The sequence below is a fragment of the Arvicola amphibius genome, chromosome 4 (assembly GCF_903992535.2).
Source record: "Arvicola amphibius chromosome 4, mArvAmp1.2, whole genome shotgun sequence".
Classification (NCBI taxonomy): domain Eukaryota; kingdom Metazoa; phylum Chordata; class Mammalia; order Rodentia; family Cricetidae; genus Arvicola; species Arvicola amphibius.
The window spans coordinates 19,711,441-19,855,096 of NC_052050.1; the positions used below are offsets into that span (position 1 = coordinate 19,711,441).

At 47.7% G+C, this 143,656-nt stretch overlaps 2 protein-coding genes across 2 annotated transcripts; one reads left to right on the top strand and one right to left on the bottom strand.

Moving 5' to 3' along the window:
• Nucleotides 1–55,852: 55,852 nt before the first annotated feature.
• Nucleotides 55,853–70,814, top strand: Etv4 (ETS variant transcription factor 4). The gene is made up of 13 exons (XM_042054982.1): nucleotides 55,853–55,988; nucleotides 56,479–56,589; nucleotides 56,771–56,867; nucleotides 57,093–57,140; nucleotides 63,469–63,522; nucleotides 65,101–65,227; nucleotides 66,397–66,561; nucleotides 66,778–67,046; nucleotides 68,906–68,980; nucleotides 69,143–69,211; nucleotides 69,374–69,546; nucleotides 69,803–69,904; nucleotides 70,251–70,814. Exons 2-13 carry the CDS (start codon nucleotides 56,530–56,532, stop codon nucleotides 70,473–70,475), a joined length of 1,464 nt encoding a protein of 487 aa, XP_041910916.1. The 5' UTR covers nucleotides 55,853–55,988; nucleotides 56,479–56,529; the 3' UTR covers nucleotides 70,476–70,814.
• Nucleotides 70,815–73,907: 3,093 nt separating this feature from the next.
• On the bottom strand, nucleotides 73,908–106,247 carry Dhx8 (DEAH-box helicase 8). The gene is made up of 23 exons (XM_038327304.2): nucleotides 106,076–106,247; nucleotides 103,666–103,751; nucleotides 102,867–102,939; nucleotides 102,410–102,495; nucleotides 100,708–100,817; nucleotides 99,943–100,344; nucleotides 98,629–98,773; nucleotides 98,334–98,537; nucleotides 97,601–97,688; nucleotides 96,593–96,690; nucleotides 94,313–94,460; nucleotides 91,664–91,845; nucleotides 90,403–90,597; nucleotides 89,931–90,116; nucleotides 89,623–89,833; nucleotides 88,666–88,847; nucleotides 86,585–86,725; nucleotides 82,716–82,871; nucleotides 77,938–78,075; nucleotides 76,278–76,406; nucleotides 75,925–76,121; nucleotides 75,138–75,317; nucleotides 73,908–74,623 (listed from the first exon to the last, which is right to left on the bottom strand). Exons 1-23 carry the CDS (start codon nucleotides 106,221–106,223, stop codon nucleotides 74,404–74,406), a joined length of 3,705 nt encoding a protein of 1,234 aa, XP_038183232.1. The 5' UTR covers nucleotides 106,224–106,247; the 3' UTR covers nucleotides 73,908–74,403.
• Nucleotides 106,248–143,656: the final 37,409 nt, after the last annotated feature.

The following is a 143,656-nucleotide window of genomic DNA, read 5'->3' on the forward strand; positions in this document are numbered from 1 at the left end:
TGTCCTGTGCTGGAAAGGAACTGGTGACCTGGCGGGGACCACAGGCAAGCCCAGAGGCCAGTAGAGTCCAGGGTGCAATGTCACCAGGGCAGGCAGATCACACACCTAGAGTGGCCTAGTGGAGGACCCTTCTGCAGACCAGCAAGCCAGCTTGATGCTCGAAGTGATATTCAGAGCCACAGGGCTGACTGAACCTATTCATTCAGTGTTTTACAGGCCAAGCTGGCCACCCCTCAACTAGGGCCTGCTGCCTGCCCAGCAGGGGCCCAGAGATCCTGCCTTGGTCCAAACACGCTCACTTATACCTAATTAACCGGCTAACGTGCCACCTCACCCACTAACCACTTCGAGTCCTGTGCAAATCCCTCCACCTCTTCCCACCTGGATCTCTCCCACACCAGTCAGAAATGAGTGTTGGTAGGAATAAATGACATAGTACCTGACCTATCACAGAGCTACCCAGAGCCCCACCCTCTGCCTGCCACTTTGTAAACTGAGTTCTATTTTTTTTTTCTTTTTTTTTTTTTTTTTTTTTTTGGTTTTTCGAGACAGGGTTTCTCTGCAGCTTTTTTAGAGCCTGTCCTGGAACTAGCTCTTGTAGACCAGGCTGGCCTCGAACTCACAGAGATCCGCCTGCCTCTGCCTCCCGAGTGCTGGGATTAAAGGCGTGCGCCACCACCGCCCGGCTACTGAGTTCTATTTTTAAGCAGCCGGAGAGCTGTCTGTTTAAATCGTTTCTTTGATCGGGTAATGATTTCATCCGTAAGCATTCCTGAGCTTCAAATGCCTGAAAGTCCAAATGGCAGAAAGTCAGAGGCTCTGGGTTGGAAGAACTCTGTCCAGCCTCCATCCAGAACCTTCTCCACCACTTCCCTATAAAGCACCAGCTTCTGCTCAGATACAGCCAGGAACAGAGAGCTCCCCACTCCCCAGCAGTTCCAACAGCCCAGCTGAACAGCCTCCCTGCTGTTTTCTGTATGTTCTCATATGCACAGGTGCATGTATGTATGTGAGTATACATTGTGTGCAAACATGTGGAGGCCATAGGTCAGAGTCATACAGTGAAGCTGTTTCCTCCCACGTGATAAACACTGTCCATTATCATGTGACATACTTTGGGCATTTTTACAGGCATATCTATCTCAATGATGATTTGTTCTGACCTTTGATTGTCTTAAATTCCTCTGTGCCCCACAGGCTGCAAAGAAAACCTAATCATCCACCATTGTGAACTTGTGCTGAGTGATTTGTGTGTGTGTGTGTCCGCGTGCGTGCGCGCATGCGTGTGTGTGCGTTGTCATCTGTGTACAGGTGCAGATGTGCATGTGTGTGGAGGTCAGAGAACAACCTCGAGCTGCATTCCTCAGACACTGTCCACATTGGTTTGTTGTGGTTTTGAGGCAGGACTTCTCTCTTGCCTGAATCTTGTGACCCAGGCTAGGCTGGCTAGCCAAGAGTCCCCAGGAATCTGCCTGTCTCCTCCTCCCCAGGGCTGGGGTTACCACTGCTCCCCACTGTGTCTGGCTTTTTCACACGGTTCCTGGGGGACTGAATTCAGCAAAGACAAACACTGAGCTGTCTTCCCCAGCTTGCCCCTGTAGCTTTAAAATGCAAATACAGGACAGCAGTGGTACTCTAGGAAATAGTTCCCTGCCCGCCCTTGCCAGGAGGGCAGCCTACAGACTCAGTTCTATATGTATGTACCACTCCCCCTCCATCAAACACACACACACACACACACACACAAAACTCCGAACTGTTTTGTATGTGAGCTCAAGCATCTACATAGCTCTGAACCATTCTGTTGCCTAAAATGATGAGTCAAGGGGCCGGCGTGTGGCTCATGGCAAGAGCGCGTGCCTAGAATGTGTAAAGTTCTGGTTGAGGGACAGATGTGAGAAAAAGAAGCCAAGAAGGGGCAGAATATACCTGTAAACCCAGCAGTCAGCTGAAACAGCATGAGTGTGAGTTTGAGGCTAGCCTGTGCTACGCTGTAGGACCCTTTCTCAGAAATTCAAGGGCTGTGCATATACCTCTGTAGTAGCAAGCACAATGCCCTATGTTTGAGCTTAGAGAGCTTTAAAAGCGGGGGAAGCTGGTGTGTGTGTGTGTGTGTGTGTGTGTGTGTGTGTGTGTGTGTGTGTGTACATTCCAAGAAAATAATTTTTAAGAGGAAAGAACCTAGAATCATGATGCAACTCACTGCTCTGGCGATTGTAATCAGCTAACAACAAAGCACATCTGTGACTCTGGACAAATAACTCACTCACTTGGAACCTCGGTGTCCTTATCTTTAAAACAACACCCAGAAGCCAGGCAGTGGTGTGCATACCTCTAATCCCAGTAGTAGGGAGGCAATGGACCAGTGACTGTCTGTGAGTTCAAGGTCAGCCTGGCCCAGGGGCTGGACCCATCACTCTGTGGTTAAAAGCACACGCTCCTCTTGTAGAAGACCAGAGTTTGGTTCCCAGGGCTCACACTGGGTGGTCCCCAGTTGCCTTTATCTCCAGTTCTGGGGGACTCTGATGCCCTCTTCTGGCCTCTATGGGCAACTGCACTCACATGCACATACACAAAGATACACAGTTACAAACTTAATTTAAAAACTAAGATAAATCTTTTTTAAAACATTCATCTCACAGAGCTTGGGGGAGGAACTGATCAGCATACATAGATAGCATGTATGATACAGTAGCTTATGGTAAACATACGCTTAACACATGAGAATCTGGGTCTGATTCCCTAGAACTGTCACAAAGTAGGTGGGGGAGGAATTCATTGGAAGTTTAATGTGTACAAAGCAAGTTATAAAATCAGGTGGCAGAGACCAGAGGCCTTTAATCCCAGCATGACTTCAAGCTAGCCTGGGCTATAGTGAGACTTCAAAAAAAAAAAAAATCAGGTAGCAGACTTCAGCCAGGGATCTACTTAGCTCATGCTAACTGCGAAGGGTGGGAGGGGCAGGGGAGTGTGCAGTGTGAGGCAAATGTTGGCTATTGTCATTGCTAGAGTTCTAGGCTGCTCTGATTGGTATGACTGCCATGCTCTTAGACACCTTCTTTCCCAGAGTGCTTTCCTTCTTTTGAGTTATTTCCTTGGGACAAGTTCAAACTCCTTTCTCCAGCTTGCTGCAGTTGTCAGCTCCAAGAAAAGCAGGTAGCCATAAATCCTGCAGCAGCTGAGGTCCAGGATGGAGCTGTGGCAGCTCCCCTGCTAGGAGCTGCCTGCAATGGGTGACCCACGGCTGCTCCTCGCCGAGGCCCATGTGCCAGAGATTACATCATCTGGAGGGTGGAATCCTCGGCAGTGGGGTGGGAGGGCTAGGGCTGGCAGGAGATGTTTACTCCCTTGGCACTGCTGTCTCCCTCTGAGAGAGAGAACTGGTCTGCATGCCATACGCCAGGTTTCCTTCATGATCCTTTGGGACTGTTCCACAAAGTTCACACGGAAATGCACAAATCACATCTCGGAGTGTCCCTGAGGGGCCTGAAGTTATGGGTGAGACTCTAAGTCCTCAAATCTGCTGTGTGAGAAGAAATGCATGAATGAGACACGAGGACAAGGCTGACCATCTCGTGTTCTTCTCCTCGGCCCGGGATCCAGAAGATCCTAAATCCAGAAGATCCTAGATCCAGTGGATCCAGAAGATCTAGAACTATATGCACTATTTCATGTATATAAGCCAGATGTCAGTTAAAACATCCCCATCTTCTGGGCTGAAATAAAATCGGTGCAGACCACCTTCAACGTGCAGCCCTCCTGCGTGTCCCTGGAATTCTGAGGCCTAACAACTAACCTGGTTATCATGGCTTTGCAGTCGCCCAAGTTGATTCACTGTGGGGATCGCCCTGTTTCCTGCTACCCACAGGAACAACCCCACGCTGCTGCTCCAAGTGGACCTGGATAGAAGTCAGCTCCTCTCAATGATTTAATAAAGTAAAATTAAAACATTTAAAAGTCACTCATCGCCGGGCGGTGGTGGCGCACGCCTTTAATCCCAGCACTCGGGAGGCAGAGGCAGGCGGATCTCTGAGTTCGAGGCCAGCCTGGTCTACAAGAGCTAGTTCCAGGACAGGCTCTAGAAACTACAGGGAAACCCTGTCTCGAAAAACCAAAAAAAAAAAAAAATTAATAAAAGTCACTCATCTACAAGTACATTGCAAACATACACTACAAGAGGAGTAGATAGCCAGTGTGTGCATGTGTGCGCATGTGTGCGTCTGCATGTGTGTGTGTGTTATCTGCATGTACATGTGTGTGCAGGTACACACATACTTGCATGTACATGGTGGAAGCCAGAGTCAGAGGTCAACATTGGGAGCCTCTATTGCTTTCCTTTTTCTCTCTTTCTCTCTCTCTTTATCTCTTTCTTTCTGTTTTGTTTGTTTGTTTGTTTGTTTGTTTGTTTTGATAGGTCTGTCTCTCACCCTGGAGCTCAGCTAGTCTGACTGACCAATTAGTGCCGTGGAACAATCTTTTTATACACTGTGAATATTTGTCATTCTTGTTGGTCTAATAAAGGGCTGAATGGCCAATAGCTGGACAGGTAGATGAGAGTGCAGGAAGGAGGAGGGCAGAGACACCAGGTGCTGCTGAGAGAAGATAAAGGTGCTCTGCTGAGAAAGGTCCCACCACATGGAAGAGCACCGATAAGAAATATGGGTTAATTTAAATTCAAAGAGCCAGTTAGTAACAAGCCTAAGCTATCGGCCAAGCATTTATAATTAATAACACATCTCTGTGTGGTTATTTGGGAGCCAGAGATCCCAACAAAAAACTCCACCTACAAGTAAGCTCCTAGGATCCTCTGGTCTCTTTCCCCCAACACTGTGTTTATAGATGAACAGCTGAAGAGTAAATCTAATTAATCTTTAACAATAAAAAAAAAAAACAGGAGCCAAATATTGTGGTAAGAAGCTGAAATGTCAGAGAAGCAGGGAGTACCTGCTCCCTCTGCCGTTTCAAAAAACGACAGAGACCCTCTCAGCCCCGCCTTAGCACTCCCTGTCTCCTCTCTCTCTAGTCCTCCAAACCTCTATGGTCAGCTAGTGGATAGCTCCGCCCTCTGACTTCAAGCAAGCTTTATTTGTCAGAATACCATCAAAAAATCCCACAACAAACAGCCTCTTGCCCAGCTTTTCCATGGGTGTCAGGGACCCAAACGCAGGTCCTCACCTTTGTGCTGCCAAGCACTTTACCCAGGGAGCCACGTCCTTAGACCTTCCTCATGTGGTGGTGGTGGTAGTGGTGGTATATGTGTTTGTGTTGTGTGTGTGTTGGAAAGGATACCTTTCTATTCCTTTCAACATCTGATGTTTAAAAAGTAGAGACCAGGCTGAGTGTAGTGCCGCACACCTTTAATCCTAGCACTTTGAAGGCAGAGGCAGGTGAATCTCTGTGAGCTGGAAACCAGCCTGGTCTACAGAGTGAGTTCTAGGACAGTAAGAGCTACATAGTGAGACCATGCGGGGGTGGGGGGAAAGGAAGGGAGAGTTATCTAAGAGGAGGAAACCTCAGTTGAGAAAATGAGCAGGCTATAAGACATATTATTAGTGATGTGGAAGGGCCCAGCCAGTTGCGGGTGGGGCCATCCCTGGGCTGCTGGTCCTGGATTCTATAAGAAAGCGGACTGAGCAAGCCGTGACGAGCAAGTCAGTAAGTACCATTCCTCCATGGCCTCTGCATCAGCTCCCACCTCCAGGTTCCTGCCCTGTGTGAGTTCCTCTCCTGACTTCCTTTGACGACAAATGGTGATATGGAAGTTTGAGCCAACTAACCCTTTCCTCCCCAAGTTGCCTTGATTATAGTGTTTCAACACAGCAATAGTGACCCTGACTAAGACAGCAGACTTTCTCCAGTTCCATGGGCTATTAGTTTTTTTTTTGTTTGTTTGTTTTTTGTTTTTTGTTTTTTCGAGACAGGGTTTCTCTGCAGCTTTAGAGCCTGTCCTGGAGCTGGCTCTTGTAGACCAGGCTGGTCTCGAACTCACAGAGATCCGCCTGCCTCTGCCTCCCGAGTGCTGGGATTAAAGGCGTGCGCCACCACCGCCCGGCTACGGGCTATTAGTTTTTGTGTTTACTTATTTACTAGTGTGGTAGGGGGCAGTGCATGTACCACGGCACACAGGCAGATGTTGGAGGACAATTTGCAGGAGTCAGTTTTCATGTGGGTTTCAGGGATCGAACTCAGGCTATCCGATTGGGCAGCAAGAGCCTTTCCCCACTGAACTACCTTGTAGTCCTGTTCCATGTTTTCCGAAGTGTTATCCCATAAAAATTCCCAGTCCACCCAGCCTGAGGGCTAAGCCCTTGACCACAACTTGGCTTGGTTCAATTGCTGCCTCTCATTCTCTTATACTAAGCAGGGAGTCAGGCCTGAATCTTCTAGGGTCGTCTTTCCAACTATGGGAAGGATACCTTTCCACCAGGGAAAAGGAAGAAGCCAAGACCAAAAGAAACTGAGTCAAAAGAGCCACTTGAGTCAAATGTGAGAGCTGTTATTCTGTGAATGACATTCCCTGAAGCTTAGCTTTCCTGATTTTCTTCAAAAATTGGGGTTGGGGCCGGGCGGTGGTGGCGCACGCCTTTAATCCCAGCACTCGGGAGGCAGAGGCAGGCGGATCTCTGTGAGTTCGAGACCAGCCTGGTCTACAAGAGCTAGTTCCAGGACAGGCTCCAAAGCTACAGAGAAACCCTGTCTCGAAAAACCAAAAAAAAAAAAAAATTGGGGTTGGGAGCTGGAGAGATGGTTCAGTTGGTAAAATACTCACCATGTAAACACAAAGACCTGAGTTCAGTCCCCAGAACCGTGTAAGATAGCTGGGCACGGTGGTTCATGCCTGTGATCTAGCACCAATGGTGGCTCCTGCCTATGATCCAGCACCAATGGCGTCTCTTGCTTGGGATCCAGCACCAGTGGCGGCTCCTGCCTGTAATCCAGCTCCAGAGGCAAAGACTAATGGATCCCTTAGGCTTGTCAGCCAGGACAGCCTACTATGTGAGCCCCAGGTCCTTATCTCAGCACACAGGTTGACAGCTCCTGATCTCTGGCTTCCACAGGCATGAACACACGTGAATGTGCACACACGTGGAACAACACAAAGACACAAACATATACACACACAAATAATAATAACAATAGATAAGAAAAAATAGAAATTGGGGTTGAGACTAAATCACTGACTCCCAAAAGACTGTACAGAAGTAGGGGCACTCCTATCTGTTCCCCAAGGCTACAGTGTCCTTTGGGTATTGAAGCCATAAAGGGGACCTCACTTCCACGTTTGGCTCAACCCAGAGCAAAACAAGAGCAGTACCCGCAGGACAACAAGGTGGTCCAGAGTTAGCCAGTCTCTCCTGCACAGACTCTGGGCCTCCTTGGCTCTCTCTGCCCTGCAGCCTCTGGCCCCATTAGATCATTTCCCAGAGACAACTGCTTTCTCAAAAGGAACCCAAATGCTCAAATTATTACTACTTTTACAATGCGTACATGCTGGGCACACAGAAACCCAAAATTCTAAACATTTGAGTCCCAACATTGCCTCAAAATGGAAATCCCATACCATAAAGTTTGATTTTAAGGTCAGACACCCTTTAATCCTAGCACTCAAGAGGCAGAGACAGACAGATAACTGAGTTTGAGGCCAGTTTGGTCTATACATCAAGTTCTAGGCCAGCCAGGGCTGCACAGAGAGACCCTGTCTCAAAACAAAAACAAAACTTGGTTTCAGACCAGCAAAATGGTAGGTTAAGGTTTTTGCCACTGGGTCTGACAACTGAGCTTGATCCTCAGGACCCATATGGTCGAAAAAACTCCCACCAATTGCCCTCTGACCTCCACATACACACTGTGGTACATGAGAATGTCCCATATGCACACAATAACAATAATAAGTTGATCATTTTTTTAAATCTTGATTTGGGAGCCAGGAAGACAGCTCAGTGGGTTAAGAACTTGCTAACAAGCCTGATTACCAGAATTCTATCTCTAGGAAGAGTTAGTCTCTAACTTTCACATGCTCACTATGACACACATATGCATGCACACAAGTACATACATACATGCACATACCACACATATATGCACAGGTACATGCCTACACACACACAACACACACACACATATAACAATTAATCAGTTTTAAAAATTTAAAATCAGCTTCTTGTACAGAATTCTTCAAAATGTATAAAATGAACCAATGCTGTGGAACAATCTTTTGGTACGCTGCAAGTATTACTCTCATTGACTAATACAGGGCTAAATGGCCAACAGCTAGACAGGCAGAGATTAGGTGAGATTTTCAGACAGAAAGAGATCACAGGGAGAAGAGCAGAGTCACAGGAATTGCCAGGAAACTGTAGAGAAGCAAGATGAACATGTCATGTTGAAAAAAGGTAACATCACATGGTAGAGCATAGATAAGAAATATGGGTTAGTTTAAGTTGTAAGAGCTAGCTAGTAACAAGCCTAAGCTATTGGCCAAACATTTAAAATTAATATTAAGTCACTGTGTGGTTTTTTGGGGAGCCAGCTGGTGGGACAGAACAGCAATCCTGACAAAAACTCCATCTATAAGCCAACCTCAGCCTATGCATATAAAATACTTAAGAAACATAAATGACTATCCCCAAGATGCCTCACCGTATAGTCACAAATATTCCAAAATCGGGGGGGGGCGGGAGGATCCAAAATAGTTCTTGTCCTAAGCATTAAGGGAACCAACCAACCCACAATCTGTGTACACTTTTTCCTATGTGCATTTTTCCAGGGAGAGGGTTGGTAGCTTTCCTCTGCTTCTCACCAGTTTCTGGGGCTTGGAAAACAGATAGAAGGGAAGAAAGAGATGGGAGGAGGGAGGAGCCACGTTTTCTGAAGGAAGCAAGGAGCACTGCCAGAGAGAAGCCAGGGACAGACGCTAAGGGTAGATGACAGGCTGCTCTGCCAGAAAGGTCCTCGCGCTCTGTGAACATACTCAGCCCAGCACCCTTTGTTCAAACAAAATCTAAGAGGAAAACCCAGTCTGGGAAGCGGACAAAAGGGAGTAGGTGTGGGACAGGAAGAGGGGGAGTTGACCCTCAGAGACTCCTGGGAATAGCAGAGAAGAGCTTAGGGGCAATCCCTACTCCTCCCTGTGCCTTTTATGAAAGCCCTTATCTAGCTGAACAGTGGTGGCGCACACCTTTAATCCCAGCACTCAGGAGGCAGAGACAGTTTGGTTTCTGTGAGTTCAAGACCAGTCTGGTCTACAAGAGTTAGTTTCAGGGCTGGAGAGATGGCTCAGAGGTTAAGAGCACTGACAGCTTTTCCGGAGGTCCTGAGTTCAATTCCTAGCAACCACATGGTGGCTCACAACCATCTGTAATGAGATCTAGTGCCCTCTTCTGGCCTGCAGGCATACATGGAGGCTGAACACTGTGTACATAATAAATAAATAAATCTTAAAAAAAAAAAAAAAGAGGACAGGCTCCAAAGCTACAGAGAAACCTTGTCTCTAAAAGCCAAAACAAAACAAAAACAAAAAAAAAAAAAAAGGAAGAAAGAAGAAAGCAAGCAATCCCTTACCTAGATAACTCAACTCATTTTATAGGTGGGGACACTGAAGCCCATAAAGAAATGAGTTAACCATGTTGTAAACTAGTTCGTGACATCATAGGGACAAGATTGCAAGAACCCTGGCTCCAAGTATCCTGTGGAAATTGCGTTTTCTGTCCCCCCAAACCCCGGACACTCAGTCTCTCATACCCCACAGGCTTCAGGCCCTTGAAATGATCCCTGCTCCAGCTCTGTGACAACCCCTTGGATTTCCTAGTCAGGCCACAGGAATCTCCCTCGCCCCAGATAGTTCAGAGCTGCTGGAGGCTGAAGCCAGGGTCACCTATCAGACCAGTGTCCTCCATCAGTGGAGCCAGTGTAAACCCCAGCTCCCGGGAGGGAGAGCTGCTACAGGCTGAGTCCCAAGGCGTCTCACTTTACAAGGATGAAATTTCATGACTAGTGGGTTTTAATTAAATTTTTTTATTTTTGTGGAATCTCGGAAAAAAGTTTCCCCTACTCTTGCAGCTCACTCCTTCTTATTAAAAACTATGACAAGACGAGGGGGGAAATGCTTGTCCAAGGGTCCAGAATGAGTCCATATTTTAGCAAAGATCCGGCCACACTGCACCCTTGAAACCTCCTCCCTGCCTCCAAACACTGGGGCCACCGCCATGACTCCACAGATCAGATTTTAAAGTCCGGGGCTTATTGCTTTCTGAGCCTCCTGGGATATAGAGGATTATTCTGAACTTAATCCTTTAATAATTTTTCCTCCCTCCTGTCTGAGGTCTGGTTTTCCGGCTGAACTCAGACTGGGTAAAAGAGCTCGTGTCCAGCTCCGTGAGCCCCCTTGCATGCTGTTGTCCTCGGTTATTGTCAGGGAGTTCGAAGGGGCTATGCAGGAAGCTGGCCACATCTGGGACGTGTAAAGACAAAGACCGAAGGCCAGATTCAGCCTTGAAGTCTGGTCCAAGAGAGAAGCGACTCATGACATACCCTGCGTCTGGAACCTGGTGTCTTGTCTCCTCTTAAGTCCTCACCGCGGCATGGCCGTAGCACTCCCATTTTCTTGAAGAAGCAATGGGGGCTTGGTGACAACCTATAACTCGATCGAGTACACACAGGTGGCAAGTGGCAGAACCAGGCTTCGAACCCTCTCCCGAGATAGGCTCTCTGAGCTTGGTAGAACACTGAAGGTGTTGTAGGAGAAGCAAGGATAAGCTACAGAGATGATTAAAAAATTGGAGATAGCCGGGCAGTGGTGGCGCACGCCTTTAATCCCAGCACTCGGGAGGCAGAGGCAGGCGGATCTCTGTGAGTTCGAGGCCAGCCTGGTCTACAAGTGCTAGGTCCAGGACAGGCTCCAAAGCTACAGAGAAACCCTGTCTCGAAAAACCAAAAAAAAAAAAAAAGAAAAAGAAAAAATTGGAGATAGCAGGCATGATGAGTCCTGCCTGGAAGCCCAGTGTTGAGGAGGCTGATGCAGAAAAATCCTGCAAGTTCAAGGCTAGCCTGGGCTAGAGCGAGACCTCGTTACACAAAAATAAAGGATAAAAATGAAGAGAAAAGAATAGAGGCAGGGTGGCACCCACCTAAGACCAAACTCGGGAGGATGAGGCTGGCGAATCTGGAGTTCAAGGTCATCCTTGACAACATAGCAAGTTTGAGACTGGTTGTGAGCTACCTGAAACCGGCCACCTTTAATCCCAGCACTTGGGAGGCAGAGAGGCAGGTGGCTCTCCAAGTCTGAGGCCAGCCTGGTCTACAAAGCAAGTTCCAGGACAGCCAAGTCTGCTCAGAGAAACCCTGTCTCAAAAATCCAAATTAAAAAAAGGGGGGGGGGATGTAAAAGACCTAATAACAGTAATGTTGCTATATATCAGATAGATTTTTTTTCAGGGCTGGGGTCCAAACCCAGGTCCTTGCCCATATGAGAGAAGCGCTGTACCACTGAGACCCAGCCCTTGAACTGGCTTTACTGTTGGTTTGTGAGGAAAGAGAACTTGTATTACACAGGGTCACTGGATAATGACACAACAATGGGCTTTGGAAGGCGGGAACAAGCAAGCAGAGTCTAAAAAAAGCCCCACTGAGTTAACTTGCAGTCACTCTTTTTGTGTTTTTGTTTTTCAAGACAGGGTTTCTCTGCGTAGTCCTGGTTGTCCTGGAACTCGCTCTGTAAACCAGGCTGGCCTCGAACTCAGAGATCTGCCTGCCACTGCTTCCCAAGTGCTGGGATAAAAGGTGTGCGCCACCACTGCCAGGCACCACACTTATATAACAGCTAAACTAAAGGTGATTTCCTTACGATGTTAAAAAGATAGGATATAGGGCTGGAGAGATGGCTCAGAGGTTAAGAGCATTGCCTGCTCTTCCAAAGGTCCTGAGTTCAATTCCCAGCAACCACATGGTGGCTCACAACCATCTGTAGTGGGGTCTGGTGCCCTCTTCTGGCCTGAAGGCATATGCACAGACAGAATATTGTATACATAATAAATAAATAAGATATTTTTTTTAAAAAGATCGGATATAAACCCGTTTTTTGGAGCAAGCCCATCTGTTTTGGAATCTATCTGCCTCCTTAAAGCTATGGTTTGGCTATACAGAATTTAGTATAAGTGACTCCATTTTGTATGGTCTGCTCCGTTGGAGCCAATTCGGCAGCTGAGATCAAACAATTGCTTGCTGTGGTTTCTGATAGACAGACGTGTCCTCAAGGAGTTTATAGTTTGGGTGGAAATTGAGATCTGACCCAACTATGAGTCCAGAGCGTTCAGCAGCAAGAGACTGAGCATGGACTAATTCAAGGCAAGGACGTATGTATGTGGGAGGGCTCCACAAAACCCTATCTGCAATCCTAGCGCAGGGGAGGCAGAGACAAGGGGACCCCTCAGGTTTGCTGGCCAGCAAGTAAGGCTGGATCTGTGTGCTTCAGGTTAAATGAGAGACCTTGCCTCAAAAAAATAAGATGGAGAATGATTCAAACACAAACGTTGCCGGGGAGCACACACCTTTAATCCCAGCACTTGGGGAGTATAGGCAGGCGGATCTCTGTGAGTTCAAGGTCAGCCTGATCTACAGAGTGAGTTTCAAGACAGCCAGGGCTGTTATAAAGATAAATCCTATCTTGAAAAACCAAATTAAAGCAAAACAAAAAACACAAAACATTGACTTCTGCCCCCCCCCATACACACACTCACACACAATATGAAATCAAAAGAAGAGTCATCCATCTACCATGTATTCTTTCATTATGTGGCCTTCCCTGGTCTCAGAGGGACAAATCAGGTTGAATTTTCCTGCTGGCACCTGAACCACTCACTGGTCTGAACCATGAGTCCTGAAGACGAGCTTTCTTGCCCAACAGCCTCCTCCAGGAGATAGGTGCCTTCTCCGGCCTAGGAGGCCAGCCAGCCTCCTCTGAATCCACAGCTCACTTAATCTGCAAGCCTCCAGTGAGCTGCTTCACTGTTCATGAAGCTGGCTAACTCATAGGTATAGAGAGGAGACGGACAGTCCCAGATGTCCTTAAGGGAGGGCACAACACACAAGAGAGGAGCTACAAACTGGCAGGATGAGCGCTATCAAGCGCTATCCACAGGGGTTTGTGGGAGCATCTGCGTCCCGAAAGCTCGTTAGAATTCACATCCGCAGGCTTTCATCCCAGCCAGATCACTCAGAACATGGAAGCAGGCCCACCATCAGCACCTTTCATAAACGTTCATGTGATTCTGCCAGGAACCGGGGTCTGAGACCCAGTGGGTTCTGTAGGACCACAGAGCATCACTAACCCTGAATGAAGTGATGGGGGCAGGCTGCCCAGAGGAAGAAGCCCCTGCAGTAAATAAGGAGCCAGGTTAGAAGGTCACACAACGCCCCACGTGTATATTCTGGAGCATGGAGCAGGGAGGAATTCAAGGAACTACAGGGTGCATGCCTGTATCCCAGCACCCAAAGGTAGAAACAGAGGGTCTTGAGTTCGAGACACAGTGAAACCCTATCTTAAAAAGGTGGATGGGGGAGAAAAAGAAAAAAGTGGGAGGGGTATGGTAGGGAGGAGCATGGTAGGGGTAGGGTGCTTGCATAGATGAACAAGGCCCTGGGTTTGATCCCCAGGAGAACCAACTAGAAGTCGTGGTGCGTGCCTGTAATCCCAGCACTCAAGAGATGGAGGCAGGAGGATCAAGAGTTCAAGACCATCCTCAGCTACACAGCAAGTCTGAAGCCATTCCCATTCTTGGATACATGAGACCTTGTCCCTACCTAAAATTAAGAGGGGAAGAGAGCTAGCTAGCATGTCGCTCAGTCAGTGGAGTGCTTGCTTGACGTGCTTGAAGCCATAGGTTCAATCCCCCACCTCAGAAAACCAGGTATAATGGCATACACCTGCAATCCCAGTACTTAGGTGATGGAAGCAGGGAGATGAGAAGTTCAAGGCCTTCCTTGGCTACCTAAGGAGTCCAAGGCTAGCCTGAGAGACTCAAGACCCTGTCACAAAACAAACAAACAAAAATACAAAGTGGCGCTCTGGAAGATGAATGGCTCCAGATGAGGAGAGAGGGGCGAGGGTGGGCAAAAAGCCATGGAGCCATGGAAGAGAGAGGAGCGTGATGATGAACCCTCCCCGCAGTAAAGAGCCCTGCTGGAGTCAGGCAGGACAGATACCCCAACCTCCCGAGAGCTTGGAAGCCCCCCACCTCCATCCGGTACCTCCTCTGGGTTGGTTAACCAAAACTGCATGACCTCATGTGTTATGGCTGCAGAGACGCAGAGGAGGCCAGATCCGGTGTTTGTATTGAAATTAATTGGGGACTCATGGATGATGGAGGCCTTAAGGAATGCACAGGCCCCCATGTGATCCCTCAAACAATGGTGTTGCTTACGACCACCAGAGTCCCCCAAAGGCCCATATCTGTACATCCACAACCCTTCTCTTGAAATAATAATCATAGACAGATTCAAAACTTTAAAATATAAAGTTAGACCTGAAGGTCCTGGAGGTGGGGGAAGAACGGGTAGGGGGACCATTTAGCCAAGCCCCCCCCCCACTATTTTATTAGCCTAGGACACAGAGACCCCATTTTACCAAGGCAACAGCTTGTCAATCAGGAAAAGCCCATTGCTCACCCCCAGACCTGATTTATGGTGATTCAAACGAGAGATGCCGCCAGGAACAGGCCAGGGCCAGGAAAGTTTCATCTGTCTGGAATCCGACAGGAAAAATGAGGCTGGAAATTTCAGAGGAAGCTGGGATCTGTGCCGGTCACAGCGCCTCTGTTTGTGCTCGCTCAGCTGGCTCCTGTTAGCAGCTCAGGGGCTGCGGAGGAAAAGCGCCGGCCAGGTTTTTCCATCTCTCCAGAACCTTGAGCCTGGTCCCCAGGCAGCAGCTGCTCCTGTGACCCCCGACCCCAAACTACAAGAACCTTCGCCAGGTTTTCCCCAAAGCCTCCAGCCCTGGGCTGTATCTTAAATCAACATCTTTGTTTCTTCTCTTACTATGAAAAATGATAGCGTAGCAAGTCTATCTTTTGGAGTTGTTTGTTTAATCGGACACTTAGCACACTCAAGAAGCAGGGTTCAATGTAAAGAATAATTAATTCAATTTTGTTTTAATTTCCTCCTTTGGAATGGCCAAGCTCTCCAGAGGTGGCCTTTATTGTTCTCCTTGGGCCAGGGGCACCAGGATCCCTGACCTCCAAACCTAATGTTCCGAGCTCTGCATGGAGGTCAGAGGTCAGAGCTCTGCCCAGAGCTGGCTGAGAAGCAACTAGGAAAAGACTTTTCTTTCTCCTGCAGTGTTTGTTCCATTCATTCCCTTACTCACTTAGGCCTGTGTCGTGCCAGGCCCTGTAGCGCAGGTGCAGGAATAGAGTAGAGGATATAATAAGAGTATGACCTGCCCTTAAGGAGCTCACAGAGCCCAGAAAGGAAATGACAAAAATGTAGAGACACAGTGGGATACTGAGGGGGCGGGGGGCAGGAACAGAGATTGAAGCTGCTTCAAAAGGCAGGTGAGGGTCAGTGAGATAGTTCAGTTGCTCGTGAGAGAGCTGGCAGCCAAGGCTGATGACCCGAGTTCTGCCCTCAGACCTCCACTCTCAGGCACGGTCAAATACAGACAAACACCAAATTAAAAAAAAAAAAAATAATGTTTAAAATAAGAAAGACAAGTGGTGTTTGTGGGGAGGTCACATCGAAAGAAGGGACCAAGAGTGAAGCAGGAAAGAGAAGGGGTATACACACACCCACACCACGGGGAGTCTGGTGAGACTGAAAGGGATTGCAGGGCTAGGCCTTCTCAGGCAGGCTAATTGTTCTTTTTAAAAAGAATAAAAGAATTACTGAGCTGGAGACATGCTTCCATGGCTAAGGGCATGGGCAGCAAGCTCTTCCAGAGGACCCAGGTTTGGTTCCCAACACCCACAAGGCAGCTCACAGATATCTTTAAGTGCGGCTCCAGATGATCTGATGCCCTCTTCAGGCCTCTGCAGGCACTGCATGCACACGGTCCACAGACATATACGCAGACAAAAATTCATCCACACAAAATAAAAATAAATGGATTTTTTTTTAAAGGAAGAAAGAGGATCTGGAGAGATGGCTCAGTGGTTAAGAGCACTGACTGCTTTTCCGGAGAACCTGGGTTCAATTCCCAGAACCCACATGGCAGCTCACAACTATCTGTAACTCCAAGATCTGATACTCTCAACCGATACACATACAGATAAAACACCAATAATAAATAAATACTTTAAAAAAGGAAACGACAGGATGGTAAGGGAGATAGGGCTGCTACAGAGTGCTTTGGCCACAGGGAAGAGAGAGCAGACTCCGCTATGAACACGACAAGGATCGCCAGACTGATAACCAAAGAATAGGGCAGAATCAGTGGGCAGAAAATTAATAAGTGGACACATCGAGGCCATGGGATTCCTGTTGACGGCAAGCAGGACGATGAGCTGCCTGATGCCGGGGGATGGGGGATCTGACCAATCACAATCAGGAGTGGGGGATTTTTGCTAAATTCACCCAGCAGAACTCTCTCTCTCTCTCTCTCTCTCTCTCTCTCTCTCTCTCTCACACACACACACACACACACACACACACACACACATATACACACACCTCTCTCTCACACACACATTCTTCATATATATATACATACACACATATTTCTTTTTTAAATATTTATTTATTTATTAGGTATACAATATTCTGTCTGTGTGTATACCTTCAGGCCAGAAGAAGGCACCAGACCCCATTACAGATGGTTGTGAGCCACCATGTGGTTGCTGGGAATTGAACTCAGGACCTTTGGAAGAGCAGGCAATGCTCTTAACCTCTGAGCCATCTCTCCAGCCCCATAAACACATATTTCTATATGTAGATAAATAGATATATATAGATATATGACTATATAGTTGAAAGAGAAGGCCAAGGGCAAGATTTGGTCAAAAGGAGGTCCCAGAGAACCCTGACTCAAGTTTGGTCAAAAAGAATTGATGTAAATTCTGGCAACAGGGAGTTTGTGCACTGCAAAGCTTAGTTGAGAAACAGGAAGATGAGATGTACAGGTGCCCTGGGTGCCATTGTGGAAGCTGGGGTGCAAAGAACAGGACCGGCGGTGAGGAATCAGTCAGGAGAGATAGCGGGAGCTGCTGCACTAGACAGGGGAACAGGAGGGGAAGGCCGAGAAGACATCCAGTGTCCAGTCCTAGACATGAGCATAGTAGTGTGTACCATAAAACCAGCACTCAGGATGCAGAGGCAGGAGGATCACAATTTTAAGGCAGCCCTGGGCTACATAGCAAACAGACAAAAATCCCCCATCGAAATTTCTAAGAAAAAGAAAATCTAGCCCTGCCCCATATACACTGCCCAGTCCATCTCTCCAATCAAGCTTAGCATTTGGTCTCAATAAAACTTTATTTTAACAAACAGGCAATTGCCTCATAAACAATAGCCCTTTTCTCTCTCTCTTTCTCCTTCCCCCTTCCTTGTCCTCCCCATCTCCTCCTCATAGATCTTCTTTTCTTCCTCCTCCATCTCTTCTTCCTCTTCCTTCTCTTATTCCTCCAGATCTCCTTTTACTCCCCTCTTGCATCTATTTTTCTTCATCATCTCCTTCATCCCCCTCATCTATTTCTCCTCTTCCTCCTCCTCCTCTCTCTCCTCCTTCCCTCTCTCCTCCTCCCCCTTTTTATGGTGCTAGTGCTTGAACTCAAGGCTTCAATTACTCTAGGCAGGTTTGACCACTCGACTGAAACTCTACCCCTTAATTTAATATATTGTTATTAGTGAAAGAATTTTGGTGTGGCTGACGTTTTTAGACCCATGAAAGCCCCTTTACACCTTCTCCCAAAACCAAAGCTGTCCTAAAAGCCTTTTCCAAACCCCAGTGAAAACCCATTATTCCACAGAAATAGCTCACATTCTAATTCAGCTGGAAATTGCCAACACTCTGTGGTCAACAGCCCCTCAAGGAGAGCCCCACAGAAGCTGGACCCTTGAGTTATCTCCTGTTCCTGTGCACCCGGGAAGTGTTTTTCCTAAACTCAGCTGCTTTCCCTGTAAATGAAAAGAGTCATGTTTGATACTTTTCATTCGGTAAAAAGCAAAATTGCCCAAACCTGCCAGACTCTCCTAGGGCAAACATAAGACATGATACTTGTATTCCCAAGACTGTAGCCTCACCCCATGGCTTAAAAAAAAAATCTAGGGAGCTGGAGAGATGGCTCAGCGGTTAAGATCACTGCCTGCTCTTCCAAAGGTCCTGAGTTCAATTCCCAGCAACCACATGGTGGCTCACAACCGTCTGTAAAGAGATCTGGTGCCCTCTTCTGACCTGCAGGCACACATGCAGACAGAATACTGAGAATACTGTATACATAATAAATAAATAAATCTTAAAAAAAATCTAGGCCCAGGGACAGAAATTATTCTGGAATGGTTGGTTTTATCAACCTGACACAACATAGAATCACCTGGAAGGAGGGACACAATGAGGGTCTCAATGAGGGACCGTCACATTGGCGTGGTCTGTTGGCATGTCTGTGGATGACTGTCTTAATTCAGTTAACTGATGTGTGAAGACCCATCCCACAGTGGGTAGCACCATTCCCAAGGTAGGTGGGGATCCTGAACCATATAAGAGTGCAGAAACCACCGGGCAGTGGTGGCGCAAGCCTTTAATCCCAGCACTCGGGAAATAGAGGCAGGCGGATCTCTGCGAGTTCGAGGACATCCTGATCTACAGAGTGAGTTCCAGGACAGTCAGGGCTTGCAAAGACAAACCCTGTCTTAGAAAAACAAACAAACAAGAGTCATAACTCTCCTTCTATCCAGAAGGACAGAAATAGAACTTTTGGTAGTAAATGCCTTTACCCACTGTCTTGGGGTTTCTACTGCAGTAACAGAACACCGTGATCAAAAGCAACTTGAAAAGGAAAGAACTTATTTCACCTTGCAGTTCTACAACACAGTCCGTCATCAGAGGAAGTCGGGGCAGGAAATCAAGGCAGGAACCTGAAGGCAGGAAGCAAAGCTGAGGCCATGGAGGAATGTTCCATAGTGACTTTTCTCACAGCCTGCTTAGCCTACATTAAAAAAAAAAAAAAAAAAAAAACCCTCAAGGCTACCTTCCCCAGGGGTAACACTGCCCAGAGTAAGCTAAGCCATCCCACATCAATAGTCAATCAAGAGGATGTCCCACAGGCCAATCTGGTAGGAATATTTTTTCAGTTGAGGTTCTCACTCCCCAGATGACTCCCACTTGCATCAAGTTGACACAAAGCTAACTGGGACCCCCACTGAGCCATCTCACCAGCCGCTTGGACCCGGTTCAAAAAGAAAACACTGAGGCTGGAGAGATGGCTCAGAGGTTAAGAGCATTGCCTTCTCTTCCAAAGGTCCTGAGTTCAATTCCCAGCAACCACATGGTGGCTCACAACCATCTGTAATGAGATCTGGTGCCCTCTTCCGGCCTACAGGCAGACACACAGACAGAATATTGTACGTAATAAATAAATAAATAAATAAATAAATAAATAAATAATTTTTTTAAAAAAAGAAAACACTGGCAGCCACAGAGCAGAGGAACAGATGAGGGGAGGGTCTGTGGATAGAAAATTCCATTGGAATATTTCACTAATGCAAGGAGAAATTATAAAGTCCTGAATCAAAGCAGTAGTGGCAGAGGCAGGAGGCAGGGATGGCAGTCAAAGACATCATGCCAAGAAGCCACACAAGCTGGTGCATATAGAGCCAGAAGGCAAGAAAATGGAGGAGTTTAGATCAAGGTGTAGTTTTGAGATTTGGGCGATTGTGCACTGGGGTAAGGGTGCGCTTTTGTGTGAATGTCTGCCATGTGTTTAAGCGAGGGTGAGGAGGGGAAGCTGAAGAGCAGACAGTGGGCTCAACCGTGGACCTGCGGCTCTAGGATGCGTGAAAGATCGATCAGGCAGAATGGCCGGTTGGGAAATGATGGGCTCAGGACTCGGGGTTTGGGGCATGATCAGATTGCTACTGGGCTGTGTGGGCAGAGGGCCCATGGGTCCATGAGCCGCCTAAATAGAGAGCGTGAGCAGAGCTCAGGGTGAGAGGTCACAGAGGATAAGCACAGGGCTGGAGAGAGGGCTCTGTGGGTAAGAGCATGGACTGCTCCTGCAGAGGTCCTGAGTTCAAGTCTAGGCATCCAACTTTGGGTGCCTCACAACTGCCTGTAACGCCAACTCCAGGGGATTTGATGACCCTCTTCTGGCCTCTGTGGGCACCCATACACACATGGCATATGTTCACACAAAAGCACACCCATCACCCATTCACATAAATTTAAAAATAAACAAACAAAAAGAATGCATTAAGTAACTAAGTAGAACCGAGCATCACAGAGGGCTAGCCAGGACAGTCAGGAGAAGAAAGCCTAGGAAAGGGTGGCTAGGAGTCCAGGAGAGCCGACCCACTGGAGGAGGAGAGTCCACGTGGCAGATGGGAAGGCATGAAGACAGGAGCCAACTGTAGCTTAGAGCTGCTGGCTGTAGGCGAGTTTAGCTAAAGGAATTTCAACATCAGCCAAAATCTGCATTTCCATTAAACCGTGTTGGGACTCACTCCCAATTTGAGGTATTAAGAAATGAGACAGGAGACATGTGTGGGGGAGGAATCTAAGGGATGGTGGGGTCCTGGGGGCCAAGGTCTTCAGGAGCAATGTGTTCATTCATGATTAATAGGCTTATCTTGAGAGTGGTTATTACAACAGCCTGTAACTCCAACTCCAGGGGAGCTGGCAACCTCTTCTGGCCTCTGTAGGTATCTGAGCTCACATAGACACGCATACACAAATTAGAAAATAAATATGGGGGCTGGAGGGATGGATCAGTGGTTAAGAGTACTGGCTGCTCTTCCAGAGGATCTGGGTTCGGTTCAAGGATCTACACAGGGGTTCACAACAGTCGATAATTCCAGTTCCTCTTCTAGCCTCCAGCACACACATGGTACACATACAGACATGCAAGCAAAGCACTCATACATGTAAGAAAATAAATAAATCTTTCAAACTTAATAAAGTTTTTAATGGCTGATGAGATGGCTCAGCCGTTAAGAGCACTGGCTGCTCTTCCAGAGGTCCTGAGTTCAATTCCCAGCAACCACATGGAAGCAACAACAGTCTATAGGGGGATATAGTGCCCTCTTCTGGAATAAAGGTGTACATGCAGCTAGAGCACTCATATACATAAAATAAATAAATGTTTAAAATAATACAGAAATAAATGTTTTCCTATTTTTTAAAGGATTTATTAAAAATTTTACATTAAAACCCTGTTTAGCTCTGTCTCCTGAATTGTCCTTCTTTTTTTTCCCCCTTGGTTTTACTTTATCTTATTTTTTATATTTATTTATTTATTTATTATGTATACAATATTCTGTCTGTGTGTATGCCTGAAGACCAGAAGAGGGCGCCAGACCTCTTTACAGATGGTTGTGAGCCACCATGTGGTTGTTGGGAATTGAACTCGGGACCTTTGGAAGAGCAGGCAATGCTCTTAACCGCTGAGCCATCTTCTCCAGCCCCTGAATTGTCCTTCTTGTTGTTCCCGCTGCAAGGACCTGAATAAGCCTTTGTTCTTTTTCAACCTCTATCACATGTACATATGCATGTCTACATGTTTGTACATACATGTGGAGGCTAGAGATCAGCTTGGGTGCAGTCTCTAGGAAGACAACATTCACCTTGTTTTTCAGACAGTGTCTCTCACTGTTCTGCAGCTCATGGACTAGGCTGGACTGGCAGCGACCCGCCTACCTGGGACTCCCAGTGATAGCATTACAGGTGCGTGCCACTTCTTGGTTCTGGGACATCCAATTCAAGTCCTCCTGCTTGGGCAACGGTCGCGTCACTAACCAAACCATCTCTCCAGGCCAAGTCTTTATTCTTTATAAATGACCCCGTCTGTTGATATTCCGAGGTAGCAGCGGAAAAACAGCATGAACTACCACATCCTTTGCCAAGGAATACTGGGGAAGGGTTGAAGAATCCATGAGAAGGAAGTGGGGGGCAATGAGTGTAGACAGCTCCCTTAAGACATTTCGAGAAGGAGGGAGAGGTAGCATTGTATGGATCGGAGAGAGCAGGTGTGTGTCTGTGTGTTCTGTGTAGTCATGTGTATGTGTGTCTCTGCGTGCCTATGTCTGTGTGCGATTCTGCATTTGTGATTGGAAGCTTCACTAGAACAGTGGTTCTCAACCTGTGGGTCACGACCCTTTCGGGGACTCAAAGGGGTCTTTCATAAGGGTCACCTAAAACCATCAGAAAACACAGATATTTCCATTGTGATTCATAACAGTAGGAAAATTACAGTTATGAAGTAGCAATGAAAATAATTTTACGGTTGGGGGTCAGCACAGCATGAGGAACTGCATTAAAGGGTCATTAAAGGGTCGCAGCACCAGGAAGGTCCAGACCACTGGACTTGAAGGTGGGACTGAAACTGGGAGGCGCCTGGGCATCTCGTGGGTGGGTTAATGGGACAGACTGGCCCACCCTGGTTCATGTGTCACCTCAGTTTCTCTCATAAGCCCTATAAAAAGCACCGGGGACTTGGGTGGTAAGACAGCTCAGGGAGTACAGGCTCTAGACTGCGGAGCCCAGCCACCCGCGGTGATCGCTGGGACCCACGTGGTCGAAGGGAAGAACCAACTCCCTCAAGCTGTCCCTGGCTTCTACGTGTGTGCCACAAGAAGTAAATAAACAGATGTAGCTTGATGGTGCCCCACTTCTCGGAGTCGCTTCTGTCATACAGGCGCTCTGCCTGCCTTTCTTCATCTTCATCTTAAACGTCCACACAGAATCCTCAAAAAACAAACAAACAAACAAACAAAAAAAAACTCCCATCTGAACCCACTCTCCCGTTGTTCGTGAAATTTATCCTCTCTGTTCGAAAGACAGGAACCTGGAGCCAGGGACTCATGAGGCACTTGATGTGACCATGAGCTTCTGGCACCCCGAGTCTTGAATAAAAGTCTGCCTGTGGCTAAGAAGCCTCCACTGCACTTAAAGGTTCCCTTCCCCCCATTTCCCTACCAGACATCTTCCTGAAGCAAGTGTGAACCTGGAGAGGCTCAGACTAGGAAGTCTAAGCGTGGGCACCAACCTCTGCTCTCAGGCCACCGTAGCAGGGTGCCCTGTCCTCAGTGGCCGGGAGAGGGTACGACTCAGGCACCTTTCCCCTCTCAGCTGCCTTCTCCCTACCTTCTCAATCGGTCTGCCCTGCCCCTCCCCAGATGGACCGCGTGCAGAGGACCGTCCCAGGGGCCACTGCCTCGCCTTCCAAAAGTCATTCCAGAACCAAATTCCAAATGCCTCACCTCCCACATCCTCTTGCCGGCTCACCAGTCCCCAGACGACCCACCTCTTGAAGCAAAGAGAATTAGAAACCAGCAAGGGCGGAAGATGACGTCAGTGGACATTGTCTGAGACCTGTAAAACAGAAGAGAAGCCGTCTATGGAGAGGCCACAGGGTGGGGACCTTAACTGACCCCTTGGCCCACCTGCATGACTGCTTCTTCTTCCTCCAGCCCTTCAGGCCTCCAAAGACTCAGCTCCATAGGAAGATCCTGTCTGGCTTACAGCAGGGTGGACCACTCACCTCTCTTTATTAGCACAGCATCTGGTGGCATTATAATTGAAATTTTCATTCTAATTATTTCAGTCAGCCAGAAAAGCAAGCAAGACCAAGAGCAACCGTGACACTGTGATGCCACAGACAGATGCACACGTGGAAGATGTGTGACCAAGGAGAGACGGGGACAGGAAACTGGCTGTGATCAGTGAACCAGAGTCCAGGGTGTAATCCCACTTCCAGCTCAAATGCACAGTTCTGCCTTTTAGAGAGGCAGGGCTGACAGGGTCCATGTATACCTGGAGTGCCTTCTCCTCCACAGATCTGCCCCAACCCTACTGCCTTCCCAGCCCTCGCTCTATTTTCTTGATTCTCCACTGGCCCAACAATCACTTTTCATTGCTCAAACCAGCAGTCAACAGATGGTGATCTTATGGAGGAAGAAGATGATCACAGAGCGAGGGTATTGTGGTCCATGTCTGTAATTTCAGCACTGGGGAGGCACTGACAGGAGAATCTCTGCAAGCTCCGGGTCAGTTTGGACTACAACGTGAGCTGCAGATCATCAGGGCTATATAGTGAAACCTCATCTCAAAACTCAGAAACATACCCCCCCCCAAAAAAAAAGAAAAGAAAAAGTGGGGATTGTCCAGGTATGAGCTCGAGTGCTTGCCATACAAATGCCCTGGGTTCAGGTCCTACCCAGTACAGCAAAATATAACTTGAGAGTGTCCTTTCCAAAAGATGTTTCAAGGGCAGGAGATATGACTCTGCAGTTAAGGGAACTTGCTGCTCTTACAAGGTTCCCCTCCCAGCACCCATGCAAGGTTTCAGGAGGATCAGGCGCCCTCTTCTGGCCTCTATCTGTACTGCATCCACATTCACATACCTATGCACAGACACACAGACATTATACACAAATCTTTAAAAGAAAAACAACGTTTCACTCCCCACATGGAGCCTGTGGTAGTGTGCAAGAGAGTGGGAGAAGCAAAAAGAAATAAACACAGTGACAATATTTAACCAGAATATTTGCCTGTGTTAACTTTTTATCCTTAACAATGAAATAACTCAAATTAGTTACTTGGAATAAACAATACTACCATAATTGCTTCTTTTTTTAAATTTTATGGCATTGGTAATCAAACCCGTGGATGCTAAGCAAGGGCTCTACCACTGAGCCACACCCTCAGCCCTGTATGTGAATTGTTAAATAAAGCACCATTTTAAAATCATGTTGATTAAGCCCTGGTGTAGTTCCATTCACTGAAAGCCAAGCATTCAGGAGGCTAGCTGAAGCAGGAGGCTGGTAAGTTTAAAGAACAGAAATTTGGTAGACACTACATAGCAAGATTCAGCCTCAAAAAAAAAAAAAATGGTGTGGTAGGCAGGCCAAGCCTTTAATTCCGGTACTTAGGAGGCTGAGGCAGGATGATCTCTAAGAGTTCAAGAGCAGCCTAGGCTACAGAATAAAACTTTGTCTCAAATAAACAAATAAAGCAACAAAATCATATGGACTAAAGGCCGTCCATGGTAACACTGGTGAAATCTGACGGAAGCCTCCTGTTGTGGTTTCCTTTCTGTTGCTGTGATAAAATACCTGGCAAAGGACAATTCAGAGGATGGAGGGTTGTTTTTCCTCACAATTCCGGGTTTTTGTCCCTTAAGGAAGGGAAGTCAAGGCAGCAGGAACCGGAAGCAGCTAACAGGTCAAAGCGACAGGAACTGGAGGCAGCTAACCCCTTCACATCACTCACACACCTGCAATCGAGAGCAGAGAGAATGAATTAATGCATGCTTGCTTCTTGTGCTCAACCCACACCCCATACATTCTGTCCAGAACCCAGCCCATGTTGGGAATGGTACAGCCCACATTCAGGCTAGATCTTCTGACATCAGTTAACCCAGTTAAAATAAAAGGGGGGAGGGTGGCGGGGGTGTGTGGGCATGTTCACAGCCAACCTGATCTAGACAGTTCCTCACTGAGACTCTCTTCCCAGGCAACTCTAGGCTATGTCGTGTTGACTTAAAAACTAACCATCTTGATATATTAGCGGTGTAGAGGTCTCAGTTTTTTCCAAAGTGCTTGGTTGTGTGGGTTATCATGAGAGGAGATTCTGGGTAAAATGTCTAAGTGCAGTTTTCCTGTAAAGCAAACGAGTTATTTTTGGTTTCTGTTGTTGTTGTTTAAATTTTTTTTTTTTTTTTTTTTTTTTTTTTTGGTTTTTCGAGACAGGGTTTCTCTGTAGCTTTGGAGCCTGTCCTGGAACTAGCTCTTGTAGACCAGGCTGGTCTCGAACTCACAAAGATCCGCCTGCCTCTGCCTCCCGAGTGCTGGGATTAAAGGCATGCGCCACCACCACCCGGCTTGTTTAAATATTTTTATACTTGTTTTTATGTGCATTGGTGGTTTGACTGTATGAGGGCGTCAGATCTTGGAGGTAAAGACAGTTGTAAGCTGCCATTTGGGTGCTGGGAAATGAACCCAGGTCCTCTGGAAGAGCAGCCAGCACTCTTAACTGCTGAGCCATCTCTCCAGGGCAGCTTTCCTGTAAAGCTAATGAGTTTATTTTAAAATATCGCCATGGTAGCTTATGCCTGCAATTCCAGCCCTTGAAAAACTGAGGCAGGAAGATCAACATGAGTTCAAGGCCAGCCTGGACTACACAGTCAGTGCCAAACCAATCTGGATAAGATAAAATAAAATAAATATCATGTAATGACCTCTGGCTTCCTGCTCCCAACCTACCCTCAACTCAATGGCTTGGCCCATGGTCATCTCCATCAGATGCTTTCTGTGGAAGATGAGGAACACCACGAAGACGACCTGAGAGAAGGGGCAAGGCGTGTGGTCCTGGGCATATCTGAGCCACAACAGACATCATGGGCCAGAGCCCTGGCACCAGACATCATTCCAGGTCTACTGGGCACGTGTTCATCCATAACAGCAAGCTAAGCAGGGAGCCAGGCCGCCCTAAGACTGGGATGCGGAAAACATCACTGTTTAAGAAAGGCTCCAAAGAGCTCAGCAATAGACCACATGCCTAAGGTAAACAAGTTCCTGTGTTTAGTCCCTGGCACCTGCACAATACTTTAAAAAAAGAAAACAGTGAATGATTTAAAAAGACACACAGCCTCCTCTGTCAAGGGGGCGGGGCCTCCGAGAAGAGTGGGTGTGTATACGAAGCCCACCAGGACCATTTGGGGAAGACTTCACAGAGAAAGTGGCATTGGCTACCAGGTGTTCCTTGTCAACCCAAGATAACCCTGTCACATTCTGTGGTTCGTGCAGCTGAGGAGTAGAGAAGTAGGGGGGGGGGGGATTTCCCTCCCCTCTCAGAACTCCCAGAAAATATCAAGTGTTGTGGTCATCATAAAACCATAATCATCATTGTCACCATTGTCACCGTGGGCCTCTCCTGGTCCAGGGGAGACCAGGTCTCTGAGGGAGCCCAGGGTGAAGGGAGAACAGGCCTAGGGAACTGGGGCTGCTGGCCCATCCCAGCAGCCTGAAAGGCCACAGGGGCTTGTTGACACAGCTGGGGAAGAAAGGTTTTATCCCCGCCTCATTAATCACTTCTGCACAGGAGCTCCAAGGCAGGGGCACCCCAGGGACAATGGACTAGCTCTCACAGGGTGAGGCAAGTTGGGGGGGGGGGGTGTCCTGGCCTCCATGACACCTGGCTCAGGATGCAAGGAAGCTCTAAAGAGACCAGGGACCATGGCAGGAGATTGGCCAGGCCCCAGGGACCTGCAAACAGGGGATTGCCCAGTCAGGATGTTTGTTCTGAGAGGAGCAGCCTTCCTGCCTGGAGGTGAAAGCTTCCAGCCTGGGCTGCTAACCCCTAACACATGGGTCCCGAGAGGAGCGTATATTTTCCTCTTTCCCATTTAGCCACCCGTGGCAGCTGCTTGCCATGCGGCTCCTGACCCTGCCTTAACTCTACCAGGAGGTGGGCTGTGGTGGGCTGGATGTGGGGGTTCTCAGTAGGATAAGCTGAAGACACCCTAGGTCACCAAGCTTTGCTAAAGGCAACTCAAACCATATGACTTAGCTCTTGAGTACAGGAAGAGACAAGAGGAGTCAGAAGGACCACTTCTCCGTCTTCCTCACTTGTGGCACAAACGTGCTGAACACCTACGAGGTGACAAGGGCCATGGCACAATGCAGAGGGAAGGGCCAAGCGCCCCTGAAGCTCACCCAGAAGCTCCAACAGGAAGGCAAATGGTGTTTCAAGAGTGTCAGGAAGGCCAGGGCCCTGAGCCCAGGCCTGGTTTGCAGAACTGCCTTTCCTAGTTAACTCTTTCTTTGTCGCTGGCCATACGAAAGGCCCCTTCTAGACTCCGAGGGTGGGCAGCAGCTGGAGGGCACTTGGACTCCCCTGTTGCCCCTCCTTAACTGTGAGAGAACAGAATCCAGGCAACTTTCCTCCAGTTTAATTTTGAACCTTAAAGAGGAGCCGGTGGCCACGTGGCCCAGGGGCTCCCCGTCATCTCTTCACCACTAGGGGGCCCGCTCTACCTCTGCCTCACGCCTTTCAGGCTCCCGCTTGCATTCTCTAACTCTTCGCCCCTCTCCTCTCCTCCCTCCTGCCCGCTCAGCATCCCGTTTTCTCTCTCCCGCTCCCTGCCCCCCTTCTTCCTGTCTCGCATTTTCCTACCCAGGAATCAGACCCCAGACAGTACCTAGGAAGTCTGCGGCCTTGCCTAATAGAACCGTAATAGTCCTCGGGGAGGCGTGATAATGACATCCTCCTTAAATAAAAGGACTTAATGGAGATTTCCCAAATTTGAAAACCACATTTCCACTAGCAACCTACTCAGTGAGTGCTCTGAAAAGGAACTGGTGGGGAGCTGCAGCGGGGGAGAGGCCGAGGAGGCTCCGAGTCTGCGCAGAGCCTGCTAGTCCCGCTACCATGGAAGGCAGGACAAAGGACCCTTGAGAGGTTACAGGCCACTGCGATGGGCCGCCTCACTCTTCTCCCTTCCAACCCGACCAGCCCCTGAAGAGCAAAAAGCCCAGACTCAGCAAATCCTGTGTGACCCAAGGTGAGCTGCTTCCCTCTCTGGATCCCAGTGGTCCCAGCTAAACTGGATATAATCGCTTCCCATTGCGACCCAGTAAGGGTAAAGGTTAGCACACGAAGCTGCACACAGAGCCTTATTTTTCAAAATTTCATTTTAACTGATTCTGTGTCTGGAGGACGCATGCCCCAATGAAGTTGTGGAGGTCACAGAACACCTAGTGGGAGCCGATTCTCTCCTTCCATAAGGTGGGTCCCTCCGGCTTGGCAGCAAGTACCTTAACCAGCTGAGGCATCTCACAGGCCCAAGAACCTTCTAAACAAGAACTGCATGACAGGGGTCCCGTCTCCATCCTACGGAAGAACCACAGACCCTAGTCTTAGAACACCAGCCAGATGGAGTGGCCCACGGGCCACACAAGCACTATGAAGCCTGAGGCAGGAGGATTGCTGTGGACCTGAGGCCTCCCGGTCTACATAGTGAACTCCGGGCCAGGCTAAGTTATATAGTGAAGCCCTGTCACAAAAAGATTATGAAAAGAAAGCTTAGTTGGTAGGGTGTTCAGTAGACTGGAGGAAGCCCTGGGTTTATTCTCCAGTACTGCCTAAGTCAAGCATAGTGGTACCTGCTTGTGAGTTGGAGAGGAGGTGGGAGGAAGGGGAGCCTGTTCCTTGAGTCCTTGAGATTCAGGGAGCATAATGGGTTCTCGTAGCCTCTGACGCCAGATGCCGAATAACTCATAATCGAGACACAGGACTTACAGTCCAGGTTTTTGGGACTGTGGGGCAGATTTCTCCGGGTTGTCAGATGAGCTTTGGGGGATCCCACATTCTTCTCTGAAAACCGAGATGCTGCTATAGAACCTGGGGTTCTCAAGCTCCTGGCATTCCCTGCCCTGCCCCGCCCCCAACCAGAGGATGAAGGCGCAACCGTGGCGATGCCGGCAGAGAGCTGGGATCTTGGGCGGGGTATATCCCCTCTTTGTCCCTCCATCTCCTGAGGTAAAGACTCATTGGATTAGGTGGTCTGTGAAGGTATCTACATTCTAAATAAACGTTTAAACCAGAGTAAAATTCTTCCTATTAGGGCCTGGCGGCAGCGAGAGCTGCGGTATGCTTGCCAACACTGCCACCTGGTGGCAGCAACACTAAACTCCAGTGGCGACTTCTGGGCTGGTGCTCAGGGCCTCTCCCTTCTCCACCGCCTAGCGACAACAAAATGGCTCGAGGTGTTTATTGTCCTTCTTCTTGTTGTTAATAATGTTATCAAAATTTTTATTTTATATTTTAATTATGTGTGTGTTCTTGTGGGTATGTGCACATGCGTGCAGGTGCCTGGAGGGGCCTCTGGGCCTCAGATCCCTTGGAGCTGGAAATGGGTCGTTAGGAGTTTCCCAAAGGGAGGGAGGCCGAGGTCCTAGGAAGTGTATTCAGGTCCTCTGCGAGCGCAGTATACACCAACCACTGAGCAATCTCTTCAACCACAAGTTTTTTGTTTTATTTTGTTTTGTTTTATTTCACTCTCTCTGGCTGAGGTTGTGGCTCAGTGGAAAAGGGGTGACCTTAGTTTATCTGAGGCCCTGGATCATGAATTCATTGTTCTCCCAGCACCACCACCACCCCCCAAAGAAATCACCGGCAAGTTACAGCATAGGGTGTCCATTTTCACAAAGACAATCCTATCTTTGGGGCTGGTGAGGTGACTGGGTGTGTGAAGGCACTTAGAGCCAAATATGACAACAGAGTCCTAGCTGAGGAAGCTACAGGGAGAAGGAGAGAGCTGACTCTCACAACCTGTCCTCTGACCTCCATATGACTGCAATGGCACACGGACTCCTCACTTTCCCTCCCCCTCCACAGAGATAGATAGATGATAGATAGATAGATAGATAGATAGATAGATAGATAGATAGATAGATACAAAAATGTAATTCTAAAAGGCCTATCCTTTTTTATGTGTGGGTGTGCGCATGCATGTATGCGCAGGCGTGTAGAGGCCAGAGGCCAGCTTCCAGCTGTCCACCTTGGTTTTTCTGAGACAGAGCCCCTCACTGACTTGGAGCTCACTGGTTGGGCTAGGCTGACTGGCCAGTGAACTCCAAGGGTCCTCCTTTCTCCACTTCCCTGGTGCTGGGGTTCCAGGTGTAAACAGGCATTGTATCTGGCTTCCACACACACACAGGGTTTCTCTGCATCCCCCTGGCTGTCCCTGAACTCCCTCTGTAGACCAGGCTGACCTCAAACTCATGGGATCCACCTGCCTCTGCCTCCGAGTGCTGGGATTAAAGGTGTGTGCCACCAACGCTGGGCTGCATCCGGGTTTTTTTACATGGGCACTGGGAATCAAAATTGGGTCTTCTTGCTTGTGTGGCAGGCACTCTACCAACAAAGCCATCTTCCCAGCCCCGAGATTTTACCTACTTCTAGGTCCTTACTGTGTGCCAGCTATGGTACTAAACATGCTCTACTGTGCATACCTTGTCAGACGTGGTCCTAAAGCAATCCTGTGGAAAAGACATTACTGGCTCTCATTTTACAAACGAAACTAATGCTCATGAAAGTGAAGTGACTTGCTGAGAGTCACACAGCTAAGGTGATGAGAGCACCCTGAAACTCTGAAAAATCTTTTGCTGTGGAAGCATCTTTTGGTGGACTATGCATATGTATTGCTCTCATTGGCTAATAAAGAGCTGACTGGCCGCCAGCAGACCCGAGGAAGAACCCTGCCTACAATCTTTCCTGACACTGCTGCCCTAGAAGTGAGTAGCTCATTTTTCTCAGTGGCGCAGGACTCCGTCTTCACAAGTCTTTTGAGTTGGAAGAGGTCACTGAACTGAAAACGACAAGATAAAGAGGGAATGGGCAGAACTTTACTGGGGATTCTGGGGTTGCCAGGCAGACTTGGGGCACATTGGATACTTTCTGGGTGTTCTCAGAAGTGCCAGAGAAACCACTAGATCCTTTAAAAGGCATTAACCCTTGATTCGTAAGAACCGAAAACTCAACTCATAGGTCTGTGTGTCCACCCACTCCTCTAATGGGAATGGGAAGCCCTCCCTCTCCAGTCTAGAAGCTGCCTCCACTGAAGACAGCTGCCATCTGATTCTCATGTTCTCAGGAAATCATTTTCCTTCTTGACAAAGAAACAAGGCGAACTCAGCGCTAAAAGTCATATTTTGAAGTTGCCTATGGTCCACCTCCATGAACATCTTCCGTAATTCCCTTTCCGCTCAGTGCAACCACTTCCCTGGAGTGGTAGTAGCAGCCAGTACCCCACAAATGATGCCAGCGTCCACCTGAGAAAGGGAAGGAGAGTTGCCATGGTGACCCTCCCCTCGCTTGTAGATATTGCCTGTGATTTGCAGTGTGGTGGGGTGGTAGGTGGGTGCAGGAAGAGCAGGAGTGTAAGACCACTTGACTATACAGTGAGTTCTAGGCCAGCCTGGGCTACATCAGTCCTCAATTGGAGACTGGGAGGGGTGAGAATATCATTGTATTCTTATGCACTCTTTGGCCACCTACAGAGTAGACACCCACGCATGGGAGGTGGTAACGTCCCACCTGGACCAGGAAGCTGCCGACAGCTATCCCGTGGTTCACTGACATGTGGGAGGCATAAGTACGATAGCCCTAGAAAGCTACCCCTTCCAAAAGAGGATTTAAAGCAATAGTAACAATATGCATAAGAACATAAAAACAAAACTCAGCCCCAAAGACTCTATGCAGTGGCAAAGAACACAGTCACAGAACAGCCAAGGTCTTGTCCCCTGCAATTCCTTGGCCTAAAGCCTGTCCCTCTCTGAGTCACCCCAACTGTACATCAACATGCTGCCTTTAACATACCTTAACTTGTCCACATTGACCTGTGACACATCAGCATGACCAGGTGTCCTTAATTGAAGGTGAGATTCAGCATGATACAGGGGACATTCTGCAGCAGCATCCACAGCTCTGGGGACACATGCAGCCCATATGACTTGGCATCAGCGGTGACAGCAAAAGAAGTGGCATGAAGGGCAAGGGTGGGCCCTGTGGCTTTACCAGGACCAGATGAGGAGAACTGTTTTCTTGTCCAAATTCTTCTAAGCTCAATACAGCTTTCCCAAGAAACCTGCCGACCCATCATAGTGTCCCTGGTACCCACCTTGCTGGGTGACAGAGAACTGAATGCATACACTGAGGGAAAAGTCCAGTTCCTTGGGAGTCACTTTCCATCTTTGTAGGGTCCGCTGCCTGGCATGGGGTGAGGCACGCCCCCTGCCTCCCAATACTCCAGTAGGGATAGCTGCTATAAATGAGAGAACAGAGACTTCTATATACATTTTATTTTTGAGACGGGGTCTTATGGAACCCAGACTGGCCTCAAACTCACCGTATAGCCAAGAACTTGAACCTCTCATTCCCATGCCTCCACCTCCTGAGTTTGGGGATTACCAGATTGTACTATCAGCCCAAGTTGTCTGTGGTGCTGGCATTGAACCCAGGGCCTCCTTCATGCTGGTCAAGTGCTCCATCAACTAAGCTACATCTGAAGCTCAAGAGACCCCAGATGCTTTCCCAGGTCATCTCTCTGTAGCACCTCAGGCAGGTATCACATACACCTTCTGGCCAGCTAACAGGAACACTCCCCCCACCAAAGTGTTCATTTGACCAGGTAAACAACACACACACACACACACACACACACACACATCCCACACACATACAAGTCCCACATAGCACGTTCCTCCAATGCCATCTGCAGGGACCAGAAGCTGCATAAGCACCGGCATCTGTATTGCAACAGAGGTGACTCTGGGCCTTGAATGGAGAGGGTTAACGAAGGCTCTTGGCTCCATGGCTTCGTTCCAAAGGGTCTCAGTTAACACCAGAGGTCTCCTGCTATCTCACTCCCTTTAATAGATTTTTCCCATTGACGGCTCGGTTTATTGACTATCATTTCCTTTGCTGCAGGGGAGCTATTTTCTGGGTCACTGATCCAACCAACTTAAAAAGGGCTGCATTGATTGGGTTTTATTGGTGGTGACTTGCACAGATAGGGGCTGGCTTGCTCTAACCTGCTAACAGCTCCTTTGTTTCCCCCTCCCAGCCCCCACCCACCCACTCTGTTGACTTATGGGGGGGCAGGGTGAGGACAAAGTTGAAGCACTTAGGTGGTGGCCTTTCTGGAATAATGGGGAACTGCTGGCTGCCTGGAGCTCTCTGCAGCACTGGGGTAAAGTCCATTAAGAGGAAAACTGAGAAGCCTGCCGAGCTGCAGGAAGGATGGACACAAAGCCAGGAGTCACTCATTTGGTGAGGGAGCATTTACGCAGCACCTAATGTGGGGGCTTGTCATATATAATTCCTTAGTGGCATTTACAGGTGGCAAAACTCTTGAAGTCACGTTCATTTCATGTTACAACTCTGAGCGATAAATAAGACAATAATTGTTGCCATCTTATGCATCAGAGACAGGAGGTTAAAAAAAAGGTCTGCCCAAAATCACACACACACACACACACACACACACCACACACACACACACACCAGGGGAAAGTTTAGATTAAAAAACTAAACCTAAGACCTTTCAATCTCATTCAAAATATTGGTTGTTCTATGCCAAGAGCTTGGTATGAGGCCATCGTCACGCTTACTATCTATCTATCTATCTATCTATCTATCTATCTATCTATCTATCTATCTATGTACAGGGCCCAGGTCACTAAGAAGACAAAGGGGCAAGGGGCCTAGAAGAACCAGAGAGACCTTAGAGATAACTAGGTCAGTCCCCTCCTCCTTAAAAGTGGGAGGAAAGGAACTGGAGAGATAGCCCAGTGGTTAAGAGCACTTGCTACTCTCCCAGAAGACCTGGGCTCAGTTCCCAGCGTCCACATGATGGCTCATACCCACTTGTAATTCCAGTTCCACAGAACTGACACCTTCTTCTGGCTCCCCCAGACACCAGGCACACACAGTGCATATTCATATATGCAAGCAAAACGTCCACACACATAAAATAAAAATAAATAATTTTTTTAAAAAAATATGTGGGGTAAAAAAGTAAGCCTCAAAAAATGCAAAATAACAGGCTGGGATATTAGCTTAGTGATTTGGTTCTTACCTAACACGCATGAGGCCGTGGGTTCAAGGCCCAGCACGGAAAGAAAAGGAGCGATTGAGATTGCAAGAGGATGGGAACAGGCTGGGGGGTGTCATTCACTTATAGAAGGTTTGGCCAGTAGTCACCAAGTCCTGGTTTCCACCCTCAGCTTGGCATAAAGACAACGTGGTGGCAGTATCTGTAGCTCCAGGATGTGGGGGAGTGGAGGCAGGATGGTCAGAAGTTCAAATTCATCTTTGACTACACAGATAATTTTAGGTTCTCCTGGGAAGAAGGGAGAGAGGGAGAGAAGGAAGGAGAAAAGAAGGTGGGAAGGAAGGAAGGAACAGAGGGAGGGAGGGAGGGGAGGAGGGAGGAAGGAAGCAGGGAGGGAGAAAAAGAAGGTAGGAAGGAAGAAAGAAGGGAGGGAGGGAGGGAGGGAGGGAGGGAGGGAGAGAGGGAAGGAAAAAAAGGGAGAAATTCTGTGCCCAGTCAAATCGCATTCATATGCGTGTTCATTCACATATTAACAGGTTGGGCACTTGGAAGCCTTCCCTCAAGCTTAAGTGAGGAGTGGAGGAGCCAGTTACCTGCAGGAGCACTCATCTGTCCCCACAGCTTTGATCTTTATCTGGGTCACTTATGGGACTTATGCCTCTTAGCACATGCAGGGCAGTCCATTGGGTCCCTCCACCAGAGTTTTGCCTTGGTGGCTACCCTGGACTGCCCCTGCAGTCCCACCCTTCCCCCTCAGGACAGCCTTGGCTACCCAGAGTCCTTCTGAAAGCACGGGACCACTGAGTGCAGAACGTAAATAAACCGCTAGAATGCAGATCAGCAGCATGAGTTAGGGGTGGCCCTTTGTCTTTTGTGGGGGTGGATACCGGTGTGATGACCTCAGTCTAGCAGGAGTGAGATGGGGAGATGGTGCATGTCTGTGCATCCGACTTGAGGCCTGTGGAGTTCATCTTGGTCATTCCATTTCTAGGTTCCTGTATTCATTCGGCAGGCTTCTGTTGGCCCGTGCGCCCCCTCTGTGGTGAACATCGCCCTGGGACCTGGTGATTCACAGATGAACAAGACAGTTTCTGCCCAGAAGAAACTTGTGGCTGTGTGTGTGTGTGTGGGGGGGAGTCACGTGTACTAAGATTTCAGCTTGGTGTGACGAGCACCATAGACAAGACACGGGAGGGAAAGAGGCTGGAGAGAGACGGGAGGAGAAAGCAACTAGAAACGCAAAGACTAAACTGAGCACGCAGGACTCCCAGGGCGGGCCAACTGTGAGAACATGCAGAGACACGGCCAAGCTCTGAACCAGAGCTCTGAAGTTCAAGGGAGGAAAGGGAGGAGGAGCAAAGGTGGAGGGGATGGCCGAGGACAGGGACTTAGGAAGTATAATCAACAGAGTCTAAGCCTGGAGTGGAAGCACAGAAACACTGTGTCAAATCTGTCGGACAAGACTGATTCTTTCCTAAGGAAAAGCCCCCTACAGTCAGTTACTCTTTGGGCTTCCAAAATGTCAAGCTCAAGAGTGGGATGCCCGTGGTCTGTGGGAGAGACATTTTGCCGCAGGATAGTGACATCACTGCCTTTTAACCTCTATTCCTCTCTCTCTCTCTCTCTCTCTCTCTCTCTCTCTCTCTCTCTCTCTCTCTCTCCATCAGCCCCCTCTAATGCAAAATTTGTGTTTCACTCCATCTGAATGAGAGAATTAAATCATCCAGGTTGAATAAATTAAGCGAATGTCTTCTCCTGAGCAGGAAGCTTGGCACATTTCAGAGAGAATTCCAGCAAACCATCCAGAAACCCATAGACGGCCTGGGAGCCACCCAAATGAACAACAGCTAAAAGGGTCTGCCGGAATGACCAGAACCCACTTCCGTGCATTCACCTGCAGCCGAGAGTGGGTGTGCATTGTGGAAATAGGGTGGCTGCTCACCAGAGCAGCCAAGAAACCGGGGTGCTTGTGACAGAGGCAAATCCCACCCCTCTGCATGTTACACTCCACCTGTGAGCCTACACAAATCCCTGAGACGTTCCAAACTCAAATTCCAAAAGGAGAGAGGGAAGTCTGTGGGCCCCTTTTCAAAGTGGCTTTCACGTATACACTGTCGACTTTTACATACACACACATTTCACTCCTCAGATACACAGCACACTGGATGCATACCTGTAGCTAATCTCTCTCTCTCTCTCTCTCTCTCTCTCTCTCTCTCTCTCTCTCTCTCTCTCTCTCACACACACACACACACACACACACACACAGAGCGCAATTTGCTCAAAATGCTGAATCCAGACTCAAGAGATCTAGGATACAGTGTGTGATCTCCTGGATGCCCCTGAATGAGCCACCTCACCCTCCACCCCTGGCCTCTTTGTCTCCACAGCGGAGTAAGATTGAAAATAGCACAGCTCTGGGGCTGGAGAGATGATGGCTCAGCAGTTAAGAGCCCTCGGTGCTGTTGCAGAGGTCCCAGGTTCAGTGCCCAGCACTCGCCTGGTGACTCACAACCTTCTGTAACTCCAGAGGTTCAGAAGGCTTCTGTCCTTTGGGGACTCACATACATGGCAGATACACATGCATATGCATAAATTAAATATAAAAAATAATTTAAAAAAAGAAAGAAAACAGTGTAGCTCCCTTGAGTATTTGCCACACATCAAATACCACTCCTCTGAGACCAGAGTTCCACAAATTCTGAGCCCTACCAGCATACACACAGCCTGAAAGCTAAGACCCGGTCTTCCATTTTCAAGTTGTTTGAAAAACAGTCGAGAGAGAGAGAGAGAGAGAGAGAGAGAGAGAGAGAGAGAGAGAAAGAGAGAGAAGAAAGGAAGGAAGAAGGAAAAAAAGAAAGAAAAGAGAAAACAATAAAGAGAATAATTCTTCTCGACACATGAAATTTATATGAAGTTTGAATGCCCGGATCCATAAATACAGTTTTGCTGGAACACAGCCATGCTCATTCATCTACGTCTGTGGCCACTTCCGTAGGAGCTGTGATGGAGACCTCAGGACCCAAAGCCTGGGATATTTACCCTCTGGCCTTCTAAAGAGAAAGTTTGCCAAGTCTTTAATGGTGCTCCCATCTCTCTCACCCAAGGCCCAGCCTTGGTCCTCGATCATCCTCCCCCACCCTTCCCAGCTGGGATAACACAGAGTAACCTAACCCGCTAGGACGCGGTATTGGCAGGCTGGCTCCACACTGCGTACTCCTGGGACCTGTTTCCCTACATGAGACTCTAAGGCAGTGGACAGGGCAACGTGGACACGCCAGAGAATGGTGCCCCCACCCAGCGGGCATCAGCAACTGAATCCCTACCCATCCTCAGACCAGAATACTCAGCTCTCCTCTCCACGCCACACCCAGTCCCCTGGTATAATTAATAAGTGGTTTTTGTCTTTCTGTTCTTTTGTTTTTACAAGGGCTCATGCAACCCAGACTGGCTTCTCTTTATATCACTACAGATGGCGCTGACTTTCTGGTCTTCTTGTCTCCGTCTCCCCAGGACTGGAATTACATGTATGTGCCACCATGCCAGGTATATGCCATGCTGCAGCTCAAACCCAGGGTTTCGGATACCCTACAAGAGTGCTCTGCCAACAGAGCTACATGCCCAGCCTTAGGAAGTCATTTTCTAAAACATTCTACCTTGGGAGAAAGGGGACTGGCTTACCCTCTGTTACCTCAACTGCTCCGTACAAAAACCCCATCTTGGTTCCATTCATTCACACACGCTCACACTGATCCCCTTTATCTTCCAATTCTGTTTCTGTCTGATGGATCGTGTCTGTTTGCTGCGCTCCCGCAAGGTGAGTAGTCATTTCATTCACAAGTAGATTCTTATTTACATCAATAGTATCATGTTGCAATATTTTTTGTTGGAACTTCCAGCTTATAAATAACTACATGGAGACTTGTTATTGAGTATAAAAGCTTAGGCTTGTTTTTAACTAGCTTTTATGATTTAAGTTAATTAATTCATATTTTTATATTGTTCGTTTTGCTTTTTTTTTTTTTTTTAGTTTGGCTAGAGACTTTTTCTATTTATTTATTTATTTATTTTGGTTTTTTGAGACAGGGTTTCTCCGTAACTTTTGGAGCCTGTCCTGGAACCAGCTCTTGTAAACCAGGCTGGCCTGGAACTCACAGAGGTCCGCCTGCCTCTGCCTCCCGAGTGCTGGGATTAAAGGCGTGCGCCACCGCCGCCCGGCTCCTTTTTATTTTTTATTTAATTTTATGTATTTATTTATTGATTTTGAGTTCTCACTCTGCCCGAAAGTTCTGCCTATGCCTCCTGCCTAACTATTGGCCTTTCAGCTTTTTGTTCCACCAATCACAGCAATGCATCTTCCCACAGTGCACAGATACCCCACAGCAGAATCGTGTTATTCATCTCCTGATTCCTACTGTTTTTTCCTTCACATGTTTGCTTTTTACTCTCCCTCTGGAGCACAATGTGCATACAGATAGATGTGTAGTGTACAATTTTCCATTTATTTATTTCTAATTTTTAATTTAGAGCGAGAGGGATGGCTCAGCAGTTCAGAGCACTTGTTGCTCTTGCAAAGGACCTGGGCTCAGTTCCGAGGACCCTCAGGGTTGTTCACAACCATCCATAACTACAATTCCAGATGCTCCAACACCATATTCTGACCTCCATGGGCACCGAACAAAATAAACATGGTACACGGATAACAAACAGGCTTAACACTCGTGCACATAAAATATAATCTTTAAATATTTTTAATTTTTATTATTTATTTATTTATTTATTTATTTATTGGTTTTTTCAAGATAGGGTTTCTCTGTGTAGCCCTGGCTATCCTGGAACTTGCTCTGTAGACCAGGCTGGCCTTGAACTCACAGAGATCCACCTGCCTCTACCTCCCGAGTGCTGGGATTAAAGACATGTTCCACCACCACTGAGCTATATTTTTTAATTTCTAAATATGTGTGTGTGCGTACACGTTAGGGTGCCCACAAATGCCAGAAGAGGGTGTCAAATCCCCTGCAGCTGGCATTGCAAGCAGTTGTGAGCCCCTGCTGTGGATTCTGGGCATCAAATTCAGGTTCTCCAAAAGAGCAGCAAGTATTACTAACTACTGGGCCATCTCCCAACCCCTGACCTTTCCTTTAAAGCTCGGTGACTTCTCCTTGTGTCCAGCTGGCCCTCTGTAACCATGGGTTCCACATCCACAAATCCAACCAACCACAGGATGGAGATATTACACTTTTTAAAAATGTGTGTGCACCAATTATGTAGACTTCGTTTGTTTTCTCCTAAACAACAGTTTACATTGTATTAGGCACTGGGCTCAAACTAGAGATGCGCCTGAGTCCTGTCCCAATTCTGCACGGCTCCAACACTACATGCTACATAGTGGATTGTGGGTATCCTCAGGAGACCCTGAAAGAAATCCCAGGGCACAGCTATAAATATCTGTGTGCTCCACCTGCACAAAAAAGGGGGGACCCTATCACCACCCATTGGTTAAATTGGCCTTTTGTTGTGGGGTTTTTTGTTTGTTTTTTGCTTTTTTGCCACCATGCCCAATTTGAATTTGTTCTAACTTTATCTACACCACATCCTAACCAGCTCCTACTTCTCATCTTGCCTCTTTTTATAAATCTTTACTAGGAGAGTCTTCTACATTGCTGTAGGCAGCTGTAGTTTGTTCTTTTCAGATACTGGGGCATCAAATTTGAGGACTTCTGGATGAAGCTCTGCGTGCATCCAATCTGCCAGCTTCCTGGGCTGCAGGCTGTATCTCTGAGCATCCACCTGGCTCACCGGTCCACCATCCTAGGGAAGGTTCCTTGCCTCCTTATGGAGTCGGGTAGCTATTTCACAGGGATGAATAGCTAGCAGCAGAAGATGCTGGGGCACAGGAAGTGGGCAGGATGAGAGGAACAAACTCCGTGAGTCTGTCTATGGAAGCAGAAGAGTCAAGGAGCAAAGGAGTACAGGAGGTGCTGTTCTGCTGCTCCCCGGCTAACCTCACTCCCCCTCCCCTCCAGGATTGCCCCTCCAGGAAAATCTCTCAGCTCCTCCTCCACGCCCTCTCGCAGGACCCAGCTAAGCGCTTAGCTTCCTGAACATCGCTGCCACCACGGCAGCCCGCACCATCCTGCTGCATTATAACAAGACGATAATCAATGAACTGCTAACTCTATTGCCATAAAGGAGTGAGCCCAACCTTATATAATTCTTTTTAATTGTTTTCTCACATTACAAGGTTTTTTTCTTTTTGCTAAACTTATTCCACCATAAGTTATGTCGTTTAATTTCTCAAAGTGCTAATAATTTAATTGCTTCCTTCCTGCAGACAAAGTGCCTGCACCGTCCTCCCTCCCCAGCACGGAGATTATAAAACGGAGTTGGCAGGAATACCTAAGAGGGGCGTCTTTTTGGCGGCAGGATTTGATAGGAAGCAGCTTTCTCAGAAGTCAGTATGTGGGACTGGGAATTTGGCTTGGGACTTCAAAGAGGCAGGAGGCCCAGCTGAGCCTGCCCACTAGCTCCAGGGGGTTTAGCATAATCACAGGGGAGGGGAGAGGAAGGCGCTGAGATCAGAGCGGCTGGTGAGGTGAGGTCGGGTGCTTGCAACACCCAGCTTCCCATCTTGAGAGGCTATCAGGGAAGCTGGGGTCCAACATAGCAGCAGGGAGTTAGATCAGATTGTGGGAAGACCAACCCCATGGCAACATCTGATAACAGCAAGTAGAGTCTATGCAGCAATTGGTGGTGGGGCAAGACTTTAATCCCAGCACTAGGGAGGCAGAGGCAGGGGGATCTCTGAGTTCAAGGCCAGCCTGGTCTACAGAGCAAGTTCCAGGACAGTTAGCGCTACATAGAGAAAGCTCCTCTCAAAAAATTAAAAATAAATAATCATAATAAAGAATCTATGGCCCCCTTGCTGACAGCGTCTACCAGTCTAAATCATTGTTTTATCTTCTCACCCACACTGTTAATGCCATTTTACAGTGAGCAAACTGAGACAAAGAAAGGGTTAAGTCAAGCCAGTGAGATAGCTCAATGGGTAGAGGAATTGAACACACTCCCTGATCCCACAGTGGGAGAGCCATTTCCCAAGAGCTGTGAGTTCGAGGCCAGCCTGGTCTATAAAGTGAGTCTCCAGAAAAGACAGAGAAACCCTGTCTTGACATACAGGGGAAAAAATAAATAAATAAATAAATAAATAAATAAATAAATAAATAAATAAAAAATAGGCAAAAAAAAAAAAAAAAGGAGCCTGGGACTCAGTCAATAAAGTGTTTGCTACAAAAGGATGGAACTCTGGGTCCTGTAGTTAGGACACACCTTAAAGAGCGCGGCATGGCGGCACACATTTGTCATCCCAGTGCTGGAGAGATGGAGACGGGCAACAGAGGCTGGGGCTCTCAGGCTGGCCCAGCCTACTTGGCCACATCCAGGCCAGTGAGAAACTATATCTCAAAACTGCAGACGGGCAGTGCCTGAAGAATAAGATCTGAGGATGTCCTCTACTCTCCATTCCTGTGTACACACGTGTGAACCCGAACCTGCACACACTCATGAATCCATGCACACTTATGCATGCATACATGCACATACACACAAAGCTAAAAAAGGAAGAAGGAGAGGAGGAAGGAGGGAGGGGAAGGAGGGAGGCTAACTTAGGCTATCATAGCTTCTTGGTGACATAGCCAAAATCTAGCCTCCAGAGCTTGTGTTTTCATCAGCAACACAATCATGCCTTGGCCATCTGTCTGGGTTGAATGATTACATCAAATCTCTGTGGCAAGAGGGGAAAGATACAGGATCTTGGACGAGCTATTCTTGAAGTTTCCAGGGCCCTCCTACTGCTCCCGCCCGACCGCCTGCCCAAGGAGGGGTCTGACCCCACCAGAACTTCCCCACCCACCCAGTGACTCCCAGAGTCTGTAGGCCCCTGCCCTCAGCCCCCGCCCGCCCCCCCCCACCCCGAGAGTCACCACCTTGGACTTCCTTTCTGCCTCCCGCACCTTCGCAACTGCGGCTGCTGCTTTTCCAGTCTGGAATCTTCATTTCTCTCAACCTACACAGCCTGATTAAAAAAACCTGTCCCTGAGTCCCAAAGTAGAGTCACCTGTCACACCTCTCCCAGCTCTGGTCAGCGGGCTGCTGGATGAGCTTTCTCAGCTGTCCCCTCGTGGGACTCACCAGCTCGAGAACATGTCATAGCCTCGCTGAGCATGTGATGTGTGACTAAATGAGTAACATGTGCAAAGTGTTTAGTCTGGGACAGACACCATGAGGGCTGAAAGAAAATTTCGCTGTTGTGACTGGCTGTCGTTCCCGCTTCCTAAAAGTCCCTGCCATCTAGCAGTTGCTCGGTTATGAAGTAAGTAAAGGGGCTGTTGAGGGGGCTCAGAGGTCAGGAGCATTGGATGCTCTTTCAGAGGACCCAGGTTCGAGTCCCAACACCCACATGGTGGCTCACAACCATCTGGAATTCCAGATCCAGGGGACCTAATGTTTTCTTCTGGCCTCTGCCTGCACCAGACATGTACGTGGAACATATACATACATGCAGCAGCCAAAACACTCATACACATAAAAATAATAAAATTTTACCAGGCACTTGTTTTTAATCACAGCACTGGGAAGGGAGAGGTGGGCGGATCTCTGTGAGTTTGAGACCAGCATGGTCTACAGAGTGAGTTCCAGGACAGCCATGGCTACACCTGTCTCAAAAACCAACCAAACAAATAATAACATTATTTTATTATTATTATTATTATTATTATTATTTATTATTATCATTATTATTATCAAATAAATAAAGTTGATAGGAGATGTAAACTCAACTGACCAGTGGTTGCCTAGCATACATGAAGCCCTGGGTTTGATCCCCAGCACCACAGAAGCTAGGCGTGATGAGCTACATGAGATTCTGTCCCCAAAAAAAAAGAAGAAAAAAGAGAAAGTGCAGCCCATTTTTGCAGCCATTCACTCTCACACTCTTCTGTCTAAGCTGAGAAAATAAATTGCGCAACTCCTGGAGGGAGCCCCACAGGACAGCAAGTTGCCAAGTTCCCCACCCTCACCCCCATTCCCAAGGAGACTACTGGTGCCAGCAGAACACACTCCTATCAATGACACATCTGCATCGGGTCACGGCCCAAAGTGTCCGTCCTTGGCAGAGAGTGGCAGAGACCAAGCAAGATGCTGTCACAGGAGCTGTGAGACCTCCAGGAAATCCACCTTAGGAGCTCAGGGAGCTCAGAAGCCCCTCCGGCCTGAAGGAGCCACTCTTCTTCTCGTGAGTGGGCGTGGCTTCCACCACCCTAGAATCGGCACGCCCATCCCCCCAGGTGGCCATCTGGAACCTCAAACTTGAGTTAGGAAAAATGTTATTAGTAAACATAATTGTGCCAGGCCCACCCACCTCCCTGACTAAACAGGAAGCACTCGGCAGGTAGAGGCCTGCTTGACATCCCTGTGGACGATCTTCTCCCTGGCTCCCACTCACTCAGACCTCCACCCACAAGTTTATTATGCACGCACTGATGTAGGTGCCAAGGACCCAGGCTAGAGACCTGAGGCTCATCCTGTGTGTGTGTGTGTGTGTGTGTGTGTGTGCACATGAATGTGTGTGTGTGTAGTTCAGAGGTCTACGATCTGCCTCTATTGCTTCTCACTTTATTTTTTGAGACAGAGTTTCTCACTAAGCCTGAAAGTCACCAACTGGCGAGACTGTTGAGCTGGCGAGACTGTTGTTGAGCTGGTGAGACTGTTGAGCTGGCGAGACTGTTGTTGAGCTGGTGAGACTGTTGAGCTGGCGAGACTGTTGTTGAGCTGGCGAGACTGTTGTTGAGCTGGCGAGACTGTTGAGCCGGCAAGCATCAGTGATCCTTCTCCCAATGATGGGCTTCTGAGTGCTCCCTACCAAGTCTGGGTTTTTACCTGGGTGCTGGGGATCAGAACTCGGGTCTTCGTGTTTATTCAGTATTTTACCCACTTGGCCTATATCCCTAACTCTGAGACTCGTCCTTTTGGGGCATGAGCTGCTAAACCTCCAAATGGAGCGCCTGACAGAAGCTTGCTTCACTGAATCCTAGAGGACCACAGAGGTCCAGTCAAGGCTAGTGAGGAGAACTCACAGCCATCTGTGAAGAGTGCTGGCTCCTCCTCCTTCTCTCCCTTAGCTCCTGCTGTGGAACAATCTGTGCACACTGTAAATATGTATTGCCCTCATTGGTTAATAAAGAGCTGACTGGTCTTTAGCTGGGCAGAAGAGATTGGACGGGAGAGCCAGACTAGGAGAATTCTGGGAAGAAGAAGGGCAGAGTCAGAGAAGTTGACAGGAGACACAGGGAGTAAGACATGCTGAAGGACAAATAAAACCACGAGCCACTTGACAATACATAGATTAATAGAAATGGGTTAGTGTAAGTTGTAAGAGTTAGTTAGTAATAAGAATGAGCTATTGGCAGACCATTTATAATTAATATTAAGCCTCCATGTTGGTTCTTTGGAAACTGATGAATGGGAAGAAAAAGTGCCAGTGTTTGAGGATCCATGGGACAATCTCAAGCCAGACCTGGAATCTCCAGGGAGGATCTAGCTCAGGCCGCACTCAAGGAAATCCTGCTGCCTGAATTCTGGGACAAAGTGGAAAGCCACTGGTGTGTGCAGAGTTGGATAAGCCAGCCTGGAATCTCTCTCTAATGACATCCAGTGTATCGACTTGAGAGGCCACAAACACAAGATACCACAAGAGGTCACAAAGAAAAGATACCTCAGAGAAATTTCTCAGGCAGGAATCCCAAAGGTTTTCAAAGTCCTGTATCCCCTGCTTCCTTCACTCCTTCCACACCACCCTGGAGTCTTTCCTTTTCCAAATGGAACCTTCTATATCCCAGCCTTCTGTCTTTGGCCCTGCTACTGTATCCTCAGGCAGGGATAACCTGCCCCCCAGGCCTCCTCACTCCAATCTGTTCTAGCTCAATGCTCACCCCATTACCACCTCCTCCAGAGGAACTTTCTCCATCTCCCACTTAGCATTCTCTCTCTCTCTCTCTCTCTCTCTCTCTCTCTCTCTCTCTCTCTCTCTCCCTATATAGATCAGGATGTAGTTCTCAGCTACGTCTCCAGCACCTTCCTACATTCTGTCATGCTTTCACCAGGATGATAATGGACAAAACCTCTGAAACTGTAAGCACGTCCCCAATTAAATGCTTTCTGTTATAAGAGTTGCCTTTATTGTGGGGTCTCTTCACGGTAAGAGAAGACTAAGTGACTAAGACAGCCAGCCTAGGCTCCATGAGACCTTGTCTCTAAAAACCTAAAAGAAAGAAGGAGAAAAGGTCAGGGAAGGAAGGAAGGAGGAAAGGGAGGAAGCCAGAAGGTTGAGGAAATAGCTCAGTCAGCGAAGAGTTTGATCCCCAGAAGCCATGTAAAAAACCATGTGTGGGGATGCATGGCAGGGGGATCTCAAAAGCTCACTGCTCTGACCTACTTGGTCTATTTGGCAAGTCCCAGGCCAGTGAGAGATCGTGGCTCAAAAACAAGAGAAGAAAGAAATGTAGGTGGTGCCTGAGGAACGACACCAGAGATTGTCCTCTGGTCCCATTTGTTACTGCATCCAGTTCCTGGGTTCTTAATCCATTCATGCCAAAGCGTTCACAGTCCACAACCATGTGCGTCAATAAAGAAGCTCCTGTCTGATCAGAAGGTCCATAGCGGCCCGTATACGAGTGCAGACCATCTTAGGATGGAGCCACAAGAAACCAAACAGCATGGCTGCCTCCAGGAAGCCACAGCAAAGCCTCAAGGATGGGAATGAGAACGATCATAAAGTTTCAGAGGAAGACCAATGAGAGCTCAGCTGGTAGAGGCGTTTACTTAGAAATCTGGTAATAACCTCGATTCAGTCCCCCAGAATCCATATGAAAGGAGAAAAATTGTTCTCTGACCTTCACAAGTTCACCTCCAAGCAAACACTAATAATAAAAGCAATTAAATAAACAAAACACAATTTCACTGGATCTGGAGGTGGTTGACTCCACAGTGAAACTCTTGCCTTGCACATTTGAGGCTCTGGGTTTCATCCCCAGACTACAAAAATAAATAAAATTTCACTGAAAAGGGTTGTATGACCTTAAAAGGGAGGGAGCAGAATAAATGTAGATTTGTTAAGGAAAGGTGAAAAAGAACTCCCAAGAGTAGGGGAAGACCCAAGGGAAGAGCACCCCATTGTATGACTCTTGAGTTTGGTTCTCACATGGATAGCTCACCTCCATTTACATAAATGGTTTGCATGTGCAACTTCAAGTACAATCCGAAATAGGAACGCAATAGTATGCATGGTAGGGGGGAACCACTTAAAGAGAGAGAGAGGGAGAGAGAGAGAGAGAGAGAGAGAGAGAGAGAGAGAGAGAGAGAGAGAGAGAGAGAGAGAGAGAGACTGATTTCATTCAGTCTGGGCTGGCCTGGAAGTTGTGTGTCTGAGGCTAGCCTTGAACTTCTGATCCTCCCTACCTTCACCCTCTGAATCCTGGGATCATAGGTATGTACCACTGTGCCCAGGGTGAGTGCTGCTGAGGATGGAGCACAGCGGGACTCTGTGCATTCTAACCAAGGACTCACACAACCCCAAGAAAGGAACAAACAGCCTTTCAAAAGAAGACAGCGATGGCTCCCACGCTGGGTTGCACCAGGACCAGAAGCAGGAGAGAGAACAAACAAACCGCAGGGGCCACTCACTCACTGTTGAGACATCAGGGTCCCCAGCTTGAGCCTCTCAGTTCCTTTGTCAAGAAAATGAAAGGTACAGACAGACAGGCAGACAGACAGACAGACCGACCGACCTGAAAAGCAGCTCTAGCTCTTTTGGTTTGATGGCTGCAGCTTCTGCAAACATGTGTAAAACAGATCCACTTTTAGCAATAGTGAAAACCGAACTGAAAATCAGATTTATCATTTTAATTAAATATACTTTACACTCTCAGTTTTGTTTTTTTTTTTTAGAGAGCAAAATGCTCCCCCCCATCAGCTTTCCATTTGTGGGAGACATTCATGTCTGCTGAACAATTTAAGGACATATTGGAGCACACCCCTAAGGAGGCCCACAATTAGCATGACCCTAACATGTTATCCCTTACAGAAAAGCGAGACTGACTTGCAGGAGGGAAAAAGAAATTGGAAATATCAAGCAGGTAAGGGTTAGGCAGGGTCAAGGCATCTGAAGACTGGGAATCAGGTCAAACTGGGCAACATATAATGAGACCCCGTCTCTAAAAATAATTTAGAAAATTAAACAACAAAACTATGGTGGGGGGGGGGGAGGTTGCTGCTTGTTTTTGTTTAAAGTTTGCTATTTCTGGAGCTGGAGAGATGGCTCAGTGGTTAACAACACTGGCTGCTCTTCCAAAGGACTTGGGTTCAATTCCCAGCACCCACATGGCAGCTTACAACAGTCTGTAACTTCAGTTCTGGGGGACCCAGTACCCTCACTCAGACATACATGTAGGCAAGATATAAAATAAAATGTATATAAAATAAAAGTAAATAAAACATTCAAAAATTTTTCTATTGCCAGACTGGGGGGTTGTAACTCCATCCGTAGGTTTCCCTAGCATGCATGAGGCCCAGGATTCGATCCCCAGTCCGTACAGACCAGGTGTGGTGTCCCTGGCACTTAATAGCAGCACTCAGGGGGAGGGACAGGAGGATCAGAATCTGGAGTGATGGAGGGATGGCTTAGCAGTTAAGGGCACTCGCTGCTCTTCCAGAGGTCCAGGGGTTCGATTCCCAGCAACCATGCAGTGGTTCACAACATCTAACTCCAGTTTCAGAGGATCCCGTGTCCTCTTCTAGCCTCCAGGAGCACACGAAGCAAAGACGTACAGACAAGGGTACGCATTAAATTTAAAGTTAAAGTTCAGGGTCATCCTTCAATAGGCCAGCTTGGGCTACATGAGACCCTGTCTCAAAAATAACACAAAACAAATAACAATAAGAAACAGTGTGCCCCCTCACTAACCTTTGAGCTAGTTAGTGGAGGAGGAGACATAGACCCTGGGGATATGGAAAGGAGAGTTTGGTCCCCTCTCCCACTGAAGGTGGCACAAGGCTAATTGCTCTCTGAACCTCAGAGTGCTCAACGACAATGTGCAACTCCAGACACTCACTTTGCAGGGCACAGAGGAAATGAAACAAGGCAGGCACATTTGGAGAACCTCAGGAAACAGCGAAGTTTAAAGTTCACATACAAACGCCTTGTCTTGGAATGTCAAATCTAAGTCGTGCCTGCCTGCTCTCTACCTGGCCTCCTCCTGATGTTCTTCCCCACCCAGGTCCCCAGAGAGTGGCTGCCCCAAACTGTAAACCAACAGCCATTGCTATAAACTACCCGACGAGTCTAGACTCCCGTGGCCAGTGGAACAAACGGAAATCCACGGGAGAAATCAACTGGCAGCTGCAGCCAGCTCCCTTAGCTAAAGAAGAAGCCTAGTGACTTTGGGACTGTTGAGGGCTACAGGTGACAAAGAAAGAGTTTCTGTTGTGTGTGGGAGGGACCTTAGGAAATAAAACCCTGGGGCTGAGACACAGCCTGGTGGAAAAGGTGCTGGGGTAGCCTAGGCTCTGTATCTGGGACTGAGAACAAAACGGTGTGGTGGTGCAGCTAGGCAAGGCTGGCACTCTGGTGACAAAGAGGCAGGAGGAGCAGAAATTCAAGGTCATCCTCGACTGCATTGTGGGTTTAAGTTAAGGCTAGCTTGGGCTACGTGAGACTGTCTCAGAGACTTTTTTTATACTTATTTAACTTTATTTTATGTGCATTTGGTATGAAGGTGTCAGATTCCCTGGAACTGGAGTTACAGACAGTTGTGAGCTGCCATGTGGGTGCGGAAAATTGAACCCCAGTCCTCTTGGGAGAGCAGCCAGTGCTCTTAACCACTGAACTCTGTCTCTAGCCCCTCAAATATTTTTCATTAACCCAAAAAAAAGGACACACACCCCACTATTCCCTCCAAAAATAATTTCCAGGAACAGTCCCCAGGTTTCGCCAGCCTGGCGTTCCCTAGCCCAGCCTTAGCTGCTGAGCGTAGAGTTGTCCATTATTTCTGACAAGAACAAATATAGACACTCTCAAGGAACTGAGGAGAAACTAAGTGGAATAAGCGATGCTTAATCTATGAAAAGAGAAACGGCCTTTCCCCAGCAGAGCCCTGCCCAGCAGGAGCCATGGCCCCTAATAATTCAAGTCCACACTTAATTAAAAAGGGGATCATCCTGCTCTCTGGCCAACTGGCTCCAATTCCATCCTGGTTCTTCAGACAGCTAGCCTCTGCCCGTTTGTCTCTCTCCCATCAAAAGAGAAAATAACCGAAAATAAACAAAACTGTGATTGGCTGTTCTAGAAACAGGGAGGTGGAAATCTAAATGGACAGGGGGAGACAGGACAGAGCCAAAAATAAACAGAGCTTTGCGTGTTCAAGGGAGTCCTGAGCTGCTGCAGGCAGCGAATGTGGAAAGCTGGAGTCACCAGCACCTTCTAAAAATAGAAACTGCTTTCCTCTGGCCACCACTGGCCTCCAGCCTCCGGCTCTGGCTCAGGCTTTCCTCTTGACACAGTGTTTCAAAGAAAAGGAGGGCAGCGTGCACATTCCGCTTTGTTCAAAAATATTCAAATGGAACCAGTGGGATTGTGCAGCTGGTGGAGGCACTTGCTGGCCCAGCCTGCCCACCTGCTTTTGATCCTCACCCACGTGGTGGAAGGAAGGAGGGCCTGCGGATTGTCCCCTGTCCTTCACATGCGTGTCACAGCATGCATGCGCCTCCAGATAAATAAAAGTGCGATGAACAATGTTAAAACGTTAAAATGTGGGGTTTTGTGGATGACTCAGGGAGTGAAGAGTGTGCTGCGCAAGCATGGGGAACAGGATTCGGAGCCACACTACTCATGGATGTGCCAGGTGGGCATGGCAGCCTATAATCCCCGTGTGAAGGAGGTGACGGCAGGCAGGGAATCCCCTGGACAAGCTGGCTCCACTAGCCAAGCTGGCAAGCTCCAAGTTCTGCTTCAGCACATGAGATGGAGAGTGAGCAAGGAAGATACTTGTCTCAACTTTAGACCTTCACATCTGCAGACACACGTATGCACAGGTACCCATACATGTGTGCCTACACGTATTTGAACATGCACACACACACAAACCCAGACATACAAACAAACAATATATACAGAAAGGAAAAAGGGAGAAAAATTAAAAATACCATTCCTTTTCTCTCTCTCTCTCTCTCTCTCTCTCTCTCTCTCTCTTTCTCTCTCTCTCTCTCGCTCTCTCTCTGTGTGTGTGTGTGTGTGTGTGTGCGCGCGCGCGCGCGCGTGCGCATGCTCGTGTATGCCCACATGTGGAGATCAAAGAACTACTTGGAGGAGCTGGTTCTCTTTCAGCCATGTGGGTCTTAAGGAGCAAGCTCAAGTCACCAGGCTTGGCAGCAGACACATCTACCTACCAAGCCATCTCACCCAGGTACTCGCTAGATTTACAAGTAGGAGTTATCGGTCCCCAAACTCTGAGCCCGCATTTCTGCAGAGCCCTTCGGTCAGACCACAGCTGTCCTGTGCTCTTCACTCTACACCTGGGAATGTTGCAGTTGTTCCACACAGACGGGGGCATCTCAGGGATCCACATCAGACCACTGACTGCAGAGGAAACTCCTGGGGAGTCATTGGGCTCCTCCTAGTTTCATGGAGGCTCTTGTGGACACCTAGCCCTGCATCACCCGCGGGACAGAGTCCTCATCTGCAGTACTTTTGTTCAGGGACCGCTGGCCTCCACCAGGGAGCCCAGCGGATTGGGAAAGATTGTTCTCATCCCCCTCCTCTGGGCCCATGATCTCTTCTGCTGTGGAGAGCCCTCGTTCAGTGGAGTCTCAAGAGGGTTCTGCCGGGTGGAGTGAGTACCTGTGATGTCCGCACTCAGATGGAGTAAAAGGATCCGGATGCTCCACACTGAGCTTGGGGTCTGCCTTAGTGACACGAGACAGGGCGGGAGATGGGGGACACTCAGGCTAGTGGAAGGTGAACTGGAACAGGGGAAGCAGCTTTTCCACCCTCCTCGAAGCAGGCTCTGCCGTAGCAGGGCATCCTCGCTCAGAGTTTAGTAATGTGAAGATACAGGGATAAAAGACACAAGGGCCATGCTTCCAACCTGAAGAGAGGGGATGGGGCGATTACAGATCCACTCTATGGTAACCCTGATAAAAGCCATAGACTCTCTCTTCAGCGAGATGAGCAGACACACACTGATGCTGGCAATTAGTTTCCTGAGGCGCACTTTCCGTTTATGGCATGAAGGAGGGTCTGGCGCTCCTGCAGTTGGAAGGAAGCAAAGAGAAACTGGGCCCGTGAGAAAAGGACAAAAGGAAGTCCAAGAGTGACACAGTTTGTTGGTTTGGTTTGGTTTGGTTGCTTTGTTTCCGTGACTCTGTTCCATCACCAGCTCATGGGAAGGTTCTAACACAGCCTCCACCCCAGGTTCTGCTCTCTGGTTTATTCTCCCAGGAGAAAGCCTCAGCCTGGCAGACGCCGAAGGGATCTCAGTCTCATCCATGGGCCTTAAGACAACTGAAGTCCCCTTGCATTATCCTCTGAGTTCCCCCTTCACATGCCTGGAACTCTGCTTTCCAGGGTCCTGCAGAAGCCAAGCCTAAAGACATCTCTACCCCTGCAGTCAGTCTGGATGGGTTACCCACAGAATGGCTCCAGCTAACACAACATCAAGGACCCAAACCAGTCCCCGCCATCCATTTCCCCAAAGCCTACATGGGCCAAATGTGCTCTTGCTCACCTGTAATTCCAGCAACCCAGGAAGGCAAGACAGAGGATCACAAATTTAAGATCAGTCTGGAAGACCTAGAATCTGACCCTGTTTCGAAAGTCATAAGTAGACAGAGGCAGGAGGATCAACAGTTTAAGGCCGTCCTAGCTACACAGGGAATTCTGCACTGGGATGAGTCATATGAGACTATGTCTCAAAAAGGGGAAAGGAGGAAAAGAAGAGGTGGGGAGGGGAGGAAGGAAACCAGTCAACCACCCAGCTACAACAAAACACGGACTGGAGAGATGCCTCATCAGTTTAGAGCACTTGATGGCTCAAAACTACCTGTTAGCTTCAGGAGATCCAGTGCTTCTGCCCTTTGTAGGCACGCACACACACACACACACACACACACACAAATAAAAGTAAAATTAAAATTAAGTAAATAAACCGGGTAGTAGTTGTGTGTATGCCTTTAATCCCAGCACTCAGGAGGCAGAGGCAGGTGGATCTCTGTGAGTTGGAGGCCAGCCTGGTCCACAGAGCAAGTTCCAGAACAGCTAGGGTTGTTACACAAAGAAACCCTGTCTCGAAAAAACATAAATAAATAAATAAATAAATAATAAATACTTAAGAAAAGCGTTGTAAAAGCTACATGGGGAAGGTCCACCTCTCTGAGGGCTCCAGAGCCAGCATGTGCTTGCACTCAGGCACCGTAAACAGCTTTTTTCCTTCCTATGCCTATGCTCTGGGTCTCCGGTCTCTGCAACTCCCACAGCAAACTATGGGCTGCCTTTGTATAAAATGTACACCTCTAAAGTCTGTGTAAACTCCTAGGAAATAGGTTAGAGTCCAGTCTCCAATCTGCTGGAGGAAGAGTATTTACCTGCTCAGCCTCTCATGGAGGTATATTGGAGGAATCAGTAAGCATGTTGTATCACAGAGGAGCTGCGGGCATCCTGCATCTGAGTGTGGGCGGTATAGATCAGACTTGGCAATGTCCTCCAAGCGGCCTCATGTGCTTCCTTAAAGTCAATCTTTGGGGTATCCTCCGTCTGTGCGTGGAGGACCTTGGGGTTAGTGTGCCCACTTGGAAGGCCTCCATTGTCACCTCTTGTACAATGAGGTGAGGACAGCAGGTGGCAGGAACTGGTGCAGAGCCTGCACACAAGGCTGGCTCCGTCAATGTCACTTAACCCACGAGAGCCCCACATCACATCCCCGGTCTCTCTCTTCTTCCGCAGCTACCTTGGGCCCCACTGGAGAGGAGGCTCCAGCATTTCCTTTGGACATGTCACTGCGCTTAACTGGAGTGCTCAGAGGCCGAGGCAAGTGTGGCAGCTACAGCTGCAGTTTGTTCTTTCACTGGGTCTGCAGGCTGAGCCAGAGACAGGGAGGTAGGCTCCTTTGGTCTTTGCCAGGCCTGGGGAGGGTGAGGATAGGAAGGGGGAATATTGAGTAGCCAGAGCCATCCAGAGAAATGAAGAGACTCAGAACCAGACAGGCAGCCCTGGACAGGCCCTGACTGGAGCACCCAGTGCTCACTCAGGGACCCAACTGAACCTTCGTGGAGACCACATCAGAGTTCTCTTCCTAGAACTGCCTGCTTTCCTCCCCCTCTTCTCCTGGCCTAGGAACTCAACACCCCGCCCCAAGCTGGGATTTGCTTGGGCTTGTCTCTCCTTCCTTGGGCAGGGTGCCTACAAAACCCCATTACTTTGCTTTTTATTGTAGCTATTTACCTGACAGGCATTTTGTGCTCCTGAGAATGAGTGAGCCTCAAGGAGGTCTTACAGAGAGATCCTCCTCTGCTCCCTGTGCATACATGGGGATTTCTGGAACCAGAAACAGAAGGAATGGTACCTCATCAAGGATACGGACTGACCCGAGCTCTCATGAAAGAAAGGCTCCCTGGAGGAGAAGGCAGCAGGTTTGAGCTTTAATGAACAGTTTGGCAGATAAGAGGGGTGCAGAATGAGCCCTATTCAGGTGTCAGGTAGCTAGTGTTCTTGTCCCAGCTCGGACTCCTTCTGACAGGCTGGAAAAGATTATGTGTATCATGCCCTACCCAGAACCCTCACTGCCTCACCTGTAAAGTAGGGTGCTGGATGAGATGGATTTTGAAAGCTGCCCATGGGCCTGTGGGTTCTTGTGGTGGCAGACAGAGCAAGCCAGATCCTAGGGGAGGTGGTCTTTCTCTCAGCTGCTTGCTTGCCACCAAGCACTGGTTCTGACACAGCAGATACTTACTGACTGATGGGGTGAAATTACAAACACCGTGATCAACTTATTGAGCAAAACTGAAACCCATCCTTGCCTTTGGTCAATTCATGCTTGCCTTCAGATAAAAAGTAAGATGGCAGAGAGAGGGACGTCACCTGTCCTTGAGTCTCTCGTTTTCTCGGCAGTGAATGAATGAATGGTCAAGCAGGTCACAGATAAAGCAGCTCTACAGATCACAGGCCCTGGAGGAGAAAACTGCATTCACGCCATTTTACATTCACTGAGCACCAAGTGGGCATCCACTGTTTTCACAGAGCTTAATTCACTGAAGCGCATGGTCTCACAGGGCTGCAGAAAAGACCGCGATGGATTTGAGACGCTAATGCCCAGCAATCGGCTAGCTGAGTTACCTCAGGTGAGGGACAACATCCCTTTCTTAGCTTTCTTCCATTTTCACTTGTAAAATAAAACGGAAACAATAGCTCCGCAGCACCAGGTTATGAGAAGGAAATGAGCACGTGGAGGCAGAGCGCTTCATAAATGCTGGTTATTACGGTTCCTCTGGGCACACAAGTTCGTTTGCCTCCCCCTCCCCCCAGGGCACACAGACGTGTTCACACTCCCACGTAGGCACAAATGCACAGAGGCGTGTGCTAACGCCAGCAGGAGGAGCTCAGGGCTCCTCAGACCCAAAACCCACGCCGGAACCGGTAGAGAAGCTGCCCGGTCCTCAGCTTCCCTTTTTTTTTTTTTTTTCTCAGTTCTTTATGAATGAACTGAGGCCGAAAGGAGTTTATTTTTTTATGAATGGAAGTCCACGAAGTGAATGAAGCCGAGAGACAGCCCCTACATTCTGATTGGCCTCCGTGGATGGGAAACTCCGCCCTCGAGCCAGGCAAAGCGAGTCTGCGGATTGGCGGGCGTGCCCGGCCCTGGGGTTTCATTCACAAAAGTCAATGAAACAAAGGGAAACGGGGGGTTGGAGGGGGTGGGGGGAAGCGAGAACTGAGGCCGAGGCAAAGGAAATGCACCAATCAGCTGCTCCCCTGGGCTCACAACTGTCTGCTGCGCCCGGAAAACAAGCCGGGGCTCTGGGGACCCGGGCTCAGGCCGCCTCGCTCCGGCCTAGCCCCTCCACCTTAGTTGTGTCATCCCCCGGGCATGCTGAGCATCCCCCGCGGCCCCTGCACAGACGCGCGAGCCTCAGGTGAAGCTGCGGAAGGGGAAGGAAGGGAGAGTGTCTGTGATTCCCCGCTTCATCTCCCACACACCACACTCTCTGTTCGGCGCCCGCTTCCGCACATTCCGGGGCGGGAGTGGGAGGCGTCGGGATTCGGGGCTGGAGGGGGTGCCTGAGTTATGGGCGTGCGAATGGTGTGCGCCTTGCGCGCGCGCGCGCGCACACACACACACACACACACACACATACACACACACGCACACTCACACGCGCGCACACACACGTCTTATGTAACCCAGCCCGGGCTGAGCAGGGCTGCAGAAAGCAGACACGCCGACCCCAGCTCGCGGGAGCAGGTGGGACCTCCTTTGGCGGGAGGGGAGTGGCGGTGGCGGCGCTCGGCCGCGCAGATCCCAGCGAGTCGGAGAAGTTTCACTGTCCGACCCGAAGCCTCGCGATCGCCCCCTCCCCCCGCAGCGCTCCGGGGACCGTGTACGAACTGCCTCCCCCCTCCCAGGTCTCTGCCTCCGCGCGGGGGCCCGGCCGTGTGGCCGGAGGGAGCGGCCGGATGGAGCGGAGGATGAAAGGCGGATACTTGGACCAGCGAGTGCCCTACACCTTCTGCAGCGTGAGCGCCGCGCCGGCCTCCACGCCCGCCCCCGCCCCGCACCCCGCCCCTACTGCCCCACAGTCCCCTCCCGGGGGGTCTCAGTGGGGTCCAGGGCGGACTAGCCCCGAGCCGCCCCGGGACCCCACCCCCAAGTTCGACTCCTTAGGGTGATTCGGGGGCATTCTCCCCCTCCTTCCAGCAGAAATCTCCCGGAAATGGGAGCTTGGGCGAAGCGCTGATGGTCCCGCAAGGGAAACTCATGGACCCGGGCTCCCTACCGCCTTCCGACTCCGAAGGTAAAGAACCAGACTAACTGCGACCCCTCTCCTCAACCCACACACATCCCAAAGCCCTCTCCTGGACCTCCCCAGCCCACGCTACTCTAAAAGTCAAACCACCTAGAGGACTTTGATCATTCTTCTCCGTCCCTTATCCCCAGTGGGGCGGCTGTAACCCGGGCTTGCCAGATCTCTTCCCATATCCTCTCCACCTCATCACCAATTCCAATATTCACCCGTCAGATCTCTTCCAGGATCTCAGTCACTTCCAAGAGACGTGGCTCGCTGAAGGTGAGTAGTTTTGTTGTCTTCCTAAAATCAGAAGTGGGGCGTGGGGGTCTTCTCTGTCTCAAGGAGTCTTTCCGCTCCCCTCCCCCAGTCCCTAACCACTTCACTCTCCCCAGTGCCCAGTATGGACACTTATATCGATATTTATTTTCTCACCCTGAGCCAGGCTTGTATAACTAGGCCTGGGGATGAATCAGACTATTGTGTGGGGTATTTGCTTATTTGAATGGAACTTGGCCCCAGGCCCGTTTTATCCTGGTTGAAAATTTCATTTGCAAAGTTTGTTTGGCAGGAGGCTCCAGGCCTAGGTGTAGTGTTGGGGTGTTGAGATGTTGAAAGAGAGCGGCGAGGAACAGGCGAATTAAGGGGTAATTTGTTACCTATCTTCTGAAGTTGCTGGAACATTGGTTTTTACTGCCTTCTTTTCCCTTCTTCCTAACTCCAAGGACCAATTTACTGCCCAAGCCAAAATAACAACAAAAGTTTCAATAATTCTTTCCTTGGCACTTTGGCAAAGAAGACTCAGGGCTGCCTCCCCAAATAGCCTTGATTATAATTCCAGTGGCAACTGGCCCTCCCTCTATCCCTCCTGAATACCTCCACCCCCAGGCAAATGCTCCCCTTCCTGTATGTTGGTGGGTTGGTTGTGCCCTGGCCAGACTCGGTCAGTGTCAGTGGCCCAGCCTGGGCAGGGTGGGGCAGTATGTCCTAGCTGGGTCCTAGTTGGTGTGTTTTGGTGAGGTTATTTAGCCTGAGGGTGACGCTGGCAGTGCTACCAGGAGAAAGAGGCATGGTGACTTACAGTCCCGAGATTCAGGAAGGGTTAATTAATATGCCCACCCATCTTAGCTAACACCCCCTTTACATCAGTACTCTAAAACCCAAGAAGCCAGAAGTGAGCTATTTCTTGAGGTCTTTTCTCTTCCTGTGGGCTTTCGGTTCTCCACTCTGGGCACCTTTCTTTCGGAATTTACAAACTCAGATCCACCTCTCCCAGGATTCTCTATAGGAACGCTTAGGTGAGAAGAAAAAAACCCACTAAGTATACCTGTGAGATGAGAGGTCTGTCTTGGCCACCACCTCAAACATTTATATTGTTTATTATTATATTATTATTATTCTTCATTATTATTGCAGATTGACTATTTAGCATGAAATTCATCCTCCAAAACTGTGGAATGGGAAGGTGGGTGGTTCTGAGGTGTCAAGTGTATCTTCCTCACCTGAATACCCAGTTCCTAGTCACATGAAGAGCTTTGTTGGGTGGGCTGATCCCCACCCCATGTTCTGGAGGCGAAGAACTCAGGGTTTCCATGAGCTCTTAAAGACCTCCTTTCTTACCCCTGATTTCTGATTTTGGTCTGGCTCTCTGGGTTCCCTTCTCTGCCCATCAGCTGAAGGTTCCCACAGTGGTCAGCGCTCAGACTGTGAGTTAGCTCAGGGTGGCATTTTGGCAGTACTTGGTCTATTTGGATGACAAGGGATGGATGGTCTAGTGACAGTCTATATGTCTGTCTATGTGTGCTAGTGTGACAGCAAGTGGGTGTGCACTTGCATGTGCGCACGCGTGCATGTGTGTGTTACATACTGCAGCCTTGGGAGTCCCTGTACATTTAAATCCAGTGGGTGTGGAGGTGGGGGTGGGGAATGCGGGGGGAGGGGGGGCTGGGATCTCCTTGGTTCCCTCTCCTTCCTCCTGAGGGAGCAGCTCAGGTTCCCAGCTGGCGATGGATGGCCAGGCCTGAGGGGGGGATGCTGAGGCCACTTGCTCCTCACTCTCTCTGCGGAGACAGATGCAGCTGCAGGGGTCCTGTCCCCCTGCACCATCCCAACATCACCCCCATCTCCTCTCCTGCCTCTTCCCATCAGGTCAGTGCCACCCACAGTCCACAGGGGTGATAGGGAGGGATGTCTTTGGAAACTTGCCAATGGTGGGGGACATCAGAAGGAATGGGGCCCAGAACCCAACCTCCCCTCTCTCAGCTTGGTTTCTTCCTAAAGCCTCAATTTGGAGAATTCTTATAGTGTGGGTGGGGCGGTGAAGATTTGGGGGTGGTGATGACCAGGCTGGACCCAAGCAGGGATAGAGAGAAAACTGAATATGGCTTCCGGAATCTCGGCTGCTGGCTGGACTTTTGGGGTGAGTGTGATGAGACTCTCCTGAGGCAGCATACACACCTTTGGGGTCAGGATTTTTTTGGGTAGAAATATTGAGGGAGCCGAGGAGGGTCATCTGGTTTCTGGGTGTCTGTGATTTGTTGCGATGTCGGGAAAGGATCAGGCTGCCACAGAGAAACCCAGGCTTAGACAGACTGCGCCAAGATGTGGTTGGTTATGTAAAAGATTTGTGGATCTGATGGAGGGTCCCTTTGTGGGACTGTCAGGAGCCTTCAAGAACCATTAGGGACAATGACTCTGTAGTCTCTTTGGTAATTAGAAACACTGACTAAGCTATGTATGCCCTTTGTATGTATGAAGTTGGGGGGGCAGTCTGTGAATTCCCAGAAGACTTGTGGATAAATTTGGGGTCCTTGACATTGCTATTATGCAGGTAAAATTGTTGGGGTTGCATCATATATGGTGATAATCTGGATTTTTCTAGCATGAGAATGGCTCATAGCTTTTATCAGAATTTTAAGGGATGGATCTGGGCTCATTCTTCTATAAGAATTACTGCAACCAGACACTCCTCCAAGGGTGATCCTCCCCTGGCCCTTTGGCCTACTTATCTATAGAGACCTAAAAGAGACCCCATATGTGGAAGCAATGCATGGAGGGTGCTTTCACCCATGTATTTTCTCAGAGTGAAGTGCAAGGAATTTGGGTGAAAGTATATGCATGCACCCTGGTGTCTGGGGTGGGAAGTCTGCTGGGGGGATGTGGGGGGGAGGTTAGTCCTCAGCTCTCTCCCTAGTTTTCCTAGTTCAGTGCCTCCTCCATCCTTTCTATTTCTTCCCCTTCCAGGCTCCTAGAGTGGCGTGTCCCCTCCACAGATAGAGAACTGGTTCCTTCCAAGATAGAGGCTCCCAGGGTGGGGGCAGGGCACGGGTGACACACACACACACGCACACACACACACACACACACACACGGCCAAGAGTGACACAATACAGCAGAAGCTCTGGAGAAGCTACCATTCACTCTTATGAGGGACTGCCCCCACACCAGAGGATGGCATCCCTTTGTGGGATACACAGGAGCTAGCTAGCTTGTGATAGGCTTCCCTGCATAGCTGGTGGAGGTTCCCATTTCTTCTGGAGCCCATCCTTGGGTCCCCCTGGCTCCCTGTTGGAGGGACAGTCCCTGAATATATTCTCTCTCCCCACCTAGTGGTCCCCTTCCTAGTGCCATGGGAGCTAGGGGCAGACTCTGGCACACTAGCTCAGCAGCCAATACACAGCCGAGTCAACAAATAGAATGGTGCATGTTCAGGACCAAACATGGTAATTAAAATTTCTTCTGCTCTCCAGGAACGCAAGGCTCTGTTTCCATTCCTATTTCTATCCTAGTTGATAATCTCTGGGTGACTGAGGGCCCTGTTGTACCCCTTTGGGAGACAGCCAATATTGGGAGAGCTGAGCAGGAAGTAGGGCTCAATCCCCATTCTGGGAAGAGGATAGCATCACCTCTTTGAGGGTGTAGTCTATGTGCTGAAGAGAGGTCTCTTCTAGGGTTCTGGATAGACTGTCTAGCTTGAGGCAGGAGGAAAGGTCAGATAAATGACCCACAGGGCTCTCTAGCCCAGTGGCGTCAGCAGGAGATGCCCCCAGCCCATTACCTCGCTGGAAACCAGTAGTTAATGAGGCCCCAAGAGGGACTCCAGGGTACGTAAACTACCCCCTGCCAAGTTCTGCACCCTTTCCTTGCCCTCGGGACCCTCCTTGCCTAAGTGGCGGACACACACACACACACACACACACACAGAGAACATATCGCTCAGCCTGCTTGCTTCAGGGTGTCTGTCATCCTTGAATGGGCCAGAAAACAGAGCAGGGATGAAGGTGTCCTTTCCTTTGACTAGTGCTTTCCAAATGAGCCAGTCACCAGGGACATTTATTACAAATGTGGATGCCTGTCCCACCTCTGTCTTACAGAATGACCTCCTGGGTTTGAGGACTGGGAACCAGGAGCCAGTGGGGATAACAAACCCCGGTAATTCTTCAGTCAGGCTGACTGGAGGACAGTTTCTGTGGAATTGTAGTTGGGCTTTCAAAAAGCTGGGGATTTGCTGGGGGATTTAGCATCCCATTGATGTATTTGGCCACTTTAGAATTATAGTACGCTGATCTAAGTAAGTTCTTAATTACTGGAGACTTCTGGTTCTTAAATTCCTTCACTCCAGTCTCTAACAAAATAATCATCTAAACCAGACATGGTGCTGCATAGGCCTGTAGTCACAACCCCTAGAAGCTGAGGCAGGAGGATGGTAAATTTAAATTTAAGGCCAGCCTGAGGTACCTAGTAAGACCTTGTCTCAAAAAGGGGGTGGGGGCAGAGGTTCAAAAGGGCCTTGATTCAAACCCCACCATTGCAATAAGTAAATAAATAAAATCAACCTATCTAGCCACTTGGAACGTCTGACATTTGAAGCAAGCATTTGATCACAGCTTGAGCATCCTTGTAAGATGAGCTGTTCCGGTGGTGTGCCAAAGCTGGTGGTAGCTGGTATGTGGGCAGGAGTAGCTGCAGGGTAAGGGGAGATATGCCTGGCTTAAGAGCTGCCTACTTTCCGAGTCTGTGCTGCTAGCTCCTCCCAGCCTGAGGACAAGTCTCATCGGCTGCTTATTCATAAATAACCATTATTCAGTATCTAATCTGAATAGGACCCTGTTCTGGGTGCTACATCATAGACATCTGAAGAAGGCAAAGCCCTTAAGTTCCTGGTGAAGAGATGAACATTAATATGTAAATATGCATTAATAAGATGGTTGGGGGGCAGATGCCAGCTGAGACAGAAAGCCAGAAGGGACAGTTTTGCTTTGGATGGTCAGAGAAGGTCTCAAATAAGCCTGACTGGGGCTCATCTATAACCTCAGCATTCTAGGCAGGGTCAAGAAGATGCTGTGCTTTAGGTCAGCCTGGGATGCATAGTGAGGTCCAGAACAGAGCAGAGGATCTGTGGGGAAAGGACCCAGCTCAGCAGGACTGAGGGCCAAAGGAGACCCAGGTGCTAGGGTGTACCAACAGCAAGGAGAGGCAGGCCAGAGACATAGAGGAGGCCAAGGGCAAGAGTTCAAATTTCACATTTTAAGCAAGAGAGCAAAGGGATTTGGTTTCTATTGTACAAAGATCACCCTGCCGGCTGTGCGGGCTGCAGGGTCTGAAGTTGGTGAGTGGGGGACACACAGGGTCCTGCGGCCAAAACCTGCACCTGTGTGCTCACACGGGATTGAATGTAGAGTATTCCCTACCCCTTGACTTACACGCCTCACCAGCCACTCTGAAGTCTCAGTCTTTTATCTGCAATTTCGACATTTGTCCAGTCTGAGAGCAGTCTCCAGGGAGTGACAGTCCAGTCTCCTTGGTCACGAGTTCCATTGTCCTGCTTCAGACCCACCATTATCCTAGACAATCAGGAAGTACTTCTTTGTGTCTGTTCTTCTTTCTGCTGTAATTCTTTCCTCCCTTTGATAGAGAGGCAAAAATACACAAAAGCCATGGAGTTCATCGAGGTACCCTTTGGGACAGAGATGGCTCGCCGCTGGAGAATGCTCCCCAGACCTCCTCTCCCTTGGCGACATATCAATGAAGAGACGGTGTCTCCGACTTCCTCCTGTCCTATTTTTACTCGCTTTTCCCATCTTTGCAGCTGCTATCTCTCCTCCATTCCCTTTCCTAGGCTGTAGAACTCTTGTGTGTCTCCAAAGCACCTGGGAAATTGTTTGAAGCGCAGACTCCAGGGCCCCTTCCAAATTCAGAATTTCCTCCTCTGATTCCAGGTCCACAGGATCCCACAGTTTGTGACTCCTGCCCACCCCTGAGGGCAGTCTGCTGGGAGCCCTGACAAAGCCTTGTAAACTTTGAAGGGCAGGTCCATTTGCACTTCAGAAAAATGGAGGAACCAGGGACAAAACATCTAGGCATCCCCCTAGTCCCTTTGGTTTCCTCCCTCCCCCCCCCCCCCCCCCCCCCCGCCGTAACTCTCCCCCAGTGTTCATGCAACTGGAGCTGGGGGGGGTGTACAGGTTTTGGGGCGGAGTCACCCTAGTTTAAGGAAAGCTGGTGACTGCTTCAGGGCTGGAGTGCATCTTCAGGGTGGCAGCAAGGGTGTCTTCCTTGGCTCCACTTTGTAGGGTCACAGCCCAGAGTCACCTCTGGCTTCTCTCTGCAGCTCAGGTGCCAGACGACGATGAGCAGTTTGTTCCTGATTTCCACTCAGAAACCTGTGAGTAGTGAGCGCTGGGTACAGGGGTGGGGGGTGGGGACCAGGGAAGGACAGGAAGTGAGCCATGGGGACCGACCGAGAGTCACCCAGAGGAGAGCAATTTGCACTCACCTAGAGACAGGGTGAAGGCCAGGGCTCCCCATCCTGGCATATGGACTCCAAGTCCAATGCAGTGACTGGGCGGTGAAGTCCTTGGTTCCCCCGGGAGTTGTAGCCATGTGACTTGGAGCAGATGCTTTCTCTTTCCAGCCAAAGCAAAGGACTTCAGACAGCTCAGCAGAACCCAGCTCTGCTGTTCTGTTGTTCTCCTTAGCCCTGGTGATGTTGCCCCAGGAAAGATTTGTCAGTGCCTCTGGAGAGTTTGGGGTTGGGTTAAAAAGGGGGTGGTCAGTGGCACTGCAAAAATAATCTACAGTGTTCTTGACATCCCCCCAAATCTGACCCTAGTGTCACTGTGTCACTGCTAAGAAATGGTGCTTGGCCAGGTACCGTGGCCCACACCTGGAATCTGGAGGATAGTGAGTTCAGGACCAGCCTGGATACGTAGTGAGGCCTTACCTCAAATGAAAAAGAAACCCTGGTGTGGTGCTTTTAATCCCAGCACCTGGGAGGCAGAGGCAGGTGGATCTCTGTGAGTCCGAGGCCAGCTTAGTCTACAGAGCGAATTGCAGGACAGTCAGCGGTACATAGAGAAACCCTGTCTTGAGAGAAAAAAAAAAAAAACAAAAAGGAGAAAAGTATGAGAAAGGATGTTGGGATATCAGGTACTGCTCTCGGATGTCATCACCCATGAAATAAAGCAGGCACAAGAACGGTAAACAGCAGCCATCAGAACTGCGGCTTCCGGGGCATCTGATGTGACTGCAGGAAGCCAGGACATCACTCCCACCAGGGCTCAGCCACAGTGGTGGCTGGACTTTGAGGACCCAGCAGGGGTCCAGAACAGGCCAATGCTCCTGCTCCTCACAGATAATTGGGAGCATGTGTATATTACTCAGCTGACAGGCAAGTGGGCTAACAGCCAAACTCCCTCAGAAAACCAAAGAATCTTTCTAGCCCCAAACAAGAAAACACATCCCTCACTTGGAATTTTCCAGGGCACTCAGGAAAGCCTAAGGCCCTGGGTCTGCTATGCTCACTCTTTGTTTTGTTGTTGTTTGTTTGTTTTTGTTTTGTTTTGTTTTTCAAGACAGGGTTTCTCTGGGTCGCTTTGGAGCCTGTCCTGAAACTCACTCAGTAGACCAGGCAGGCTGGCCTCAAACTCACAGAGATCTGCCTCCCAAGTGCTGGGATTAAAAGACCTGCACCACCACCGCCCGGCTTAATATGCTCACTTTTATGAAGGTGTTTCCTTGGCTGGGGGTGTGAGTGTTGAACTCTTAGATGGTTCTCCTGGTTAATACCAACCAGACATCAGCCAGGATGTTCCGAAAGCGTCCAACTTCAGTGTTCAGGGAATGAGAGCAGGAAGGGAGGACACCGGACCTAGCCAGTCCTCAGAAAGCCAGGGTGTCAGAAGCCCTGTCGGCCTCTATGTGACACTCTGACTTTGCCCTATCCTACTGTCCTGCCCCACAGTAGCCTTCCACAGCCCCACCACCAGGATCAAGAAGGAGCCCCAGAGTCCCCGCACAGAACCCGCCCTGTCCTGCAGCAGGAAGCCATCACTCCCCTACCACCATGGAGAGCAGTGCCTTTACTCCAGGTGAGCCCTGGCCCAGGAGGGTGTGGTGAAGTCTGGGGCAAGGTATCAGGATTGGGGTGGTGGGGAGCAGATGGCAGCCCTGAGTTGAGGCAGCAGTAGAGAGAGATGGTTGGACAACAGAGGGGTTTCCTACTCTGTAGGTAGCCCTAGCAAGGATTCCTCTGAGTATTAGCAGGAGGAACCGCACAGTGGACAGATGGCCCCAAGCATGCTGAGGCCTGAGCACAGTGAATCTCTACCTGGAGGCCATGTCCTACCCAAACCAGTAGTTCTCGGCTTTAGAGATTGTTGTCAAGCCAGGAGGCTCAGTTTGAGGATTTAAAAAAAAAAAACAAAAAACAGACAAAAAAAAAAAAACAAAAAACCAAAAACGAATGATGGCATGTACTTGAGACAGGGGGATTGTGAGTTTGAGCTCAGCCTTAGCTCCATAGAGAAGGCCAGGTCAAGTTGAGCTACAAAGCAAGACCCTTTGTGGGGAGAGAAGAAAAGAATTTGCATGGGGATGGGGAGGGTCGCTAAGTTGGTAGAGTGCCCGCCTAGTGTGCCCAAAGTTCTGATTTGAATGTCAGCACCACATAAACCTGGCGGGTGGCGATGTGCATGCAGTCTCAGCAGTTGTCGGGGAGAAACAGGAGAGTCAAGTTGGAGGTCATTGTTGGCTACACATGGAGAGTTTGATGCCACCCTGGGTGGGCTATGTGAGACCCTATCTTAAACAAACCAAACCAAAACCAAAACCTTTCCTAGCACTAGGAAGGCAGAGCTTGGCCTGGTCTACAGAGCGAATTCTAGGATAGTCAGAGACACACAGAGAAACCCTGCCTCAAATAAATAAATAAATAAATAAATAAGTAAATAAATAAATAAATAAATTGCTGGGCAGTGGTGGTGCATGCTTTTAATCCCAGCACTCAAGGAGGTAGAGACAGGTAGACCTCTGAGTTTCAGGCCAGCCTTGTCTACAGAGTGAGCTCCAGGACAGCCAAGATTAGAGAAACCCTGTCTTGAAAAGCAAAACAAAATTAAAACTAAATAAATATATAAATAAAATTCCACCCAGCCCCTCTACTGCCACATCTGTAGCAATCACTTCCTGGGGGGTGAAGGGTAAAAGATGGTTGCCTAGCTTCTCTGTCCCTTCATCCCCATCTCCTCCTCAACTCCAGTGCCTATGACTCCCCCAGACAAATCGCCATCAAATCCCCTGCCCCTGGTGCCCCTGGACAGTCGCCCCTGCAGCCCTTTCCCAGGGCAGAACAGCCGCAGAGCCTCCTGAGATCCTCCAGCACTTCGCAGTCCCACCCTGGCCACGGGTACCTTGGTGAGCACAGGTAAGGAGGAAATCCACAGTACCGAGGGACCCAGGGCTCGCCAGGCAGTCTGGGCTCAATTCCCTAGTTCCCTGTGGAGACCTGACTGACTGGGAAAAGAGGAGAACCAGGGAACTGCTGCCTCATTATCCCTCTAGAGCCCTGTCAGCAAGTGACAGGCTCAAGGGGACCTAATGGAAGATTCTCTTTTCTTCCTTCTCTGTCCGTCACGTCCAGCTCCGTCTTCCAGCAGCCCCTGGACATGTGCCACTCCTTCACATCTCCTCAGGGAGGGGGCCGGGAACCTCTCCCAGCCCCCTACCAGCACCAGCTGTCGGAGCCCTGCCCGCCCTACCCCCAGCAGAGCTTCAAGCAGGAATACCACGACCCCCTGTATGAACAGGCTGGCCAGCCGGCTGCGAGCCAGGGTGGGGTCACTGGGCACAGGTACCCAGGGGCGGGGGTGGTGATCAAACAGGAGCGCACAGACTTCGCCTATGACTCAGGTAAGAGACTCTTGGGGGGACTGGAAGCTTCTCTGGGACCGTCAGGTGGGGTGGGCAGGTACTCCTGTGAGCAGTTAAAGCAAAGGTCTCTAGAAGGTTTGTGCCTTCTCATGGTCCATACATCAGCAGTTCATAATCCAACCCATGCACTTTTTTTTTTACATATTCTAAAGAATGATCCCTTTCTAGCCAGCCAACAGTCAGATAAAATGATAGGATATATAGACCTTTGCCCGTATAGCTTTTGACAATAAGAAAAGTTGGGCATTTACTTCTGTTTGCGGTTTGGGGGGTTTAGCTAACCCACTAAGACCAGAGTGCTGTGCCTGAAACACGGGTATGCAGTTGGGGGATACAAAACAGATTTATCATTAGCTCTTGTCTCCACAGCGGTCTAAAACTATGAAGGGAGGTGTACATGTGCATTCATGCAACCAAGCCCTTGGGAAGTGAAGGCAGGAAGATCACCAACATCAAGGCTAGCCTGGACTAGTGTCTTTTTTAAAAAAAAAAAGAGCTGTGGTTGTTCATTCCTATTAATGCCAGCATTGAGGAGGCGAGGGCAGGTGGATGGCTACAAGTTTCAGAGTAGCCTGGGCAACAGAGTGAGACCTTGTCTCAAAATAAATAGATGGGGAAGGAAGGGAAGGGAGGGGAGAGAAGGGAAGTGACAGAGAGAGGAAGGAGGGAGGGAGGGACAGAGAGAGAAAGAGAGAGAGAGAGAGAGAGAGAGAGAGAGAGAGAGAGAGAGAGAGAGAGAGAGTTGCTGCAGAGCTGTCTGAGTGTCTGAGAATTGTAGAATTTTTCTTTCCCTGGTGCCCAGAGCATTTCTGGGTCATGGGCTGAACCACAAACCCCTAGCCGCTCCAGGAAGAACGCGATAGTTGCTTCCCTTCCTCAACCCCTGGCTGTAACCCCGAGCCTGGTGAAGTGGCGGCTGGAAGAGGGACTGGTCTGAGTTGCTGACCTTCAAAGGCTGGAGACCGGAGTGGGATCGTGTTACTTGCCCTTGAACTCCTGCCCCTCCTCCCCCCACTTTCCTGAATGGAGTCAGGAATTCCATTCACAAAATGGAGGCCTGAATGAACCCTCCCTCCTGCCTCCTCCCCCGTAGGTGTCGGGTGTCAGCGGCTCATTCATAGGTGGGAGTGGAGGGGGCGGGAAAGGGTTGGAACTTGAAGCGTGGCTTCACACAGTCGCCTTCCCTAAGTGGACCTGGGAGGTTTCAGTTCTCTGCGGTGGCGCACAGTAGAATGCGCTTAGACCCGAAAAAAACAAAACAGCCCAGTGCCCACTGCCTCTTCCCGAGATGTATGCATCTCCCGCCTCCACCCCTGCCCCCCTGCGATCCTCTCATTTGTTCACACGCCCGCGGGCGCGCGCACGCGCACACACACACACACACACACACACATACAGAGGGGGGAGGGAGGGAGGGAGAGAGAGAGGAAGAGAGGTAGGTACTGGCCTTGGAACCTGACCTGCTGGCCGGACGTGTGCCCATTCCGAGGAAGTCTTAGGCGAACCCTTCCCAACCCCCGGAGGTGCATCTCTCACCCCCTCCTTCCCCTGAACTCACAGGAAACAGCTGCTCCCTGGAATCTTGGGCCCTGTGGAACAGGCTGCCAAGCCCCAGCTGCTGCCCCCATGCCCTCGGCCCCAGCCCTCAAACTGAGGGCCTCAGGCTTCCAGCTCCCCCTGGGTGAACTTCCCCTGGGATTTGGTGGTGGGAAAAGGACAGTCGCTGGACCGCAGGCTAGCGGTGGCGTGAACTTCTTGAATGTGTGCAGGGCTTCTTCCTCCCTGCTCCTTGGCTTCCTCAGCCACTTAACCGCATTGACCTTTCTTCCCTCCTCCAGATGTCCCTGGGTGCACATCAATGTACCTCCACCCGGAGGGCTTCTCTGGGCCCTCTCCAGGTGATGGAGTGATGGGTAAGGCAGCTAGCTCTTCCTTTCCTGGCTAAGGCCTCCTAATCGGGGGAGGGATCCTTGCTGTCGGGGAGAGTCACCCCAGCTGGGAGTCTCTTTGGATTCTATGGGGTCTCCAATCAGTGAACCCTCAGATCTGAGCCAATCCCCAACTTCCTCCACAAGGTTATGGCTATGAGAAATCTCTTCGACCATTCCCAGACGATGTCTGCATTGTCCCTGAAAAATTTGAAGGTCAGAGAAGTGACTGCATAGCAGGGCTGGGGTCTTCTCCACCCCATCACACTGGGTCGGGAGCGGTCGGGACACTCAGGAAAGAGTTTGGGGACGCCCCATGGGGAAGGGAAGGGGGTTGATTAGGAGACATGTACCTCACACCTCCGTCTACTTTCCTAGGAGACATCAAGCAGGAAGGGGTTGGAGCTTTCCGGGAGGGGCCCCCCTACCAGCGCCGGGGTGCCTTGCAACTGTGGCAGTTTCTGGTGGCCCTGCTGGATGACCCAACGAATGCTCATTTCATTGCTTGGACAGGCCGGGGGATGGAGTTTAAACTAATTGAACCTGAAGAGGTGGGTCTTGGGTGTTTCCACCCCTCCTCTGCAGCATCTTAGGAGCCTTGAGAGGAGAAATGGTGGCACTTGCTGTCACCGTCATGCTTCATCTGCTTGACCTGGTTCTTGCCAAGCCTGAGTCAGTTGTATGGTAACAAGTCCAGATTTTCTCTGCACCAAGAATCTCAAATGCTCTTTCCGCTCCCACCCCACCCCCCCCCATTTTCCCTCAGAGATGGCATCCCCACCCAAATACTTTGTCTCTTGTCCCCAGGTTGCCAGGCTCTGGGGCATCCAGAAGAACCGGCCAGCCATGAATTACGACAAGCTGAGCCGCTCACTGCGATACTATTATGAGAAAGGCATCATGCAGAAGGTCGGGTTGAGGTCTTACTTAGCATGGTCATGAGGAGGGGCTGAGGGAGGGTCATGGGGAGAGAGGTAGAGAGGGAGAGAAAACGAACATGTTTCTCAGCAGGTTTGCAGGAACAGAAAATGTAAATCCCTAGGTTCCCCTGTAAAATTCCTAAATAATACTGAGCAGTCCCTAAGCATGCCAAAATAGAGATGTGTGAACAATACCGGAAGGGAGTGGGCTCCAAGGACCAGTGAGGGAAGTCATGGGGTCCTGATGTTTGGGTACCCATGAGAAAGGCAGGATCCTCCAAATCCCCTACCGAGGCAGGGTGTGTATGTCTGGCCTGACAGCCCTTTCTCCACAGGTGGCTGGCGAACGCTATGTGTACAAGTTTGTGTGTGAGCCCGAGGCTCTGTTCTCTCTGGCCTTCCCAGATAATCAGCGTCCAGCTCTGAAGGCCGAGTTTGACCGGCCAGTCAGTGAGGAGGACACAGTCCCTTTGTCCCACTTGGATGAGAGCCCTGCCTACCTCCCAGAACTGGCTGGCCCTGCTCAGCTCTATAGCCACAAAGGTGGATATTCTTTCTAGGCACCAGTGGCTTCCCCTTGCCGGGAGTGGGGCTGCCCAGTGTACATATCAACAGATTTGGTGTTGGAGAAGCCCTCATGCTGACACCCACTGAAGACTCTGGGGTCATATCTCCACTATCCCACCTTACTCCGGCCAGACTCGGCTGCTAAGCAGAGTCTGCAGGAAGGACAGTGGAGGCAGGACAAGTCTAAGGGCAGCAACTCCGAAGTTCGCTGTGGTTTGCCTCTGCCCAGGTCTTACTCGGAGGCGGTTCCCCACCCTGACCACAGAGAACCCCCGTTTGTTCTGTTCTGGGTACAGAGACAAGGGGCTTCCTAACTTTATTATGGCAGCAGGGCCAAGGGGGTTCCCTGAATACCCCACTTCTCCCGCCATGGGAGACGCAAACCTGGGCTCTGGGCTCTGCCCTGAGCTGGGATCCTGTGTTCTTGGTGCTGTGCCCTGGGAGGCAGGAGCAGTGGGAGGCAGCTGGGGTGGTGTTGAGGGGAGGCAGGGATGAAAGAGGTTCTCCTCCAAGGGGCCCACTGACTCCCTGCCCTAGGCCTACCCATGCCTAGTTCCACTTTCACCTCAGTTGCCAGACCTTAATAAACGTCTCTGCTTCTCCCATTAGCTCTTTCTGTCTGCTCTTTGCATCTGTAAGGCAAGGACCTAAGGTTGGAAGAGCTATGGCCATGAAGCAAATGGCCAGAGTTTCAAGTCTGTCTCAAGACCTTACATGATGACATGTCCTAACACCCTGTTCCTGGGTTCTAGCTCAGGCCCTGCCTGGCACATCTGGAGAAAAGCAATTCCCCCCTGGCCATTGATTTTCCTCTAGAAAATGGGTTTTGTGAAACTGCTCTTCCCAGCCCAGGATCACATGAGGATCCAGAAATAAGAGAGGGTCCTCTAACCCAGATGGCACGGCTGGCCTGTCCCTAGGAACGTCCTCAGGGAGGCACTGGTCTGTGGCTTTATGATCATAGTTACTTCCACAATCAGGAGACCATGTTTACCCCAACTGCTTATCCTTCCTCCTGCGAGCTGGTTGCTGTTTTTACCAAGGTCAGGGACAAGCATTTAGGGAGCGGAAAAGGAGAAAGGAACCCGAGGAAATGACAGCAGCTTCTGGGGAGGCTCTTTAGGGGGTGGCAATGGCAAGCATTCTCCTAAGACCAGTCCTGGGTGGCAGAAACCTAACAGAGGGCATGACTGAGGAGCTGTGGCAGGCAGGGAGGGACAGAATCTGTATCCATAGCCAGCTTTCCAGAACTTGGCTCAGTTAAAAAAAAGAAAACTAGTCCAATGGGAAGCCAACTGCTACCCACAGATACAAAGCACCACCTTTTCCTAGAAACACTGAAAGTCAGTGTACTGACTGACTCAATTCAGAGCAAGAGACAGAAAAGCAGTTCGGGGGGGGGTGGTGTGACTCAGTGGGTAGGGTGCTTCCTGCCAAGCCTAACTACCTGAGATCTATCCCAGCACCCACATGGTGGAGCGAGAGAATGAACTCCCATGGTTGTCCTTTCACCTTCACACGCATGCAGAGTGGCCAAGAAGATTCCAGTTCTGTGCACAAGACCCACATCATCTGGGCTCTCAATCTTAGGAAATACTGGCTTGAGAATGAACGAGAGACAGGAGCCTGGAGAGATGGCTTGGCTGTTGAAAGCACTGAGGACCTGGGTTTCATTCTCAGTACCCACATGACTGCTCACAACCATTTGTAACTCCAATCCCATGGCATCTGATAGCTCTTTCTGGCTTCTGCAGGGACCAGGGACGGCATACAAGTGGTACACAGACATGCCTGATGCAGGCAAGATACCCATACACATAAAATACGTTAAGCAATTTTTTTTTTCCTAAAGAGACAAAACTGACCTGGTGATGTCCACCTGTAAACCCAGCACTTGGGCTGAGGCAGGAGGACCATTATGAATCCAAAGGTAGTTTGGGTTATAAAGTAAGATCCAGTTTCAAACACACACATTGGGGGAAAGAGGGTATGGAGCCACTGCCCACTGTTAACAGGCCAGTTCACCCTCCAGATCTCAACAGGAGACTTCTTCCCCTCAAAGTAGTCTTGGCCTGTAGTTGAAGAGGCTATTCTGATGGGTACTGTCACAGTGAGAAGTGACCCCAGCTCTCAATGGGACAAAGTGAAGGAGTATCTAGAGATGCATCCGTATCAGCCCTGTGGTCCTGACCTATGAACCACCCTTTCTGGGGATCGGGCTCAGCATGAAGAACATGCATTCCATCTCCAGTGAAGAGGGGAGAAGGGAAAGCAGAGAAGGCAGAGAGCAACAATACAGATGTTGGCACAGCTCCGTGCAAGGATGACACACTTATCAACTGTCAAGTCTTCTATTAAAAAGACCAGGAGCAGGCAGGCGGATCTCTGTGAGTTCGAGACCAGCCTGGTCTACAAGAGCTAGTTCCAGGACAGGATCCAAAGCCATAGAGAAACCCTGTCTCGAAAAACCAAAAAAAAAAAAAAAAAAAAAAAAACCAAAAAAAAAAAAAAAAAAAAAGACCAGGAGCTGGATGTTGGCTTCCTACTTCTGTTTCACATAGGTCCTCACAGGGTGACATCTGAGGACACACAGTCTGCCCCTCAATTCTATGTTCCTTGGATTCTCAAACATAGCATCAGAGTGGCTTCTCTGTCACCAGTTATTACACACTGTCATACTCAAGAATGCTGTGGTCTTTTGGTGTCTGGCCAACCACTCGGCAGTTAATTTACTTACATTTGGAAGTTACTAATATGAGCGGGGCTGCAGGAGGAATGCCACAGCCCAGGACAAGCACACTATCCCCCCTCCCACTCCCCGGGGCTCCTCAGCAAGTTCCAGCCTGGCTCAGCAGGACACGATGGTCTCCCTTCAGCACAGAACCCCTTTAGTTAGTCTGCAGGGGGCACCAGAAAAAACCACTCAGAGGAATGAAGGTGTTGCTTCTTGTGAGCATATACCAGCTGAGAGCGCTACGCTTGCTTTCTGCAGGCAGTGATGGAAAGGGGGCTTTGCTCAGTTCACTGAAGACTTCAGGAGGAAAAAAAAACAGAAACAACAAATGCTGTCATAGGGTCATTACTTGCTAAGTTTTAAAGGAAAAAGAACACACTGCTCAAGGACAGTGTGACAGGAAAGAGACAGAAGATTGAGGAGAGCTTTGTGTTCGGATGCCGCATCCCTAACCACCAGGCACCAGACTGAAGCACTCTGGCACAGACTTGGTTAATCTAGGGCCATGTGCTGCCAAGGCTGAGCTAGCTCCAGTGGTGCTCAGCCTCCAGTGCATCATGTTTGGGCTCAGAGAGGCCTGGGCTCTAGGGCTAGGAGACTCCACCATGTGCACCACACTGAACTCCGGCTGAGGGACGGACATTTCAGCTGCCCCTCCCACAAGAAAAAGTCATAAAAACCCATTGTTTCCTTAAGAAAATAAATATTTCCAGGAGGTAAAAATGCAAGTACAGAGGCTGGGGAGGGGTAGGGAGTGGGGTCAACATGGTCCAGGAGTGTCACGGTTCATTCCTTCAACAAACACAGCTGAGGTATGAGGGCCTTGCTGTGGGTAGCGCATCACCAACACTCACTCTCCCCGCCCATCCCAGGACACACAACTTGTCCAATTTGTGTGTGATTTTTCAAGACAGAGTTTCTCTAATATGTAGTCCTGGTTGTGCTAGAACCCACTCTGCAGACCAGGATGGCCTCAAACTCACAGAGATCTGCCTGTCTCTGCCTCCCAAGTGCTGGGATTAAAGGCTCTGGCCAAAGCCCTGCTTAAATCTGTTTCTGTCTTACATTATGAAGACAGTTAGGTTTGGGAAATGCTCAGTTTAAAATAGCACATCACAGGACCAGCTCATCATCAGCCAGAGGAAGCCACATGCTGCAGGAGAGGCGGGTGAGTGGTCAGCTGCCTTTCAGCGCCGCCGGAAAGCTCGGGAGATTCTCCAGGCATTTGGCTCCTCGTAGCGATTATACAGAGGCTCCAGGCGCTGCTGTTTCTTCTGCTTGCTTAGCTTGGTCGGGTCGGAGACCTTGAAGAAAGCTGGAGCAAACTCCACAAGCCACCGGGGGTCGATAGTGGTGACCTCACGCATGTATTCTTTGGTGGTCAGCACCAGTTCATGATATACCACCCTGTGGGAGAGACAGGACTAAAGCCTTAGATTAGACTTCACCCCACAGCCAGTCTGGTCCCCTGGGGACCACAGCTGAGCTGACATTTGTTCTATCATTTCTCCTGCCTAACCCTTCAGGAGACTCTGGTCTATTTATGAAAGTCACACCCCATTACTTCGCGCCTAAACTCCTCCAACTCAAGACTGCTCACAGGAAGACAGTTCTAGCCTGGTCTCAGCACGAACTCATCAAGTGACAATGGAACAGGTCTGTCCCTTCTCTAGGTTTCAGTGTCTTGATCTTAGAAGGAGAAAGACTATGTTCTCCAGGATGACTCCTGAGGCTCTCCTCTGCCTCCACACTCATACAAAGGTATGCCCATACACACATAAATACACACATTAAAGAAAACAGGAAAACTTGGTAGTGTCCCTACTTTGGGCTTCTGCTACTCTAGAAATACAGCAAAGTCAAAATGTGCAGTGGGGGAGGTAGAGATTTAGGAGTCCTCTGCCCAGCACACGTCACCTACCATTCTGGCTGTCTATTGAAGAGCGCACTGGAAGGATGGATGTAGACCACCTGCTGGTCAATCAGTGTCCGGTAGCCCTCCTGAGGGTCCTTCTTGGCAGCATTCCGGAAGAAGCCGCTGCAGATGGCCTTCTGCACTCGGACTGTGGACTTGCCGCAGGAGACCACATCCAGCTTGTGCCTGTCAGGACAGTAAGAGCAGAGAAGACGTGAGCCTGCTCAGTGCGCGAGCTGCTCAATGCTCCACCTGAGGGTCCTCACGGTCGTCACCAGGACTAGGACTTCCTCGCAGCACAATACAGAGAGAGTATGGTGGGCAATATGAAGGGACTAAGCCAGAAGCTTGGCTCAGGCAAGAATTCAACCCTAGACTAATAATCCAGAGGCTTGTAAGCAAAGCATTCTTCTTTATCCCTTCAAGACAGGGTTTCTCTGTGTAGCCCTGGCTGTCCTGGAACTATCTCTGTAGACCAGGCTGGCCTCTAACTCAGAGATCCACCTGCCTCTGCTTCCCGAGAGCTGGGATAAAAAGTGTGTACCACCACTGCCTGACTTTAAACAAAACATTCTTAACTAATTAAATTATCTTCCTCTCAGAAAGTTTCTGAAGCAATTCTTAGCCACATGCCTGCCTGAGGAGACAGCCTACAAGATGCAGACTGCAGGAAAATGCTGTTAGAAGCAAGCACACAAGTGCCTGCAACTGTGCAAATACATTTGGAGGTGAGCAGTCATAAGACCCAGGTAGACACAACAACCCAAAACCAATGTCCCCATTCCTGACTGACCTGTCCATTATGCCTAACATCTGCTTGCGAATGTCCTGGGCCCGGCGTAGGGAACGAGCCTGGATAAAATTCTCATAGCACCATGGGTTGGAGAATTTGTTGTTCTTCCAGGAATTATATACGGCCAGCAGGGTGAGATGGTCCCCTTCTGTCTGGTGAAATTTGGCCTTCTTCTGATCAGCAAGGGCCTGTTTATCCTGCCAAGCAGTGGGACAGAAAGTCATTCCTTACCTACCAAGTACCAAGTGAGCAGCTGGCACAAAAATGCATGTGCCAGCTGTGACAGCATCTCCCACAACACAGCACAGGCTGATGTCACTACGCCTGTCAGGATGTAAGGTTGAGCACCTTACCTTGGGTCGGTAGAAGACATTCTGCACAGACAGCATGGACACAATAGTCAGCATCTCTTCGCTACAGCCCAGATGCACAGACATGATGAGCATTTTGCAGAGCATTGGCTCCAGAGGAAACTCCGCCATCTACAGGAAGAAGAAGAAACTACAACTGCTTCCCTGTAGACAATGCACATGGACTGACTAGGCAGGGAAGGTCCTAGTCAGTGGAAAAGAGATTACAGATGCCCCATGGTGATGTGGGGTGTCTGTCTCCACCACAAATTTACTTTGCTAAATAAGCTCTCAGATCTTAAGAGCATAACTACTGTTGATGTAAATGGGAATGGTGCAGATACCCTTTATTTGTTTTTGAGACTACATAGGAAGTTAGTTCCTGCCTAGCCTGGACTACATACAGAACAACCTGTCTTAAAATAACAATAGTAGTAATCATAAATATAATCAAGATTAGATTCAATGATATATCCCGAGTACGACTAACTGCAAGCAATCTTTTCTATTAAGAAGAAACATTTTAAAGTAATAATATAAAATTCAAGTAAAAAGCAAAACCTGCCAGACAGTGGTGGTGCACTTGGGAGGCAGAGGTAGGTGGATCTCTGAATTCTAGGACAGTCAGGAATGTTACACAGAGAAACCCTGCACCCTGCCCCCACCCCCTAAAAAACAACTAAACTAAAATGTTGTGGAATAATCTTTTTGCACACTTGTGAAGATGTGTGACTCTGACTGGTTTACTAAAAAGCTGAATGGCCAATAGCTAGGCAGGATTTCCAGGCACAGAGGGTGCTGGGAAGAAGAAAGAGAAAGATGTCAACTAGACATCGAGGAGTCAGGATGGACAGTACAGAGATGAGGCAATAAAGCCACAAGGGAGAAAGTACATTAATAAAAATGGGTTAATTTAAGTTATGGTTAGAAACTAGCCTAAGTTAAGGCCAAACTTTTATAATTAATAGTAAGTCTCCAAGTCAGTTTTTTTTTTTTTTTCTGAGCTGATGGCCCAAAAGAAAAGTCTGTCTACACTAAAATAAAATAAAAAAGCAAAGCCGGGCGGTGGTGGCGCACGCCTTTAATCCCAGCACTCGGGAGGCAGAGGCAGGCGGATCTCTGAGTTCGAGGCCAGCCTGGTCTACAAGAGCTAGTTCCAGGACGGGCTCTAGAAACTACAGGGAAACCCTGTCTCGAAAAAAACCAAAAAAATAAAAATTAAAAAAAAAAATAAAAAAGCAAAACCACAAAGTTTTAAGCCTATGACCTGAGTTCAATCCCTAGAACCCACACAAAAGTGGAAAGAGAAAACCAACTCCACAAACTTGGCATCCATGACCACCTCCAGGAGCCACATAATAATAATAATAATAATAATAATAATAATAATAATAATAATAATAATGATAAACCTTGAGTAGAAATAAACTCCACTCATTTCCTGAAAGAAAATGAAAGGGCATTTAGGGTCAGTTGTGGTGGTGTCTGTTGTGGAGATGAAGGTGAGAAGATCAGAGTTCAAGGACAGCCTGGCTCCCACTACCCATTCCCCCTCCACCACCTTCTATAGAGCATTTAATCCTACTCAAAGCTTTTTAAACCAAAGAGGGGGGACCAGCCAGGGTGCCCTCCCCAAAGCACCACAAGTTCTCCTGCCCCTTACCCTGCGGCCCAGGCGAGTGAGCAGGCCCTCATCATCCAGGGCCCCCAGTGTATACAGCTGCTCCATGGCCGTGATCAGAGTTTCCATTGGTGGGGCATCCATGAAGTCAAAAGATAGCAGGTCATTAATGCCCATGGCCTAGAAAATAAAGTAACAGGAAGATGAGCCTCACCAGTTAAAAGGGAGATGGTCCCCTGTTAAATGCTCCACTGTTTCTTCAATGCAATTAGGAAGCCCAGGCAGAGTAGCAGTAACCTCCAGACTCTTCCCACACAAAGTTCAGACTATTAACAACCATGTATGTTCTCAGCAAACTCTCTTCCTGCCTCCACTTCCCGAGTGCTGGAATTACAGGCGTGCACAGCTACACCTGGTTTATGCAGTGCTGGGAAGGAACCGAAGGCTTCATGAATGGTGCACCAACACTCTACCAGCTGGGTCAAATGCCTAGACCCCTCAGGAAACTTGAGAAAACATTCCTCTGTGCTGGAGAGACTGCTCAGAGGTAAGGGCACTTTGCTGTTCTTCTGGAGTTCAGGTCCCAAGCCAACATCGGGCAGCTCACAACCATCTGTAACTCTAACCCCAGGCAATCCGGTGCCCTGGCCTTCTAAAGCACCTGCTCACATGCAAACACACATGCAAATATGCATGCTATACCTAACTCTAAATCTCTAAAAAAACAAAAATATTCTTTCCAAATAAACAAACACACACAGTTACAACAAAAGGACAAACTTTAACTCAGTGTTAAAAACAGGCTGGAACTGTGTGCGGTGGTGCACACCTTTAATCCCTCCACGAGAGGAGGGGGCAGGGGCAGGGGCAGAGGCAGGTGGGTCTCTGTGAGTTCAAGGACAGTCCTACATAGAGTGTTCCAGGTCATTCAAGACTATATAGTAAGACCTAGTCTCAAACCCCCAGTCTACCCCCCAACAAAGAGGGTTGATAAGTTCTAGGTCAACCTGGAATACACGAGACCCTGTCTCAAAACACACACACACAGAAGAAGGGGGGGAGGGAGAGGAGGAGGAGGAGGAGGAGGAGGAGGAGGAGGAGGAGGAGGAGGAGGAGGAGGAGGAGGAGGAGGAGGAGGAGGAGGACAGAAAGAAATAAAAAAGTGCAGCTATATGATCTATCAGATAAAACTGCTTCCTGGGCAAACCTGACAATCTGAGTTTGATCCCTAGACCTACCCCTCCCATGGAAGGGGAGAACCAACTTCCAAAAGTTGCCCTCTGACCTCCATATGCACTTACCACCCACTCATCTCACTCATGGTCACTAATAAAAGAAAAGAGTACACAGGAGATATGGAGTGGTGAGCAAAGTTAAAAATTCATTTAAATAGATATTTCACCAAAGAAGACACACAAGCTCTCTCAGGGCAATGCAAGTAAAAACTACAATAAAACATTAGGGTGTAGCAGAATAGGAAAAAACAAAACAGGACATCTCGTATATTTCTTATAGGAATATGAAAATCCACTATGGAAGTAGTTTGGTGGTGGTTTAAAAAGTAAAACACAGGGCTGGAGAGATGGCTCAGCGGTTAAGAGCACTGGCTGCTCTTCAGGAGGTCCTGAGTTCAATTCCAGCAACCACATGGTGGCTCACAACCATCTGTAATGAGATCTGGTGCCCTCTTCTGGCCTGCAGGCATACATGCAGACAGAACACAGTATACATAATAAATAAATAAATATTTTTTAAAAAAAAGTAAAACACAGCCTGGCAGGTGCTTTTTCTAATTATAGCCCTCATGAGGCAGAGGCAGGCCATTCTTTATAAGTTTCAGGCCAACCAAGGCTAACAAGTTATCAATAATGTTTTATAAAACATTAATAAATAAGTAAATAGTTAAACATAGTTACCATATGACCCAACTTGTATATCCCTAGGTTCATACTTAAAAATATCAAAAGGAGGTTGGAGAGATGGTCAAGTGGTTAAGAGCACACATTACTCTTCCACAGAACCTGAGTTCAGTTCCCAGCACCCATATCAGGATGCTCACAACCACCTATAACTCCAGCTCCAGGGGATCCACCAGTCTGGCCTCTGTACACATACACCCATACAGACACATAATAAAAAATAAAACTTAAACACATTGAGGGGCTGGAGAGATGGCTCACTGGTTAAGAGCACTGGATGCTCTTCCATAGGTCCTGAGTTCAATTCCCAGCACCAACATTGTGGTTCAAAACCATCATAAGATCTAGTGCCCTCTTTTGGCATGCAGGTATATATATAGCCACAACACTGCATACATAATAAATAAATAAATCTTAAACACACACACATATTGAGGGGTCAGAGAGACAACCTAGCAGTTAAGAGCACTGGCTTCTTCCAGAGAACCCATGGAACATTATCCTAAGACAGGCATGAAATCCCAGCACACAACAGCCTGTCCACACCTCAAAAGAATTATGCTAAGTGAAGTCAGGAAGACTAGGTAAATGTGCGCTCGCTCTCTCTCTCTCTCTCTCTCTCTCTCTCTCTCTCTCTCCCCCTCCGTACCTCTCTCTCCCTCCCTCCCCCTTTCTCCCCTCTCAGAATGTAGCATATTACTACCAAAGACTAGGTAATGGGGAAAGGGAAGCTGACTAAAAGGATAAAGTGAACACTCTGAGAACAGATCAGCGTGATGGCTGTACAAAGGCTGGATCTAATGTGGAGATAACACTAAAATTTTACAATGGCCAAGCACAATGGCACACACCTATAATCCTGACACTCTGGAAGTAGTAGCAGGAGGATCATAAGTTTGGGGCTAGCCTGAGCTACACACAAAGACTCTGACTCAAAATAAAAACAAAAACAGCAGAAGTTACAATGGCTAGTGATGCGACTCAGCGGGGAGTGAGAGCTTACTAAGCTGCGGCTGTAGGTTTAAAACCCAGAACAAGTCGGACAGTGGTAGCCTTTAATCCCAGCACTCGGGAGGCAGAGACAGGCGGATCTCAGTAAATTCAAGGCCAGTCTGGTCTACAAGAGCTAGTTCCAGGATAGGCTCCAAAGCCACAGAGAAACCCTGCCTTGAAAAACAAAAACAAACAAAAAAACCCAGAACAAGCCAGGTGTGGTAGTACACATCTTTAATGCCAATGCTCAAGGCTGAAGTAGGCAGATCTTTATGAGAGTCCGAGGCTAGGCTGGTCTACAAGTGAGTCCCAGGACATGCAGGACTACACAGTGAAGTCCATTCTCAGAAAACAACAAAGAAGAAGAACAAGAAGGAAGAGGAGTAGGAAGAAGAGGAGAAAGAGGAAGACAGACAGAAAGACAAAAAAAGCTTAAAGCAATTTGTACATTTTATATTATACATATTTTACAATAATAAGAGAGCATAGCTTCGCTGTCCTGTCTTCTGCACATCTGTGGAGTGCTTCATACCATAGGAGTGGCTGGGGCATGAAGACAGTGCCTACACAGCTACTGCTCATGAGTTCTATGTATGAGAACATATGTATGGCAAAGTGACTGAACGAGGCTCTGTTCTTCTGTGAGGGGTCTGCAATCCTAAGCACAGCAGGCATCCATAACTGCTTACTGTGTGAACAATAGCTCTGAAGAGTTATGTCAGCAATCACTGTGCCAAGTGCCTTCGCCTGCAGTCTTCCACCTCGCTCTCCAACCGACACTATTAGCAGATGCCTTTTTAGGACAAGATCACAGAACAGAGGGCTGGGCAGATAAACGTGCCCAAAGTCACACGGCCAGATCAGAAGTCTGGGCCATGGGGGGGGACCACAGCGGGCTTTCCTCTGAAGCCCTGTTTTAGTCTTTCTTACACTAAATGAATAACAAATGACAAGAGAGCACTCTGCAGTGGTGAAGTGCCAAGGCTCAGGGCAGCACTGGCGTCACGGGACACGCCATGAGCTGGGAAATGACTCATGTGACTCTTCCTGCCAAGAGAGATGGAAGAGCTCGCTGGGGAGTGCGAGAGGAAGAGCAGAATTCTGACTGAAAACCAGTCCTGCACGACAGCTGGGACCTGGACAACCTCCCCTTACAGTTTCAGAACCAGTTCACCTTTTCCCCTTTTTAACCAAAATTCAAGGCTGAAGAGATGACTCAGAAGTTCTGCTGTTCTTCCAGAGGACCCGAGTTTGATTCCAGACACCCATGTCAGGTTCACAGCCATCACCTCCAGAAGGATTCTGACGCCTCTGGCCTCCCTTCTGAGAGTATCTGCACTTGAATTCACATATCCACATGCACACATGTGCACACACATGCACATAATTAAAAATAATGACAATGAACATTAAAAAACAAAATTTAAAAGCAGAATTCACCGAATGTAGTGGAACATGCCTTTAATCCCTTGGGGGATTAAAGCACTTGGAGGTAGTGGTAAGTGGATCTTTTTGAGTTCAAGGTCAAACCTAGTTTATATAACAAGTTCCAGGCCAATATATAGTCAGACCTTGTCTCAAACACACGTGGGAGCTCATGTACACACACACACACACACACACATACGCAAGCAAAATGCAAGGAACAAATAAATTTGAATCTGAAAGCTGGGATTAAACATGTTTGTCTGTAGTTTGGCACTGATTACATAACTAAAACCTAGTAGAGCCAAATATCCTGCTGGTTATTACAGTATGAAACAAACCATGCACTCACAAGAGACTGCAATTTCAGCCCAGACTTGCACAGGGAGCTGTTACCACAGACACAAAACAGCACTACATTTCATTCAAGGAATGTTCTGTGAGGTGACCTGAGTAAGGGGCTGTGCGGTAGGCAGTTCTTACCTTGAGGGACAGCACTGTGCTGGCCAGGTTGGTTCTCTGGATTTCTGGCACATTGGTGGTCAGCATTTCATCTCGGTAGGCACGTTCTGTATACAGCCTGTAACACTTCCCTGGGCCGGTTCTCCCAGCTCTGCCAGCTCTCTGCTTTGCCTGAGCCTACAGGGTGAGCATATAGAGTACCAGCTGTAAATCATTGCTGAGCAGCTCTAGCCAGGAACTCTGTCGGGGAGGGGACTGGCAAATGTTTTCTGTTTGCCTTTTATGAAGCAGAGTCATGGTTTAACAAATATATTTTCATCTAAATTTTAAGCATGAGGTTTAGGGAAAGAAAAAAGCTCAGAAAGAAAGATCTACCACTGCACTGGGGTGGGTTTCTCAGAGTTACCAGTTTAGACCATTTCCAACACTAGAGATGCTCTTACCAATTCTCAGTACTTCTAGAAGTTTGTTCCAGGGAAGCACATACAAGACAGGTGAACAGAAGAAATACAGAGAGCAGAACAAACAATAAAACACCAGCCCCACAATTATGATCAAAATTGAAAGCAAGGGGCTGGAGAGATGGCTCAGTGGTTAAGAGCATTGCCTGCTCTTCCAAAGGTCCTGAGTTCAATTCCCAGCAACCACATGGTGGCTCACAACCATCTGTAATGAGGTCTGGTGCCCTCTTCTGGCCTGCAGGCATCTACATAGACAGAATATTGTATACATAATAAATAAATATAAAAAAAATTGAAAGCAAACTAAATAAGTGATGTAGATCACACCGATGACTTTGCAGTCATTTTAAAATAGGCTTTGCAATGTTTGATAACAAAAATGACAACCATCAGATGAAAAGTGCAAGTTACAATTAATATGACACTAATTTTATTAATTGTTGGCTTTATGTTCTGTTTGGCTTCTTGAGACAGAGTCTCATTACATAGCTGCCTGAAATAAAGAGTGCTGGGATTAACAGTGTTGAATGTGTGTGCGTGACTTCACGCTTAGGGGTCTATCTAGCCCTGGCTGTCCTGGAACTCAGAGTCTCCTGCCTTGGCCTTCCAAGTATTGGGATTACAGGCATGAACCACCATGTCCAGCTTTTGAAGGGTTTGAAGAGTATACATGAATTATTAGGATGAAATGGCTGGAGAAAAACAACTCAACAACTTGTCAGTGGCTTAGTCTACTGGTAGCTTATGCATGGTTTCTCCTTCCTTCCTTTCTTCCTTTTTTCTTTCCTTCCCTCTCCCTCCCTCCCTCTCTTCCTTCCTGGTATTTTTGTTTTTTGTTTTTGTTTTTTTTTAATATTTATTTATTTATTATGTATACAATATTTCGTCTGTGTGTGTGCCTGAAGGCCAGAAGAGGGCGCCAGACCTCATTACAGATGGTTGTGAGCCACCATGTGGTTGCTGGGAATTGAACTTAGGACCTTTGGAAGAGCAGGCAATGCTCTTAACCACTGAGCCATCTCTCCAGCCCGGTATTTTTGTTTTTGAGACAGCGTATCTCTGTGTGTAGCCCTGGCTGTCCTGGAACTCTATCTGTAGGCCAGGCTGGCCTTGAACTCAAAGAGCTCTGCCTATCTCTGTCTCCTGAGTGTTGGGATTAAAGGCATGCACCACCACCACCCAGCATATTTCTTTAGATTTACTTACTATTTTTATGTGGATATGAGATACATGTATGAGTTTATGTGTACTATGTACACACGGGAGCCCTCAGAGGCTGTAAGAAGGCACTGCCATCTCCTAGAACTGGAGTTACAGGAGATCGTAAACCACCTCACAGGAGCTGGGAACAGAACCCAAGTCCTCCACAAGAAGAGTAAGCACTCTTAACTGCTGAGCCATCTCTCCAGCACTATATGTCTTTTATTTTAAGACTTTAGTAAATATCCAATGTAGAATGTGTAATAGTTAACAGTGTAAAAAATCAAGCCCTTTAAAAAAAATAATGGTTGGGCATGGTGGTGCATGCCTTTAATCCCAGTACAGAGAAATACTATCTTGAAAAAAAAAAAAAAAAAGAAAACCAAAAAACATGAAAGCACAATGAGTCATACGAATCCAGGCAACACTCACACTGCCGGGACTGCATAGCATTCCATGACGCCTCTCCAAGTCAGGAAAGAAAGGCACATGTAGTCAATTATTTGGTCATCCAGACAGAGACACACTAAGAAGCTGTACAGAACACATGCACTATCCCCAAGCTGTCTAGAGCTAACCCTGCCTCTACCAGCTATGCGGGAACAGGCAAGTCCTTTACTCCCACTGCACCTACCTCCTGACTGTAAAATGACAACACTGTCTACCAGCACTGAGTGCCCTGCGTTAGTGCATGTGAAATACCCAGGACAGTGCCTGGGACTTGGTAAGCACCCTGTGAATGTTATCTGTTATTATCATTACCCAACTATCAGATGAAAATAGCTTTGTGGTTTTTACAAACTATAAATGCTAATGCAGGGCTGCTATAAAAGATGAACACAGCCGGGCGGTGGTGGCGCACGCCTTTAATCCCAGCACTCTGGAGGCAGAGGCAGGCGGATCTCTGTGAGTTCGAGGCCAGCCTGGTCTACAAGAGCTAGTTCCAGGACAGGCTCTAAAAAAGCTGCAGAGAAACCCTGACTCGAAAAACCAAAAAAAAAAAAAAAAAAAAAAAAAAAAGATGAACACAATATTTAAGTGTCTAAAGCAAAAAAGTTCCCATCACCCACCAAGAGAACAATCAGTAGCATAGCAACACCCACAAAAAAGCCCTAGCTAACATCCTGCCTACCAGCTTCCAGTGTGGGGCACAGCCGTATGCTCAGCTCAGAAATGCACATCATGTATTTTTTAAACAAAAATTGGATTGTTTCATTCATCACATTTTGTAGCTCACTTCCTTCAATATGCCACAGTTACACATTTACAACATTAAATATAAATACACACCAGCAATTAATCCCACATAATACTCTACGGCATGGTTATACTATATTAGATTAAATTCTTCCCCTTCTGGCTGATCTAGAAGCCATCCTTCCGTGAACAATCATTTTTGTTCTTTGAATATGTACTCAATCATGTCTAACTTTCCAATATGTTCCTAGAAACAGAACAGGTTAAACAGATGAACTTTAAAATTTTATATATGCTGTTACCAAATTTCCCTTGAAAAGATGACCAGGTAATTCATTTTTAAATATACTTTAGGCAAGAGATTATCTCATAATTATTGAAGAAATGGATAATTATCTCATCAGTTACTACTATCTCAGCTATCTGCTGCTAAGCATTTAAAAATATGTGCTTGCAGGGCTGGAGAGATGGCTCAGAGGTTAAGAACACAAGTCCTGAGTTTAGTTCCCAGTAACCACATGGTGGCTTATAATTACCTACAATAAGATCTGATACCTTCTTCTGGCTTGTGGGCATACATGCAGACAGAACACTGTATACACAATAAGTAAATAAATCTTAAAAAAAAGAAAAAAAATATGTGCTTTCAGGGTGTGGTGGCATAAACCTTTAATCCCAGCACTGGGGTATGAGTTCAAGGCCAGCCTGATCTACATAGCAAGTTCCAGGCCAGTCAAGACTACAAATATGTACTTTATTTATATATTATATATTTTATATATAATATATACATATTAAATATTTAGCATATGTTTAGTATATATGTTTATTATATTTATAAGTTTTGAGACCTTGTCTCAAAAAAAATAATTATGTGATTTTGTGTGTATGTGTGTGTGTGTGTGTGTGTGTGTATGTGTGTGTTTGGGGGCTGGAGAGATAGCTCAGTGGTTAAGACCACTCCAAACCATAACAAATCCCAGAAATACCCTCACCAGAATTTTGGGAAAAGCTATCATAGATGCAGCCAACCTGAGAAATAGGTGTCACCACAAGCTGGTCGATCCCTGTTTTAGAATTGTAAACTTTCTGCTTCACAAACCCAGGGTCAACTACATAGTAGATGCCGTCAATGGTCAGCGACGTCTCTGCGATGTTGGTGGCAATCACGACCTACAAATGAGAAAGACAGAGGCAGAGTGAGCTGAGGCTGAAAGGGCCCCACAGATTCCCAGGGACCTGATGCTACCTCCATCTGCTATCACCTGACATGTAACCCTGGCTCAGGCCTCCAGTGTCAGAAGGGAAGGGGCCTTCATCTGAATAGATCCTTTGGAAGTGGGTGGTGCCTCAGAGGTTTGTAAAGCAGCAAAGAGCTAAGGCTGCTCAGAGCCAACCTCACTTGGTATAAATAGCTGTGTATCTCATTGTCTAGAGCGATGATTACTATAACTTTAATATTCCAGCTCCCTGGGAAAGCACAGACTTCCTGGCATCACATGCGCCACAGCAAAATGAGCTGCTTCTTCTCCCACAGAGACATCTGGACTATAAGTGGGCTGTTCATATATGTGGAACAGAGGAGGATTGCATCTTTTCTTCTCATCATAAAATGAACATGAGGCAACAGAGGAATTTCATGGGGTGTGTGTACAGCAGTATCTGTGATCTAGAAGATTATGACTCTCAGCTTGGCTCTGCCACTGGTTTTCTACCCAGAGGTTCAGCTCATAAAACACAATTGCTTAGAAAAATCATTGCTAGGAGGCACCAAAATGTCCCACATCATACCAGTATCTTAATGGCCCTGGAAGGCATTTACCTGACACATAGCCACAAAGGTGCTGCTTAGAAATCATCCAGACTTAGGGCCAGAGAGATGGCTCAATGGTTAAGAGCACTGGTTGCCCTCCCAGAGGATCTGGGCTCAATTCCTAACACTCACATGATGGCTCACACCTGTCTGTAACTCAAGTTCCAATGCTTCTGACACCCTCACACAGTATACTGAAGTCAAAACATCAATGAACATAAGAAAAAAATAAGTAAATAAATGGTTTTAAAAAAAGAAAAAAGAGCCGGGTGGTGGTGGCGCATGCCTTTAATCCCATCACTCGGGAGGCAGAGGCAGGCGGATCTCTGTGAGTTCGAGACCAGCCTGGTCTACAAGAGCTAGCTCCAGGTCAGGCTCTAATGCCGCAGAGAAACCCTGTCTCGAAAAAAAAAAAAAAAAAAAAAAAAAAAAAGAAAAGAAAAAAACAATCCAACCAACAGAAACAACAGAGGAAGAAATCACCATCCACCCCTCTGAAACCTGCTCCCAGGTTAGAACCACATTCCACCCAGCTATGCAAGTTAGAAGCACGGGAGTTATTTTTCCCTCACTCTTCACCCCTCCACCTTCTGACACCATGTGTGTCCGCCCATCTATTTCCACTGCTAGGACTACACTCAGAGAAACACACATCCCAATAAACTGATAAACAAATGTTCATGCAGAAGCACTCATGATATAATACAAAGTAGAAATAATCTAATGTTTATCAAACTAATGAACAATATACAAAATAAAACTGATGCAGGCTCTAGCAGGATGGTTCAGTGGGTAGACACTTGCCGCCAAGTCTGATGACCTGAATGATGGTAGGATAGAACCGACTCCTGCAAATTGCCCTCTGACCTGAACACGTGTCATGATGTGCACATGCCACCATGTCCAGCTGTGAAATCAAGTATTTTAATTTAAAAATCATAAATTAAGGCGGGGGGATAGCTTAGTAGGTAAAGTACTTGTCGCAAAAGTCTGAAGACCTGAGTTTAATACCCAGAACCCATATAAAAAGGCTAGGTTCTAACCTACATGGGAAGGAGAAAAAGACAAGATCTCCTGAGTAAAGTGGGAGTGGGGATCATGGGAGAGGGCATAAGGAAGGGGGAGAGGAAGAGATGGGAGCGGAGAAAATATACAGGTCAATAAAACAATATTTTTAAAAAGATTAAAAAGAAAAAGACTAGGCATGGTGGCATGTGCGTGTAATTCCATCACTAGGGAGACTGCACACCCCACATGATTTCAGGGTATGTGGAACAACCTCATTTTAGTCCCACGTTACCTTTCTGCTGCCAGGAGGAGCTGGATCAAAGATTCGGGTCTGCATCTCACTGGGAAGGGCAGAGTACACTGGGAGGATGATTAACTCTGGAACATCAGGTCCCAGGGATTTCATTCTTTCATACAAGATCTCACAAGCAGTATCGATTTCTTCCTGACCAGTCAAGAAAACCAAGATATCACCTATGAAGAGAATGAAGCATCACTTACTCTGTCTCTCGGGGGTAGGGGAGTATTTTGTTGTTTGTTTTCTCTTGTGCATGTCTGCCACATCCCCAACCCTCTTTTCACTTTTTAAAAGTTTGAGACAAGGTCTCACTTAGTTCAGGCATGCCTTGAACTTGAGACGTCCTAGCTAGTAAGCTGGGATTACAATCCTGAAACAGAGCTGAATCAAGCTGTCCAGGCTGGCCCTTGACTTCTAGCTCAAGCAATCCTCCTGCTTTAGCTTTAGCCACTTGGTAGCTGGAACCACAGGTACAAAGCACCACATTCTGCTTTAGTGAAAGACTTCAGCAACACTAATAGCATTGATACACACATACAAAAATACACATTCACACTATGGACGCCAAATAAACCAAGAGGGCTATAAGGAGAAACCCTGTCTCATTTAAACCTAATATCACTTCTTTTTTTAAAAAATATTTATTTATTTATTATGTATACAATATTCTGTCTGTATATCTGCAGGCCAGAAGAGGACACCAGATCTCATTACAGATGGTTGTGAGCCACCATGTGGCTGCTGGGAATTGAACTCAGGACCTTTGGAAGAGCAGGCAATGCTCTTAACCACTGAGCCATCTCTCCAGCCCCCTAATATCACTTCTTTAACATTTCCACTACCATTCCAAATACACATGCTTGAGACTTACAAAGAGAATATTTAAACTAGTCAAAAATATACTCACAGCAGGATTTTTGGCTAAGACAAAAGCCTTTCCACTCCCCTCACCTGGTGGCTCTGTTAAATGGATCTGCATGACAGTGATTAGACTGGCATCCAAATAGTCTGTCTCGGGCTCCTTTGTGTACAGTATTTCCACGGGATAGGTGCGACCAGGGATGGTGAAGATGGGCGCTTCATAGAAGTATTGAGAAAACTTCACCGCATCCAAGGTGGCTGAGGTGACAATAAGCTTCATGTCTTGTCGTTTCTGAACTGTCTAAAGGAAAATGTAAGGTGGTTTACTAAAAAAGATTATGTGAACCATCACAGGGCACTCAAATCCTAGTCCCAGAAACCGGGGTTTACCTGCCTACCTTTTTCAACAATCCAAAGAGGACATCTGTGTGAATGGTCCTCTCGTGGGCCTCGTCCAGCATGATGATGGCATACTGAGTGAGGTCGGGGTCAATCAGGCACTCTCTCAGCAGCATGCCGTCTGTCATGTACTTGATGACCGTTTCTGGGCTGGTGCAATCCTCAAATCGAATAGTGTAGCCCACCTACAGCAGGACAGAAGGAAGAAACCTAAGCCATGGGGTCCCTCTGTGAAATCATCAGACAGGTCTCATACTCCTAGTAGAGAGGAACTAGCCAAGACCTCAGTGGTTTCCTCTAGTAAAGTCTGCCCTGCCCTGGACTTGACCCTGAATATCTTGATGACAATGAAAACCTCTCTCCTTTGGGAGAAATCTAAAAAGGTAAAAACATTCTCATTTTATAGATAAGGTATCTGGGCCTTTCTATTTTTCTTTTGGAATTCACACAGCAGCTTCTCCAACCACTCACCTCTTGACCAAGACAACAACCAAACTCCTCCGATACTCTTTTGGCCACGGACATGGCTGCCACTCTTCTGGGCTGGGTACAGCCGATCTTGCCCCTTGAAGTGTAGCCTGCCTCTGCCAGGTACTGGGTGATCTGTGTCGTCTTCCCAGATCCTGTCTCTCCAATTACAATGAGGATCTGATTGTCATGCACAGCCTGAAAGCAGCACAACATATAAACATACTTGTTAAAATTTGCCACAGGGGCTAGAGAGATGGCCCAGTCATTAAGAGCACTGGCTGTTCTTGTAAAGAACCTGAGTTTAATTCTCAGCAGCCACGTGGCCCCTCAGTAGTTCCAGTGCCCTCTGACTTCTGCAGACATACAGGCAGGCAAAACATGAAGCAGGTTTGAGTTTGAGGCCAACCTAGGATATACAGTAGGTTTTAAGTCAGCCGGGATATGGTATGAGATGATGTCCAAAAAACCAAAAGGAAAGACTGAGGGGAGGGTGTGTAGCTCAGTTAGCAGACTGTTTACCAGCTTGATTCCTAGTACTATGTGGTGGTCCATGCCCATAATTCCAGAACTAAGGCAGGAATATTAGTAGTTCAAGGTCATCCTCAGAAAGCTTGAGGCCAGATGGAAAATACATGAGACCTCATCTTAAAAAAAAAAAAAAAAAAACTTGCCGGGCGGTGGTGGCGCACGCCTTTAATCCCAGCACTCGGGAGGCAGAGGCAGGCGGATCTCTGTGAGTTCGAGACCAGCCTGGTCTACAAGAGCTAGTTCCAGGACAGGCTCCAAAGAAACAGAGAAACCCTGTCTCGAAAAACCAAAAAAAAAAACTTTTTTTAAAAGCAGGTGTGGTGGTTCACACCTGTAATCACAGTACTGGGAAGGCTGAGGTAAGAGGATGGAACACCTCTTACCATCATTAGTTTGAGGCTAGCCTGGGATAGAGTGAGTTTCTGGTCAGCCTGTGCTAGCTAGAATGAAGCCACATCTGAAAAAATAAAGGAGCCTGTAAGATGGTTTGGTGGCTTAAGGTTCTTTGACACAACTTGAGTTTGAACCCATGCAAAGGTAGGATAAGTCCAACCCACAAAATGTCCTCTCACCCCCGACACATGACTTGAGGTATGTGCTCTGCCCCCCTACATCATACACATATAAATAATGAGAAATCTGGGTCGTAGCTTAGCAGAGCAGTGCTTGATGGGATTTGAGCTCTAGCACCCCAACACACAGCCCACTTAGTAAACACTCCACCCCGTCCCACCTGCACCAGCTGTTCCTTCAGTTTGTAAATGGGCAGGCTCTCCCTCTGTTCAAGGATTGACATCTGGGTCTTCTTCCCGTAGGAGGCTTTGTTGCCCCCAAAGGCATGCTTCTTCCACTCGGGAATGTCGTTGGGCATCATCCCAATCCCCCGCATGTTGGCAGCGATCTGCCTGCCCTCCGCTGGAAAGGAAAACAAACTGAGTGTTGGCCTCAAGCTACTGCTACATGCCATTTTTCCAAGTGTTGGCTCAGAGCCTTCTAATATACCCCAAAGCTATGCAGCCTTCACCACCTAACTACAATATTCTCAGCTCTCCCAAAGACTTCTTTCCCTTTTTGCCTTCCCTTGACACCTCTGCTTTCTTGGGCTGCACTCTTGAGCTTCATACAGTGTGTGCTGTCTTGGGGTTTTCACCTGCTTTAATGTTTTCAAGATTAACCCCAAAATTTGTAGCTTGAATTGGGAACAAAAGAACGAGCAAGATAAAAAGAATTTGGGGGGGCTCTCTCAAAAATGCAAAACTGTTATGAACTTGATGGCAAAAATACCCATAACATTATACTTCAGTCTCAGGGACAGGAGAGACAGCTCTGTGTGCTCTCCAGAGGACTCGAGCACCCAAGCTGGGTGGCTCACAACCACCTGTAACCAGCACCAGGGGGTCCAGCACCTCTAGCTCTATGGGTACAGACCCACACACAGACACATAACTTAAAATAAAAAATAAATTTTTAAATGTTTATATATATAAATATATATATATGTAAATTTGAGATGGAGCCACATAGTAAGACCCCCCTCTCAAAACATACACATTTATCCGCAAGCGTGAGCATGCGCGCGCATGCACGCACACACATACACACACACACACACACACACACACACACACACACACTCCTCCTTTACTTCACTCTACAAAGCAAATCAGTGAGCTCTGAAAGAGGTCAAAGCAGTCTCACAGTAAAGAGTAAAAGGGAAGGGAGCTTATTCCAAGAGAATGAAGGGTTCTGTGTATATGTGCGCACATGTGCAAGAAGACATCATGTCGCTGTAGGGTACACATGTGTACCAATATGTAAGCATATGTACATATATGTGTCCATGTCTGTGGAACCTAGATCAGGAGTCCTTCAGGTGCCATGACTTTTTTTTTTCTCGAGAAGGGGTCTTTTACTGGTTTGAAACTAGCTAAGTGCACTCTGCTGGTTGGCCAGCAAGTCTGAGTCACCTGTCTCCCCATTGCGGAGATTACAAGCACACACCACCATGTCCAGCAGCATTAACATGGGCTCCAGGGCTCAAACTAGGTCTAAGTACTGACAAGGCAAGCATCTTCCCAGCTCTGGAAGACTTTCTTTTTATTACAAAAAGAAAGAAAGAAAGAAAAAAAACCCAACAGAAGATTTCTACCCTTCAATGCTAATTCATCTATTCTCCCCACCTAAACTGTTGTCTAAGCTAAGCTACAACACAGACCCCTCTTCTGAGCACTCTGATACTCAACTAAGGTGTCCTCTGGCTCCCTGAGACACAGTCCATCACACCCTTCCCCACAAGCCTGATTCTCATCAGTCTCTTATCCCAAAGGGGCCATCACTCACTCCAGCGCTTCCCTAAGAACTTCCCCATCCCCCATATTCCACAGCCACCCTTCTCAAATCTCCTCTTCTGTGACAGCTTCATGTTCAGGTCTTCATTCTCCTCCCGCGATCATAAAGCCTGCTACTCTACCTGAAGCGTCTACTCTTGCTTGCCCTACCCAACTCTTCCTGCAGAGCCCTCTGATGATGTTTTAGAAACCCAACTCATCATGCCATCCTCATGTTTAGAACACTTTTACATTCCATGATGCACTTAGGATTAGCCCAGATACCTAATACCATCTACAAAGCCCTGGTCTGCCTACCCCGTCTCATCCCTCACCACCCAGAACAACAAAATATTCCATCCACACAGACTTCTTCAAGTCTTGTCTACTGCAAAGTATTAACAGGGCTACTACTCCCCTGCCTCCACATATTCTGTAAGACACTATAAAACACTAGGTTCTAGCCAGTCATGGCAGCTCATACCTGCAATTCCAGTACAAAGAAGGCTAAAGCAGGAGGACTGTTGCAAATTTAGGACTAGCCTGAGCTACACAGTAAGTTTAAAGCCAGCCAGAACTACATAATGAAACTGTCTTAAAATAGAGAGATAGCAGTGGTTACGGGTACTGACTGCTATTACACGAGGCCCAAGCTGGATTCCTAGCGCCCATATGGTGGCTCACAATCATCTGTAACTCTAGTCTCGGGTGATCCAAAGCTCTTCTGACTTTCATGGGCACAGGCACACACAAGGTACACAGAGATAGCATTCAGGCACAACACCCATACACATTTTTTTTTTTTTAGACAGGGTTTCTCTGTAGCTTTGGAGCCTGTCCTGGAACTAGCTCTTGTAGACCAGGCTGGTCTCGAACTCACAGAGATCCGCCTGCCTCTGCCTCCCGAGTGCTGGGATTAAAGGCGTGCGCGGTCACCTGTGAATAGGCTCCACTGTAAAAGGGGAACTGGGGCTAAACTTCCACTTTGCATCTGTGGTAGCAACTGTTTTAGACATACACAAAGCGCCAGATTTATTTTTACTCCAGAGCCTTACCATCAGGCAGGGGATCAACCCAGTGTTTGTTGAGTCCCATGGGTATAGAATCCATCTCAGCTTCCCTCTGGGCCTGCTTCAGTTCCCGCCTTTCCTTGGCCAGGGCACTCTGCATCATGGCTGCTTGGGAGAGTGAGCCATCTGGGTTCTGAAACAAAGAGGAAAAGGGAACACGCACTGAGTATCTAGGAAAAGGTGGGTGCTTACCTCGATGTAATGCTGTTCACCTTTAATCCCAGCACTTGGGAGATAGAGATGGGGAGATCTCTGAGTTCAAGGCCAGACTGGTTTACACAGTGAGTTTCAGACCAGCCAAGGCAACATAACTGAGACTCTGTCTGCCTCAAAATACTGAAAAGGGCAGATGACTGCACTACTGTCATGTAAAACGTAAGAAGGAATAAAGTTCACATCAACGTCTCAGGCCACATGAAAGTAATGGATACATCTGTAACACAAATAAAATTAAAAATCAGTGGAAGAGGGGGCTGGAGAGATGGCTCAGTGGTTAAGAGCATTGCCTGCTCTTCCAAAGGTCCTGAGTTCAATTCCCAGCAACCACATGGTGGCTCACAACCATCTGTAATGGGGTCTGGTGCCCTCTTCTGGCCTGCAGGCATACACGCAGACAGAATGTTGTATACATAATAAATAAATAAATCTAAAAAAAAAATCAGTGGAAGAAATTTTAGCTTGAAAATGAGAACCCTTAGAGAGTGAGGGACAATGCTACTTTTAAATGCACAAAGGACAGAAGAAAAGGCGGGAGCAAGGTGTTGTAGAGACAGCTGTGATCCTAGAACTCCAGAGGCCGAGAAGGAGAATTCCTGGGACTTTGAGGCCATCCTTGGCGACATAAGGAATACCACGCTAGCCAGAGTTATGTAGTGAGACCTTGACTCAAAAACAAAACAAAACAAATAAAGGAACACTAGAGAGACATCTCAGGGAGTAAAGCGCAAGTCCCACAAGTGTGAGGACCCGAGTTCAGACCCCAAGCCCACACAAAGCCAGGCATAGCAGGGTACATCTTTGTAATCCTAGCATTTCTACAATGAAATGGAGAGTAGAGACAAGAAAGCCAGCCTGGTGTGCGCAATGGTGAACAAGGGACCCCTCCTCAAACGAGATGGAAAGTGAGGACTGTCACCTCAAGTTGTCATCTAACATGAACTGTGATGGAGCCACATGCCTGTACTCTCACAATGTGCACACACGTAAACACAAGAGTGGGAGTCGGGGGAAAGGAATGGAAAGAAGTTCTGTATAACCCTGAGAACTAAATTCAGACCAGTGTGCGTGTTCCAGTTAGAATTCACAATCGGGTTCTTCACATGCTCCCGCAGAGGTCAGGGAACTCCCCACCACTAACAGTGCAGCAGCTATGTGCACATGAAAGAGCAGCACAGGAAGATTGCGGCAGGGGATTACAGCTGGACGTGGTGGCTCACACCTAGGGGACAGAGGCAGGGAGAGATCTGCGAGATCCAGGCTACAGAGTAAGAGCTTTTCTCAGAGAACAAAGCACCATTATGAGCCTTATATGGACTTGCTGGGCTGGCAGACCTTCAAAAGATAATCTTTTCCACACCAAAATTTCTGAGGATTCTGGTTTGCGTTCTTGCAGTTCTGCCCTCCAGGGTCCCAAAGAAGCAAGCCCTAGTCCTAAACGAAGCAATAATGGCAGAGCAAGCACTTCTCTTTCTCTCTGCTTTCTCTCAAAAAGCAATAATGTATGCAGACAAAGGTGAAACAGGAAAAGCAGCAGAGCTGAACCCCTCTCCATTTACAAGACACAGATCCTGGTTACCAGTAAAACGGCCTGACTCCTGACTATGCTGATACTGTTACTTCAAGAATACAAGGCAGTGGATATTTCCAGGCAAAAGCCCCATTCTTCTTGTTAAGTTGGGAGCGTAGACCCTGGCCCCCAGGCCTGGACTCCAAATCCCAGCCTCTCAGGTCCTGACCCTTCCCTGGGGACAATACCCCTGAGCCCATGCCTTCAGCACCATGTCTTGCTGTTCCCTGGGGATGATGTGTGCCTCATTCAGGATCACTCCCACAGGGTATTAAGTGGGCTCCTAGAGGAGAAACATGTGGTTTTCGGGTCTGCATGGGCTCCCTGCTGTCCTATCTCCCTGCCATGTACTACGCCACCCGAGAGCGTCATTCTTAATAAAGCGATAGGCATTTTGATTTGATTTGATTTGACCTAACTGGATTTCTTGTGCCGGCGGAACTGCCTCTCTCTTATTATTTTTACTTAACACTTCTCACCTTAACAATTTTGATGGGGCTCATATCCATGCTCTGCTTTGTGTGCCCTCTCAGGAACGGAGGCTCCTCCTCAACCAGCTCAATCTCAAGATCTTCATCTAAAAGTCCAACAAAAGGAATTAGCCACAAACAAGACAGAAATGACCAATCATTTTCATTAAAACAATTCCGGACTGGGGAGATGGCTCAGTAGTTAAGAGCACTGGCTGCTCTTCGAGAGAACCTGGTTCAATTCCCAGCAAATACATGGCAGTTCACAACTGCCTGTAACTCCCAAGATCTCACACCCTCACAGAGACACACATGCTGGCAAAACACCAATGAACATTAAAAAACAGCAGCAGCAACAGTAACAACAACAACAAAAAAAAAAAACCAACTGACTGCTCTTCCAGAGGACCTGGGTTCAATTCCCAGCACCCACATGGCACTCACAACACTGAAACTCGTTTCAGGGGATCTGCGTGCTCACCCTCTGCTGCCCCCTGCTGTCCTCCTTAAGCACTGCATTTTTATTCTCAGCAGGTGGCAGGTGGATCTTCAAGGCCAGCCTGGTTTTTTAGCAAGTTCTAGGATAGCCAGAGCTACATAATGGAGACACTCTGCCTCAAAAAATATATAAACATATAATAAAAATTTTAAGACCTTTTAAAAATATTTTTTTAAATGGTACTGGGCTGGGCAGTGGTGGTGCACAGCTTTAATCCCAGCACTTGGGAGGCAGAGGCAGGTGGATTTCAGTGAGTTCGAGGCCAGCCTGGTCTACGGATCAAGTTCCAGGATATCTGGGGCTGTTACAAAGAGAAAACCTGTGTCAAAAAAAAAGGTACTGGATCCCAAAAAAAGTACAAGAACCCAGCAGGTCCACTGGTTATCTAAACACGTGCCTCTCTATCCAGGCGAGTGGCGAGCTGCAGGGAACAGACAGCACCGCCTTGGGTAAACTATAAAGAGCCCACTCTACAGAGTGACACAGCCCTCGCCCAGCTAATTCAAGCAGCAGACTACCTTCCTCATCATCCACCTTAGGGAGAATGCCGGTCTCCTCATCGAAGTCTGGGAACTCTTCTTTGGAGAGCACGTTGGCAGCAATCATCTAGGGAAGGACAGAAGGCAGCGCTTGTAACTAAGCCTAGGAGCAAGGCTCTTTCTCAGGGTTAGCTCAGAGGCCTCACACAGGGAAACAAACTACTTCTCCTGGAACCCAGCATGTCAGAGTCAAGAATGAGGCACACATCCATCCCCAGGGAACAGCAAGACACAGTGCTGAAGGCACGGGCCCAGGGATATTGTCCCCAGGAAGGGTTGCCAGGCCTTTCCTTATTGCCACAAGCACCCAGCACACATTGGTCATCTGGCACGTAGCCCCACAGTTACTCGTTTAACCCTCTTCTGCCATACTGGACAATGAGGTCCCTAAGGGCAGCAACTATGAAATACTGTCTTTGCAGCCCTAGTGCCACACAGGTCTTGACACAGCCTCATTCTAATGCTCGCTGCAGAAAAAGGAAAATAACAATGAAGTCATAATTACGACTACCACAGAAGAGCACTGTTTGAACTCTGCTCACTTTCCACCACCACCACTGGCCCTGGTGGACAATCAGGGGCACTAAGGCTCACTAGGTGCAATAACTCAGCTCACACAACTACTAAGTGGACAGAAGCCACCACGGGCTGCCGTGTCTAGGCCCACACTCCTAACCACCATGCTACATGCTGAGTGCCTCTGAGCCCCAACCTGTTTGATCTCCCACTTCTCTGGGTCAGAGATCCGGGTGAGCCGCTTGCGCTCCAGTGAGTCATCTTCTACTTCAGGAGCACTGACGAGCGAGAGGTGGGTGGGTCTGTCAGGGTTCCGCATTGACGTCTCTTCATTGGTCTCCCCGACAAGATTTCGACGTCGATTTGGGTTTAGATCCTCTCCTGTTTCTTGATCCACATCCTAGAGCCAATAACAAAGGTGCTGTTCACACACTGTCTTCCGACACACCCCAGGCCAGCAGCTGTGGAAACAGCCAGAACACATCACCTACCTTCATGCTCAGGCTGGTCTTGGTCCCAGTGAAGGACAGTACTTTGACCTTCACCCTCTGGCCTTTGCTCACAACATCAGCCACATTGGCCACCCGGCCTTCCCGTCGGAGCTCAGAGATGTGCACGAGGCCTTCCCACCGCTTCCTGAGAGAAAGTCAGACAGTTCTGGAATATGCCTAAACAAACCTGTCCCCTAACTTCAACTTGTTGTGTGTTATTTTGATGGTGTTCTGATAAATAAAGCTTGTCAGAGGGCAGAGCTAGCCACTAGCTAACCATAGAGGTTTGGAGGACTAGAGAGAGAGGACACAGGATATAGGAAAGTGGGGCTGAGAGAGGATCTCGGCCTTTTTGGACAAGGAACAAGAGGCAGGAAGCAGCTGGTGGCTGGTCCTCTGACTCTCTGATCTTTCAGGTTCTTAACCCGATATTTGACTCCCGATTTTTAATTGATTAGGATTAATTAGATTAGCACTTCATCTACTCCTACTGGAACTGCACAAAAGTCTTCACAGACCTGAAACCTTTGCACTAGGAGGCAAGGCAGGAGACCATGAGTTACAGTTCAGCCTGGGACGCACAGTAAGCCTGAGGCTGCGTCCACTGTCTAGAATCATGAGACTCTGTCTTAAAAAGATAAAGGAGATGACCCAGCTGGTGAAGGACTTACAGCACAGGCATGAGGATCCGAGTCTGGATCCCCAGCATCCACATAAAAAAGCCATTACAACCCTCCCAAAGAAAAGATATTGCCTGAGGGGGAAGGGAGAGATCAATTCTCAACTGTCACAACCAGCAAAGGGCAGATCTCCTGACGGCAGAGGAAGGGATAAATGGCTCTGGGATATTTCAAAATCAAAAAAGAATCTAAGGCTAAGAATGTGGCAGGGAACTTGTCTAATATACTCAAGGCCTTAAACTTGAAGCACAGCACCACAAAACAAACAAGAGCAAACCCAAAGTCAACAGAAAGGCTGGACACTGTGGCGCAGACCTTTAATCCCAGCAACTGGGAGGTAGAGATAAGTGGATCTCTGTGAGCCTACGGCCACCCTGGTCTATATAGAGATAAGTGGATCTCTGTGAGCCTATGGCCACCCTGGTCTATATAGAGAATTCTAGGACAGCCAGGATAGCCAGACTCCATCTCAAAAATAAAATATAAATTTTTTAAAAGTAAAACTTTCTAAGAATGCTAGTATACCTGAATGACTAAAGTCTAACCGCGCATAGCTTCTCAGAATATGAACACACATACGCTACCTTAGCAGTAAAAGACATTTTGCCATCACTGAAAGAGTACCAACCATTACCTTAGGCCCTCCAGCTGCACAAAGCAGCCAAACTGCATGATGCTGGTCACTTTGCCATTGTAAATGTCCCCAATGGCAGGCTCTTCAGGGGGAGGACGGTCCACATGCTTATCCCGCCATCTGTCCATATTCCTCTCCCCATACTTTTCCCGATCCTTCCGATCTTTGAAGGGACTCTGGCTTCTGCTCCTGGACCGGTATCTAGACTTCCCCTTAGTCCTCTCCCGGGTCCTGGAGTGTGACCGAGAGCGGGACCGGTGTCTCCGCTTATGGTCTCTATCTCTATCTCGCTCTCTGTCTCGGTCTCTGTCTCGCTCTCGGTCCTTGTCTCGATCCCTGTCCCGGTCTCTGTCTCTGTCACGGTCTCGGCTCCGACTCCTCTTCTTCTTCTTTGTCCTGTCCCTAATAAATCAACAAGAACCTGTCTGAAAAATAAATCAACCCAGTTTCACCTCTGCACCCATAAGCACCCAGCATAGCGCCACAGTGTGTAAGTTAGGCACCCTCTAACTGCTGACCTGGACAGGCATTTCAACAACTACCACATCCCCACAGGTCAATCATGACTCAGATCACAGACAGTGTTGGCCTCCTTTAGCTCCGGTTTCTAACTTCATTGCATGGAGCAATGAAAACCCAATCTAGTGCATAGCCAGTTGAGAATCTACACACTTGCCCCAGGGTTTGCTTAACAGGTCCATGAAATTCAACTGTCATAGCCTACTAAATATGCAAATGAACAGGATGAGGATACAAGGGACAAACTTGTGCTCAGTGTCTCTTTGTTTCTCTTGGCCTGCTGCACTGGGCATTAAAGCTTCCAGCTCTTTCAAGACATCCACAGCGACTTTCACATCTTCCTCATCCAGCATGGTCTGCAAGGTCAGAAATCAGCAAAGTAATGAGAAGAAGAAACACTCTGCACACTGTCACATCACTAGCCTGCAATGTGGGTCGGGGATCAAACTCGGGTTGTCAAGCACGGTGGCAAGCACCTTTACCCGCTGAGCCATCTCTCCAGTTCGACACCAAAACTTTTCAAAAGCAGCATTCTTTCTACATTCCCTGTTTAACTACTTTCCATAGTTCTTACTACTATCCACTGTGACACAGACTATTAGCCCTCTGTGATGACAATATCCTGGACTCAGCCAATTGCATAAATACAGGTTTCCTTGACTCTCTAGGCAATACGGCCTAGCAACTATTGACATAGTGCTTACATTATACTGGGTAGTCTAGAAATGACATGGAGATTGTAAGGGGTGCATGGATGCTGTATGTCCTTTTGTCTGAGGAACTTGAGCATCAGTTCTTGGTTCCTGGGGTTACGAGCCAGCCCCCTTTAGAGTACAATGACACCCACTGTTTACTGCCCATCTCTCTTTCCCTAGGCAGGCTACTCACATGCTAATTTCCTACTCTCCCCAAACAGCATATAATCTGCAAAAAGGCAGAGAATCTTATCTGTTCTCTTTACTGTTGCTGACTTGGTACTTAGAGTAGTGCATGGCACACAGCAGGTATGATGAACCAGCCTGCCTCCATCTTGGGCTTGAAAACCTTCTTATAGTAAAGACAAACTAGGTCCATTCCTGTTTATGATTAAATCTCTGTTTCTTAAGGACTGGGCTATGTCCCACTTATAACTATATATGGCTCTGCACTGCCTGTTCCAGGAATGGCAATCATGTCTTTGTTCTGATCATCTTGCAGTTGTGCCTTTGTTTCAGGAGGTAGCTGTAACTGTTACGACTACTTTGTTATGGTCTGCTTCTGTAACCAAACCTATTTGCCTGCCAAATTCCCCCATTTGGAAACCCCTACCCCCAAACTACAAAAACCTATCTTATCCATGTCCAATGCTGACCTCTTCAATCTTGACTTAGGGAGAAGCAGCCCGTGTACACCAATAAAAAAGCTTGCTTTAATTAATCTGGTGATTATGTGGGTCAGTGGTTTTTCTCCTCAAATCTCTGAGATTAATAGGTACTCAGGAAATTCTAAAATTTATTTATTCATTTTTATTTTTTTGGAAACAGTCTCTCTCCATAGCCGTGGCTGTCCTGGAACTTGATATGTAAACCAGGCTGGCCTTGGACTCACAGAGATCCTTGTCTACCTCCCAAATGCTAGAATTAAAGGGATTCACCAGCACACCTGGCCTAAAAGAAAAATATTACAAATGAAAACATTTCAAAAATTACATCTTTTGACATGCAATAGAGAAAAATTTTCTAATTTTTACACCGGGCACCTTTGTCAGAATCTTAAGTCTTTTCATATCCTGCACCACTGCTTCCCCGAGTCCCCAAGCTCACGGCCCCTAACTATCATTCTCTGGGCCCTTTCATGGTCTTACCCGGAAAAACATACACAGACAAAGTTAAAATTCATACAGTCGCTAAGGAGATGAAAAGGAACAGAACACACACTAGGGCAGACATTCCCCAAATAGCATCCATACCCGCACTGAAGGGTTGTCTGGCTGGCAAAGGACAGGGAAGAGTTCCTTCAGCTTTTCCTTCTCAGTTTTGGGTTTAACAACTGGATCTTAGTTCATTAAGGAGCATGAAAATGTTAAAAAAGAGATTTTAAAAAAAAAGAGAGAGACATATTTAATAGTATTACTGGCTAATAAAACAACTTCAACATTAAAATTATATCAAATGAAAAACAAATAGCATTTTGCTACATAGTAATCACAAAATTACTAGAAACTATTTAATTCTCTGAATCCAAAGACTGAAAACCTCTACTGAAACCCATCAAGGAGGGGAGGAGCAAGTCAGTTCTCATTTGAATGTCTCAGAATCTAACTAGACCATTCCCTTGCTTAGCAACATAGAAGGGCAAAGTGCAATTTACAGGGTAGTCACCATCCAGACCCTTTGAGGCTCAGCTCGGCTGGGAGCCCTGCTTACCTTTGCTAGTAGAAGGCTTTGCCGGAGGCCGCATGGTTTGGATGAGACGCAACAGGTTGCTAATAAGAGAATCCTTTGAAGAAAAGAAGCACAAGACAGAGACATCATCCTCTGGATCAGTGGTGAAGTGTACAGGGGAAGGCAAAGGATGTGCTGCAGGCATGGGTGCTTATGCACTTGAACTGAGCGGACTACAGCAAGACAGCACGGAAGGCCACCCTGGGACAGCATGAAGCCAGAGTTTTAGACCAGTGGTTCTCAACCTAGGGGTCACAACCCCTTTGGGGACAAATGGCGCTTTCACAGAGGTCAGCTAAGACCATAAAAAAAAAAAACACAGGTATCTACACTGCAATTCATAGCAGTAGCACAATTATAGTTTTGAAGCAGCAACAGAATCATTTTATGGCTGGGGTCCCCACAACATGAGGAGCTGTATTAAAGGGTCGCAGCGGCAGGAAGACTGAGAACCATTGGCTTAGATCACACCCAGAGACCATTTGATTTCCCATCTTTTAAAACTGCCTCCGACACCTCTCATTCCTGACTTCCTGAGCACAGAACAAGAGCGTAAACATCCGCAGAGACTTCATGATGGAAATCATACTGCATCCTAGGAAAGCCACACTGGAAACCCGGCTCCCTCGCCAGCACGGCACATTACACAAAGACAGCTTGTTTAACTGGTATGTACAAATTGTCCCCTTCCTACCTGAAATCCTTTAGTCCTACCAAACTTTAAATTCAGTAGCAACACCAAAACAAAAAGAAAAAAAAAAGAGTCTTCATATATACATACTGTGAATTCTGCTCCATTTTTGACCAGAGAAGACTTAAAAGTATCAAAGGTGGTATTTTTCTCGGCAAGACTAATCACGAACTCAGCTGTAAATAAGAAAAATTTTAAAGGAATTAAAAATGGGGACTCCATCTAGAGATTGTTAAAAACTAATCAGGTTAGTCGGGTGGTGGTAGTGCACGCCTTTAATCCCAGCACTCTGGAGGCAGAGGCAAATGGATCTCTTGTGAATTCGAGGCCAGCCGGGTCTACAAGAGCTAGTTTCAAGACAGGCTCCAAAGCTACAGAGAAATCCTGTCTCGAAAAACAAAAACAAAAACAAAACAAAACAAAACAAAAAACTAACCAGGTTACCCAAAAGCCTTAAAAAACTATAATCTACTTAGTGCAAAAGAAAAAAAATCAATTTTTTAAAAAATAATTTGTTTTATGTGTATGGGTGTTGCAGTTTGAAAGAAAATGGCCCCCAAATAGGAGGCACTATTAGGAGGTGCGGCCTTGTTGGAGTTGTGGTCTTGTTGGAGGACGTATCACTGTGGAGGTGGGCTTTGAGGTCTCATATAAGCTCAAGATAACACCCAGTGTCTCAATTCACTTCCTCTTGCCTGGACAAGACATAGAACTCTCAGTTCCCTCTCCAGCACCATGTCTGCCTGCACACTACCATGTCCCACCATGACGTTAATGGACTGAATCTCTGAACTGCAAGCCACCCAATTCAATGTTTTTAAAGAGTTGCTGTGGTCACAGTGTCTCTTCACAGCGATGAAAACCCTAACACAGGTGTTTTGCCTGCATGTATACCACAATCGCGCCTGGTGCCTGCAGAAGCCAGAGACGGTGCTGATCCTCTGTGACTGGAGTTACAAAGGGCTGTGAGCCACCACATGGGTGTGGGTGCCGGAATCTAACTAGGGTCCTTTGGAAGAGTAGCCCCTGACATTAGCCACTGAGCCATTTCTCCAGTCCCAAGAAACTACTTTTATTTAGTTTTTGAAGCTCAAGAAAAAAATTATTAGTGTTTGAGAGCAAACAACAGGACAAGCAGGCTGCAATTCCTGGTAGCTGCTAGGAGAAGGAGATGAAATCCATGCACTTTAGTTCAAGCATCGGGGTCAGAGAAACAGTAGAGAAACCAGAGCTGGGGATCTCTGCTAGTAGCTGAAAATAAGCTAAGGAGAAGAAACAGCAAAAACATGTTTGCTACCAGGCCAGAATGTGAGTTCAGAGAGTTCCCATTCAAGGTTCTTCTGTCCCAAGACAAAGGATTGCATCAGGGAAATACATCAAAATAAAGACAGTAAATTACAGGAAAATCAGGGCTGCAGGGATGGCCCAGCAGTTAGACGGAGCCCTTATGAAAATGAGAGGGTGCGCTCTTCCAAAGGACCTTGGTTTGATTCCCAGAACCCATATAACAGCTCACAACAATTTGAAACTCCAGTTTCAAGGCATCCATAGCCTCTGTGGGCTCCATGCACGCAGTTGACACACAGACATACATTCAGACAAAACACTCATGCACATAAAACAAAATGAAATGAAATACTTGGGGCTGGAGAGAAGGCTCACAGGTTAATAGCACCGACTGCTCTTCCAGAGGACTTAGGTTCTATTCCCAGTACCCACAAGCTGGCCCACAGCTGTCTGTAATTCCAGTCCCAGGGGATCTGAAACATTCTTCTGGCCTCTGCAGGCCCCAGGCACCCATGTGATGCACAGACACACATGCAGACAAAACACCCAAACACATAAAGGAAAAAAAAAATTTAAGAATAAACAACAGGTGACACCCTTTACTCATCTTTCTACCACTCATGTCTAAATCTTCGTCCATTCACAACCATTTTCTCCTGTAACAAATGAAGCAACCCTGCACCTATCAAATGGAATTGCTCCCCACATGCTCCTGACTCACAAGCACACCCTCTCTTAATTTCTGTTTGGGTTCCCTAGTCATAGTTTGCCCCTAAACAATGACAAGTGTTTGACAGACAAGAATATGTGAATCGTCAAGAACACAGCTGAAAGCCCAAACGCTGACCGCTGCCTCAGGGTAGCCAAGACCAAACAAGATAATGCAGATGGAGAGCTACCCAAAATATCTCGTGAGCTTCTAGAAAATATCAGCCATAACCGCCACCATCATCTTTGCGGGGGCTGCAGCAGCTATTGTTAAAGCCGTATAACCACCCAGAGCTGAAAAACAATGGTAGCCCCAGCCTTCACTGGCAGCTCTGAGAAACGGTTTCTAAAAGTTCGGTCTGGAGGGCTCTCAGGCAGAGGCCACCGCCGCGGGTTCCCGGAGCCCAAGGTCCCGATGACAAACACACACTAGGCCCGTCAACCACTTTTCTCTTGCCTCCCTCGACCCCAAACTCAAAGGCCAGAGAGAGCTCCCTCAGCTCACCCAGATCCTTGTCGTTGATGCCCAAGTGATTGTCCAGCTCCGTGCAAACTTTCGACACCAAAGACAGGTACTCGAGTTTAGCGAGCTCTTCCGCGGGGCCGGGCTCCGAGCCCATCAGGACCCCGGCAGTAGCCACGGCCACAGCCATGGCTACAACTTCCCTTCTGTCTCTTTCCGGTCGGCCAGAACGTGAAGCAAGAGTTTCCACTTCCGGGTCGGCGCACGTCTCTTTTGTTTACTGTGATTTGAAGAACGTTGAGCGCCACAGTACGAATCAGAGAGATCAGACCGGAAGTCCTCATAGAAGGGCCACACACGCTGAGTTACGCCGGACGTTGCATGGCGCCCTCTACCGGGCGAGAGGACTTTCTTCTTAACGTTCACGCTCCGCGCGCTTCCGCACTGCGTCAGCAGAGGGCGATCGCGGCCTGTGCAAGGGGTCCCTCGAAGACGCGCGCCAGGACAGCCTGCGCCAGCGCATAAGAATCTTCGTGGGAACTACGGAACAGGTGGAAATTCAGCAAAACTGACGTGCATAGTCCCGAGGATCGTCCCAGTTTGTGACTTCTTGTCCTTGTCAAGCCATCTCAAGTGACTCTTGCCGGGCGGTGGTGGCGCACGCCTTTAATCCCAGCACTTGGGAGGCAGAGGCAGGCAGTTCTGTGTGAGTTCGAGGCCAGCCTGGTTACGAGAGCTAGTTCCAGGACAGGCTCCAAAAGCTACAGAGAAACCCAGTCTCGGAAAACCTAAATAATAAATAAATAAACAAATAAATAAAATAAAATAGCCAAGTGACTTTTACACCAGCAGACGACGAATTCTGGTTTCTCTTCTGTAAACTGGGATGATACGGTCTAAATGACTTAGGTAAAGACTAAATGAAATGGCTATGCAAAGAGGCAAAGTGGCCTGCCCACTATGAATGGTAGTTGCTAGAATACCCCAAAGCCAAGACAGTGTCCCGGTAAGGCTGGGCTCAGCACTCCTGTTGCCGTTACCCTCAGTCCTCTTGGAACCCGGTCCGAGATCATAAATTCAGGCGTTCCGACTCTTACCTTTCCCAGGATTACCCATATCCTGACACTCAGCGTGAGGAGTAAGAAAACTCCTCCCCCAAAGTGAACAGCCCTCCCATCAGTCAAAAGAGAGAAACGAGTCCCCTCTGCTACTTTCAGCTCTGCCTCCAGTGCCTCAATGATAAAGAATTACAGCAAGCTGGGCATGGCGGGGCTCTTCCTTTAATCCCAGCTCTTGAGAAGCAAAAGCAGGCCAGTCTCTGAGTTGGAGGCCAGCCAGAGCTACACAGTGAGACAGGCAGGGGAATACCAGAGTAGGGGTTCTTCTGCCTCTAACAGCTACATGCTTCCAGATTCCCAAGGACTTAGTCCTATGCCATCTGAGTTCCTGATGCCCTTCCCTTTTCTTCCTCCTTTTCCCCATGAATAGATTGGGAAAGCAAGCCCTTGATGGTCTGCTAACCTGGTAGCATGGAGTTGAGATTTCAGGAGCTTATTCCACTTGACCCTCCCTTTCCTGCACCTAAAACTTCATATTTCTATCTAACTGTGCTTTTAACATTTAACAGGAAGAGGGGGAGATAGAGAGCAGGGGTAGGTTGGTTGGTTTGGTTGGTTTTTCAAGATTGGGTTTCTCTGTGTAACCTTGGCTGTCTTGGAACTCACTCTGTAGACCAGACTAGCCTCTGCCTCCTGAGTACTGAGAATAAAGATGTACACCACCACAGTTGGGCAGGAAGCTGGGTTTTGTTGTTGTTGTTTATTTGTTTGTTGTTTGTTTGTTTGTTTTTCGAGACAGGGTTTCTCTGTAGCTTTGGAGTCTGTCCTGGAACTAGCTCTTGTAGACCAGGCTGGCCTTAAACTCACAGAGATCTGCCTGCCTCTGCCTCCGGAGTGCTGGGATTAAAGGCACCACCACCGCCCAGCTCAGGAAGCTGTTTTAAAAGCTCTGTCAGAAAAGACTCTAAACTGGGCATGTTGGCACATGTCTTTAATCCCAGCACTTGAGAGGAAGAAACTTTGAGGCCAGCCTGGTCTACATAGTGAGTTCCAGGACAGCCTGGGCTAAGAGAAAAGACACTGTCTACCAGGTGTGGTACATGCCTGACAAATCCCAGCTTTACAAGAGACAGGGCAGCCTTAGCTTCATGGTGAGTTTGAAGTAGCCTGTGTCACATAGGAAGAAAGACCCTATTAACAAACAAAAAAGCTATAGAATCATAAGATGTAGTCGTAGTAAATACTGTGTGAGCTTTTAGAATTGTCCGGGAACTTTTGCATGTGTGTCTCAAAAGTAAATATGAACAGAAAGATGTATTTCATTTTATTTTGAGGACTAGGGTTGTAACTCAGTTGGTAGAGTGCTTGCTTAGCATTGAACCTTGGGTTCAATCCCTAACATTGTCTAAAAAAAGGTGGAGCTGGAGAGATGGCTCGGTGGTTGAGAATGCTGACTATTCTTCCAGAGACTTGGATTCAATTCCCAGCACCTACATGGCAGCTAACAACTGTGAATGTAAGACCTTTGAGGGACAAGTAGCCAGGCCCCACCCGCAGACTACTCTAATGGCCATTTTCCAGCCCCTCGAGAGGCAGGCAGCCAAGCTCCATCCTACAGGGGGAAAAAAAGAGAGTCCCAGATCAGGCCACGAGATCCCACCAATCCCTGATCCTGAAGTTCCACCAATCCCTGAGCTTGCCCGAAATTAGGCCATAAAATCCCACCAATCCCAGGCCACCTTGAAAGCTCTCCCCCTCCACAAGAAACCCCATGTAAAGCCTCCCTCCAGCTCAGTTCTCTGCTGCCTCTCTCCCAGGCAGAGGCAGCCACGCTCCTGTGTTTTTCCCAACAAATCTCTTGTGTGAGGCTTGTTGTGTGGTCTGGCTTTTATGGTATTCTTTGGCTCCCAACTGCCAGGACACCTTCCCCCTCAGAGCTGTAACACTTATAGCATATAGAACAAACCATGCATGTGTTCTTGGAATCCAGGTCCCAACTCCCTATAAGATACACGGAACCAAATTCAGTGCAAAAGTGAACAACAGCCTGGAAAAGATGGCTCAGCAGAGAGAACTGACAACAAGGTCTGTGCCCTCTGACCTCCACTCACCCCCCCAACACACCCCAATAAGGAAATAAGTAAGTTTTCTTAACAAGTGAATGTAGGCCTGGCAGGACTGTTCTGCAGGTAACAGTGTTCGCAGCACAAGCCCGAGCAGCTGAGCACCGTTCCTGGAACCCATGGTTGAAGAGAACGGTTAACCCTTGAGAGTTTTCCTCTTGATGCCATGTGTGCTCTTTGGCACACAGACACCTGCACTCACATGTCGTCATCAGCATTATAAGCATGCATTTATTATGCACATAGTGTTCTGCCTGCGTGTGTGCCTGTATGCGAGAAGAGGGTACCAGATCTCATTATAGATGGTTGGGAGGGGCTGGGGAGATGGCCCAGTGGTTAAGAGCACTGGCTGTTCTTTCAGAGGACCTGAGTTCAATTCCCAGCATCCACATGGCAGCTCACAATTGTCTGTAACTCTAGTTCCAGGGAATCTGGCACCCTCACACAGACATGCATGCAGGCAAAACACCAATGCACATAAAATAAATAAGTCTTTTTAAAAAAAAGTAGACAGTTGTGAGTCACCATGTGGTTGCTGGGAATTGAACTCAGGGCCTCTGGAAGAGCAGCCAGCGCTCTTAGCCTCTGAGCCTCTAGCCCCTATCAATGTTTTTTAAAAAGTGAATATAGGGCTGGAGAAATGGCTCAGAGGTTAAGAGCACTCACTGCTCTTGTAGGCTATGGGTTCAATTCCCAGTACCTACAGCAGGTGGCTCACAACCATCTATGATGAGATCTGGTGCCCTTTTCTGGCCTGCAGGCAGAACACTGTATTCATAATAAATAAATCTTTTAAAAAATAAAAAGTGAATATAGCCAAGCGGTGGTGGCGCACACCTGTGATCCCAGCACTCGGGCGGCAGAGGCAGGCAGATCTCTGTGAGTTCGAGGACAGTCTGGTCTACAGAGTGAGTTCCAGGACAGGCTCCCAGGCTACACAGAGAAACCCTGTCTTGAAAAGAAAAGGGGGTACAATATAGCTGATCATAATGTCGTACAGCTGAAATCCTAGCATGTGGAAGGCGTTACTTTGCCTGCCCTCCCTTTCTTCCTCTCTCCTTTCTTCCCTCTCTCCCTCCCTTGATGATAAAGTCTAGAAAGCTTGAGGCCCTCAAGTGGAGATCCCTAGCACTAAAAACTAAAGCAAACAGCCTATATGTAGTCACTACTTATTCATCACTTGAGTGGAATAGGAAATTATCACCAGCCGGCAAGACAGAGGAGTAGGTGAAAGTACTTGTGGCCGAGCCTGACAACTGGAGTTTGTTCCCCGGCCACACGATGGTGAGGAGAACTGACTGCTGCCAGCTGTCCTCTGACCTTCACACGCCGTGGCATTTACAAGCCCACACCCATACACATACAATAGTAAGTATAGTAAACAATTATCCCTGGGGCTGGAGAGATGGCTCAGTGGTTAAGAGCATTCACTGCTCCTGTAGGGGATGGGTTCAATTCCCAGTACCTACAGCAGGTGGCTCACAAATGTCTGTAACTCCAATTTCAGGGGAACTGTGTTGTAGAATGTTATTTTAACAGGCAAAGATGTGTTACATTTGTTTATGTTGCAGAATGTTATTTTAACTGTAAAGGTTTGTTGGTTTTGCTTAGGCTGCATTTGTTTAATTATGTAAAGATATGTTGAATTTGTTTCACCTTTGCCTAAGGCACCTTATTGGTCTAATAAAAAACTGCCACTGTCAAACTGGAAGAGCTGAGCCCAGACAGGTAGATCTCTGTGAGTTCGAGCCAGTTGGTCTACAGAGCGAGTTCCAGGACAGGCTCCAAAGCTACAGAGAAACCCAGTCTTGAAAAACCAAAATAAATAAATTAATTAATTAATTAAAAAAAAATAAAGAAAGCTGGGCGGTGCTAGCATACACCTTTAACCCCAGCACTCGGGAAGCAGAGGCGGGAGGATCTCTGTGTGTTCGAGACCAGCCTGGTCTACAAGAGCTAGTTCCAAGACAGGCTCCAAAGCTACAGAGAACCCTGTCTCGAAAAACCAAAAATAATAAGTAAATAAATAATTAAAAATAAAAAACCTGAACCGTCGATGGTTAGGCAGGAAAGGGATAGGAGGGGCTGCCAGGCAGACAGAATAAGTAGGAAGAGAAATTTAGGTTCCAGAGAAGGAGGAACCAGAGAAGAAGGAGGAGAAAATCATGCCCAGGGAAAGAAGCCAGGCAGCCCCTAGCCAGCCAGACACAAGAAGCAGTGAAAGTAAGATATTCAGAAGGAAGAAAGGTAAAAAGCCCCGAGGCAAAAGGTAGATAAAGAGAAACAGGTTAATTTAAGTTAAAAGAGGTAGCCAGAAATGGGCCTAAGCTAGGCTGAGCATTCAAAACTAATAATAGGCCTCTGTCTCATGATTTGGGAGCTGGTGGCCCTAAAAAACCTGGTACAGATATGAAACCCCTTTCTGGTCTCCATGGACACCTGCATGCATACTGTGTGCATGAACTCATGAAGACACACACACTTACACAGACTAAAAACGAAATTAAAACATGATTTCCTATCATTCTCCTCAAAACGATCTTAGTATTGCTTTGCTTTTCTACCCTCAACCACGTCCTCCCTCCTTCCCTGGACCTGAACCCAGAGCCTTCTGCTTATGAACTGCGGCACCAAGCTGCACCTCCAGCCTCAAGCTGCACCCCCAGCCTCAAGCTGCACCTCCAGCCTCACGCTTTTTCTTTTTTTTCTTTCTTTTTTCTTTTTTTTTTTTGTTTCACAATGTTAGAATTTATTGCATATTAAATCTACAGGATACAGTGGTTTTGTTGATAGCAATTTATGAAGCAGCCTTGCTTTCCTTGATAAACACAGAGGTTCTTTTAAGCGTATGTACTTGTGGCGGGAGTGGGTGGATGGTGTGGCATTTGTGTGCCACGCAGCATATATGGTGACTAGTGGACAACTTGCAGGAGTCTGTTCTGCCTTCCCAGTGTGGCCTCACTTTTTTTTTTTTGTTTTTTTTGTTTTTTTTTTTTTTTTTGTTGAACTGATATATGTGTTCAACCCTAACCCCAATTCTCAGATTACTGCTGCTTTGTCCCAGATGCTGACCTCTGGATAAGAATTTCGGGGTTGGAAGATGAGAAGCATAGAAAAAAAAGTACTGAACCCAGTGAGAGCAAGGAGATAAAACCTAAGCCTGTGTAGCCAGAAAGCGGCATCTTTGGGGAAAGGGGTGAGGAAAACCGTAGGCTTTTCTGACTCCAAAACTAAGAGTGTTACTGCGACCGGCACATCCCTGGCCTTCGGCCTTTCCCGTGGTGTGAAACCGAGCTGTTGAGGCAAACACCCGTGTTCTAGAAGGCAAAATCAAAATCATTTGCTTCCCAAGTGTGTGACAACCACCCAAGAGTCACTGTCTTCAAGGCAAGGATGCTCCATAAAACACGGCCTGGCCCCACGGGAGAGCCTTTGAACTATCCTGAGACAAAGAATGACCTAAGCCCTTTCATCTAGGCACTCACGGGGAGAGACAGACCCCGGAGAAGCGAGCCATTTGTCCCTCTACAGTGTCCCCCCCCGCCCAATTCTTCTCCAAATTGGAACCTAGTCATCAAATTTGTACTAAACATCCACTTTGTTGTTGTATCTAGGCACTGTGGTGTGTTCTGGATAGAATCGTGAGGGACCTAAAGGACTAGCAAACATCAAAGGACAATTAGAATACTAGAAATGCCGTACTTGGCCCAGGGAGCTTTTCTGCTGAGCTGTGTTTATAAGAGAAGTCTGTCGGCTGCCTGAACACGAAGGCAGGCGGTTGGACGTCAGGAAAACACATCAGGTCTGCTCCCTGTCATCCAGGGCCAGCGGGGGCAAGAGCGGGAGGAGCAAACCCTAACCAGAGCCATTTATCCCGATGCAACTCACCAACTCACCATTTGTCTCTTATCTTCCAATGGCCAGGCGCAGCCTCGACTTTGCGCAAAACATTCCTGACCTAGAATTCTCTCTGTTCAACCTGCCGTTAATAATAACAGATACGCTGGGCTCTAAATCCATCCAGCTTTAGGGTATTAGGCAAAAAAGCATTCCTCCTCAGCAAGCCTTTTCTTTTGTTAAGCAGCTCCCACCCCCATCCCCTGGTTGTATTTAAAATGCCGGGAGTTGGGGAGCAAAAATAAATTGAAAAACCAGACACTATGATATGGACTAGTCAAGAAACTTGTAACTTTGTGTGTTTTCTCTCATACAAGCACGCCTCTAATCCCAGCACTCAGGAAGCTAAGGCAGGCGGATCTTTGTGAGTTTGAAGTCCGCCTGGTCTCTACAAAGTAAACGCCAGACTAACCAAGAATGCATAATGAGATCTGTCTTTTGGTTTTTTTTTGTTGTTGTTGTTGTTTTGTTTTGTTTTGTTTTTTTCTGGTTTTTAGAGACAGGGACTTTCTGTGGCCCTGGATGTCCTGAAATTTGCTTTGTAGACCAGGCTGGCCTCAAACTCACAGAGATCCCCCTGTTTTGGCCTCCCTAATGCTGGGATTAAAGGCGTGAGTCACCACGCTCAGTTGAGACCCAGTCTTAATAAAAACAAACTACATATTTCATATGTATCTGTAGGACATTAAAGTAAAAAGAGGGCAGTGAACGAAAGAGAAGGAGAGGCTCTAGATGGGGTAATGGGATACATCTGTCATTAAAGCGAGGAGGCATGAGCAAGAACAAAGTATAATGATTCATACACAGATTCAGATCCATATATGAAAATGCTACAGTGAAAACCCTCTTCTTAGCATGCTAACCAAAAATATAAGAGAGGGCCAGTGAGATGACCAAGCAGGCAAAGGTGCACAAACACTCACAAATAAATGTTAAAAAAAAAAAGTATTAAGAGGGAGAGTATGAGGGGAAATAGAAGCAGAGAGAAACTGTATTTAGCTAGCATGGTGTCAAGTGCCTGTAAGCCCAGCACTTAGGAGGTGGAGGCAGAAGGATCGGGAGTTCAAGATCATCCTCAGCCCCAGAGCAAGATTTCTGATACTGTTTTGTTTTGGAGACGGGGCTCACATAACCCAGAGGGGGGCTCTGACCTATGTAGTTGAGAATGATCTTAAATTTCTGATCCTCCTGCCTCTACTTCGTGAGTGCTGAGATCACAACTGGGAGCCAGCCGTAACTGGGATTAAACCCCTGGCTTCCTACAAGCCAGGCCAACAGGCTAGGCTATAGGCTACTGACTGAGTTACAGTCCCAGGTCAACACAAGGGCATGCCGGACTCAGCGAAACCCTGTCTCAGGGAAACAAAACGGCAACAAAGAATGTGTTTCTTGTGTTGTCTACCTCTTCACCTTCTGCAGGAATCCGAAATCATTACTGTGTATTTGTTTAGGAAATTTTATATTCCAATCTCATTTTAGGTTTGTTCATTTATTTGTTTGTTTGTTTGTTTATTGTAGTGTAGTGCTAAGGTTGATTGATCCCCAGGGTCTCCAGCTGCTAGGCAAGCAAGCATTGGATTATATTCTCAATCCCAGGTTTTCACCTTTTCTTTTTTGTTTTTCTAAAAGTTTAAAGTGTGTGTGTGTGTGTGTGTGTGTGTTTAAATCAGCATTATAGGTAGAAGAGAAGTAACTACTTACATTAGGCTTTTTGTTTGACCCTCTAATAAAATTTAGCCTTCCCAGCTAGAGACTGGCTGTTTTTGCAGCCTCTGGGTTTTGCTTGTGGTTGTTTCCCTCTGGAGAGAGCCACAACCCAAGTCGCACCAATAAGTGAATTCCTGGTAAGAGGGAGAAGAGGCTGGAGTTGTGCTGACCTTTTGTTTGTGAGCCAAGCACATAAACCAGCTTCCAGGAGAGGTGGAGCTGGAGCCAAGGGTCATTTTGTTTATTTATGTAGGTGCTTAGGGATTGAGCTCTGGACCTTGGACATTCTAAGTATGACAACTGCCACTGACCTCCACTTAGCCAAAGGTCTGTGATAAGCCATGGTCTCCTGCCATTAACCCAGAAGAGGCTCTTCCCTGGCTGTGCTTTCCCTGGGGGTAGAAAGGAACCGCCCTGCATGAGCTCCATCCCCAATCCCAGAGCATCTCCACAAAGCTAACCACTAGCTCCACGGACCTGAGGTAGGACAGCCTTAGTGGTGGCAAGAGCTGTTGCCCTTGCACCAGAAGAGCTGTCTCTCCATTTGAGGACCGCAGTAATTACAGTGATTTATGCCACCGCTGTGAAAATTAGCAGTCTGGTGAGGTAACCAAGAATGAATTCATCTCTTCCCAGAGTTCCAGCCCCCATCCAGATGAGCCACCAAATAAAACCAGCATATGGGGGGATTAGGAGGAAGCCAGCATTCAGGGGGACTGAGTCCTCCACCCCCACCCCGCCCCTACCAGGCCAACAGGGATCCTAGGTCCCTAACAAGCATCCTCTGGCCACACATTAGTGTGAGTCTGGGCTAGTCATAAACACCAACTTGTGGTTTAGCCTTTCAAAGTCATTTGTTCCAGGGTAGAACCATCTTACCCTGCTTTGTTTCCATCTTTTTAATTGCAAATTGGCTGAAGGAGGAAAGGGAGAAAGAAGGGGAGGTAGTAACCCTCTATTATGTGGGTACGGCTGGAGCAAAAGTGATTTCTTCTCGCCATGGATTGGCTTTTTGAGCGTCAGTTGAATTTATATGAGTGTGTGATTCAGTGGAGGATCCTATGAGGTTTGGGTTTGATTCCCAGAACTGCAAAATAATAAACATACAAATATGTAAATATGCAAATAAATCCTAATTGGAATCTTGCCAGAACAACCACCAGCACCGGCTCCTTCATCATTGAAGAAGGTAGAGTGTTTCCCAGTCACCTGCAGTTGAGAAAAAAAAGTGTGTTATGTATGTGCGCGCGCACACACACACACACACACACACACACACACACAGAGGCCAGAGGTCAATGTCAGTTTTCTATTGGCCGGCCAATGAACTCCAGGCTCCTCTTGTCTCTGTTTCCTCAGAACTGAGATCCCAGCTACAAGCCCCCCTTTGCCTCTGCCTGGCTTTTGCATTTTCTTTCTTTCTTTCTTTTTTCTTTTCTTTTCTTTTTTTTGGGGGGGGGGGATGGGTGGGTTTTGTTATTGTTGCTGTTTGTTTGCTTTTCTTTTTTTTCTGGGTTTTTTTTTTTTTTTTTCGGAGACAGGGTTTCTCTGTAGCTTTGGAGCCTGTCCTGGAACTAGCTCTTATAGCCCAGGCTGGCCTCAAACTCACAGAGATCCACCTGCCTCTGCCTCTGAGTGCTGGGATTAAAGGCACATGCCACCACCACCCGGCCTTGAATTTTATTTCTTTTTTTTCTTTTTTTAAATATTGATTGATTGATTGATTGATTATGTATACAATATTCTGTCTGTATGTCTGCAGGCCAGAAGAGGGCACCAGACCCCATTACAGATGGTTGTGAGCCACCATGCGGTTGCTGGGAATTGAACTCAGGACGTTTGGAAGAGCATGCAATTCTCTTAACCTCCAGCCCCCGAATTTTATTTCTTAATTTTTAAAGCGAGGGCTGGGGATTGAATTCAGATCTTCATGCTTCATGTGACTTTATCAGCTGAGCCGCGTTCTCCCTGTCCTCCGCATATAAAGTCAGCAGACACTCGAAGGGCCAGTGTCCTTTCAGCTGACCCCTTCAGTTAACAGTTTCCAGCTTTCCTAGCCTCCTGCATGCTCACACGGCCTGCACACACCTTACTGGTCCCACTCCTGAACATGTCCTCTGCTTCTAGAGCAACTGCAGACTCTGGACTGCTGAAAGTCCCTAGCCAACGTGCCCCTCTCTTCAAAGGCTCGTCTGAGTCATATCCCAGAAGTCTACTCCAAAACCTTGGTCGCCATAAACATACAAATGTTTTCCAAACTGAAAATGCCCTGGCTCGCCCACAGCCACGTGGCTAGTCACAAATACTCTGTCACATGGTAGAAGGCGCACGTTCACAGGCTAGACAGTTAGGAGACCTGTAGTTCGTCCTTTTACATTGTGCTGACAGTGCCATAAGGACACGGGCTTGTTAGGAAAAAGTAGTGATTTGAGAACATTTAAACTGCAATTTAGAAAGCCATTCCGCTATTTTGAGTCTTTGGCATACCATACGCTATAATTACATCTGTGCGCCTGTATCATACCATATAAATAATACAAGCATTTTTTTATATTGACATGGACTAGAGGCTTGCCTGATTCCTCACAGGCCAGGAAAACATTTAAAAGATTGAGACAGATCTCAAACTGAGCTCGCTCAGGGCCAGTTGAGAACATGGTGAGATCCTGAGCCTCCAGTTAAAAGAAATCAGAGGGTACCGTCGCCAATATGTGAGCGATACGAACGGCATTTACAGTAGAATGCAGTCAGCCTTGTTTGTGTGCTCATGAGAATTTTAATATTAGTTCTGTAGGGGGCCTATGTTGCCTAAGCTGGCCTAGAACTCACTTGAACCTGGGTTCAAATGGACATCCTGCCTCAGGAACCACCCTCAAGAAACTACAACTACACACACAACACTATGCCTCCTTGTCTATAACCCCACCCCACACAGAAAGGGTTCTTATTTACTTATTTATTTTTATTATTTCATGTACATTTGTGTCTTTCCTGCGTGCATATCTGTGTGAGAGTGTCGGATCCTCTGGAACTGAAGTCACAGGCAGCTATGAGCTTGCCATGTGGATGCTGGGGATTGAACCCGGATCCTCTGGAAGAGCAGCCAGTGCTCTTAACTGCTGAGCCATCTCTCCAGACCTAAATGCTCTTTTTCAAAACATTTATTAACTTTATTTTATGTGCATTTGTAAGATCCCCTGCAACTGGAGTTACAGACAGCTGTGAGCCACCATGAGGGTGCTGAGAACTGAACCCGGGTCCTTGAGAAGAGTAGTCAGTGCTCTTAACCACAGAGCCCTCTCTCCAGACCCCCAAAATACTATTATTAATGTATAAACTATAACTTAAAGGGTATTTTCATCTATTTTATGTGTGTATGATATCTATGTATGATGCACGTGTTTCTGTTCGTATGTGTGAATGCAGGTGTGCGTATGTGGACATGAAGGAGAACTGAGTGCTGGTCCTCACCGTCCTCTTTGAGACGGCACTTCTTGTTTGCTGCGGCGTGCACCAGGCTCAGTGATGGCCCAGGAGCTTCTCCTGCTGCTGCCTCCCATCTCTCTGTAGGAGCACTGTGACTACAGGCATCACTACCTCGTCCGGCTGTATGCAAGTTCTGGGGATTCAAACTCAGGTCCTTACCCTTATGTAGTGAGTAATTTACCCATTGAGCAGTCTCCTTTGCCCCCTCGTTTTTTGGGGGGTTTTTTGTTTTGTTTTGTTTTAGACAGGATCTCACTATGTAGCCCCATCAGGTTTGGAACTTGCTATGAAAACCATGGTAGCCTTGAATTTGCTGGTGGTCCTCCGGCCTCTGCCTCCCAAAAACTGAGATTATAGGCAAGCACCACTAACTAGACTTGGATTAAACTGTTTTGTTTTGTTTGAGACAGGGTTTCTCTGTGTAGCCCTGGCTGTCCTGGAACTTGCTCTGTAGACCAGGCTGACCTCACACTCAGTGATCTGCCTGACTCTGCCTCCCAAGTGCTGGATTAAAGGTGGGCGCCACCACTGCCTGGCCTGGCTTTCATTGTTTGTTTTGAGACAGGGTTTCTCTGTTTAGTCATAGTTGTCCTGGAACTAACTTTGTAGACCAGACTGGCCTTGATCACACAGAGATCCATCTGCGTCTGTCTCTCATGTGCTGGGATTGGAGGAGTGCCACCACGCCTGCCTTATTTATTTATTTATTTATTTATTTATTTATTTATTTATTTATCTATCTATCTATCTATCTATCTATTTATTCATTTATTCATTTATTTATTCATTTGTTCATTTATTCATTCATTCATTTATTCATTCATTCATTCATTCATTTATTTATTTTTGGTTTTTCGAGACAGGGTTTCTCTGTAGCTTTGGAGCCTGTCCTGGAACTAGCTCTTGTAGACCAGGCTGGCCTCGAACTCACAGAGATCCACCTGCCTCTGCCTCCCAAGTGCTGGGATTAAAGGCATGCACCACCACCGCTCAGCTTCAATTTCTTTTTAAAAAAAAGTTTTATTTATTTATTATGTGTACAATATTCTGTCTGCATGTATGCCTGAAGGCCAGAAGAGGACACCAGATCTCATTACAGATGGTTGTGAGCCACCATGTGGTTGCTGGGAATTGAACTCAGGACCTTTGGAAGAGCAGGCAATGCTCTTAACCACTAAGCCATCTCTCCAGCCCGCCCCCCCCCCGGAACTTTTTTTAAAAGATTTTTTAATTAAGTATATAGTGTTCTGCCTGCATGTGTGCCTGCACACCAGAAGAGGACATCAGCTCTCATTACAGATGGTTGTGAGCCACCATGTGGTTGCTGGGAATTGAACTCAGGACCTTTGGAAGAGCAGGCAGTTCTCTTAACCTCTGAGCCATCTCTCCAGCCCCCTCAATTTCTTTTTTTTAAAGATTTATTTATTTATTATGTATACAATATTCCTTCCATGTTTGCTTGCATGCCAGAAGAGGGCACCAGATCTCATTATAGATGGCTGTGAGCCACCATGTGGTTGCTGGGAATTGAACTCGGGACCTCTGGAAGAGCAGTCAGTGCTCTTAACCTCTGAGCCATCTCTCCAGCCCCCCTCAATTTCTTAATATAGAAAAAAATCTCAGCTGGGCAGTGATGGAGCACACCTTTAATTCCAGCACTTGGGAGGCAGAGGCAGGAGGATCTCTGTGAGTTCGAGGCCAGTCTGGTCTACAGAGTGAGTTTCAGGACAGTTAGGGCTATTACACCAAGACACCCGCTTTGAAAAAACAAAAACACAAAAACAAAAACAAAAAAAAAAATCTCTTAACCAGTCATGGTGGAGCACAGCTTTAATCCCAGCATTCTAGAGGCAAAAGCAGGGTGACCTCCATGAGTTCAAGGCCAGCCTGGTCTACATAGTGAGTTCTAGAAGAGAACTATATATAAATGTAGAAGTTAGCTCAATTTGAGAAATAACCAGGCTAGCTAAAAGATAAACAATTATATTTTTATTTATTATAAGGGGGAAACTCACAAAACAGGAACGAGAAGTCCAAGCTCAGCTGTGCTGCGAGGGAACCACAGAGAGCGTGCACCTGGGCCCTACGCCCATTTTTCTCTGCATCCCAAAAAGCTACACCCTAACTTGGTCCCACCTCTTAAAGATAATTGGTTAACAAAGCTTCCCCATCACCTCCCCCTTTTGTCTAAATAAGAGCGATCCAAACCCAATACGAAACTATATACAATAGGAACAGATATCAAGTATAAAATTACAAACAACAGGGCTGGAGAGATGGCTCAGAGGTTAAGAGCATTGCCTGCTCTTCCAAAGGTCCTGAGTTCAATTCCCAGCAACCACATGGTGGCTCACAACCATCTGTAATGGGGTCTGGTGCCCTCTTCTGGCCTGCAGGCATACACACAGACAGAATATTGTATACATAATAAATAAATATTTAAAAAAAATTACAAACAACATAAACCTCTAAACTTAGCCCATCTCTCTTTCTCTCTCTCTTTCTCTCTCTCTCTCTCATTTTCTCTTCCACTACCCCCCCTTTTGAGACAGGTATCTCTGTGTAACAGTTCTGACTGTCCTGGAATTTGCTATCTAGACCAGGATGGCCTAGAACTCACAGAGATCTACTTGCTTCTGCTTCCCAAGTGCTGAGATTAAAGGCGTGTGGTACCACCACCAGGCCTATCTTCTGCTACTCTTGTCCCCAGGGACCGGTCTCTGCCCCCTTCTCTGTTCCCTTTTCTGCCCCTTCTCTCTCTTTTTCCAATAAACCTCCCATGTGAGCCCTGTTGCATGGCATGTCTTCTCCCTGTTGTATTTGTTTGGTTTTGTTTTAATTATAACAGAGATGACTGTCTTAGTGGGGCTGCAAGCTCAGGGGGACCTCCCAGCCCCTGGGACTGCTCCCAAGGTCTTACCTCTTCCTGAGTCTGATTGATCCAATAGCTATTCCCCCTACCTCTTTCCCCCTTCATCCCCCCCACTTCCCTATCCCCCTACCCCTGTCTGCCTGCCACAGCTGATTGGTAGAAAAACACAACAGACCCAGGTTCAGCCAATCAGAGTTCTACTCCACGTTTTTTTTTTTTTTTTTTTTTTTTTTTGGTTTTTTCGAGACAGGGTTTCTCTGCAGCTTTTTAGAGCCTGTCCTGGAACTAGCTCTTGTAGACCAGGCTGGTCTCGAACTCACAGAGATCCGCCTGCCTCTGCCTCCCGAGTGCTGGGATTAAAGGCGTGCGCCACCACCGCCCGGCTCTCCACGATTTTTTTAAAATTGGAATTGAAGGCAGAGACAAGGTCTCCTCTGATAGAACAACCGTGAAGCAGAGACACTAGAGCTACTGGAAGCCATGCTCTCTCTGGAGAGAAAAACAGAATAATAGAGAAGGTGGAGGAAGGTGGAGTGTAGCTCAGTGGCAGAGCGCTTGCCCAGCATGCACAAAGCCGTAGGTTCAAGCCCTCCCCAGCAAAACGAAACAAAACCCAGAATGCCCTAGAAGCCCATTAGCCAGCTATCCCTGATTCTAGGAGCCCTAAAACGCTTCTACTTCCCGTCCGCACCGGATAAAACCGTCTTTTCACAATTAGTAAGTGGCAGGGGACGGAGGCCTGGCTGGGAGGGTGGGATTTCGGAGCCCTTGCTCTATTTCTCTTTAAGAGACCAAGATCACAGGTACAAGCCTGGCCTCAGACAACATGGAAATGAGCAAGGCAAAGCCACCAAGCCCAGGCAGCCCCTTCGACTTCACATGAGTCACAGCAGATCAGCCTTTATCTGCGCTGCCTGGGAAACCGGTGTCCTAATGATATAGAAGAACATTTCAAGATGACTTCTGCGCCTTGGGGCAGGAGTTCAGAAGGAAGTACTTTGTTCCCACAGCGTGACAGTCAGCGCTGGACTCAGCTTCACGGAGCCACACCCAGGCAATCTCCTGCGGACTCAGAGGGATGAGAGGGCAAAACAGGACGGAGAAAATCAGAGCGAAGGGTAAAGGTAACAGGTCCCCACATGATCATATCCTTCACTGTTGCAAAGCACTTTCCTACCTGGGAACTTTTTTTTTAAACGTTTATTTATTTATTATGTGTACAATATTCTGTCTGCATGTATGCCTGAAGGCCAGAAGAGGACACCAGATCTCATTACAGATGGTTGTGAGCCACCATGTGGTTGCTGGGAATTGAACTCAGGACCTTTGGAAGAGCAGGCAATGCTCTTAACCACTGAGCCATCTCTCCAGCCCGCCCCCCCCCTCCCCCGGAACTTTTTTTAAAAGATTTTTTTAATTAAGTATATAGTGTTCTGCCTGCATGTGTGCCTGCACACCAGAAGAGGACATCAGCTCTCATTACAGATGGTTGTGAGCCACCATGTGGTTGCTGGGAATTGAACTCAGGACCTCTGGAAGAGCAGCTAGTGCTACCAATCTCTGAGCCATTTCTCCAGCCCCGGACCTGTGGTCCAATCTTGACTTTATGGCAAGCCCAGAGGGACAGAAAGCAGGGACAGTCCTGACTATATTTCACAGAAGAGTTAAAAGGCACTTAGCACAGTGCCAGAGGCATAGCCGTCACTCAGCAAATCTGTTCATCATGCCATGGGCTCCCAAAACTCAATGACCATTTGATAAAATGAGAAAGCATGGCTTCATAACATAAAGAGACTTATCTACTATAACAGCTGAGCTAAAGAGAAAGTACTTACCCAGCATGTCCAAGACTGGATTCAAGCCCAACACAAAAGGAAACAGCAAAGCCGGGAGGTGGTGGCGCACGCCTTTAATCCCAGCACTCGGGAGGCAGAGACAGGCGGATCTCTGAGTTCCAGGCCAGCCTAGTCTACAAGAGCTAGTTCCAGAACAGACTCTAGAAACTACAGGGAAACCCTGTCTCAAAAAAAAAAAAAAAAAACAAAAAAAAAAAGGAAACAACAACAACAAAAAAAAGCAAGTAAATAAATCATATTTTTAAAAAGTCAAATGTGGTGTTTCCCATTCCTATAATCCCAGATGTTGGGAGATAAAGACAGGAGGATCAGAAGGTCAAGGCTAGCCCTGACTACATGGAGAGTTCAATGCCAGCCCACTAATCCAGTCTACATGAGATTCAAAAACAATATAGGAGCTAGCAAAGAGGCACTGAAACTGAACCCCAAGCTGTGAATACTTCCCACCTCCCCTCATCCCTGTCTCTTCCCCGTGTCTCTGTCTCTGTCTCTGTCTCTCTCTCTCTCTCTCTCTCTCTGTGTGTGTGTGTGTGTGTGTGTGTGTGTGTGTGTGTGTGTGTGTGTGTGTGCATATGGACCAGAGGCTCAGATTTTAGTCCTCCAAATTTTATCACTTTGGTTTTTTGAGACAGGGTCTCTCATTGGCCTTGCTATGTCGGGGCTAGCTGCCCAGTGTGCCCGGGTTTTGTTTCATGTTGATTCGCGTCGTTTGTTTGCAGTATTAGGAAAACTAGATCTAATATTGCAGGGTCTCACTTCTCAAGCAGATTCTATCAGGACCCTGTGATGCAAGCACAAAAACACTCAGTGGGGGCGGGGGGAGTGATTGGGCACAGAGTCCAGGTCACCTTTGGTTGCTCTCTATGGCACATGACATTAATCAAAGGAGACAGCAGGACATCCCATCTCCCCAAACCCATGGAGATAAAAACCTCTGCCCTTTTATTAGCAGACAGTCCCAGGAATAAATAATGTGAGGCCCCTGTTCTGCGTGTGAACATGATACAGGCCTGTCAATCCTTGAGTCCCTTGCCACCAGCAGAATGTCAGTTCTGAAATCATATGCAGAAATTAGATCAAGATGTAAATGCAGGCAGAGGCATAGCTGTCACTTGGGAAATTCCCCTCTGCCCCCTCCCCAGCTGAAGCTGCTTTCTTGCATCTCCCTAAGAGGCATCTGTCACTCACGCTCCTGGCACCTGATAGATGCTTCTGTTCTCTGGTGTTCGGAGAACCCCAGTTAAATTGGGGTTCTGGCAGCAGAGCAGCTAGCCAATATGTCATAGCAGGGAAGAAAGAGGAGTTGGGTTTAGGTATTGGCATTGTGCCTTTTACAGTCACCTTTGACCAGGAAAGTGATTTAATGCCCAGTCATTTGATCCCCTTACTCAGGAAACTGGGGGTCCCTTACTCAGGAAACTGGTTTTTCCTGGCAGACTCCTCTCTGTCTCTTAGCTGACCTACATCCCACTTATGCCTATGTGACTCTTACTGGAGTGCCCCTGCCCCTGGCACCCCTGGGGAATGGCCAATGTGGGTATCTGCTAGCTCTCCAGATGGAAGGCACACAGGCAGCACACAACCACAAAAGGAAAAGGAGTGCAAAGATTTAGACTTACACATCTCAGGCATGGGAGGACACAGAGTTAAGGGTAGGTCTCCATCCCAGGTCTTTAAATGTAAGACTGAAGAGCCAGGCAGAGGAGAAGCAGTGGATACAGAATAGGATCTGGGTTACTAAGCGCTGGGGCAAATGCCTGCGGTCCATTTAAACTTTAAATTTTAAAGGAAGCCATGGGAGAAGCAAGCAAACCAGCTAGCTATTCAGGAGAGATGCTCCTGGGTTCTCTCTGGCCATATTCTTGGCCACTTGAGCCCATTCTTCGACTTTGGAAGTCATTTGGATTGCATTTTATTTCTTTCTTAGGAGGAGAGGCACACACGTGCCAAGGCGCACAAGTGGAGGTCGGACGGCACTTGGAAGGAGATCTATTTCCTCCTTCTGTAGTGTGAAGCGGTGGGGCTGCGTCCTGCCACCCGGCCGCCGGCTAGCTTTACACCCGAAATAATTACACGGAAACTGTATTCTTTTAAACACTGCCTGGCCCATTATCTGTAGCCTCTTATTGGTTAATTCTTACATCTTCCTTTAACCCATATTTAGTAATCTGGGTAGCACCACGAGGTGTGGCTTACCAGGAGAGATCTTAACCTGTGTCCATCTCGGGGAGGAGAAGCATGGAGACTCCCTATCGCGACTGCCTGAAGCATCTCCCCAATTCTACTTCCTTGTTCCCACAATTCTGTTCTGTCTACTCCACCTACCTAATTTTCTGTCTCTTAAAGGGCCAAGGCAGTTTTCTTTATTAATTAACCAATGAAAGAAACATAGACAGATAACTCTCCTCCACATGAGTCCTGGGCATTGAACACGGGCCATCAGGTTTGGCCGCACACAACTCCCTTGCCTGCTGAATGACCTCACCAGCCCTATTCTACTAGGTTTTTATTTTTGAGACGGTGCTTTCACACAGCCAAGACTGGCCTTGAACTCCTGACTCCCCTCCCTCCGATTGGTTCCAGATTGGTGGTGGGATCACAGTGTACGCAGTGCTAGGATAGAATCTGGGTCTCTGTGCGTATCTGGTGCCCTTGGAGGCAAGAAGATGGCATCAGATCTCCTGGAGCTGGAGTCATTAACAGTTGCGAGCTACCATATGGGTGCTGGAACCCGAACCCCAGTCCTATGCAAGAGCAAGATGTGCTCCTAACCACTGAGCCATCTCTCCAGCCCCATCCACATTCTGCTAACAATGCCTTGGCAGCAGCCTGTAACACATCTTGCTACAGCTACAGCAACAGATAAGCGAACTGGGTGTGAATCTCTAACTCAGACCCTTGGTAACCACTGAACCATTTCTACAGCCCTTTGGTTATATAATATAAAGGCTACACAAGACTCTGCCTCCCCAAAAAAGGTGAGAGAGAGAACACTGAGAGTTGAGTACACATCAACTATGGTGGGCCATTTAAGAGCAACTTAGAAGCTCTCTGTGCAAGGGTCAGCCATGGCCGTTCACACTTGTAACCCTAGCACTTGCAAGGCTGGAGCAGGAGGATCCCAGTTTTGAGACCAGACTGTACTACAGAGCAAGATGCTATTCCAAGAAGAAGGAAGAAGCTGGGTGGTGGTGGTGTATACCTTAATCCCAGTACTTGGGAGGCAGAGGCAGGTGGATCTCTGTGAGTTCAAGACCAGTCTGGTCTACAGAGCGAGTTCCAGGACGGCCAGGGCTGTTCCATAGAGAAGCCCTGTCTTGTAAAACAAATCAAACAAAAAACTTGATAAACTTCAGAGAATTGTGACTTCGAGGTCCCTTTCCCGCCCACATCTGTACAGGGGAAACTTTTGAATATTTAACTTCCATATAGGTAGATGCTATGTAATAACATACCAGCTATACAATTTCTTCCTAGAAACAGTGATGAACAGAGACCTGAGCTAGTTAAGGGGGACAATTGCATATTTTTAATGCTCTTTAGGGACAACCTAAAATATATTTGTTTGCTTTCTTTTTTTTTAAGTTGGAGGAGAAGAATGAAGGGTTTTGGTTTAATGATTTCAGAGTTTCGGTTTTGTAAGAGAAGGGTTCTGTGGATGGCAGGTGGCAGAGGACATGACACCCTCGGTGTCAATAAACCTTATTCCGGGAAGCGGCTAAGAAGGTAAATTTCATGTTAACATGTACATTGTCACGAGACACGGAGAGAGCTACTCTTCCCCTCACAACTACTAAATCATATCCCACACATCCTTTAAGTCGGGGTTTGCTCCTTTTTTTTTTTTTTTTTTTTTTTTTGGTTTTTCGATACAGGGTTTCTCTGTGGCTTTGGAGCCTGTCCTGGAACTAGCTCTTGTAGACCAGGCTGGTCTCGAACTCACAGAGATCCGCCGCCTCTGCCTCCCGAGTGCTGGGATTAAAGGCATGCGCCACCACCACCCAGCTCGGGGTTTACTCTTAAAGAGGGCCTGGGGCACAGCTCAGGCTAGAGCATGCAGACATCAGATCCTCAGCATAATCCCTACAGAAACCAACGAATGCAGCAAAACTTAATAATAAAGCAAAAGCCCTCCAATAGCAAGAGCAGTTCCTCTCTTAGTGTTTGTGCGTTAGTGCGTGTGTGTGTGTGTGCGCGCGCGCGCATGCGCGCGCGCGCGCAGGTCACATGAAGGAGTGAGTGTGCAAGAATGTATCCCTGAGTGTGAGGCCAAAGGACAATGTCAGGTGTCATTCCTTAGGTGCTGTCTGTCTTTTTACAATTTTTATCTGTTGTCATCCTATGTGGTGTGTGTATGTGTGTGAAGAGTGCATATGGTGTACATGTGTACATGTGTAGTATATATTGTATAATTGCATATGTATATATGGTGTATGTATGATGTGTGTGTGGTGTGTGTATGGTATATGTATGGTGCCTCCCAAGTGCTGGGATTAAAGGTCTTGCGCCACCACCACCCAGCTGGTACTGATTTTGAAGGAAAGATTCTTTTTTAAAAAAATTATGTGTAAAGCCGGGCGGTGGTGGCGCACACCTTTAATCCCAGCACTCGGGAGGCAGAGGCAGGCGGATCTCTGTGAGTTCGAGGCCAGCCTGGTCTACAAGAGCTAGTTCCAGAACAGGCTCTAAAAAAAAAAAAGCTGCAGAGAAACCCTGTCTCGAAAAACCAAAAAAAAAAAAATTATGTATAGTCACATACATAATGTAACTGCATACATGTGAGTGCAGGTACGCTCATAACCCAGAAAAGGGCCCTGGAGCTCCTGGAGCTAGAATTACAGGTGGTTGTAATCCACCTGACCTGGGTGTCGTCGGGAATCAGACTCAAGTCCCCTGCAAGAGCAGTATGTGTGCTCAACTGCTGAGCCATTGCTCCGTTCTTATGGAACAGCAGGAAGGGGGCCATTTGTAACCCCTTGTAAAAAGAGACTGGGACAAATGAAGATTAGCTGTGAACCATCCAGGGTGGTAGATGACCCACACACCAAGGTACTCGAACTGCAACTAGCTGTTCCAGAGGGAGGGAGCTTGGCCTGAAGCAGTGGACGAGTCGTGGGACACCGGTCCCCATGCGTTCCCCTCAGTCACTCATTAAGATTCAAGTACCCAGCCAAGTCAGTCACCCAGAAGATGGCTGGCTCTTGCCAAGTCACAAACCCTGGGTCATGCAGCAAGCTCTGCATAAAAGGTTATTGAGGACAGGAACGTGATGCCTCTGGTGAGCGAAAGGACTAGATTGGCTTTTTATCCTTGTCCTGATTTCCACTCCGAATGTGGGCAAGACCGCAGGACTGAAAAAACCTGTCCTGGGGGGATCCTGGAAAAACCTCACCGAGGAAAAACATTTGGAAGCAATCATTTGAGTCAAGACCAAGCTTAAGTCTATATCCTTCTTCCTGGGGCCTTCTCAATCAATCTCCCAGCGGCGGGGGGTGGGGGGGGCGCCCTGCTTCCACTGTCACCAAAAGGATTCTTCCAACTTAACTCCTCTGAGCTCAAGTCTTGGTATAGCGTGATCACTAAAGTGTCATCCCAGGGCTGCCTTAGAAAGTTGACAAGACAGCCCGGTGGTGGTGGCGCACGCCTTTAAATCCCAGCACTCGGGAGGCAGAGGCAGGCGGATCTCTGTGAGTTCGAGACCAGCCTGGTCTACAAGAGCTAGTTCCAGGACAGGCTCCAAAGCTACAGAGAAACCCCGTCTCAAAAAAACAAATAAAAAAAAAAGAAGGAAGGAAGGAAGGAAGGAAGGAAAGAAAAAAGAAAGAAGAGAAAAGAAAAGAGAGAAAAATGGCAAGACCAGCCCTGGCCTAGAACGTGACGCCATTGTCGTCATCCCCTTCATTATCCAAGGTTACCGCCAGCGGTCCTCCTCTGGCCAGCCTTTGGCCAAGCCTTTTCTCCCCCCCCCCCGTCATTATCGTTCATTTGGAGTTGTTTTTCTTGGCTCCCATTTTTGTCCCATCCCACAGTTTTCTTCTTTAAGAGCAACAGCCTAACAAGGTCATTTTCACAACCTTCTATCTTATTAGAGATCAGCTGCACCATCTAGAGGTAATTACCGCCTTATTTACCAAATAGCTGACCTTGAAGCTGTATTTGAGACCAGCCTTCTTGGGTTGCCTGTTGGTAGTGATCTCAGGATGGGATTTTTAGTGTCCCATTGTGGGAGTCGTGGGCAAACACGGGACAAGTTGGCCACCCAGATGTCTAAGAACATAATGGAGGCACTGGAACCTGGATTCAAATTCTGCATCTGCTATTTCCTAGCTATCTAACCCTAGAGAAGTCACTTAACTCCTCCAAGCCTCCATTTTCTCATCTGTTAAATGGACACAGAGCTGGCAGAATGGCTCAGCAGGAGAAGGTGCTTGCCAAGCAAACTTGGCAACCAGTTTCATTCCCAGAATCCATAGCAAGGTGAAAGTTGTCCTCAGACCTCCGCATGTGTGCCAAGGCACACCCACACACCCACACACATACTAATAATGAATTTTTTTGTTTTGGTTTTGGTGTTGGTTTTGCTGTTAGTTCAAGGATAACCAGGACTACATAGTAAATTTGGAGCAAGCTTGGGCTACACATCTCAAAAGAGAAGAAGTGAACAAGATGGTATTTTGTTTCCTCAAACTACAAGGCTCGTGAGTACTTGTGGGTGTGGCTGTGCTCTTGTTTGTTTTATTCTTTGCTGTGGTGCTGCAGTTTTAGTGCACAATCCTTCTCCAGTTTGCGTGTGTCAGGCTTGTCAGTGCTGACGAGTGTAACGAGCAGCTTGATTCGGAATCAAGAAACATTGAAGTTCAAAGTCATCCTTAGTGACATCCAGAGTTTGAGGCCAACCTGGACTACATGAAGTTCTGTCGGAAAGAAAGAGAGGCTGTGCTGCCTCTCAGCATCTTTTACTATACTGTGCCTGGATCATGGACCAGGGCAATGTAGTTAGGAATGGCCAAATACAAAGTCAAAGACACACAACTCCAGGACAGGGGTCGGAGAGATGGCTCAGTGACTTGCTGCCCTTGTGGAGGACACAGTTTCAGTTCCCAGCATCCACATGGCAGCTCATAACCATCTGCAACTTCAGGAGATCCAATGCCCTCTTCTGCCCTCTGTGGACAGAAAGCATGCATGTATACAGCTGCACAGGCTGGCAGAACCCCCTTATATGTAAAGTAATAAAATAAATTAAAAACAAACAAGCAAACGAATACAAATGCATATTTACTAAAATTATGTATTTACTACTTTGCTGTGCATGTGTGTGCTTGCACAAGCTTACGAGTACCACATGAGTGCAAGCACACGTGGAGGCCAGAAGGAGGTGACAGACACCCCGAGCTAGAGTTCCAAATGGTTGTGAGCTACCATGGGAGTTCTGGGAACCAAACCTGAGTCCTCTACAAAAGCAGACAATGTTCTTAACCACTGAACCAGCTCTCCAATCCCCAAATGCATACTTTTATCAATTTTATTACAAAAATACACATAATTAAAAAACATCACATACCAAATTTAGCCAGACTCAAAGGCTATACAACCTCGTGAACTTCTATACATTTCAAATAGGCATGTGGGATAGCTGTGGACCGTCACGTTGAATTGTACATTTTCAGTATCTAATATATTTTGTTTTTGTTGTTATTTTGTTTGTTTTTTCAAGACAGGGTTTCTCTGCATAACAGTCCTGGGCTGTCCTGGAACTCACTCTGTAGACCAGGCTGGCCTTGAACTCATAGAGATCTACCTGCCTCTGCCTCCCAAGTGCTAGGGTTAAAGGTGTGCACCACCGCCACCCGGCAGTATCTAATATGTTTTATGTACTTATTGATCACTGTCTTAGGATTTCTATCGCTGTGACAAAACACCATGATCAAAAAGCAAGTTGGGGAGGAAAGGGTTTATTTGGCTTACACCTCCACATTGCTGTTCATCACTGAAGGAATTCAGGACAGGAACTCAAACAGGGCAGAATTGTGGAGGCAGGAGCTGATGCAGAGACCATGGAGCAGTGCTGCTTACTGGTTTGCTTCCCCATTGCTTGTTTAGCCTGCTTTCTTATAGAGCCCAGGACCACCAGCCCAGGGATGGCACCACCTACCATGGGCTGGGCCCTCCCCCTTTGAACACTAATTGAGAAAATGCCTTACAGCTGGATCTCATGGAGGCATTTCCTCAGTTGAGGCTCCTTCCCCTCTGATGACTCTAGCATGTGTTAAACTGACACACAGAGTCAGCCAGTACAATCACTAAACCAAAATATCCACCACAGAATCGGAACCAGAAAAATAATTATGTTCATAGTCTCTTTCATAACTCATATCCACTCTCTGCACTCGGTCCTTCTTTAGTCCCTTATATTCATCCTTTCTTTGTTCTCTTTTCTTTGTGTTGTGCTGGATCCACATGCACATTTGTTTACACACACACATGCACACCTATAATTGGCTCGATTCTTTTGCAAGAGCTTAAACAGCTAGGCCAGCTCTCCAGACCCCAAACATGTATGTTTACATGCAAACTTCTCTATGTGTAGCCCAGGCTGCCCTTAAGCTCACCCACAAGCAGTGTCTGACCCAAAGACCCTAGAGAAAGGAGAGCCCAGACGAGGGACCCCTAATGCTCTACTGTCAGACTAGAAGTCAGACACTATCTTCATCCTTCCAATGTTCCTCAGCCCAGTGAGTTACCTCTGCTTCTGGAAGGGCGCCCACGCTAGTGCTATGGAAGCTAATGTATTACAGTCCTATTTACAGTTTCCTGCTACGCTGGGGATGAAACCCGGGGTCCCAAACGCTGGCCAAGTGCTTTGCCACCTCACTCCCAGCGTGTAATATTTCATTCCCCACACCAAGCCCCAGCCACTTCTCGCCTCCAGGCTTTGTCGGAGCTCAGAATTGATTTCTGTCCCCAGGTGTGGAGCAACTTGCGTTCCCCTGAGGCTTGATCTGTCCTGGCTGGGCCCGTTTATTTTCCCCCCCTTTGGACTTCCTCCCAGCCCAGAGCAAGCCTGCTTTCTTGCCTGTGTCTTCCCCACCTGGGGATGTGAAGGTGTGGGTCTAACACTGGCAAAGACAGAGGAGCTGGCAGCCTCGGGTGCTGAAAAAAACACTACTGACCTGTTTACCCTGGAAATGGAAGCTAATTCTTCCCTCCCTTTTCTTTTTTTTGTTGTTGTCTTTTGTTTGTGCGGTTTGGGGGTTGTTGAGACAAAGTCTTGCTAGTGAGGTCATTCAGACTGGCTTGGAACTTGAGATCTCTCCGCCTCCACCTCCAAGTGCTGAGATCGCCAGTGTGGCTACTACACCTGCCCTGCTGGACTGCTGAAATTATGTTCCCACCCCACCCCCACCCCCCGGAGGGTGTTATATACATGTTCCCGTGTTTGTGTGCACGTGTGTGCTCAGAGGCCAGGTGTCAATGTCCAGGGTCCTCCTCCATAGCAATCCACCTCATTTTGAGATAAGATCTCTTACTCAACCTTGGCGTTCATCCAGTTCAGCTAGGCTAGCTAGCTGACCACTGAGTTCCAAGGATCAGCTGCCCCTGCTCCCCATACCAACCCCTCCACACACTGGGATATTACAGACTCCTGCTAGCTGCTGTGTCTGGCTTTTATGGGGGAGTTAGGGATTTGAACTCAGGTTTCCATGCCTGTGTGGCAGGCACTTTACCAGCTCCTGGAAGTTTGGGGTTGGTTTTTTGTTTGTTTGTAATGTATTTGTTGGGAGAAGGGCATAAGGCATATCACATATAACAGTCAAAGGACAACCTTTTTTGAAAATTGTCTTAATTTTTTTATTTTAATTTTAAAATTTATTTACTTTTAAAATTTTCTTAATTTTTGAAATTTTATTTCCCATGGGTGTCAGGTCCCCTGGAACTAGAGTTACAGACAGTTGTGAGCTGCTATGTGGGTGCTGGGAATTGAACCTAGGTCCTCTAGGAAGAGCAGTCAGTATTCTTAACCACTGAGCCACCTCTCCAACCTGTTAAAGAACAACTTGCTGGAGTCTGTTCTCTGTCTCCACCATGTGAGTTTCTGGGATAGGAAACCAGGGGTGAACTCTGACCTCTGGTAATCAGGCTTGGTGGCAAGAATCTTTACCCAATAACCGCTCTCTCACAGGCCCTTGAATTTAGTCTTCATTTGGAGCTCACTACGGGACAGAGCTAAGTGCTCCTCACAGTAGGTAAGGGGCTATCTAGACTAGATCACTGCCCCCCAAGCTTCACCCCCACCAAATTGTTCTGAGTACCTTTCTGCTCCCTTTGGAGGATAAAAGGGTTCCCTGCAAGACAGTCATAAGTGGGCAGGGCGAATTGCTGCCTTTACTGCAACAATTTCACTGGTGCGAGAAAGCCTCCCTCCCTGGCCCCGGGGCCCAGCACTTTCTCCCTTCCCTGGCACTTTTGGGAAGATACGCCCTCCCAGGAGTGCCAAGAAAGTGGCCTGGTTTTTTCAGCTGGAAGAACACCCCATTCTCCAGGGACTGCCAGGTGCCCAGGTAAGAGCTTGGGAGAAACTCTGGCTTTAATTAGGTTGGAACGCTGCCTTCTTGGCAAGTTTCTAGATGATAATGGGGTTGAGGTGTCTGGCCTCTGTGGGCACCCATACACAGAATGCACATACATACATGCCATCACATATACATATGCATCCATATACATAATAAATAAATCCTTTTTAAAAATAAAGAAATTGGGCTGGAGAGGTGGCTCAGTGGTTAAGAGCACTGATTGTTCTTCCAAAGGTCCTGAGTTCAATTCCCAGCAACCACATGGTGGCTCACAACCACCTGTAATAAGATCTGGTGCCAACTTCTGGCCTGCAGGGACACATGCAGGCAGAACATTGTGTATATAATAAATATATAAATCTTAAAAATTAAAAAAAAATAAAAATAAATCACTTAAGACCTGCTCCACACCCCAGCTCCAAAATGCTTTCCACTTAGAGAGCATTTCATCATTCATGCACTGCGCTGGGCATGGTGGCCCATGACTGGAATCCCAGCCCTGTGAGGCTCAGGCAGTAGGACTAATGTCAGTTCAAACCTAGCCTCTTCCACATAGTGAGTTTGAGGCTAGCATGAGCTACGAAGAGCAATCCTCTCAAAAACCAAAACAAAACCGATGAAGTAGGAGAGATGACTAAATGTTTGGGACACAAGAATGAGCACCGAGTTCCATTCCCAGCACCTGCAAGCCGTGCTCAGTGACACACACCTGTGATCCCAGGTGCTTGGAAAATGGAGGCAGGCAGACCCCTGGAGCGCAGAGGCCAGCCAGTCTAGTCTAATGAGCTCCAGGTTTAGTGAGATACCCTGTCTCACAAAATAAGGGAGAAGAAGACACCCACTGTAACCTTTGGCCTCCACATGCATGTGTGTACACACACACTCATACTCATATACATGTAAACATACACCCCATAAAGGACAGACAACACACAAAAAGTGGGTAGTGGCTCACATCTGTAACTCGGCACTCAGCAGGCCTAAACAGAAGGATCTCCGTGAGTTAGAGGCAACCATGGACTCTATGGTTGCCAGCTTGGACCATAGAGTGAGATTTTAAAAAAGCAAGACAAGGGCCAAGTGGTGGTGGCGCACACCTTTAATCCCAGCACTCGGGAGGCAGAGGCAGGCAGGTCTCTGAGTTCGAGACTAGCCTTGTCTACAAAGTGAGTTCCAGGACAGCCAGAGCTGTTACACAAAGAAACCCTGTCTCGAAAAACCACAACAAACAAACAAATGAAAAACACAAACAGCGACAGCAACAGCCCACTAAAATTCACATACTGTTTTTTCATTAAATCATTTGAGTTCCATGACAAACTCGTGATGTGACCATTGAAAGTAGTCAGCTTCAGTTTACTGCAGAGGAAGCAGTGATCAGAAAGGCTAAGTGACCTGTCTAAGGCCATCCTTCTGGTACAGAACTGACGAGCTAAGACCCGGATCCAGGGGCTCTGATTCCGAGTTCAAGGCTACCTTGGGTCCTTTTCTGCCCTGACCTGTGCTTAGGTTTGCTGGGGCAAAGGGAGAAACTGACTTTCCCAGTGGAGTCATTGGACTACATGCCCAGGGACAGCCTCTTTGCCATGATTAAATTGTCCTGGGCTGGTGACAGATTGGCAGTCTGGGAGGCAGGCGGACAATGGATGCCCTGAAGAATGCCTCTGGGGCGGCCCAGCTGATGTGAGCCATCCATCAGCAAGAGCTGGTGGGACCCGCTGGTCCCCTCCAGTGCCTCTGGAGAGAGGGCATTTGGGGGCTGATGAGCCAGATGTGGTCTTCAGACATTTGCATCTGAAATTCCTCATTTCCTGGCGTGGATTGATGGCAGAGGCATGCAGAGCTGGCATAATGGGCTTATCACTTTCTTTGCTTTTGAGCCTCACTTAAGACAGCCTGGTCGTGGCGGCGGCTCCCCAAAGCTTAAAGGACTTTAAGGGACAGGAAGAAGACAACCACGTTGACCTGTGGAAGGAGGTTTACAAGAATGCACTAGATCTTCCTCTTAAGATTACACTAATTATCGTTGTTATTATTATTATTAATTATTATCACTATTATTTTGAGACAGGGTCTCTCTATGTAGCTCTGGCTGCCCTGGAACTCTCTCTATAGACCAGGCTGGGTGAACTCACAGGAATTACCCCATCTCTGCCTCTGGAGCACTGGGATTAAACGTGTGCACCACCACACTTGGCTACCTTCTTAGGTCAAGGTAAGGTCCCATTAAGTTGCCCAGGCTGGCCCAAACTTACTCTATAACCCAGGCAGGCCTTAAACTTACCATCCTCCCGCCTCAGCCTCGTGAGCATCTGGGACTATAGGCTTACAGTCTGTATTGATTTATTATATCGACCCCACCTCTCTCTTTCTTCCTCCCACTCTCCTTTGTTTTTTGTTTTGTTTTTCTTTTGAGGCAGGGTCTCACTCTGTAATAACCCTCCTGGCTCAGGTTCCCACAGGCTGGAATTATAGATATGTAATTCCATCTCCAACAAAGCAAATCTTTTATTTCTGTGTAAATTTTAAGATACCTTTGGTTGATGAGGCTATAAGATTCTTGAACACAGCTGCCAAGACCTTCTAGAAGGTCTTCAACAATCATGACTTCCGGATGGCCTTAGAACAGGGGAAAAGGGCATAATGACCTCAGAGGTCCCTAAACTCTACCTACCACGTTGGAGGTGGGGAGCATAGCAGACACTTGGTACAGAATTTTTAAGCCAGCCCTGCACACAGGGGTTTGCTGCACGACATCTCAGCCATGCAAAGTGGAGCAGAGACCTGCAGCTGCTGGCGGGCCTCCTCACACAGGGACACCTGGGAACCTAATGCCTCACAGAGTCATTTCCACCCTCGTCACCACACCGGCCATGAGCTGAACAGAGAAACCAGAGCAATAAAATAAACATAAATCAAAGCCAACCATGTTAATAAAATGGACCCACAGGGTCAGGGTGGCAGGCAGAACATTAGAATTCAGACAGCTTTAGGATCTGTCTGGACAAATTACACAAATTGCTGTCAGAGGTACCCCAAAGTTCACATACGATATGCCTCGGGGCTCATTTGCCTCCCATTCCCCCGGCAGTAAATTATTAACTGAACAAGATCCGGCTGGTACAGCCGCAATTCCAGCGCAAGCCTGTTATCTGCACAGAAACTCACTCAGTAATCTGGAGTGGAAATGACCCCTCACCCTCACCCCACCCTGACCCCACCCCCATCCAAAGACCCACTGAGCCTGGCACCAGGTTGCAGAGGGAGAGCCCCAAAGTAGTGTCCTGATGAACAGACAGACAAAGGGGGCCCTGCAGCTTGGAATAACACTGACCCAAAACTCAGTGACCTTGTAAAAACCAAGGACTCCAGAGGCCACTGGAGATGAGATGAAAAAGAAGAGATGAGGGAAAGAGAGAAGAAACTGCAGGAGACACCCAGGAGAAGAAGGAGGGGGTGGAACAAGGGATGAGGAGAAACACTACCCTTTGGAGACAGGATGTAGGACTGGGCAAATGCAGGTTTCTAAAGAGCAGCTGCTGTCATTTCAATATGCCCATCTCGGTTCCTGGAGGACCTTCCAGTCCTGGGTGCTCAGCTCAGAAACCACCAGGAGCCAATCCCAAGGCTCAGGAGGCAGAAGCAGATAGATCTCTGTGAATTCCTGTCTACATAGAGTCCACAGAGAGACCCTGTTTCAAAACACCAAAAAATTTAGCTGGTAGGTGGTGGTACATGCCTTTAATCCCAACATTCAGGAGGCAGAGGCAAGCAGATCTCTGTGAGTTCGAGGCCAGCCTGGTCCCAGAAAACCAAAAAAACAAAGAAACAAAAAAAAACCAAAAACAAACAAACAAACAAACAAAAAAAAAAATCCCAGACCAGAGTGTCCATAGATTTCTTTAAGTGGATAAAAGAGAGGCAGAGACCAGAGATGTGGAATCCCTGGGGCAAGCTGCTTAGCCAGACTAGGCAAATCGTGAGCTCTGGATTCCCTGAGAGGTTCTGGTCCTCAAGCTCACATGGCAAGCCCATTACCCACTCCCCATCTCCCCAGGCCCACTCTTTTGTTGTGGTTTTTTTAAAGATTGGTTTCATTTTTTTCCATTAAAAATGTTTTTTGGAAGCCGGGCGGTGGTGGTGCACGCCTTTAATCCCAGCACTCGGGAGGCAGAGGCAGGCGGATCTCTGAGTTCAAGGCCAGCCTGGTCTACAAGAGCTAGTTCCAGGACAGGCTCTAGAAACTACAGGGAAACCCTGTCTCGAAAAACCAAAAAAAAAAAAAAAAATGTTTTTTGGAGTTACAGAGTTGTGCTGGGATTCCAGCCCAGGTTCTCTGCACGAACAGCAAACACTCTTAACCTCAAGCCATCTCTGCAGACCCTTATTTTTTTATTTTATTATTGATTTCCTCATTGATATACTGTTTACTTGGGACAGGATCTCCCGTGTAGCCCTGGCCTGGAATCCAGAGATGCACCTCTGTTCCCCAAGTTCTGGGATTAAGGATGTGCACCACCAAGCCCAGCTTAATTTTATAATTTTTTAATATCGTCTGCCTCCCTCGTGATGGAATTATATCAGGGCTGCAGATCACTGTGCTCTCGGATGGGTTCTGAAGCTTCTAAATCTGCTGTTGTTGACTATACCTGTTGAATGTCTCCCCAGCCTCGTCTTTAAATCAATGAATGTCTATGCTTCTAAATATTCAGTAGAATAAGAACGTGTGCTCAAGCAAAAATGTGTACCCAAATGTTCACAGCAGCATTTGTTATTCACAATGGTCAAAAGGAGGACACAGCCCAACTGTTCGTCAGCTCCGTGAATCAACAGCGTTGGTATACAATGCTATCATTCAGCAATGACAAAAAGAACAGAGAAACAATACATTTTGTAACACGATGCTTTTATTTATTTATTTATTTTTTGAGACAGGGTTTCTATTTTGTCCTGGCTGTCCTGGAGTTGACTATGTAGACCAGGCTGGCCTGGAACTCACAGAGATCCTCCTGCCTCTGCCTCCTGCGTGCTGGGATTAAAGACATGAGCAACCAGACGGCTCATGATGCATCTGGAAAACATTATGCTAAATGAAAGAAGCCCGACACGAAGGGCTATGTACTGTTGGGCTCCAGTCTTTTTTTTTTTTTTTTTTTTTTTTTTTGGTTTTTCGAGACAGGGTTTCCCTGTAGTTTCTAGGGCCTGTCCTGAAACTAGCTCTTGTAGACCAGGCTGGCCTCGAACTCAGATATCCGCCTGCCTCTGCCTCCCAAGTGCTGGGATTAAAGGCGTGCACCACCACTGCCCGGCTTGGGTGCCAGTCTTATGAAACGCCCCAAACAAGTAAATATCAGCATCATCCCAGCGCGAAAGAGGTAGAAGCAGGTGGATCTCTGTGAACCCAAGATCAGCTAGGGTTAATAAATATATAAATAAAAGGTCCCTAGCCTTTCGGAAGATGGAAGCAGGAGGATCAGTAATTCAAGGCCATTCTCTGTTATAAAGCAGCTTAAGACCAGCCTGACTACATGAGACCAAGTCTCAAGCGACCAATTCACAGAGATAGAGAGCAAGGAGACAACTACTGAATGAGCGTAAGGACTCTTTTCTCCCCCAGACGCTTTTAAACTCAGAACCCTCCTGGCTCAGCCCCCAGATGTCTGGAATTATAGATACGCATCTCCGGAAACTGTACACTCTAAGACAGTGAATTTTGGGGTCCAGAAAGATGGCTCAGTGGGCAAAGGCACTTGCTGTCAAGTTTGACGACATCAGTATGATATCCACAGCCCACATGGGGGAAGGAGAACCGGCTGCTGCAAGCTGTCCTTTTTTTTTTTTTTTTTTTTTTTAAATTTATTTATTTGTTATGTATACAATATTCTGCCTGCAGGCATGCCTGCAGGCCAGAAGAGGGCACTGGACCTCATTACAGATGGTTGTGAGCCACCATGTGGTTGCTGGGAATTGAACTCAGAACCTTTGGAAGAGCAGGAAATGCTCTTAACCGCTGAGCCATCTCTCCAGCCCCTGCAAGCTGTCCTTTGACCTCTGTATGCATGCTGTGGCACACATGCACATGCCTTTACACACATACACACACACACGCACACACACACGCACACACACCCATGCACACAAAATAATTCATAAACTACATAAACAGAAATTACTGTCTGATAATATACAAAATAAAACAATGAGAAGGGATGGGGATGTAGTTCACCTGGTAGAGTAATTGCCTAGCATGCATAAGGCCCTAGGTTCAGTTCCCCAAGATGATATATGGGTGGCATGTGGCTGTTATCTCAAGAGCTGGGACTCAGAAGCAGGAGGGTGCGGAACTGGAGGCCAGCCTGGACTACAAAGTAAGGTGAGTCTCAAAAACAAAACAAAACAAACATCAAATATTTTGTCTAGAGGGTGGGAACAAGCTCTCGCCTATCATGTGTCACTGAAGCTGCCTCAGACACCAAATGCTTAGTGTAAACCCCCCCTCCCCCGCCCCCGGGGGTCTTTAAAAGTCTTTGAAGCCTGGCGACCATCCTCAGACACGCTGTTGTAAACAGTCTCTGGCACAGTGCGGGCAGGTGCTGCATGGTCCCGGATCATTTCAGTGTGCAGCAAAATGTGAGAGCCAGTGCGGCTGAGCAAATGGCTGTCAAGCAACTGTTTCTGGAAGCCAAAAGCCAGACCCAGCCAGCTTTGCTCTGACCTCAGAGCAATCAGGCCAGATCAGTCCTTGGCAAAGCAAACAGCTATAGTCATCCCCACTGTTCAGCAAGACAGACAAACAAATGAGAACATCCCGCCCACTCCTGGGCCACCGCTCTCTCGGTAAACACGGGGCTGACCAGCTGTTCGTAGTTCTGATGGAGGATGTCCTGCAATGTGTGGCCTCCTCCTTTTGCCCCACACTCTCTTGCCCCAATTTGTTGCCAGGGGACCAATGAGGAGGAAGGATGCCACTTAGTAACACATGCCTGCGAGGACGATGAGGCTTTTGAGTCCCCGTTCCCGGGACATTTGTGCTTTCAAAGACCCAACTGCTACACTGAGATAGGGGTCACCAACTATGGCATTTCAGGGACAGAGCCCTGTGCAATGGCTCACTCCTATAGTCCCAACGTCCAGAAGGTCAAGGAAGGGGACTGCCTCAAATTGTAGGCTAGCCTCTGCTACATAGTAAATTCTAGGTCAGCCAAGGATACATAGTATGTCCTTATCTCAAAAAACTGGGCCAGTAAGATGATTCAGTAGGCAAAGGAACTTGCTGCCAGGCCTGAGGACCCGAGATCAATCCTGAGGACCCACACGGTAGGAGAAAGTCAGCTTCTGCAAGCTGTTCTCAGACTCCATGTACCAATACCTACCCACAGAAGTAGTAAGTAAATGTAATTTTGAGTATATATGTGTGAGAGAGAGGGTCTCACTGTGTAGCCCTGGCTGTCCTGGAACTCACTCTGTAGGCCAGGCTGACCTAGAACTCAGAAATCCACCTGCCTTTGCCTCCCAAGTACTGGGATTAAAGGCATGAGCACTTATGTCTGGTTAATTTCTTTAATTTTAAAAACCAAAACCAAAATAGAAGAATCAGGTATAGTGCTCCACCACACCTGGCTGAAGGAAGCCTTTTGTGTTGCTCTGGGTCTTTTCTTTTTCTTTCTTTTTCTCTCTCTCTTTTTCTCTCCCTCTCTCTTCTTCTTTTTAGACAATCACAGTGTTTTTTTCTTTTTGTAAGATTTATTTCATGTTTTGGTTATGTATGTGTCTGCGTGTGGACACATGCACATAAAAGTGCACATACCGTGTAGGGTCCGGAAGAGGGGATCTGACACCCCTGGAGTTAGAGCTACAGGCAATTGTGAGCTGCCTGACACAGGGGCTGGGAACCTAACTCAGGTCCTCTGTAGAACAGCAAACATTGTTCAGAGAATCATTGTCTAAAATTTACTGAGCATTTACTTTGTGCTAAGGATGGTTCTAAGCTCTGTCTGTATTAATCAGTCTTCTATAATTCCGTGATTTGGGAGGCTAAGGTGGTTTCAGGTAAGCTGGGGCTATATAGGGAGAACTTGTCTCAAAAACCAAACTGAAAAACAAGTAACTAATGTTGCCCTAAGAAAATCCTTGAGATTCCTATAATATTATGTGAGAGGATACTATTCACACCACCAAACAGAGACAGGGGTGCACTGTAGATATGCAATGTATTTGAGGCCTTCCAGTTAGGATTTGAACTCAGGAACTCTGGTTTCAGAAGTCCAATTCTTTTGTTTTGCTTTGCTTTTTGTTTTTTGGGTTTGTTTTTTTTTTTTTTTTTTTTTTTTTTTTTTTTTTTTGATTGTTTTTGAGACACGGTTTCTCTTGAACTCACTCTTTAGACCAGGCTGTCCTCAAACTCAGAGATCCTCCTGCCTCTGCCTCCCAAGGGCTGGGATTAAAGGTTTGTGCCACCACTGCCCAGCTCAGAATCCCCATTCTTAACCACCATGTGAATGAAACCCAGGAGAGTTGTTCTATGGACTTATAACCCAGGCTAGCCCTGACCTTGATTACCTAGCCCAGAATGACCCTGAACTACTATCCTTCTGCCTCCCTCTCCCTAGAAACAGGATTGTAGCCACGCACCACCACGCCTAGGTCATATGGTAGTGAGGCTCGAAGCCAGGGCCTCATGTATGCTAGACAAGCACTTACCAGCCAAGCGAAGGACCATTTAATAGTCTGTGCAATGCTCTACTGCAGAGATGTGTTTTAATCACTTTAGATGCTTAGCTAACTTCCAAGCGTGCTGGGTTTGGGTGTCTGGTTTTAGAAGTAATGCCACACTGTATCCTGCTTTGATTTTAATTGTTCAGATATTTCTCCGAAACAGGACTGTTGAGTCAGTGGGTGTGAGCCTCTAGCTGGCTCTTGGCGTGAAGTTCATGACACTTTCCAAGAAGTATTGAATAATTGGTGAGGTTTCCCAGCAGCTTAGGATAGCACCGATGTCACCGACGTTCACCGACGTTTTCACTTTTCAGCTGGGTGTGGTGCTACATCCCTGTAATTATAACTACCACGGAGACTGGAGCAAGCTCACAAGCCCTCACGGGAGGCAGACCCAGGCATCAGAGTAAGACCCTATCCTAAAAGTGTTTCAAGTCCAGGCCGGAGGGATGGCTCCATGGTTAAGAGCATTGGCTGCTCTTTCTGAGGACCTGGTTTCAATTCCCAGAACCCTCATGGCAGCTCACACCTGTCCATTACTCCAGGGTTTCTCACACCTCACACAGATATACATGCAAGCAAAACACCAATGATCAGAAAATTAAAAAAAAAAAAAATTCAGGCCTGGCAAAATGCATCATTAGGTAAAGATGCTTACAGACCTGAGTCTGATCCCTATATCTACATGGTAAAAGACACACACACACACACAAATGTACTTTTTATATTTTTAATCCCAGCACTCTGGGGTGCATAATCCTAGCATTCCAGAGCCCGAGGCAAATGGGACTCATACTGAAGGCTAGCTAGGTTGCTACAGAACCTGTCACTAAACAAAATAACAGCAAATGCAGAGTTTTAGCCTCCCAAGGATCTAAGCGATCTCGAAGTGTTGTTCCGATTAGTCTACAATCCCCAGGCCACACAAACGGACCTTGGGGGGGTGGGGAGCTAAGAAAGGCAATCTGCGGTTGGTTGCCCCTTTCCGACTTAATCCAAGTGAACAGGAAGACCATTAGGAAGGGGCTCTTTTCTGCTCCCCAGAGGAACCAGTTATACTGCCTGGAAATCCAGTTTTTTCAAAGCATTAGCATAAAAGCACTGGAGAGCGGAGGGAAAGGAGGCCGGCTCTCCCTCCTCTCCCTCGCGAGAAGAAAGGGGGGCTGCGGTGGACAGCGTGGCAGGTGGTGTTTATCTACAATCATGGGCTATTCACCAAACCCCAAAACCGCCTCTTAGATGCAAATTGCTCATCAGTGTCCTCACTTAGCCATTCAGCCCGAGAACTGACGGCAGCCACTTAGGATGCCTCCCTCCTCCGCAAATCAGACTCCG

Excerpts from the sequence above, each read along its gene's own strand:
- Etv4 (XM_042054982.1), top strand. The coding sequence starts at position 56,530 with ATGGAGCGGAGGATGAAAGGCGGATACTTGGACCAGCGAGTGCCCTAC. Across the intron at positions 63,523-65,100 it reads TGATTTCCACTCAGAAACCT|TAGCCTTCCACAGCCCCACC; the intron begins GTGAGTAGTGAG and ends CCTGCCCCACAG. Across the intron at positions 69,547-69,802 it reads AACTAATTGAACCTGAAGAG|GTTGCCAGGCTCTGGGGCAT; the intron begins GTGGGTCTTGGG and ends TCTTGTCCCCAG.
- Dhx8 (XM_038327304.2), bottom strand. The coding sequence starts at position 106,223 with ATGGCTGTGGCCGTGGCTACTGCCGGGGTCCTGATGGGCTCGGAGCCC. Across the intron at positions 102,496-102,866 it reads AAAGCCTTCTACTAGCAAAG|ATCCAGTTGTTAAACCCAAA; the intron begins GTAAGCAGGGCT and ends TAATGAACTAAG. Across the intron at positions 98,774-99,942 it reads GTGCAGCTGGAGGGCCTAAG|GAAGCGGTGGGAAGGCCTCG; the intron begins GTAATGGTTGGT and ends ACTTTCTCTCAG.